Source organism: Rhipicephalus microplus, unplaced genomic scaffold (genome assembly GCF_043290135.1).
Source record: "Rhipicephalus microplus isolate Deutch F79 unplaced genomic scaffold, USDA_Rmic scaffold_24, whole genome shotgun sequence".
NCBI classification, from domain to species: domain Eukaryota; kingdom Metazoa; phylum Arthropoda; class Arachnida; order Ixodida; family Ixodidae; genus Rhipicephalus; species Rhipicephalus microplus.
In genome coordinates, this window is record NW_027464597.1 from 9,567,606 (window position 1) to 9,669,174 (window position 101,569).

A 101,569-nucleotide genomic window follows, 5' to 3' on the forward strand; every position below is an offset into this window, starting at 1 on the left:
CAGTCACACGAGCACTCCCGACCAGCTGCGCTACCGACGTTGCGGACTTTCTGCTTAGAAAATTGAAATTGCTCCAGCCACAGTTCAAATAGAGTCCGACGTTTCGAGACCGACTCGGTCCCTTCCTCAGGGGGTGACTGTCTTGGTCGTGGAAGTGTCGTCGCGTCGTGTTCTCTCACCACGGCTCCGGCTTTCCCTTTCCACCACGTTTCGGAGACCGTGAACGTACACCGAAGGCATTGTTCCCAGCGAGCGGTTCACGTTGGCAGGCGTATGCTGAATGGGCCAAGACTCGAGCAAGAGCCTCTTTCCCAAATTCCGTTCTGTTTCAATAACAGAAGCGCCGTCTAAGTCAATTTTATGGTCGTGCTTCTCGCAGTGCTCCGCCAGAGCGCTACGTTGCACTTCCATCTTCCTGACGTCGTTCTTGTGTTGGCGCATTCTTTCCGGGAAGCACTTGCTCTCGCCTATGTAGCAGGCTGGACACCCAGAACACGACACTTTGTAGACAACGCCCGGGTGTAGCTCCCTCGGAGGTCGGTCTTTCGGCCGCGGTAGCAAGCGAGCGAGCGTCGAAACAGGTTTATGGATTACCTTGACCCCGGCTTTTCCTAGGACTCTCGAGAGCTGTTCACTTATGCCCGGCACATATGGAATGGCGACGCGGTTGTTTGGCGCCTTCGTTTTTCTCGTGTGCGGTGGTGTGGCCAGGGCGGAAAGGGGGTCGGGCGGTGTGTCGCTTGCAGGTGTCTTTCCGCGGTGCGGTGGTTGTCGTCTCGACAAACGGCGTGACGCCCGGCGGATGAACGCTTCTGTGTAGCCATTCCTTCGTAGCTCGGCGACAATCCTCTTTTCTTCTTTCTTCCTCTCACCCTCCGACGTGCAGATTACTCGTGCACGTGAAAGGAGTGCCGAAACCACTGAAGCTTTGTGGGCGGTTGGATGACAGGACGCAAAATGCAAATACCTGCCGGTGTGAGTTGGCTTTCTATACACCGAAAAGGTCATGCGCTCGCCCTGTCGTCTGACTAAAACATCGAGAAACGGAAGCGCCCCGTCTCGCTCTCGTTCCACCGTGAACTGTATCGCTTGGTCGATGGAGTTTAGATGTTCGAGGAAGCTGTCTACTGCTGCCTTCTTTATTATGCAAAAACAGTCATCCACGTACCTCACAAATACTTTCGGCCTGTCAATAAAGGAGCCCAGTGCCGTCTCTTCTATGTGTTCCATTGTGAGGTTCGCAGCCGTAACGGAGATCGCCGCTCCCATCGCGGTCCCGCTGGCTTGTCTGTAGAAGCTCCCGTTGACGCTGAAATACGTCCCCTTGAGGCAGTATTCCAGTAGGCGACACAGTTCGTCGACGCCCAGGCAGGTTCTTTCATCCAAGAGCTCGTCTTGGTTCAACGCTGCTCGTGCGCTAGATACCGCTAGTGCTACGGGCACACTGGTGAACAGGGACACGACGTCGAACGAGACGAAGCACTCATCGCTGCTCACGGTCACATCTCTCATGCGCTCCAAGAAGTGGCTGGCGTCGCGTATGTGGGTCGGTGTCTGCCCCACGAGCGGCGCGAGAGTCCGGTGGAGATACTTGGACAGCGCCCGGAGTGGAGATGTTGTAAAATCCACGATAGGACGGAGCGGAACTGTGGGCTTGTGGGTCTTGGGAAGCCCGTTGTCACAGAACGAGCGCTAAACAAGAGCGCGCGGCCAAATCCTTGCGACAACGGGCGGCAGAAACGCCGCGAGGTAAAAAGAAAAAAAAAGAAAGCAAACATCCAGGGCTCCCGGGCGCGCGCTCTCCCCGCAGAAGCACGGCTTCGCAGACGATCCTCCTCACCCCACATCGGCGGCCCAGCAAGACCGCGATTTTTCTAGAACGAAGGAGGCGGGGTCAGACCGAGTGAATCATCCTCGGGAGAGGGCAGTCGAATCGTCTCGTGCCTCTCCCCAGCCTTCGCTGCGTATCGCGCCGACGAAATGACGAGAAACATCTGGAAGGTCGCGCGCAAGGTATTTAACCGAGCAGCCGAGACGAGAAATGAGGAGGAGACGGAAGTTAACGCCAGAGCGCGTAGAGATTCCGCCGTGTAGTCGGCGAAGGTTCTGCCCGTAGTGACAGAACAGGAGGTGACGGAAGTTAGCGCCGGAGCGCGTAGGAATTCCGCCGTGTAGTCGGCGAAGGTTCTGCCCGTAGTGACAGAACAGGAGGAGACGGAAGTGAGCGCCAGAGTGCGTAGAGATTCCGCCGTGTAGTCGGCGAAGTTTTTGGTCCGTAGGGACGGCTCGAGCTACAGGCAAGAGCGTGTGTTTACCGCTATCGAGCGAAGACCGTGGCAACAGCTGCGTGTGTGGAGCCGACGTGTTCGGGCGAAGAAGTTGAAGTTTGAAGAGTGGCCAATTGAAGACGGCGAGGTTTCCTGGAAGAGAAACTTCGAGAGCTACGGAACGACAACAACGCTGGACTTTGAGTGAGTGATTCTCGGAAGAGTATCATTCAGACTTTTGTTCCAAGGACTTTGGACTGAATATGTTTTATATCTCTTTAGTCTTTAAGTGTCTTGGTTGTTCAATGCATGCGACTGCATTGTAGTGCGTATCGTTGTCTGTGTCCGTTGTTTTGAGTGTGGCTGATTGTACTGTGTAGTACGTTGTTTGTTTGGTGACGTATTGGATGTAACTATTGTGGAGTGTGCATTCTTGTGTACTGTTTTCGATCTGCCATTTTTGAGAATATAATATTTGTTTTGTTTATCAACTCTCTGCTCTGACTTGTTCTTTGGGCCACAGCCGGCGTCCGCTGGCGCGCCAAAAAGGACCACTTCAAAATTGTCCACGCTTTCGTGGTGCGGTTCGGGGGGGCCGATACTTCGGCTCTTGGAATTAGCCCGGCGATCGCCTCCCTAATAACGGGACAGGTGTGACAATTAATCTGGCGTCCGCGACAGGACCTTTTGGTGCACAGTGTGTCCAAAGTAGTGAGAAAGAGCCTCGAGTTGTTGATAGTGCTATCGGAACGATTTTGTGTTTCAGTGTTCTCGTTAACGAGTGCAGGGGAGTGCTCCGATAGACTGATTTAGGCAGATACTTTTTGCACGCGGCAAGGTTTTAGTTGCGAGTTGCGAGACACAATGGATCTCGAAAAGTTAGTTGCTCTTGGTGAAAAGATGGGTCTTTCTGGCGTCGAACTACGGAAGTGGGTCACCCAGAAGGAAAAAGAAGAAAAAGAGAGAGCCAAAGAAGAAAAAGCAGCCGAGCTGGAAAAAGAGAGGTTGGCGGTCGAAAGAGCCAAAGCGGAAAAAGAAGCTGAGGTGGAGAGAGAGAGGTTGGCGGCAGAGAGGGCCAAGGAAGAAAAGGCAGCTGAGTTGGAGAGAGAAAGGCTGGCCGCTGAAAGGGCGAGAGAAGAAAGAGAAGCAAAGGAGCGACAGCTGAAAGAAGAAAGAGAGGCAAAAGAGCGACAGCTGAAGGAAGAACGAGAGCAGCAATTGAAGTTGGAGCTGGAGCGAGAAAAGTTGGCAGCCGAAAGGGCAAGAGAAGAAATAGAGGCAAAAGAGCGCCAGCTGAAAGAAGAAAGAGAGGAAAGGGAGCGGCAGCGGCAGCACGAGATGGAACTCGAGCGGCTCCGTTTGCAACAGCGAAGTGAAACTCCCGTCCAAGCTAGAGTTGAAAGCAGCGAACGGGAAGATCACGGCTTCCGCTTGAACCCAAGCAAGCTGCTCGTAGCGTTTGATGAAAGGAAGGACGACCTAGACGCGTACCTCCACAGATTTGAGACGATTGCGAGGAGCCAGAATTGGCCGGAACAGCAATGGGCAACTGCTTTGAGTACCTGCTTGAGTGGTGAAGCGCTCAGTGTGTACGGTAGGCTGACGCCGACCGATGCAGCCAACTACGCAAAGGTGAAAGCGGCTTTGTTGAAGCGATTTAGATTCACTGTGGAAGGATTCCGGGACAGATTTCGGACAGGAAAGCCAGCTGATGGTGAAACAGCTACGCAGTATGCTGCCCGACTTTGCCACTATTTCGACAGATGGATTGAACTTTCAGGGACAGCACAGGAGTACGATGAGCTTAGAGAGCTGCTAATTAAAGAACAATTTCTTACTAGTTGCCACCCAAGCCTGTCGCTGTATTTGAAAGAGAGGAAGGCGGAGTCATTTGAAGGAATGCTTGAATTGGCTGATCAATTCTTAGAAGCGCAAGGAGGAACTAATTTGGCCAAGGTCAAGAAGGATTGTCCCGATGATTCGAAGAAATTGGCTCCCGAAGGAAAGAAGCGTGCACCAGAGAGCATTCCGCAATGTGTTCTGTGCAACCGAGTGGGTCATCGCGCGAAAAACTGTCGAACGATCTTTACGAGCCCTACGGTTGTAAAATGTTTCAAGTGTGGTCAGACTGGGCACAAAGCAGATGCATGTCGGAACGGAGTGAGTCAAACTCACCAGGTATCCTGTGTGCAAGTGGCACCGAAATCTGATAATAATGCCGTCACTGATGGATTCGTAGAGTTGAAGAATGGGGAGAAAATTCCTATTGTGGGTGCTGTAATGTCAAAACAGCCAACCGGTGTTACGAAAGGAATGCCAACGCTGCCTGGAAAAGTTGCGGGCAAAAAGATTACGGTGTTAAGAGATACCGGCAGCTCCACTGTTATCGTGAGGAGAAATTTGGTACGGGAAAGAGAGTTGACAGGCAAAATGAAACCGGTTTGTCTAATTGACCGTACGGTCCGGATGCTTCCCGAAGCAGAAATTGAGGTTGAAACCCCGTACTTCAGCGGGAAGGTTACTGCGTTATGCATGACGACCCCCCTGTATGACCTTGTCATCGGAAACATCGACGGGGCGCGAGGGCCAAGTGATCCAGAATGTTTGGGAGAAGACCCGAAGATAGAGCCCTTGCCAACACAGCGGCCGCGAGATACAGTGGAGGAGCATCCCGTGACGGATCTCACTAGAGCCCAAGGTGAAGCTGCGGCGCAAGAGACAGCGAAGGAGAAGACGATCGTGTCGAATAAGTTCACGGGCCGAGCAACCGGACTTAAGTCGGCACGACCTCAACCGACTGACAGTGTAAAGGAGACGGAGTTGGCCAGCCGGGCAAAATGTAGAGGCATTATCAAGCGGGTAAATAAACAGACAGGACCCGTCGAATGTAATGACGCGTTAACGGTGTCGGAAGAGACAACGATGGCTGAGACGACGCCTCAGATATCGTCGTGGGAAAGGGCTCGCCGAAAAAGAACGTGGAAACACAAGAATAGATCGAGCGAGCACCGCAAAAAGGGGCGCAAGCGCTGTTCGAAGTACTCAAGATAGGTGCGGAGGTGGAATCAGAATGGGTTTGGCAGTGCTGAGTGACATATGTTGTGTTAATGTTCTGGTTGTCCTGTGTCACAAGTGTCGAAGTGTTGTGCTGTGATGTGATGTATAGTATTGGACCATTGTTGTAATGCGAGAACTTTGTACATCTGTATTATTGGGAATTTGTGGTGGAGTGTTGTACTCATGTGCCTGTGGTTATATTTCATGTGTTGTGGAATTGAACTACAATGTAAGATTGTATTGCGTGATATAATGTGAATGTGAAGTGTCATGAGCGACGGATTGTGTTACAGTCTGTGAGAATGTGTGGTGACTGTTCGCGCTCGTTTGTGTGGTTTTGAATATTATGAGATAATATTCTTAAAGTGGGGGGCAGTGTCACAGAACGAGCGCTAAACAAGAGCGCGCCGCCAAATCCTTGCGACAACGGGCGGCAGAAACGCCGCGAAATAAAAAGAAAAAAAAAGAAAGCAAACATCCAGGGCTCCCGGGCGCGCGCTCTCCCCGCAGAAGCACGGCTTCGCAGACGATCCTCCTCACCCCACATCGGCGGCCCAGCAAGACCGCGATTTTTCTAGAACGAAGGAGGCGGGGTCAGACCGAGTGAATCATCCTCGGGAGAGGGCAGTCGAACCGTCTCGTGCCTCTCCCCAGCCTTCGCTGCGTATCGCGCCGACGAAATGACGAGAAACATCTGGAAAGTCGCGCGCAAGGTATTTAACCGAGCAGCCGAGACGAGAAATGAGGAGGAGACGGAAGTTAACGCCAGAGCGCGTAGGGATTCCGCCGTGTAGTCGGCGAAGGTTCTGCCCGTAGTCACAGAACAGGAGGTGACGGAAGTGAGCGCCAGAGTGCGTAGAGATTCCGCCGTGTAGTCGGCGAAGTTTTTGGTCCGTAGGGACGGCTCGAGCTATAGGCAAGAGCGTGTGTTTACCGCTATCGAGCGAAGACCGTGGCAACAGCTGCGTGTGTGGAGCCGACGTGTTCGGGCGAAGAAGTTGAAGTTTGAAGAGTGGCCAATTGAAGACGGCGAGGTTTTCTGGAAGAGAAACTTCGAGAGCTACGGAACGACAACAACGCTGGACTTTGAGTGAGTGATTCTCGGAAGAGTATCATTCAGACTTTTGTTCCAAGGACTTTGGACTGAATAGGTTTTATATCTCTTTAGTCTTTAAGTGTCTTGGTTGTTCAATGCATGCGACTGCATTGTAGTGCGTATCGTTGTCTGTGTCCGTTGTTTTGAGTGTGGCTGATTGTACTGTGTAGTACGTTGTTTGTTTGGTGACGTATTGGATGTAACTATTGTGGAGTGTGCATTCTTGTGTACTGTTTTCGATCTGCCATTTTTGAGAATATAATATTTGTTTTGTTTATCAACTCTCGGCTCTGACTTGTTCTTTGGGCCACAGCCGGCGTCAGCTGGCGCGCCAAAAAGGACCACTTCAAAATTGTCCACGCTTTCGTGGTGCGGTTCGGGGGGCCGATACTTCGGCTCTTGGAATTAGCCCGGCGATCGCCTCCCTAATAACGGGACAGGTGTGACACCCGTAAAATCCTGGTGCAGAGCCGTTCCGGCAGATGAGCTGGAGGTATGTGTTTCTCGCCTTCGGGTGCGCTTTAAAGATATCCGCCAGGAGCTTGTTCATTTCCCTTTGGACACTTGGTGTGGGGTCCTTCGTCAGCTTTTCGTAGGCCGGACTGTCCAGCAGGTCTCGCACCTTGTCGTTGTATGCCTCCCTGTCGAGCAGGACCATTGCGTTCCCTTTGTCGGCCGGGAGGATGACAACCTTATCATCATTTCGGAGCGCATGGATCGCCTTACACTCCTCTCTCGACAGGTTGTGCTCACGGCGCTTTCCTATTTTTGATAGTACGCCGATAGCCTTGAGACGCACGTTCTTCCGAATGCCGCTGTCGAGTCGCCTTATGCCTTCCTCCGTAGCCGCGATGATCTTCGGCAGTGACGGTCGTGTCGTGGTCGTGTAGAAGTTGTGTCCCTTTGCCAGCACGCTGTGCTCTGTCGGGGAGAGTTGTTTGGAGGACAGATTGACGACGAAATTCTCGTTGTCAGGACTGTAGTGGTGTTTTTCTCCTTTAAGCGTCGCAAGCTTACTATTGTGGGTCGCTTGTTGTTTCTGCGCAGTTGTTGCAGCCACATTTCGTGCGAACTCCTCAAGTGACGGAAAGATGTCGGGCAGTCGATGTTGGAGCTGCCGTCGTAGAAAGAACAGGTCTAATTCCTTCTTCTTGATGACGCTGTGGCACTCATGGATTCGGGCGTTTAGTAGCCGCCGTTCAGCTTGTGCGATGATCTTGTTGCCCTACGCCGTGTGCACCAGGCGCTTGAGCTGAAGGCTTCGTGGTATCACGTTCCTCTCCCGACAGGTCCTCGTGAAGTCGAGATGGTTGCGGTAGGTCGTGACGCCACGTGCTACCGCTCGCTGAACCGCTCGCTGGGAACAATGCCTTCGGTGTACGTTCACGGTCTCCGAAACGTGGTGGAAAGGGAAAACCGGAGCCGTGGTGAGAGAACACGACGCGACGACACTTCCATGACCAAGACAGTCACCCCCTGAGGAAGGGACCGAGTCGGTCTCGAAACGTCGGACTCTATTTGAACTGTGGCTGGAGCAATTTCAATTTTCTAAACTTTTCTACCCAGCCAGACAGATTGCTGTCAAAATGTTTACGTTTAAGTCATTACGCAGTGACTTCGGTCAGGAAGCAGCGCTCCTCGCAAAGCGGTACGTGAACGTAGCACGCGGCGTCGCGACCTACCGCAACCATCTCGACTTCACGAGGACCTGTCGGGAGAGGAACGTGATACCACGAAGCCTTCAGCTCAAGCGCCTGGTGCACACGGCGGAGGGCAACAAGATCATCGCACAAGCTGAACGGCGGCTACTAAACACCCGAATCCATGAGTGCCACAGCGTCATCAAGAAGAAGGAATTAGACCTGTTCTTTCTACGACGGCAACTCCAACATCGACTGCCCGACATCTTTCCGTCACTGGAGGAGTTCGCACGAAATGTGGCAGGTATTTGCATTTTGCGTCCTGTCATCCAACTGCCCACAAAGCTTCAGTGGTTTCAGCACTCCTTTCACGTGCACGAGTAATCTGCACGTCGGAGGGTGAGAGGAAGAAAGAAGAAAAGAGGATTGTCGCCGAGCTACGAAGGAATGGCTACACAGAAGCGTTCATCCGCCGAGCGTCACGCCGTTTGTCGAGACGACAACCACCGCACCGCGGAAAGACACCTGCAAGCGACACACCGCCCGACCCCCTTTCCGCCCTGGCCACACCACCGCACACGAGAAAAACGAAGGCGCCAAACAACCACGTCGCCATTCCATATGTGCCGGGCATAAGTGAACAGCTCTCGAGAGTCCTAGGAAAAGCCGGGGTCACGGTAATCCATAAACCTGTTTCGACGCTCGCTCGCTTGCTACCGCGGCCGAAAGACCGACCTCCGAGGGAGCTACACCCGGGCGTTGTCTACAAAGTGTCGTGTTCTGGGTGTCCAGCCTGCTACATAGGCGAGAGCAAGTGCTTCCCGGAAAGAATGCGCCAACACAAGAACGACGTCAGGAAGATGGAAGTGCAACGTAGCGCTCTGGCGGAGCACTGCGAGAAGCACGACTATAAAATTGACTTAGACGGCGCTTCTGTTATTGAAACAGAACGGAATTTGGGAAAGAGGCTCTTGCTCGAGTCTTGGCACATTCAGCATACGCCTGCCAACGTGAACCACTCGCTGGGAACAATGCCTTCGGTGTACGTTCACGGTCTCCGAAACGTGGTGGAAAGGGAAAGCCGGAGCCGTGGTGAGAGAACACGACGCGACGACACTTCCATGACCAAGACAGTCACCCCCTGAGGAAGGGACCGAGTCGGTCTCGAAACGTCGGACTCTATTTGAACTGTGGCTAGAGCAATTTCAATTTTCTAAACTTTTCTACCCAGCCAGACAGATTGCTGTCAAAATGTTTACGTTTAAGTCATTACGCAGTGACTTCGGTCAGGAAGCAGCGCTCCTCGCAAAGCGGTACGTGAACGTAGCACGCGGCGTCACGACCTACCGCAACCATCTCGACTTCACGAGGGCCTGTCGGGAGAGGAACGTGATACCACGAAGCCTTCAGCTCAAGCGCCTGGTGCACACGGCGGAGGGCAACAAGATCATCGCACAAGCTGAACGGCGGCTACTAAACGCCCGAATCCATGAGTGCCACAGCGTCATCAAGAAGAAGGAATTAGACCTGTTCTTTCTACGACGGCAACTCCAACATCGACTGCCCGACATCTTTCCGTCACTGGAGGAGTTCGCACGAAATGTGGCTGCAACAACTGCGCAGAAACAACAAGCGACCCACAATAGTAAGCTTGCGACGCTTAAAGGAGAAAAGCACCACTACAGTCCTGACAACGAGAATTTCGTCGTCAATCTGTCCTCCAAACAACTCTCCCCGACAGAGCACAGCGTGCTGGCAAAGGGACACAACTTCTACACGACCACGACACGACCGTCACTGCCGAAGATCATCGCGGCTACGGAGGAAGGCATAAGGCGACTCGACAGCGGCATTCGGGAGAACGTGCGTCTCAAGGCTATCGGCGTACTATCAAAAATAGGAAAGCGCCGTGAGCACAACCTGTCGAGAGAGGAGTGTAAGGCGATCCATGCGCTCCGAAATGATGATAAGGTTGTCATCCTCCCGGCCGACAAAGGGAACGCAATGGTCCTGCTCGACAGGGAGGCATACAACGACAAGGTGCGAGACCTGCTGGACAGTCCGGCCTACGAAAAGCTGACGAAGGACCCCACACCAAGTGTCCAAAGGGAAATTAACAAGCTCCTGGCGGATATCTTTAAAGCGCACCCGAAGGCGAGAAACACATACCTCCAGCTCATCTGCCGGAACGGCTCTGCACCAGGATTTTACGGGCTTCCCAAGACCCACAAGCCCACAGTTCCGCTCCGTCCTATCGTGGATTTTACAACATCTCCACTCCGGGCGCTGTCCAAGTATCTCCACCGGACTCTCGCGCCGCTCGTGGGGCAGACACCGACCCACATACGCGACGCCAGCCACTTCTTGGAGCGCATGAGAGATGTGACCGTGAGCAGCGATGAGTGCTTCGTCTCGTTCGACGTCGTGTCCCTGTTCACCAGTGTGCCCGTAGCACTAGCGGTATCTAGCGCACGAGCAGCGTTGAACCAAGACGAGCTCTTGGATGAAAGAACCTGCCTGGGCGTCGACGAACTATGTCGCCTACTGGAATACTGCCTCAAGGGGACGTATTTCAGCGTCAACGGGAGCTTCTACAGACAAGCCAGCGGGACCGCGATGGGAGCGGCGATCTCCGTTACGGCTGCGAACCTCACAATGGAACACATAGAAGAGACGGCACTGGGCTCCTTTATTGACAGGCCGAAAGTATTTGAGAGGTACGTGGATGACTGTTTTTGCATAATAAAGAAGGCAGCAGTAGACAGCTTCCTCGAACATCTAAACTCCATCGACCAAGCGATACAGTTCACGGTGGAACGAGAGCGAGACGGGGCGCTTCCGTTTCTCGATGTTTTAGTCAGACGACAGGGCGAGCGCATGACCTTTTCGGTGTATAGAAAGCCAACTCACACCGGCAGGTATTTGCATTTTGCGTCCTGTCATCCAACCGCCCACAAAGCTTCAGTGGTTTCGGCACTCCTTTCACGTGCACGAGTAATCTGCACGTCGGAGGGTGAGAGGAAGAAAGAAGAAAAGAGGATTGTCGCCGAGCTACGAAGGAATGGCTACACAGAAGCGTTCATCCGCCGGGCGTCACGCCGTTTGTCGAGACGACAACCACCGCACCGCGGAAAGACACCTGCAAGCGACACACCGCCCGACCCCCTTTCCGCCCTGGCCACACCACCGCACACGAGAAAAACGAAGGCGCCAAACAACCGCGTCGCCATTCCATATGTGCCGGGCATAAGTGAACAGCTCTCGAGAGTCCTAGGAAAAGCCGGGGTCAAGGTAATCCATAAACCTGTTTCGACGCTCGCTCGCTTGCTACCGCGGCCGAAAGACCGACCTCCGAGGGAGCTACACCCGGGCGTTGTCTACAAAGTGTCGTGTTCTGGGTGTCCAGCCTGCTACATAGGCGAGAGCAAGTGCTTCCCGGAAAGAATGCGCCAACACAAGAACGACGTCAGGAAGATGGAAGTGCAACGTAGCGCTCTGGCGGAGCACTGCGAGAAGCACGACCATAAAATTGACTTAGACGGCGCTTCTGTTATTGAAACAGAACGGAATTTGGGAAAGAGGCTCTTGCTCGAGTCTTGGCACATTCAGCATACGCCTGCCAACGTGAACCGCTCGCTGGGAACAATGCCTTCGGTGTACGTTCACGGTCTCCGAAACGTGGTGGAAAGGGAAAGCCGGAGCCGTGGTGAGAGAACACGACGCGACGACACTTCCACGACCAAGACAGTCACCCCCTGAGGAAGGGACCGAGTCGGTCTCGAAACGTCGGACTCTATTTGAACTGTGGCTGGAGCAATTTCAATTTTCTAAACTTTTCTACCCAGCCAGACAGATTGCTGTCAAAATGTTTACGTTTAAGGACTTTCTGCTGTACGACATAATATTAGTGCACGGTGCTCCCCGTCAACTTCTCACCGACCGTGGTCGCACGTTCTTATCAGCTGTCGTTCATGAAATCCTGAGGTCTTGTCATACCAAGCACAAATTTACTACGTCGTACCATCCCCAGTCAAATGGCCTCACGGAGCGCCTTAACAGGACCCTAACCGATATGCTTGCCAAATACGTTGCGCCAGACCACCACGATTGGGACATTCATTTGCCGTATGTGACGTTCGCCTACAACTCATCTAGTCACAACACTGCCGGATATTCGCCCTTCTATCGACTATATGGCCGGGACCCAACTCTACCTTTAGACACGTTACTACCTGCGGCCACTGAATATGCTGGTGAAGCCATTGCGCGCGCCGACCACGCGCGCCAAGTCGCCGGTACCCGTCTACAGGCTTCACAGACGCGCCAACAACAGCTCTACAATTCTCACCATAGGGACGTGCACTTTTCTCCGGGTTTTCTCGTGCTCCTCTGGTCACCTATTCGGCGTGTGGGACTGTCGGAAAAACTGTTGTCGCCCTACACTGGGCCATTCCGTATCGTTCGCCAAGTGACAGACGTCACGTACGAGATTGTTCCAACTGATCCAACAAAGTCATCGTCAGCTCCGAGCGACATTGTTCACGTGGCTCGGCTAAAGCCCTATTACCCCCCTTCGACATCATCTGCGTAAATTTAGCACCGGGACGGTGCTTCTACCGCAGGGGGTTATGATACAAAACAGCCGCTTAACACGGCTGCATGAAAGAGGAGGACGAAGTGGGTTTTTCCGTTGGATGCTGGTCTGGCGCCATCTTACTCGTCGAGTTCTGTGCGCTGTAAATAGATCATTAAACAAGTTACTCGTAACAATATAGCTGCCTACGACTTTTAGTTATCCTGACCCTTAGGATAATGGTATCAATATGAAACTTCGTATTATATAACATTACTGTATGACGAACATAAATGACTAGTGATAACATGAAAATCATGACGTGTATGTCATAAAAGTCATGATTTAGAAGTCAAGGTCCTGCTGCTTTTGTGGTGGTTTTATTCACATAATATGTTGCAAAACTAGTATGGTGGCGAACACAAGCGACAGACCCTAACATCATAATCATGACATGCGTGTCATGTAACATGACTACATGCCGCACTCATGATGTGCTCGCGGCCATATTACCAGCTTTGCATATACCGAATTTGGTATTGCGGGACGTGAATGGATGACGAAGGTATGTGACTGGTGCAAACATGACACTCGTGGGATGCGTGTCTTGTATGAACATCAATATACGCCACACTCAAGGCACCTATACACTTCAACGTGAGCCGGCGCGCGTGCTCTCCGGCGTTCGTTTTATCGCGTCATGCCGGCGATGCCACGCCAGGCGCCGATATCCCCCTAGTAGAAGTCAGTGGATCTGCCCGCTGACGTTCATTTTGGATCTGCATGCCATACACTCGCAGGCGCGCGCCACGCTGTGCTGCTTTGACGCATGCGCGTTTGAGCGCACACGGCGTCCCTCCGTCACGAAGAAAGGCAGACGCGGTGCTGTCTAAGTAACGTCGTCGGCGCGAAATGCAGCTTGTTGCATTTCGCGCCGATCGCCACCGGGCCGCGCCGACGGACGCCGGTTGCGCCTGGCGTCACACTATATAGAGTGTTCGCGTTTTGCTAGTGTGGCGTCGCTGCGCCCAGCCTGCGCGTACGTCAACGTTGCGTCGCAGTATATTGGGCCATATATGACACGCTTGCCGCCGTTGCGCTAGCTCCACATGTACAAAATTTGGTATCACGGGAAGTGAATAGATGACGAAGGTAAATCACACGTCCAAACCTGATAATCATAATATGCGTTTCATGTAAAGCATGACTACATGCTACGCTCATAGCGCTCTCGCGGCCGTTTCACTAGTTCCACATATACCGAATTTGGTATTACGTGACGTGAATGGACGATGAATGTAAATGACGTCTAAATATGATAATCATGGTATGGACTTCATGTAAAACATGACTACATGCTACGTTCATAGAACTCTCGCGGCCGTTTCGCCAGCTCAATATATACCGAAGTTGGTATCAGGCTACGTTAACAGATGACGAAGGTAAATGAAACATCCAAACATGATAATCATGACATGAATGTCATGTACGGCATAATTTACTTCCAAATTTTATTGTGTGCTGATTTTAAAGTGACCTATCACCCTTCCTCATTCGTGCTTCGCATATCATCGATTCCCACTGTAGTGGGATCTGCCAATTTTTTAGCACTTTTTTTTATTCGAAAGAGGCGATGAAAGCCGTGACACTTCAGGTTTTTCTTTGGAAGCCCTGTTTCTTTCAGTCTTGTTCATCTCTCTTCGATGATTACTTATCGCATCCGCAAAGCAAGTCGATGTTCGCGCTGCGATGATACTACAAATGAGTTCATCTCTGCCTGCGACGAAGAAGCGGAAGCAGTTTTCGTTAAGCGAGACAATGGATATTCTTCGGTAACTGGAAGACAAAAAGCAGGCTGTTGTGACCAAAGAACCGAATCGCACCACAGCAATGTGAATGAGCTGTAGGCCTTCGTGCTGCAAAATTTGTGCTGCTCGCGTAAAAAAAAAAAAGAAACACAGACTTCTGTAAAGTAAACGTGGATTTTTCGGTGTTTACTTGTGCATTTGTCTTCTTCTCCTGAAAACGAGTTCAAGGACCCACTGTAGTAAAGGCAAGTCGTTTTTGTCGGTGAAAAATAAGTATTTATGGTTCATTTTCGAGCTTTCACTATAACAACCTTTCAAAATAATTAACAACTTTCCACGGTGCCCTGAAGTTCGTTATACAGAAATTTCACTGTACTGTCGCTGCAACTGGCAGCTTTTGATAACAAATAAGGCAATTGAAGTCTGATGCAGTGAAGATTCTTAGCTGTCCTTTCAAACCATGAAATACTGCCTTATTTTTTTAAAAAGCGAAAGGCTGATTTGGTATCTGTTGATTTGCCGTGCAGAAATGAAAAGGGCGAAGGGTCATGGCTCGCTGAAGCATGCAGAGTGCATGGGCAGAGAAGTAGCGAACGACAAGGGGCACGCACCACCTTGAGGAACCAATGCGCATGTGTCGCATTCCGAAATCTCGCCAGCAGCTAGAGCTGCGCGGACCGCCGGTGACGCACACAGGTGTTCGCTTAATAGTGGAACGTACTGTACAGGAAAGGACATGTAGCGGTCACTGCCACACCCGTCCGGACTACAGTGACCCTAGGGACTTGAACCGCACTTCCACGTTCCACCAAGCAACTACAGATTTTTCTGCGACCTACCACGACTTAAAGCCCCTTGATCCAAGCAGTTGCGCCATCTATGGGTATATCTGGGAACCAAGGCTGTGAATGCTGGGCGTGATGGGTCATCTGTTGTCACACCCAGCGTTAGAACAGCTCCATCATAAAAAAACACGGAAAATAAAAAGAAAGCAGCAATTGGTAAGAACTATCGCTTTTATTGCAGCACTAAGGACCACAGGCAGGGCTAAAACCAAAGGGTGCGGCGAAGATGATGGCGCTGCTACCATCCAAAGAGATACTCGAGCGCTCGTGATGCCACCGTCGTGTCCCGTCGCGGCGTGGGAATCTCCGGTAGCGTCACCTGGCGCCTGCTGGCAGAAGCTCGATAGGCCTGCACCAGCGGCCGGGCCTCAATGCCAGACACATTCTCCTTGGACGAAGACACCTGGTCTGGCTGATCGGGCGACACGCAGGCCTTGACACCAACCATGGTGTGGGCCCCGAAAACCTTGCCGTTCTTGCTGAGGGCCTTCTTGGCCTGCAGCCGCGACTGGTAGCACAGGTGCATCCAGTTTCCCTCAGAGCTCACCTGAACCACGAAACGTAAGAAAGAAAAACCTTACAGCCTCGTTCGATGTGCGAAACATTGAGGGTGATGGCACCGAAGCTGCCATGCAACCGCCATCATGAACTGATGTCGTTACAAGTGCTACACAAAAGTTTGATCTCTTAAATGCTCATTCAAACATAAAAAAGTTAACACAAATCCCAAAGTTTTGTTTTAATATGCTGAAAGTTTCAGCTTATGTAGTTGAGCCATCCCGCCATATCACTTACTGATAAGGTTACGACTAATATTGTTACGACTAATATTGCATCGCTAGGACGTTGATTAGCAGCGCACCCAGGCGAGCGGGAAGCTACCAAAAGTATTCTGTCAAGCAAAATAACTGCGAGCTCATGCCAATGGTGATATTGCTGAGGCATTGGCTACTACACTGAATTTGCCTTCTGCAAAAAGAGGCACAACCTTGACAGCCTACTGAGTCTTGATGCGATTTCAAGAGACAGGTGTGGACATGTTCGCGGCCGTGATGGTATATGTCTGTCGATGGCGTGAGGAACTCCACAAAGTAAATAATACCAATAATTGTTAGTGTTCGATGTCCCGAAAACTCGGTATCATTATGAGGGATGTCAGAGCAGTGGGTTCTGAAAATTTGGACTGCTTGGTGTTCTTTAACATGCAGCCAAATTAGGTAAACAGGAGTCAAGCATTTTCTCCTCTATCAAAAATCTGACCATCATAGCCGAGATACAATCTCACAGCTCAGCACTTGGGCAACATAACCACCATAACATACTCTCGATTATCATGGCAGGCCTCCTTGAAGTAAAGGGTAAAGGACATTTTGCTTCAGAAGATAGAAGGCTCCAAAGAATTTCGACACAAATTTTGCGGAGAAGCTGGAATAGCAGGTATACATGAAGTCAGATAAATAAGTTTGGAAAAAAAGAAAGATGATACAGAACAATCCTGAGGCTGAAATGATAGCTGCTGCCATTCCTTTTCAGCGGAAAAAGGAGCGAGAAAGATGGCGGCACTCCTCGGCAGATCAAGCAGTCTCAAACAAAGGAGTTCTTTAAGAATCAGATGTACCATGAGGTTCTTTCCAATATAGAAGTACACAACATAGCTTGTGCCACAATACTGTAAGTCTATAGGCAACAAAAGGGAGTGCTCGGTCCCAATCGGAGTAATTACAGTGATAACGTATCACCACGAAAGAGTGCTTTCGAAGCGCTCAGTCGGGCCATTAGTTTCCAAGCGGTACACCGCACTTTTGCGGTAAACGATTTAGCATTCGTCAAGCGGTGCATGCCTTTAAAGCATCAGAAATGAAGGTAAGCCTCTATGGCTCAGGAGAACTACCATGATGCAGAACGAATAACCATAACGAAATTGGTGCAAAGTCACATGCACTGTCCCTCGGAAGAGCGGCTGCTTAAGCATAGCAAGTCAAGTGAAGTGGCCTGCTACAATAATCATCTAATAATCACCTGCTGAAGAGGATGGTATCCATTACTATGTTATTCCAATTGCAGCACTATGAAAGAATTCACCAGGGCAGAAAAGGTGCTGTGACAGAAGAGTTGTTTGAAGCGCACAAATTTTTAGCACTGGGCACAGGAGCGTGTGAACTTTTGCACATGAAGATACACACTTTGGGCTGATAAAATCAGATGTAGTAAAGCGTAGGTCTTGAAGAGGTCGACGTGCCCACTTAGTGCGTTAGAAGGTAAAGCTTTGCATACATCATCACAGACATGGCAGAGCATGAGCAACAATCAGAAGGGTCGTTGCGGTGACAAGGGTGCCTACTGCAAATACAAAAGAGAGTAGCCTGGCTGCAAAGAGTACAAGATAGTTGCTACCAGACGAGTAAAGAATGTGGATGTCATTTTTTTTATAGTTCATGGGTCCAGCGAGCAAGTCAGTCAGGTGGGTCCTTACAGGTTGACAACTAACGAAGGGCATGGTCATCAGTGACAGGGTTGCCACTGACTTTCGAGTGAAATTCGCCAAACAACAAACGAAAAGTCCCCCCCCTTTTTTTTAGATATGGCCAAAAGAGTCACCACTTTAAATATGTGCAGTGTGCCTGGTAATAAAAATTGCTAATTATGTACAGCCCCATGGAGTACAGTACCACCCATAACCCGTAATGCCAGTCAAATCATCCGATTCACCATGGGAGGGCTTAGTGGGCTTGGAGACACAACACCCACTTCAACATGAAAGCACTGAGAAAGGACATTTTTGCACCAGCAGCGTCCCTGAATGCTAGCGCCTCATAACGGAAGTTCGTGATGGTTTCAGTTGTAGTGAATACAGGACGCAGTGGTTGCTACAAGAGAGGGGCAGCGTGAGTAGCCGCCTTCTTGCAGATTTAGAAAATTTATTGCAGTGGAATTGTGTGTACGATAATCGAACAACTTAATCACAAAACAACAGAAATGAATTCGAAAGTACCGAGCAACCGTCCCAATGCTTGCGCCACACTTTCTGTGCGGTCATGCTTACGCTACACACTCGCCCCTGTCCAGTTTCTGAAGGCTGCCCCGAGAAGCCTACTTCTTGGCAGGCCCGGAAAGTATGGTAACAATACACTTGAGCTCTACATTCCAAATTAAGGGGTACTGCAGCAGTGAAGAAGTCGACAAGCAATTCAGGACAGTTGGAGCTTCACCGTCACCAAGCCACTTCTAAAGCGAAACTTTAAAGAACCTTAAAGCTGTTAAAGCACCTAAAAAATAAGTTTGACACCATCGCCTCGGGGCACGCGAAGCAGTCCAGCGAACAATATTTTGTGAGAAGTTGCTGGCGGGCGCAGCACTGCACCAATGTCTCTGAGATCTAGGTGAATTCAGAAGATACGAGAAACAAGACAGTCCTACTGAACTGCACGTGAAGTGTGCCTTCCAATGGTGTGTTTAAAACTACAAAAATACAAAAAAATTGTCTCCCAATGGTTTCGAAGACACTGAGCTAACAATGTATAACCCTGCCAACACCCAAGTCAAAAATCACCAAAGATACGCCACGTCGCCATTCATAAATTTAAGTCGCCACAGGCATCTCAAATTGGCCAACGTGGTGAAAAGTATCCACCAGTGGAAGCCCTGATCAGTGACTATCTAAAAAGGGTGATCACCCAACATAGCCGATTTTTTCCAACGGCTTAAATACTCATAGCCAAATAGTCTTTCTCTAATACCTAATAAATAAGCTTCGGCTTTAGTCAGGGCACTGCTCACATAGGCAATGACATATTCATCGAACTCCTATTTATGTAGTATAAGTATAGTGCCGACTACGATACCACTGGCAATGGCATATACGTTGGTAGGGCTGTTAATTTGTTCTACAAATTATAAACACATACTGCTCATAAAACTATTCCTCTTCTAGTTGGGGAACAGCTATGTGTTAGTAACTATGTGTGAGTGGGCACTATGTGTGAGTGGGCACGGAAGCGCGATGGAAAGAACAGCCAAAGGCTTACGCACCTGTCTTTTCGTCTTGCAGTACGTCGCTGTTTTCGCGGCCGGCGTACCAGTGGCTGGTCTACGGGAAAGCTTCGCGCTCTCGGACGGAATTCGTGAAGCCGCCCCTTCCCCGGATCTTCCATTATCGGACGGAATCTGTGCTGTTGCCCCTTCACCAGACCTGCCAGAAACAGCTTGCTGGGACCTGACCAACATCGTCGAGCGCCACCTGCAGCACCACCAGTGCGCAGCTGCGACATCAACGTCATCTCGTCCGGATAGGATAAGACCCAGCATCGAGCACTATCACTGCAGTGGGCACGGAAGCGCGATGGAAAGAACAGCCAAAGGCTTACGCACCTGTCTTTTCGTCTTGCAGTACGTCGCTGTTTTCGCGGCCGGCGTACCAGTGGCTGGTCTACGGGAAAGCTTCGCGCTCTCGGACGGAATTCGTGAAGCCGCCCCTTCCCCGGATCTTCCATTATCGGACGGAATCTGTGCTGTTGCCCCTTCACCAGACCTGCCAGAAACAGCTTGCTGGGACCTGACCAACATCGTCGAGCGCCACCTGCAGCACCACCAGTGCGCAGCTGCGACATCAACGTCATCTCGTCCGGATAGGATAAGACCCAGCATCGAGCACTATCACTGCAGTGGGCACGGAAGCGCGATGGAAAGAACAGCCAAAGGCTTACGCACCTGTCTTTTCGTCTTGCAGGTTAGTTACCTTTCTAAACTGCCTTGTCGTAGCTTCCGATCTGATGAACCCTTTATTGTTGTGCTTCCGTGCCCACAAGCCGTTCTCTTGCCTTTTTGTTCTTTGCTACTACTTCTTTGTGGGGATGTAGAAAGCAACCCAGGTCCTGACAACTTAGCAGAACTAGTGAAAACGATGAAGGATTTGAACGAACGTACAAAAAGAATGGAATCAGCGCAAACAACAATATTGGACACCGTATCTGTGTTAAAAGAACAACAACAGTCAGTTTCAGAATCAATAAACGAAATAAAGGACAGACTGGCGAAAGTTGAAAACCAAACCTCCGTTTTCGAGCACTGGCAGCATGAAATGAAAGAACTACGCACCACTGTTGAGCGCCTTGAAAAAGACACTAGTAATATGCATTCGCGTCTTGATGACGCAGAGGATCGATCGCGGAGAAACAATCTTGTCTTTTATGGAATTCCAGATGCCGCAGATGAAACTTCTTCGGAATCGGAAAAAAAGATCATCAACCTCCTGACTAATACTATCCAAATTGATGTCACAAGTTCTGATATATGCCGCGCTCACAGAATAGGACGCTATGATTCAGCGAAAGCTCGACCACTTATAACGAAATTTGAAACATTTAAAAAGAGAGAGCTGGTTTTTTCAAAACGAGGTTTGCTAAAGAGCACTGACATAGCAATGAGCGAAGATTTTTGTCAAACAACGCGCAACATAAGAAAAAAACTAATAGAATACGGTAAATCAAAGACCACGTCCTTCAAACTTCGGTATAAAACGCTGACATTCGATGGCAAATCTTACGGATACGACGAAGCGAACAACTGTATTTTCGAAATACACAGAAAAAAACCCACACACGAGCATGAACGTAGCAGAACTCTTCGCTCAGGTCGTAGGTTACCGCCGAGTTAGGGACATCTGAGGGGAGGAACCATAAACGAGTGCAAGTGTTCAGTCCTTTTTACCAACATTCGTAGTTATTTTCCCAAGAAAGATGAATTCTGTGGTATTATTGATGACTGTAACGCCGACATTATTGCACTGACAGAAACCTGGCTAAGTAGCAAAATAACAAACCCCGAACTCTTTGAGTGTGCAAACCGTTATACTGTTTACCGAAGTGACAGAACTGGTAGGATTGGTGGTGGCGTCTTGCTCGCTGTTAAAGAATCCATAAATTGTTCTCTTGTGCCAATCAACTCGAATTTAGAGCTTATTTGGTGTTGCCTAACAATTAGTTTTAAGAAAATATTATTAGGTGTCTGCTACAGATCCCCATCAAGTGACTCATCCTTTTGTGATGACATTCACGACAGTTTAAATGCGGTTACCATGCGTTTCCCGGGAGTTCAAATTATACTCTTGGGTGATTTTAATTTTCCTGACATCATCTGGTCTCATTCGATCCCTTTTTCTAACCCCTCAACGGCTGAAGCCAATCGGTTCGTTTCAGTTTGCTCTGACTTCGGCTTATCCCAGATAGTCAAACTTCCAACACGTGTAACAAAAAACAAATCATCACTCCTTGATCTGATTCTAACGACATCAACTGATAAAGTTTCTACAGTAACACACATGCCAGGGCTGAGCGATCACGACATCCTGCTCTTCACGATTACAACACCTCATCAAAAGATAAAGCGACAGCGGAAAAAGATTCGAAATTATAAAAAAGCTAATTATGAGGCCATCAACAATGAACTGTGCCTGTTTCTGGCCACTTTTTTACCTAGTTATCTAGAACGCTCCGTCGAAACTAACTGGTTCATTTTAAAAAATAAAATCGGTGAGCTAATAACCAAACATGTCCCCCTTCGGACTGTTTACGCTAACAATAAATCACCATGGTATAGTACATATTTGAATCGATTATCCAATAAGAAAAAACGTTTATTCCGCACAGCTAAACTTCACTCAACACCGTCTCATTGGCTAACATACAAAAACGCTGCAAGCTCATATCTCATAGCACTAAAATCAGCCAAAGTCTCCTTCCTTAAATCCACGCTTCCAAACTTAATACAGGCTAACCCAAAACGCTTTTGGGAGATTATCCGGGGAAATGCTCATAAAAATGGTATATCACTGCTGACAAGTTCTGGGGGCCCTGTACCGGAGCATATGTGTTCTACTCTGCTCAATGAAACTTTCGCTTCGTCATTCTCATCACCTAACCTTCCCGGTCCGATGCCTGAGATCCATCCTACTCAATACCACTCAATGCATCCCATAATCTTCAACTCCACTGGTATCAAAAGCATCATTCAGAAACTAAAATCTAAAGCATCATGCGGGGTAGACGAAATCAATGCAATCTTTTTAAAAAACACTGCTGAATATTGCTCAATCATACTAGAACATATTTACTCGCAATCTTACAACTCGGGTACCTTACCGTTTGACTGGAAAACTGGCAGAGTCATCCCTATTTACAAATCAGGACCATCCCATGACCCACAAAATTATAGACCGATTTCTCTTACATCAGTGCCTTGCAAAATTATGGAGCATATAATTTACACACATCTGGTTAATTTTCTCGAACATAACAACTTCTTCACAGCTTCGCAGCATGGATTTCGCAAAAACTTTTCCTGTGACACTCAGCTCATAGCCTTCACTCATTTTCTCCACTCTAATCTAGATGGCGGTTTTTTAACAGATTGTATATTTCTCGACTTCTCTAAAGCATTCGACAAAGTGAACCATGCACTGCTACTTCATAAACTAAGCGTTCTAAACATCGACACAGCTGTAATTAATTGGATTCGCGCCTTTCTAACATCACGTGTTCAGTTTGTAGCCGCTAACGACGTTAACTCCTCATTGATTCCTGTTGATTCTGGTGTCCCGCAAGGGTCTGTGCTTGGTCCCTTACTATTCCTAATCTATATTAATGATTTGCCTACTAATGTCTCTTCGAAAATATGCCTGTTTGCAGATGACTGCGTCTTGTATAGAAAGGTGACGGATGCCGCAGACATTTCACTAATTCAGGAAGATCTTAATAACATAACTAAATGGTGTCAATTATGGCGTATGGAATTAAACGTTAGAAAATGCAAAAGTATGAGGATTTCCAGTGCTGAAGTGACTTCCCCTACTTACACACTTAATAACATCCCACTAGAATGCGTAACATCGTACAAATACTTGGGTGTCCATATTACCAATAACCTTTCATGGAAAACTCATATTGATTACATAGCCACCAAGGCCACTAGCACATTAGGATATTTTCGCCGGAAGTTTCCTCAAGCGCCATCTTCATTAAAACTACTACTGTACACAACTTTCATTCGTCCGAAGCTTGAGTATGCATCGTCAGTATGGGACACCGGATATCAGAACCACATAAAATTACTAGAAAAAATACAAAATCGCTCAGTCCGCTTCATTTTAAACAATTACCAAAGAACTGCGAGTGTTACTAACATGAAAGACATTCTACACCTTCCATTGCTATCACATCGCCGAAAACTATCTCGACTCTATCTTTTCCATAAAATCTACTACCACAATTCATATTTACATTCTATGCTTCTTCAGCCACCGCCGTACATTTCATCCCGCATCGACCATCGCCAAAAGGTAAACATTCCACACAGCAACACCGTCGGCTTTTCACACTCATTTCTCCCCACAACGACCAGAGACTGGAACAATCTGCCTGCATCACTCACAAGCATAACTAACACCAATAATTTCAAAATCGCACTTCGAAGTTTCATTTCGAGTTAACATCGTTCAGTGTTTGTTTTCATACCTTTAATTTTTTTTTTTTTTTTTTTTTTTTTTATGCTTCTCGTATTCTAGTTTTGCGAGTGGCTACTTTTTGTACATTATTTTTTTTTTTTTTTCATTATATCTCTTTTGGCAGTGCATCCAATGATAAAATCTTGTAATTCTTCCAGGACAGTCCAGTGTTTTGATTGCTGTGTTATTCATTTTGGTTCATTGGCCTTTGTTCTTGTAACTGATATTTGTTTAAAGCGTCATCGTGATAATTCATTTCTGTATTTTTAAAACTATAACCAAGTTTTTATTTAAGTTATTATTACGTGTTAACTTTCTTCTTTGCCCCCTCCCCTCTTCAATGTACGTTTGTACCCTGAGGGTATTTGAAATAAATAAATAAATAAATAAATAAATAAATAACGAAGAAATTATGGTGAAGCTGGCAGTGCCTGCTGCTGAACTCTTGCTTATATAATTCTAGGACAGCACCTGCCGTTTTGAGATATGAGGGGAAGTGCACAGCCCATTTTCACTTATTCCATGAAAATCTAAAACGCAGGTGAAGTTATGCAGCAGAATGTTAAGCATGGAACAATTCCAGCTGTAGATAAAGATATCTAGTTGAAAGAGCTGGTGTAGCATAACATTAATGGAAATGTGCTTGACAGATATGCACATTAAGTGATAATACATACTGAATGCACACAACACTGTGTGCCAACAATGGATGGCAACTTTGTGTTTTCAGTGCCTTATTCATACCTGCCAACCTCGCAGCATCAAAATTCGGGAGACCGTAGTGGGGGGGGGGGGGGGGGGTTGCATAGCGGAAGTTACTGAGACTGGAGACTGACATCAGGGAGGGGTAGGGATGTTTATTTTGAGCTACTGCTTGAACCAAACTCTTTACTTGTGAAGGCACCTGGCAGTTGCGGACTTCGCAAGCCTCAAAAAGTTGTCAGAATACACATGCTCAAAACAACGTCCAGTTTGGTGACTCTTCACCATGAGGAGGTTACCTAGAGTCTTGTTTGAAAGCGAAGACCGAAATTCAGTTCTCGTCTTCTTAACCATGCTAAATATCCTCTCACATTCAGCATTGTTGTGTGTAATGGCAAGCAACTGCAGCATCACCTTTGACACTCTACCAAATTTCACGTCTCCATCAACGCTAGTGATTCTTCCCACTTCCGACCACTGAACATCAATCCTCTCTTCACTTAGAATGTCCTCAGAAATACGGTGTGCCTGCAGTTCTGCAAATTCCACTTCAAGAGCATCGAAGGCTTCTACTCTTGACTCATTGTTCCCCTGGGGCAAAATTTGCGGGAAGGACTCAACGAAGAAGCGAAGGCTTGTGAAAGATTCGTCGTTCAAAAACTTCAAATTAGCAACTTCCGCTTTATTAAAGGTTACATTCTTCAGTGGAAATTTGTGCCGTATATAGTCACATGTGACAGTAAAGTACTTCCGAACAGTAGAAAAAAACTGCTTCTCACTGGCACGCAGTCCTTCCACAACAGACAAAGTGCGGCTCCCGAGGACAAGATCTTCGTTGGCTTTTTGGTTCTTTAGATCTTGATAGGGAACCTCCAGTGGCGAAGAGCAGGCCTTAATGGCCGAGGGATTGACAAACCTAGCCAAAAGGTCCCTTAGAAACTGCATCAAGAGGGACTGGAGTAGATGAATTTGAGGTGCCTGTGACTGAAGTTGGACGTTGACTTTGTCAAACACAGGGATGACACTCTTCAAGAAAAGTCCATAAGCGAAGTTTACATCAGAGGTCAGGAACTACAAAAGCCGTTCCTCACGGGTCAAACTGGCACGTCCGGTACTTTCAGATGAAAGCTTCACTTTCTTTGCCCGGGTTGCATCAATCTTGCCTCTTGGCTCCTTCCGTCTTTGGTGATCTCGCTGGACTTCGTCGCGCACATCTGCCGAAGCTGCAGCTGTCTTGGGGATCTGGTACGACCCCAGAAAGCTTGGGCGCTGCTGGCTTTTCGGCTTTGTCTCATTCAAAAAGAAGCTGACCAAGGGCTGCCACTGCTCCAGCAATCTGGTGAGACACCTTCCAAGCGATATCCACTGCGTTGGCACGTGTTTCAAAATCTTCCGCACCTCCGTGTTGTGCATCCCTTTAAATTCAACAAGCCTGTCTTTCCGATCGGCGCTCTTCTCAAGGTAGTAGAAGATGTCCACGAGCACCTCGTCGAATTTTGCAGGTAAGCATGCGGCTCTTTTCTCGGTCGCAAGATTTATAAGGTGGCACGGGCAGCCAACGACTATCAAATTATCTTGGGCTTCTTTTAGCACAGCTGCCACGCCGTTTTTTTTGACGATCATCACATTGGTATTATCGGTAGAAAATGCGATGCAGTTCTCAATCGGTATACCACGCGATTTGAGCGCGTCCAAAACGAGGTTTCCAATCTATCTTCAGGTGGCTTCTCCATGGAGTTCCTGCGAACAAAGCAGTCGACTTTGCACGTTTCTCGATTCCTCGACGTAGTACGTTGCCACGATTGGGTACATTTGCGACCCGCTGTCGTCGCTTCCGTCCACTGCGATTGCGAAAGCACGGCGTTTCAGAGCCTCTGCCATTGTGTTTCCGGTATGTGCAGCCATTTCTCCGACGATGGCAGTAGTTTTCGTACGTCCGCACCCGTACCGCTTCGCGTCCTCGTACTTCAGGAACATTTTCCGAAACAACGGCCCTGCGTGATCACTAACACTTAGCGGCAAGTTGTGTTCCACAAGGAATCCCGTGAATAGGCATTCTGCGCGGATCGCACTGTCTTCGCAGCTCTTTTGGAAAAAGCTACTGATGTTGCCTTGCCCTTCCGCAGCATGAACGTAGTTCTGATGCTTCTGTGAAGCGATATGCACCTTTATATCGGCCTTCCTGCCATGCGACACGCTCACATCACAGGCGCACGTGGTACAGAATCCGTACTTGTCACCTTTCCGCGAAGTCACAAAGCACGGAAACTCAGCTGTGTATGAGTCCAGAAACACTTGCAAGTACTTCTTTGATTTTGACGCTGCCATCGACCTTCTAACTGAACTCTGGAAACACGCAACCCCCACAACCACGGCAAACAGCGTAGGCGTAGCGTACAAAATGCGGGGGCCAAGACGGAGAAGTTCTGGCTAGGCACAACGGAAGCAAGTGAACTGAACGGTGGCTGGAGCGACAAGAATGCGACACGCGGCGCTGTTTCTCCGAAGCATGCCGATATGGAGAGTGCAAAGCACATTGGGGTCCGCCTACCGCCGGTCTACCAGCCACCCCTCCTTTGGAAAATGGAATGTGCTCGACAGTCTCGCCGTCTCGTTATCGGAGCGCTCGTAAACATACAGCGCCGCAATCTTTTTCCTTTGAGACTACCTTTTCCCTCGCCTTCTTTCGGTACGGCGGCAAGCGCTTCTCGTGGCCAGCATTCGTCAAGATGTGCAGTGCCGAGAATGTACTCAGCGGTACTCTACAATATGGTTACAATGAAATAGAAGTGTGGTGGCGAGTACTCTTCCGCAGCACCGCCACTGCCGCAGCAGAAAAGGCTGACGTTCTCGCATGATCTTAAAAATAGAGCAAAAAAAAAAACAGCCTCTGCTGTGGTGGCCACTTTTCGGGAGATTCGAGATGACATTCGTACAATCGGGAGATTAGGTCCAAATTCGGGAGTCTCCCGGAAAATTCGGAAGAGTTGGTAGGTATGCTTACTGTTCAGCCAAATGTAGATTTCAATGTCTGAACGAGGCCACTGTTAAAATGCAGATGAACTGAGGCAGCTTGAGGATCGGTTAGGTTTATGGGTTTTTATGTCAACAATGGCTTATGCTCCAATGCTGCTGTAGTGATGGGGTTTACAAAATTTTAACCACCTGGAGTCCTTTAACGCGCACCGACATCACACAGTAATAGGCCTCTGGCATTTCATCTCCATCGAAACGAGACTGCTGCTGCTGGAACCAAATCTATGTCTTTCAGGTGAGCAGGCGAGCACTATAACTTTGCTACCGCAGCGGCCGTGAGCTTGCGAATTGTTTGCTATTAAATTTAGGCCTGCACCAGAACGTACACATTAGCAAACAAGCAGTGTGCTACAACCAGCCTTTCCATATCCAAACGAAAAGCTACATACATTTACCCACAACAACATGAGCCACTTTGCAGTCATTGCCAAGACAGCAGTGAATTCATTTTCTGGGCACTCACCTTGTACTTGACGATGGTGCCATACTGGGAAAACTGCTGCAGAAAATACGAACTGGCAGATGGTGGAAACCTGCAAACATATGGACCAAGTGAGCATGTGGTCTTTTTGTATTTTTTGCTCTTCCAATGTAGAACAGAAAATGACTAAATTTAGATGCATCCCTGCAACCTGCAGCCACTACAATTCCAACTTAATCTAACGGGTTTTTAAAGTGTATGAAAGAACTCTGAATAGATGACAATTAAACTACATCATATCTAGCATTCTTTAAAAAGACCTAACCAGACACTTCAAACGTTTGCTTTTAAAACAATGAACACACCACATCACGACATACAGGCATCGCGAGAAAAGAATTCTGGCCATCTACCCTCCAACTCATTTACATAAGCCCTTCATAAATTTTGCTAAAGCTTTCCCATTGAAAAAACCAGCATCCCTGGGTACCAGCGTGTAGTGCGATGCCTGATTATGGGCCCAGTATCGCGCTGGTACTGAAACGCTGCAGCAGCAGCGTCCTAGTACCAGCGCTGGGTACTCTGCGCAAAATGGCTTCACAGGGTTAAAATGAGGGGTGCCCACTCGTCATAAATAAATAAATATAGAAGTAAAAGAACCAATATTGCACACATTCACAATAAGGACATAAAAAAAATAAATCGCCCCATGAGGATTCAGACTTGTCACCTACGAATTCCAATCCGAATACTCTACCCACTAAGCCACGCCAGAACATGTTGGTTGGATTGTAAAATGACTATTATTCCTAAGATCACGCCGTTCGACTTCATGTTTACAAGTCGCGCAGTCAAGATTGACGCGATATTCCCTTCCAAATAACAATTGCGTCTTGATTTAACAGCGGCAAACGACTTCCGGGCACCGAATGACGTGCGGATATTGGCAAGAGCGCAAAGGTTTTTGAAGAATCTACATCTTGGCTTTGAAAAATCTCAAATTGACTGGAGGAGCAGCCACAGATTGTCGGCTGTTGCTGCCGATATTTTTTTTCCTTTGATAGCCACTTCTCGCACTTGCTACTGGTCAACATGTACAGATGATTTAAAACAAATTGTTCGGTACATATGCGCCCACACAATTTAATATTGAGTATTTTTTTCGCACAAGCGACGATATAGCAGTATACATCCTGCATGCCAATGTACAGATTTTGCAGTCATATCAATACCTGCAACTGAGATAACGACGAAGAAAATACTAATGCAATTCGCTGAAAAAGTATGCCAGCATGTTAGTTCACTAAGGCGTACCAAATTGCCAACTCAAAATTGTGTGTTCTTACACACGAGTCAGAAGTACCAGCTACTGCGCTCGGAAAAAAGCCTTCGGTGACAGCCTGCATTGCTGAAAGCACGACACATTGATCGTCGTCGCTTGTTGTGCGTGCACCGCACACGTGATGGATTGGTTGATTTAGGCTCAAATATGTCTAAACTGTACTTTACAGTCATTCTTACACTTTAGAATTGTGCATGCTCAAAGCGAAAAGCACCGGTAGCATGGTGCACGATAGGCCTTATGCCCGCTGGGACCGGGCACTGGGCGAGGCCGCTCTCGACGCAGCTGAATTGCGAAGCTTAAAGTTTCTGCATTTGAGCTTCGCAACATTCTAAGTGTTACTTAAACTGTACCTGAAGTAAGTAGAAGGTCAATCATTGCCAGTCATGCATTTCCGGTGTGGCGATATTGAAGGACAGCTGTTTTTCTGGCCTTCGCTGGCAATATACAGCGGGCGTGCCAGTGTACAAATTTGCAGTTATATCAATACCAACAACTAAAGAAATGCCCAATGAAATACTAATGCAATCCGCTGAAAACGTAAGTCAGGGAATCACTTCACAAAGGCATACCAAATTGCCAACTGGTAATGGCGTGTTCTTAAATATCAGAGGAGTGCCTGCTAACTGCAGCCGGCAGCTTTCGGTAACAGCCTACGTAGCTGAAAGCACGACGCATCGATCATCAGCGCTTTGTGCGGACATCGACACACGGGAAAATAGTTTTATAATGTAAATGTAAAATCAAAAACTGTATCAGCGTCGGTACAGAAGCAGCAAGAGCTGGCCGGATGTACGGGCAGCGTCGCAGCACCAACCAGGCAGTCTTAGCTCGTGCCTCGCTCCAACGTGTCGATGTCGCTGCAGTAGTGGGCATTCCTCTTCACTACATTTCGTCCCCTCTCGGAAAAGGAGCCATCCTGGCAACTCACGGTGAACAGAGTACGAGCGGATCGTAATAAGGTTTCAACCGCTGTACGTGAACAGTTTCACGCCCCCGAAAGCGCTGGTCTGTGAATGGCGTAACAGGTTCGACGATGTAGTTAACTGGTGAAGTCTGCGAGACAATGCGGTAGGGTTTCTGGTATTTTGAAAAAAGCTTCGAGGAAAGGCCTGTAGGCACAGCGGGAACCCAAAGCCACACAAGAGTGTCCGGAACAAAGTTAGAATACGGCTGGTTATCGTCACGTCGAGATTTTTGTCTCCATTGGTCGACAGTTGTAAATGAATGGGCGAGCTTACGACATTCCTCGGCATAGCGGGCAGCTTCAGAGATAGGCGTAGACTCGGAGGAATCTGGGTGGTAGGGTAGAATGGTATCTAGTGTGGTGGAAGGGTCTCGGCCATATAACAGGAAAAATGACGAAAAGCCCGTAGTTGCCTGTGGAGCAGTGTTATATGCGTACGTCCCAAAAGGCAGAATGAGGTCCCAATCGGAGTGGTCCGAGACATCATACTTTGATATCATGTCCCTTAGGGTACGGTTAAATCTTTCCGTCAATCTATTCGTCTGCGGATGGTAGGCGGTCGTAGTCCGGTGAATGATACGGCATTTGGCAAAGAGTGCGTTGACAACTTCAGAGAGGAATACACGTCCTCTGTCGCTGAGAAGTTCACGCGGTGCGCCGTGACGGAGAATGAAGTTCCGCAGGAGAAAAGAAGATACGTCGCGTGCTGTGGCAGCAGGCAAAGCGGCTGTTTCTGCGTATCGCGTCAAATATTCGACAGCGACAACAATCCAACGGTTTCCGGAAGCCGTGAATGGAAGAGGCCCGTACAGATCGATCCCAATGCGGTCAAAAGGCCTGGCTGGGCAAGGGATTGGCTGGATCACACCACAGGTATGATGAGGCAGAGCTTTCCATCATTGGCACTGCGGGCACGACTGAATGTACTTGCACAAAAAGGTGTACATGCCTGGCCAATAAAACCGGGAGGAAAGCCGAGCGTTTGTTTTGAAGATGCCCGCATGTGCGCACTGAGGGCCAGCGTGGAAAGCTGAACATATTGCAGCACGAAGATGGCGAGGTATGACCAGTAACTACTTTCGGCCGTCAGACTTGTAATTCCTGCGATAAAGGAGGCCATCGCGGACCTCAAAGTGAGCCGCTTGACGACGCAACGTTCGAGAAGATAAAGAAGTCGATGGATCTGAAAGGAATCGCAGAAGAGAGCTAATCCAGTCATCCTTGCATTGCTAAGACGCCATGTCACAGTATTTTGGGAGCGCAACCATTTCGTGCACGGCAGATAAACATGCAGAGCTTTCGGAGGGTATAGGTGAGCGTGATAGAGCGTCGGCATCAGTGTGACGACGGCCAGACCTGTAGACAACACACATGTCGAACTCTTGCAACCGCAAAGCCCAGCGAGCTAAACGGCCGGAGGGGTCCTTCAACGTGGATAACCAACAAAGCGCATGGTGATCGGTGACTACGTCGAAGGGGCGACCATATAGGTACGGTCTAAATTTACCTAGAGCCCATATATTTGCCAGACACTCCTTCTCTGTTCTTCTCAGCTTTGGTGAGGGTACGGCTTGCGTATGCGGCTACGTACTCCTGGAATCTCGATTTGCGCTGCGCGAGCACGGCGCTGAGTCCAACACCGCTGGCATCGGTGTGTACCTCCGTCGGAGCAGTCGGGTCAAAGTGACGCAAGATTGGCGGCGAGGTTAACAGGCGGGTGACCAAGCATAACTTTTCGAGTCACTGCGGAGAAGTTCAGTCAAGGGGGCAATGATCATCGCAAAATTCCGAATAAAGCGGCGGAAATACGAGCAAAGACCAAGAAAGCTGCGCAGATCCTTCACAGACGCAGGTTTAGGGAACTCTGCAACTGCCCGAAGCTTCGCAGTGTCAGGAAGAATACCCTCTTTAGATACAACGTGACCGAGGATGGTGAGCTGACTTGCGCCGAAGCGGCATTTCTTCAGGTTGAGCTGAAGGCCGGCGTCAGTTAGGCACTGCAGCACTTCATCTAGCCTGCGGAGATGCATTGAAAAATCCAGTGAACATATAATCACGTCATCCAAGTAGCACAGGCATATTTTCCACTTCATGCCACGCAAAAGATTGTCCATCATCCGCTCAAATGTTGCGGCTGCGTTGCAAAGACCAAAAGGCATGACACAGAATTCGTAAAGGCCATCAGCTGTGACAAAGGCCGTCTTAGGCTGATCTTCAGGTGCCAGAGGGACTTGCCAGTAGCCACTCCGTAAGTCTATAGAAGAGAAGAACTCCGCACCTTGGAGGCAGTCAAGGGCATCGTCGATTCTCGGTAACGGGTACACATCCTTTTGAGTTATTTTGTTAAAACGACGGTAGTCAACACAGAAGCGAATTGACCCGTCCTTCTTCTTAACGAGAACGACTGGAGATGCCCAGGGGCTATTCGAAGGCTGGATGACGCCACGCTTGAGCATGTCAGCTACTTGGTCATCGATAACCTGGCGCTCGGCTGCGGACATGCGATACAGTCTTTGACACAATGGCGCATTGGTACCCGTATTAATGCGGTGACACACAGCTAACATGCGGCCGAGGGGAGTATGCTGGCAGTCGAAGGAAGAATGGAACTGGTTCAGCAGTCGCAGAAGCTGAGCACGTTGCGAAACGGTCAACGTGTCGGCGATGGAGCTGCTCAGTACGTCCGGCCTAGTAGTCTGCGGAGAAGAGGCACAGGTCACGCCGGCGACTTCGTGTTCGGCGGAAGGACCAGTCGGCATGTCGATAATTGCAGAAGGGTCGAGACTGTAAACACGCCCGACGCACTTACCCCAAAGTAGTGTTACAGGACATGACAACAGGTTCGAGATGAGCAGTCTGTTGACGCCGTCATGAAGTTCTAGAAGGGCATAAGGTAGCGGCGAACACTTGCGACGAACGAAAAGAGCAGATAACGTGAAAAGGGCACTAGACTCGGCGAGAGAGTTGCAAGACACCATGGTGAGGGCAAAAGAGTGCGGCGGTATGATGACGTCTTCAGCAACAAATAGTTTGTCTCCGGTTTCATGAGCATCATATAATGGAGCATCGTCAAACACTTCAAATGCCACCTCAGCGCGAGAGCAGTCGATGGCGGCCTTATTAGCGGAGAGAAAATCCCAGCCCAAAATGAGGTCATGGTAGCAGGAATCCAACACTAGCAATTCAACGAGATAATTGAAGACATCAATCGCGATACGAGCAGTACAGGCAGCGGCCAGTGTGACGTGATCTGCGCTGGCTGTACGAAGTGATATACTTGCTAGTGGCGTCATAACTTTTTTGAGCAAGCGGCAGAGTTTAGCACTTATCACTGAAACTGCGGCACCAGTGTCGACAAGAGCGAGTGCAGCGACGCTGTCTACATGTACGTCCAGAACATTCGTTGATGAAGTGAGAGGCCTTGGACTCTTCGCTGGCGACGCAGTTCCTGCCTCTGGAACTGCGGCAATTCGTTTTCCCGCTTTGGCGATAAAGGACGACGACGCATCGGCGATGGCGAGCGGCGTCGAGGTGATGGCGAACAGCGGTTAACAGGAGGGCGGTGGTCAGCGTACGATAACGTCTGGTCGGGGGGCTGAGAGCCTGTGAACGAAGGGCGCGGTGGCACATGAAGGGCAAGTTCAAAGGTCTGGTCGTAGCTCTGGCGGTAGACAGGGACACGCCGACGGCAGTATCGCGCTATGTGGCCAGGTAGCCCACAGGCAAAGCATATTGGGCAATTGTCGAGTGTACACCATTGTCCACTACTCTGGACGGACCTTGGCTGAGCGAACCGAGGAGTGGGTCGCATCGGCACGGCTGAGGGTAGTGACGTAAAAGTCTGAAGAGGTGGTCGAGCCGCTACTTCAGCACAGCTTAGAGATGCATTTACCTCGACACAGGCAACAGGGCTCGGCAATGATGAAGTGTCACGGGCAGATAGCAGAGCTGCACCAACTTGCTCCTGGATGACCTGGCGAATGTTTGCTGGCAGAGGTGATGGGGGTTGGCCGGCTGTTGATAGCTGACGAGCGACCTCAGCACGAACAAACTCCTTGATCTGCGATAGTAGCGACTGAAGGTCAGATGTGGTGGTCAGGCTTGAGAGGGTGTCATCCGAGACGTCAGGGCGTCGCATGAGAAGACACTGTCGTCGCAGCTCGTCGAAACTCTGACACAACTCGATGACCTAAGAGACAGTGACAGGGTTCTTGGAGAGCATCATTTGAAAGGCGTCGTCGGAAATGCCTTTCATGATACGTCGCACCCTGTCAGTTTCTGCCATCGACGGGTCGACACGCCGGCAGAGGTCGAGGATGTCCTTTATGTAGCTGGTGAATGTCTCACCAGTTTGTTGGGACCGGCCTCGTAGGCGTTGTTCAGCGCAAAGTTTGCGCACACCAGGGCGTCCAAAAACATCTGCGATGCAGGTTTTGAAGGTAGTCCAAGTGGGGATATCCGCCTCATGGTTTCTGTACCACAACTTGGCAACATCCGTTAAATAAAACATCACGGTACCAAGCTTTGTGGGATCGTCCCATTTGTTAGTAGCGCTGGCTCGTTCATAAGATTCCAGCCAATCCTCAACGTCTTTCTCGTCGGTGCCGCTGAAGATGTCGGGTTCTCGCAAGAGCTGGGCACCGGGACAGCTCCTGCGTGGCGAAGCCGGTGGGGGCGTGAAGACAGCGTCGTCAGGCATAGCGGACAACAGCTTTCGGCTACGCAGTTCCAGGACTGAGGAAGACCGCAGCACTCTCCACCAAAATATAATGTAAATGCAAGCTCAAAAGCGGTATTAGCGTCGGTAAAGAAGCAGCAAGAGCTGGCCGGATGTACAGGCAGCGTCGCAGCAGCAACCAGGCAGTCTTAGCTTGTGCCTCGCGCCAACGTGTCGATGTCGCTGCAGTAGTGGGCATTCCTCTTCACTACAGTTTATTCATGTTCATGGATGTCTAAACAATAGTTTACAATAATTCTTAGAATTTAAAATTGTGCGTACACGAAGCAAGAAGCACCAGTAACATACATCGTCGGGGCCGGCACAGTTGGCCTAATGCTCGCTGGGCCGGGCACTGGGTAGACCGCACTCGACGCGGTGAGTTGGAAAGTTGAGGTTTCTGCATTGAAGCTTCGGAACATTTCTAACTGTTACCTGAAGTGAGTAAAAGGATAATTATGGCCTGACATCTATTTACACGGTGTGGCGGAGTCAAACGACAGCTGCTTCTCTCGCCTCCGCTGAAAAACCTTGCGAAGCAATCGAGAGCTCATTTACGTTTCGTTAACTTGGCAGCATAAACAATTTCCTGTTTCTGTTAGGAGTGGCATCCAGCTCCAGGCTTATAAACGCTGCAACATGAAATCGTTACAGCAATACACAACTGATGCGAATATGGCGGGTATACGCGGGGGCATGCGAAAAAGGTGCATTAATTGCTGCGATACGTACGTTCACCGCTGAAGATGGAGGACAGATTGTGTTAGAAAAACTAGCCACCCTGTTTACGAGGTGTCTCCTGACGGGAAGAGTACCAGAGTCTTCTGCGCGTTTTTCGAGCGCGGCGACTGGCTTATCATGTGGTACAGATCGGGGACCGCCATTGGCCACTGCGCGCCTGTATGTGCTGTGAAACCTATTTGCGGGGTCCATGTCTGGTCGAGCAGCGCAGCTGAACAATGCTTTTCTCGTATAATTATCTCCGTTATGAATGAAAAAAGCATTGCTCACAAGTGAAAGCCGTTGTGCGGCGCGCTCTGTGGAAATAGGCTACGAGTAGCTGGTCCGATTTGCGGCAGTTCTTGGCTTGCAAAAACCAATGCATCAAATGTCATTCACACCTGTCAGCTGGAAAGTTCGGGAATGGATGACGTCAGCACCAATCTTGCGAGGTCCAAAGAGCTTGAAGTGAGAGAACTTAGCAGGGACGACATTGCCATTATGTATGACGGTATGTGGCACAAACATGGCCGCAAAATGGCATGACACTGGACTTAGTTTGGATTTCGCAGTCCTGTCGAACTTCTTCCTGGCTTGCAGTTGGCACAAGGCTCTGCCAGATGGAGCGGAAGTTTGGCAAGCGTTTCATGGCCCTGTCTGTGAGCGAAATGTCTGTGAGGGACAAGAGGGACAAACTCATGGTGCTGGCGTATTTTAGTGGCAGTGGCCACTACAAGAAGGATTGTTCTTTTAGGTGTGCAAATTTCGTCAGATTTAATGATATCTTTCATAAATAAAAATTCAGTTTTAACTTAAAAACTCGTTTTTCTCAAAACACAAATTTTGCCATTTTTTTCAATGTGCCCCTCCTTTTTCGGGCACTTCTAGTGCTCGGATCTGCATGAAATTTTGCCCAAATTTTTTCTACAGTATAGCCAATGCAATTACCTAGTTTAAATTTCAATATTTTATTGTATAAAAAAATTCAATGTAAACCTTTCCTAGGGTAGGTGAAATATGGACTTTTTATGTCTATTATTTTTCACGCCTATTATAGATTTTGTATGTGCTTCCTAATTAGTTATTTGCATTCTACACTTTTATTTCAAACATTAGGAACTATGAATAGTAAAAAATTACAGAAGTTTAGGGATAAAAGGGGGGGGGGGGGGGGCAAAAGGGTTAATGTTTTCAATTTGTCATTCTGCAGAGCTAAATGTAAGCAACTTGCAAGAAAACTAATTATATATTTGAAATCAGCATAAAATGTTCCATAAACAGCTCAAGTTTCATTGCTCTAGGGTGAATATTAAAAAAAAGTGTCTTCGAGTGGCACCTCCCCTTAAGCCAGCACCCCTACCAGTGCGAAACAGCTATTTCCCAGTGTGCCCAGCGAAGTACCAGTTTCTCCAGCATCTACCATTGCCAAAAAACATACTGGGCTCACGCTGGGTATGACGTTTTTTGCAATATGATTACAGCAAAGGTCTAAAATGAAGCTATTCAAAATGTATGCATCATGTTGAAATGCATTCAAAAAAAAAAGTTCTTCAAAATATGTGCATCGTGTTAAATGATAATGCATTCCAGTACTTCTACTTTTGGTGGGCCGCCGAGGCACACACAACTCTGTAGTGCATGAAGGGAGTGGAGGTTCAATAAGAATGTAGTTCTACTACACAAGCATCGAAGTATTATGAATAAGCAAACCAAGCGACTATTCAGTAGAAAGCATCTCGTTAATACACCACTGTTCGTTCCCTTGTGAAGCATAGTGCAGGCCCAGAAATATGTGTATGTGCTGAAGGTATACTCAGACAAAAAAAACTGAGAGAGAGAAAGCAGAAACGAAACACAGTAGATTCCCTTAAACAGAATCTGAAGGGAGCAGGAAAATTTGTTCCGTTTTAACGGGAGTTCCGCTTCCTGAGAGATGACAGGGGGTGCAGAATACAAGAAAGGAAAAGCAATCTTGTCAGCAGAACTTGTTCCATTTAGGCAGCGGTTCTATTCAAAAGATTTTCGTTTACTGAAAGTCCAATGTAATGCATACTAATCAGGGTCAATTTTCTCGTAGTTTATTTGTTTGCCTTTCAGTCTACAATACCAAAACCTAATGGCTTCTTTTTTGGTGCATCAACAGCTGTACGACAGCTAGAGAAACGATAGTAGCGTGCCACTTGTCCCCAACAATGCACGGAGGCAAGCCTCGAGCAAGCCAATGCGTGCAAGCCCCGAGAGGCGCAACCTGTGTTGCGAAGATACACACCCGAAAACAGTGACCCACATTTCTTCAGGGTGGCCGCCGGGGGACTGTGTCAGGTCACTGTGCAAAAAAAAACACGCGCAAAGAGGACATCAGCCATAAACACTACAGATACGCCACAGTAAACACCACAGTAACCACTGCACTTGTGGCTTGGTTAATCCAGCGTTTACTGCACAGCAGTAAACGCTGAATTTTCACTAGCATTCCGAGCCCTCTCTCATATTTAGCCGACCTTCGTATCTTTCCACCACAGTTTTCTAAACTAGAGAGGACTCTGGCACTGCAATAGTTCAGTCTCCATGGGAATGAGACATTGGACGCACTTGTGGCTTGGTTTATTGCTGTGTTATGGTTTTGTTTTGAATAAGAGAACACACCATGGTGAACTTTACGACTTGAACTGTTGAGTCGAGAAGGTTAAGGTGATGAAGCACAACTGCTCGACATTTGCCGATTGTCGTTTCGTGACAAAGCAGCTCAAGCCATGCGAAACCAAATGGAGACGAAAGTACGAAGGCTAGGCAAATTTGTGTACTACCCATCATTCCCTTGCTGGCTGGAGCATGCGTTGCAGCTCCCATAGACACTAGCGTCAGAGCTCTCTCTATTGTAATTATAGGAAACTCTATGCTTTCTACCACATATAGAGTACCTAAAACCTTAGGTTTCCTATAGTATAATTTTATCTGATAAAATTTCTAAGTTAGTTTTCAGTATAATCCTTGTTAGCAAGAAGTTAGCTCTATTGTGACATGAAGCTGGCAGAAAAGGTCGGTATCACTGCAAGCGTGAAGCAATGAATGCGATAGAAACAATTATAGTATAAGAAGTAAGGCTAAGAGCTAACTCTTTTGGGTCCAACCTTGCATAACTACAGAACGCTAGTGCAAGAGATTGCGGTCGCTCCTGGAAAGTGGTTTTCATGCTGCCTCGCATATCAACACGGATCAGTGAGAGCACTCCACCACACACGAGCCATCTAGCTAGATCTATCAAGATAGTGTGCACCAGCACTATTATGATCACAGTTAACACTTGCTTCTCAAGTGGCGCAGCAACCCCCCTCCCCCAACGGCGCTGAAATACAGGCGGGGCGTTCCCTCTAAGCTTGACAAGTAATCGACTCCTGGCCTCACACGTGGGCTTGTGAGAATATTCTAACAAGTATTACGGCATTCGAATTCGCTCAGATTCGAATGTAAATTGTTGAAATTTTCAAAGTATTCGGAACAAATAAATAAATGTATATTAATCCACATGCACCACTTTGTAAAAGTTGCTTCGCTGCAGTGGAGTAGTGCGAAGCCAGGAAAGCATTTATTTAAATGTACATTAGTTCGTATGTAATCTCCTATAAACATGGTTTCACTGCCGTGAAGAGGTGCAAAGCTGTGAAAACAATTCATCGAAAAATTCGCACTGTCGCAAAACCCCACTTCCGAGGTTAAGTGAACCCTTGCATCGATTCATCATTTTTTTATGCCAAGCAGCTCTGTGTAACACTGTCCCTCCATACACCCCCACCAACATTTTTACATATTGTCAGTTGGGTAAGCGAGCGCGGTCGCAGCCGTCCCCTACCATATCCCGCGCGGCGGCGGCGCTGCTTTCACTTTGGGATTGGTGAAGGAGCGTCGTCTGCTACCTCTGTATGCAAATCAGCGGAAAATTTGTTTCCAGCATGAATTTTGCATAAAGCAGCTAGATGAGGGCCTAATAAATACTACTTAGTGATAAATAAGGCCGTGCCTATTCCCAGCAATTGTATGATTCATTGCCGTGAGGTGCAACAACTTATATTGTACTGGCTTAGACAGATGTCAGACATTTCTTCACTACTGTCTTTTTGAGTGGTGACCAATAGCAACTGTTTAGCTGTACCTTGAAGAACTGACAGGTCAAGAGGCTCAGCGGTTCACATTTGCTGGTGAATTAACGATATAAAGGGCCATGCACCAGGTTTGACAATTTTGAGCTGACAAGCGCAATGCGTAGACGAGGCGTTCATCATCACGTCTGCCAAAATTTTCAATGCTACGCGCTGTGGAAATGGGTCAAATTTCAAGATGAACGCTGCTCCTCCTCTGCCCGCGCACGCCTAGAAAATGAGGGCATGACGTGGGCTTATCAATGGCCCTACGTACACGGCAATGCGATGACCTTGGACCTCTATGTAGACGACTTTGCTTTGACGTTGTCAACAGTACACCACGTGACATGGCAAAAATTATTTAACACAACATGCATAGTTTATGCACTTGTTGCTTTAAGAGATTAATAAAACTTGAAATAAATAATGAGGCACAATAAAAAATTGTTCGCGTTTTTCTTTCATTTTTTTTCGTGAAATGCTACGAGATGCAAGGCTGATGTGCCAGCGTTTCACATGCCTTCGTGTCCCCGCAGTCAGTGCATTAAGCAGACGACCGCTATGGAACGCTCCTACACGTTCGCGCTTTCATTGTGCTCATCTAATCCACCACGTATAAGCCAGCGTTTCCAAACCATCCTGCAGAAACAGACAGAAGACCACAAAATAACGCTGGTCAACAAAGCAACGCTGCTCGCATGCTCGGGGGTTGGACTTGTTCAGGCACGTCATGTGTACATCACCTTATAGTCGGATGCTGGAGAGGGTGGGGAAGAGATTTGGCTTGCGAAGGCTACACGGAGGAGCGGCAAAGGTTTCTAGCTCGCCTCCTCTCATCCTCGTTTCGCGCCGCTTCAGAAAACTTGTTTTCTCCGCTCGTGATGAACCGATTCGAAAAATTTTTGTGGCAAAATGTTCCTCATCGGACACCCAACAACTTCCATTGTCTAACGGAAATTTCCGTATGGGGCCTGGTGAGTAGCCCTTTAAGGGACACCCCTCCTCCTCTAATTCTTGTCAGATTTTCCTTAACCATACAGAAGCCGCCTTTCCGGTTTTCAAAGTATTCAAAAAATCATATTAACCAATGAGATTGGTTAAGAGTAGTGTTGACTAGAAAATTAGGCTGAAAAACATAGTAAGCAGAATCTTATGAATAAAATTCCGCCATATTTAGCAGTCCGAATCGATTCAGCATTTAACATCAGTGCAAAGCAACACCATATATTTGAAATGGAGATGACTGTGAATATAATTTGTAAATCAGCACCCATTGTATCAATCAAGTATGTGTACATGTGTTCCTCATCCCTGTTTTCACAAAAGTTGAAGTTAAGTGTTAATTTAAAAGGATTTGCCTTTGTTTCTGCTAGCAGCCATTTTCAAAAGCCTCAAAAAACCTTCATGGTAACTTCAGAGATAGTGAACTTGTATAGAATGTTCCACAAACTTACCCAGGACTGAACAGAGTGTCCAGCTGACCAGAGACATTCGCAGTGTTAGACTCGTGCAGCACACCTACACAAACAAGAGCCTGCATATGGTCTCAGACTTTCACAGTAATCATTTTAGTCTGAACTGAACTATAAATATGAGCATCAATGAAGACAACTTCTGAGAAAATTTTACTGAGAAGATTTCGCATAATATGCGAATTTTCAAGTCACACTAGATAACAAACGCCCAAAACTTGACAGCATTTAGGCAGACTAAATATGGACAGTGAGTCAGTTGCCTGCCAAAAACCAAGAAATAACAGAACTGATGCAAAAAAATAGCGTTTATAGTGAAGCAGAGTCACGCTAAAGAAAAAATTTCTGTTGAGAGGACTCACAGAGAGTCGAACCAACCCATGGGTCAGAAATGAGTTTAGGAGAATTTCAGGCAAGTTTGAGTCCGAGCGAGCCCCATGAAAGAGATAGTTTGAGTGAGACGAGTGAGTTTTGTTTTTCCCTACAATACTCGGGTAAAGCATTTCAAAACAAAAAATTTTTGCCGAAAGGTTGCATAAGAAATTGTGAAGCCCTTACTTGGAGAACTCTGGAAGTAGGTGTCTTGTACCTGAAGGCAAAAAAGAAAAAAAAAAGAAACAAATCAATTGAAAATTGCTTTATAGTCCATCACACTATGCCAAAAACTCACAGCTAGATTTAAGAAAAGCTCACACCAAAACCTTGATACATTTTTAGTGGTCATTCAATCAGTGATCCCACAGGGAACTGCCGATTTGGAGCAATTTTTGGAGAAGTCAAATTTTAGTTTTGGAGAACTTTGGCGCAGTAAAATATTAGTTTTGGAGCGTTAAATTTTAGTTTTGGAGCACTAAAATTTTAATTTTTGAGCATTCTGGAAAAGGTAATCTTGCAATTAAGAGCACTTTGGAGCAGTAAAATTTTAGTTCTGGTGTATTTTGGAGCAGGTAATCTTGCTATTAGAAGCATTTTACAGCATTCAAAATCTAGTTATTGAGCAGGTAATCTTACTATTAGGAGCACTTCAGCATAGGTATACCGTCAAACCTCGTTATAACAAAGTTCAATGGTAGTTGTAATTACTTCATTATACCCATTAGTTTGTTATAGCCATTATCCATGCTTGTTGTGCACAAAGGATGGCATGTTATATCCATTGTGAGAAAATTTTCACTTCGTTAAAATGAGGTTTTAAATACATGGGCATCGATGAGAATTTTAAGGAAATTACAATTGCTTTGTTATACCCATTAGTTTGTCATGTCCCACTTCATTAAAACAAGGTTCTACTTAGCACGAAGAACCGTGAGAAATGAACGTGAGCTCTCTACTGCTTGACAGTGGTGCTCCTAACATGAAATCAAGTGTACATGCATGTGCACTTCATTGCATGCCCTGGATATCGTCGTTACATGGGATTCTAACTTCAACAGCAGCAAGATGTCCTTGGAACGCGAAAATCTGGTTATCAAACCAGTACTTGAGGCCTTTCGCTGTCTCTCACCCTTTTATTTTACAAAATAAACAATATGTCGTGCTTGTTGCATATTGGTTTTGTGCCTACGTGTAATACTGTATTTACTCGTGCAATGAGGGCACTCGCATAATAAATGCACCCCAACTTCAGTCATCAAAACTTGTATTTTTTTCCCCGCATAATAAACGCACCCCCTACATTCATCCCCTGCAGTCCCGGTTGGCGCCTACTTACCCTTTGGATCTCTCCCGATTTTTCGTTATTATGCCGACCCCCCTCAGCTACCTCGGCTCACTCCCTTCGCCCATTGCCGCGTGCCTTATTGTTTTTCTTTCTATCTGTACGTGGCACGTACCCTGTCTTCTTTATCTGTGCGCCACAGCAGGGTTCACGAATTCGAGTGTAGAGACATCGCAGCTGATAAGCACACAGCGAGCAAGAACGAGTGAGCGAAGGTCACAAATCTGCCAGCGTGGACCGACGATCGCTTCTTGCCAATAGAAAACTTTATGGTCCAATGACGTGCACGCTATTTTCGAGCGACGACGACAGGATTTGCTGTCGCGAAGGGTCATTCGTTGCTATCGCGTCTCAGGTTTCTGCAAAACGAGAAAAAATTGCTTGTCACCCAGAAAATGATTGTGAAGATATACACAATATGGTAGCACCCCCGATACTCGCCTTGTTTGTTCGCCGCGCATACAGAAACTTCACATATGAAAGTGAGGTGGCGACCGTATTTTGTCATTAATCTTGTTATCGACCGCTTGTTTTGATGTTTTGGGGGTAGCTTGCTGCAATGTTCATTACTTGCTATAATGACAACAGCATCTTTGTGTGAGGTTGCCGTGAAGTTGGCAAAGTGTGTCATAGCGCACACTTCTGGGTGCCCCACAAGATCACAGTAGGTGCCACTGTTGCGATTAAACGATTATGAGAAAAGATGGCTGCAAAACGTTTTTATGGCGTGTGCGGGCTGCGCAGGGAGAGCTTGAAGAAGATAGCACCATCAACCACCGAAGATGAGTAAAGTGCAACAAAAAACCTGTTTCCAAACAGTCTACGCCTATGCAAAAAGCTAAGAAGACTAACTTCTTTTTTGCATTACAGTATTTTTTGCTCGTGCCGAAAAAGTTTTCATAAAATCTACCCCGCATAATAAACGTACCCCCCACTTTGCTCCTTTTTTCGAGAAAAAAAAAGTGTGTTCATTACTCAAGTAAATAAGGTATTCTTTGCTGCAACCGGGTTTCATTTGTGATTAGAGTACAGATATATGGCGTTGGCGTATGCGAGTAAACTAATGCAGAACTAACACCCCTGCAATCACCGTCGTGAACAGTGACATATCTCTAGCTTTCTGCTATAGTTGTGCTCATCGGAGCTATGGTTGCGGTCCCGCCGCAGAATAAGGTTGAATTTCATTGCTCTGCAGAAGTACTGGTGGCCATTTTTTTTTAAAGCGGCAACGGCCTGTCCGCAGGAAGGTAAATAATTCTCTTATTAGACTCGACCACTGTCTCAGGTAATTAAAATGTTAATTAATGTTATTTAAATATCGCCACAATTACAGTGTCTAGCGATTTCAAGATTTCTGACGTCGTTCCGGGAGCCACATAAAACTGCCCTGTGAGCCGCATGCGGCCTGTGGGGCCACAGGTTGCGGACCCCTGAGATCGACGATTTGGGTCAGTTTGGTGCAACTTACATTGATTTTATCTGGTTGGCGCAGCAAATTTCGCTTGGCGCACTTTGGCCCAGTTGTCACAGCAATGGGAACCCTTCTCAATGGTCATTCAAGCTTCAGCAGTAATGACAACTTAAATGAGCTGTCCTTTGTGCCTGTGATCGCGCCTATTTATTTGCTCAATATAGTGACATGTGACACCAATAGCTTCGTTATATACTAGAAAGAATTTATTAAATATGCATATTTGTTGCAGTGTATCAGTGGCAAGACAGTTCTTCGTTTACTTTGCTGTGACTGATAATTCATTATAAGCATGTTCATTACCTCGATTGATTTGTGGGGTTTAACGTCCCAAAACCACTATATGATTATGAGAGACGCCGTAGTGGAGGGCTCCGGAAATTTAGACCACCTGGGGTTCTTTAACGTGCACCCAAATCTGAGCACACGGGCCTACAACATTTCCGCCTCCATCGGAAATGCAGCCGCCATGTTCATTACCTCAAGGACTGAACACATGTCCATCACACTGTCGTGTTGAGACCATCGAACATTGTCATCTACAACCAACACCACCCTCACCTTTGCTGCACCAATTACTGCACCAGAACTTAAGAACAATGGGAAAAACAATGGCACAGAGTGCTTCAAGACTGTAACCACCTGAGGGTCTAAGGAAGGACAAGGGAGAAACCTACGCGAGGCTATTTAATCCTTTCACTGCCTATTCTTTAATAATTTGGGCAACAACACACGCGAAAGCCCTGTCCATCATGAATATAATCATTTTGCATCTTTAAATCACTCCAAGCCATTCCCAAGGCAACTCTTGCAAAAAAAAAACGACTGTGTGTCCCACCGTGTATTGAAGAGAACAAACAAACAAATATAACTTGTAGGGACATTTTTCACAACAGAGGGGGCACAAGCACGCACATCAGCGCCGGCTCGCGTATCTTTGGCCACGTTTCAGCAGCGCGACCTTGGCACGTCAGCGTACTATGCGCATGCACTATTTAACCGAAAAAAAATTCGAGAGCTCTCGACTAATTTTAACTCCTAATAAAATGGACAAATAGCGTCCCAGTAAATGAAATACTTCATAAGTATTTATTATTACTTATATTTCATTAATTAGTTGGTTGTAATGTTCCTACTTCTACTTTAATGAGATAATACCCTAGAAAGATGTTCAAATGCCCATAACAGCATCCTACTGCATTGCTAAGTGAAATTTTTTACATAATGTGCATAAAAAAAATAGCACAGAGTGTGCAGCAGTGTGCAGCAAAAGCCAGCAGTAAAAGGGTTACTATGTAACTATGTAGTCTCGTGGAAACACAGGAACCTGCCTGCAATGTAATCGTTAAAAGTAGCAATGTAATCGTGAAGCAACAGGCAGATGGAACTACATACATGAGGAGAGCTGCCAGAACCCTGAGGAGCTGTGGCTAGAGGCCACAAGCTGCACTAACTATTGCCACACACATGCACAATAATGAAGAAAAGACACATACATGTAGGCTTTATGCTGCGCCTTAGTGTTTCGAGCTTACATGTTAGCGTTCATGCGTAGATCCCTCAAAGCAGCGCAACTGACATCACCGAATGTCGTCATTCTGGCAAGCCGGCACTGTACGACCAAACTTGAAGTAACAGGTGCCATGGTAAACAGCCATCACAGTGAGCAGCCACCAGGACTCAGCGAGAACTTTTCTCGACATTAGAGCGAAGGCAACAGAGGCGGGGATTGCACACATTCGTATTACTCCGCTAGAAGTCTGGTAGCTTGCAGCTGATCTTACTTCTAGTAGTGGTTTTGCCAGTTCACAGCGTTAGCGCGCTTACAAAAACACATGTACGGAAAAAAAATGTGGTTGGAAGAGGGACATTTCAACAACTCAACGTATGCTTTATTGCCACATTTCAAGTATGTTTTTCTTGGGAGAACTAAATGGCAAGTTTGCTGCCACACACAGGCCAGCACACATCAGGGTTTACTTAAGCATGACGTGTGCTAAATAGGCATGCAGAAATCTTGGTGCTGTCTAAAAAATGGGGAAAAAATTCGTCAAGTGGACAGCAACATTATTTCACCGCCCACTTCTCATAATTGTCTTACCTCAAAAAAAATAAAGCAGTATTCATTTTCGCAGTGCAAATCAGAAAATTATCAATCAAATTTGCTATTTCTTGCCGCACAAGCAGGCACGCATTTCTGTCTTGCAGCTTCTAGAGAAAAAGTCCTGGCACAAAACGAGACAAGGACACACAGCTGCATGACTCTTGCACTGTAACATCACTAAGCACCAGTTTCATGTAGCTGTCGGTCCTTGAGTCGTTTTACACTACAATGTTTTTCTTAATAAGTCATGGACCAACTAGAGCGAGGAAAAATTTTGCTAACCTTCCACGGCATGGGCAAAAAAAAAAAAAAAAGGATCACAGCATATCCACAGAGTGAATGATGATGAGTGGGGCGAAACCTCCGTCCGTCTGTCTGTCCACCTCTATGAGATGGCGCTATCTATTATACAATAAGGGAGATGCTACTGGGTATGCCAGAGGAACGAGGAATTGCCCTAAACCACAAGGAGCTTAGCCCCTTAAAGTTGTCCCCAAGAATCGATCATGCCTAAGAGTCAGCAAGCATTTTACGCACTGATGATGGTGAGAGAACGCTGGTGTCATGGAAAAGGCTGTTTCTGGGTGGGCCCGACAGCGGCGTCGCCTGCTGTGGCCGCGAGATCCCATCGGTCCGTGGGCTTGGGGCAGCGAGCCGGTCTGACACGGGGCTCCGGGCATCGGTTGGAGGGCCCGTCAGAAAGCTGGGCAGGCATCCAGCGGTGGTGCCACTAGGCGTGCCCACTGTGCAAGGAGAATCACACATGGGCTTGAAACTGAGTAAACACTGCAGAGAACTACACATAGGCAAGTACTCAGGCAACTGAGTTTCCTACTGTTACCTAGAGGAAAAACGTGAGCTGCGACACTGTTGTATGCATGGAAATGCTGTTTGCTGCCGGATTCGTAGTGGCATTGTTCATAAGGACAGTGGACGCCTCGAAGCCACATTTGGCTACAACCGTCCTTTGAGTTATTTTTGCATTAAAGTAGCCTGAATTTAGCTATTATTCCTTACTACTGCATAAAAAAACACGCGCAATTGTACACATTAACTACAGCGGCACGTGATAATATTTGTAAATTGATTGAAACACAGTGTGCACATTTGCACACGCTTCCTGAGTGGACAGCTAGCACTCTGCTGGAGACACTACCTCGTTCGACGATCACTCAATGTGCAGCGTTCCAGGACCAACATCAACAATACCTTTCTGTATTTTCCGGCACTCGCTTTTGGGAGGAGATTTGGCATCTAATTTGAAATCAAAAGTCGCCCAATGCGCTCTTATTAATATTATTTCCAATAAAAATGTGATGCGTTGTTGCCGGTGATTCTGTTTTTTATCCTTTTTTTTATCCCTTGCTCTCTACTTATCCTGTTAATAAGGCTGCATTGCACTGATGTAATACTGCTTTGCACTGCTGTGAATTCACCCAAGTGTACTTTGGGGGGGGGGGGGGGGCAGAAGCTAGGCAAGTTGCATGCTCTCTCACCTTAATGGAAAATAAGGACCTTTCCATATTATCATTCTCAATACTACAAAACCTTTGATGAAATTACATCTCAACACAAAATAATGCAAACACACTAAATGTATTTTAGATGTTTCGAAGGTTTGAATACACAAACACAAGCACACAAGTGCAGATACTTGAATACAAAACACTTTTGTTCGTTAGTGTTACAACTCCAAAACTTGTTTCAACAGGTGCAAACATATTGTGCCGCTGATGGAAGTTCGCTCCATTCATATGATGAATCTCAGCTTTGAAAGCGCTCTTTTAAATTGATTATAGTTTACCGAATAAATCCAAGTTTTAAGAAATTTTGCTGGTGGGTGTTTAGTGAAATCATCATCATCATCATCAGCCTGACTACGTCCACTGCAGGACAAAGGCCTCTCCCATGTTCCGCCAGTCAACCCGGTCCTGTGCTTGCTGCTGCCAATTTATACCTGCAAACTTCTTAATGTCATCTGCTCACCTAATCTTCTGTCTCCCCCTAACCCTAACCCTAACCTAGTGAAAGTTTTTAGATTAATCCGAATACACGGAGCCCTACTTATATTGCACCAGCAAAGACATCTTTGCTGGTGGGATGAATCGGTATTCAGAAAAGAAGCCGAATTTAGGAGTAAATGCAAGCTTAGTCTTTGGGTGTGTTCCAATACTCTCCCTAGACAGTTAAATAGACAGCTAAGTAGACAGCAGCCATTTTAAGTACCATTCCAATCATCACATAGCCGGCTAAACAGAAAGCTTCGAGATGACAGCATTTTAGACAAGACAAGCAGGCTGCTTTGCTGTCCAAAAAAAGATGGCGGCTCAGCGAATTGCTCAGATCACTCAGATCTCGCTAGAATGGTAGTCTGCACACAAGCAGATGCTTCTCCAGACGCTAATGTGAGTAACATTGAATTTCTTGGGATTTGAACATGAGATAACCAAAGAAAAAATAATGTCATATATATATTTTTTAAATCTTATCTTTCTCTTCTCGATTCAAGGTGGCATCACATTGCATTGACGCCATCCAGATGTGTTTCCATTTTACAGACAACATGGACTCGATGCTGTCATCTAAGCTGTCAGCGTAGACTATGATGCTGTCTAGAATTGGAACACAGCTTTTGTAAACTTGTTTTTCCACATTGTGTCTTGCAGTGATGCCTGCTTTAAAAAAAAATAAAGCTGTGCCTGCTAGAGTACAATGACAAACGAAAGCAGCTGCTGTCAACAGGGCATACCTACTCTGAAGTAGCTATGAAACTGCCTTGTATGGTTAGTTGGGACTCATGAAAATCAGCATGCCTGTAACGAAATAATAAAGTAACAGCAACAGGAACATTATCGGCACTGACAGGCAGCAAGAACTAATGAAGATTGGGGCACAAAACACCAAACAGATGCAGAAAGCCTGACACGATGCATATCGTGAGGTGGAGAATGCTATTGTCTCGATGGCCTTAGCGAGCTAACATTGCTTAATGTTCATAACAAAAACAGAGTCTCGCGGCAAACTCTGCACAGTTGTCTGAAAGTTATGAGAACATTCACAAGCTCGTCTTCAATACTAAACTGGCCTCCACCATGCCACCGCTGTGTTATGCACTAAATAGCTCTGCTGGTCATTCGCCTTCACAGAATAGAATGACTCACAAATTTTTTAAAACTTTGAAGGCTTATAAAATATTTGGTCCTAATTACAATTCACTTCAACTTTGCATATTCATACAAGCCTACACATATCTCAAGCCCCATAACAGAAAAATTAAATATTAAAAAAATTATACCTCTATTTACTGCTGAAGCAAGTATATACCAAAAACTGATAACATATTTGTTTTCAAGTTAACTAGCTAAATTTATATGGCCCACAGACAAGTTCAGCATATCCAGACTTCGTATTCCCACTGTCATGGACTGGCAGTGTTCATTCGTGAAGAAAAGAACCACCAGTTCGTCAAACAAAAAAGCAATTGAGTAAATCCAGACACCTAGTTTTTTTTCTGTACAAACATGGTGTTACAACACCACAATAACATCTTCCGCTACAGCATTGCAAGCTGATTGATTGATTGATATATGAGAATTAACGTCCTAAAACCACCATAGTGTTATGAGAGACGCCGTAGTGGAGGGCTCCAGAAATTTCGACCAGCTGGGGTTCCTTAACGTGCACCCAAATCAAAGTGGACGGGCCTACAGCATTATTTGCCTCCATAGAAAATGCAGCCACCGCAGCCGGGGTTCAATCCCGCCACTTGCAGGTCAGCAGCCGAATATCTTAACCACTATACCACCACGGCGGGGCGGTATTGCAAACTGAACTGACAGGAAATGCAGGAAAGTCAACATTCTTTTATACCTTTTCTTTTCTTTCGTTTATTTTTTTATTTTTTTAATGCCCTCTAATAAAAAGTATCGTTCCAAGTGTATCTCCCATGTTTATTGTAGGGACACAAGAGAGGACTTGGAAAAACTAGCAATTTGTTTTCCCACCCACTTGCAACCGAAAACTACATTCAAAGTATTACAGAAACAGTACATATACTTCATGTTCTTGTTAATCAGAGTTTGGCAGCGTTGAGTTGGACATATAAAAAATGGTAAGCTGGACAATGCGATGTTCATACCTTTTCATTCACTATGACAGTTGTATATACACTTAAACGGTGGTCCCTGCGTTTGTGTGCACAATTTGTTTATACTACTTTTTGTGAACTTCTGGCCAAAAAAGAATGAGATCTGTAGCCAATACGACTTGACCTCACTGTGCTGCGTGTGACAGTAGTCGATAACTTTGGTGAAGGCACCATGACGTTCCACGAGTCGTTCGACATGCTGTGTTCCAGAACCAACATCAAAAGTATAACTTTTTGACGCAATAGTGATAAAGAGCTCGTTTTAGGAAAATTCCCCGTCGGCGGTTGTGAGTGAAAAATCGAGAAAGATGCAAATGAAATGAATAATAAAAAATTCTGGGTCTAAGTGGGGATCGAAATCGGGTCGTTTGCGTGGCAAGCTGGCGTTCTACCACACAGCCACACCTCTGCTTGAGAAAACAGTGGAAATAGCTTCATCTGCTTGCAAATGCAGTGAAAGTAACTTTCATGCTTTACAAACACACACGTCCTGTATACGTTCTTCACGATACAACATGAAATATTGCCGTAATATTGCGTGGGACAAGTGTACATTGCCAACAGGCATCAGAACATGCGATTACCATGACGACTTCATAGTATAACGCCAGTCACCCGCAACAAAAGGCACACAGTGGGTGCATAGAAAAAGATTTCATACACAAAGTGCTTATATATCCTATAATATCCCATATTCGTAATACTTTTCTTACGCCACTTACGATTGCAGATGCTTTTGGTGATTTCTCATTTTCTGATGCTAATCTGCATGCACACCAAACCTTATACGCCCCCCGACACGCTTCACAATCATTATATCTGTTTCCAACTACTCCTGATGAGGTCGCATCAGTAATTGGCAGTTTAAGAATAACCAGTGCTGAGTTAGATAACATCCATCCGGGACATATTAAATTAATTTGCAAACCAGTATCATTTGTCACGACTCACATTATCAACCTCATGTATAAAACGGGCAGCTTTCCACGGGAACTCAAACGAGGTAGAATAACTCTAGTTTTTAAGAAAAGAGATCGCTCATTAGTATCCAATTATAGATAGATCTGTGTTTTACTTTTTTTAGCGAGGTCACTGAAAAAATAATTGAGAAACAACTGTTAAAATATTTAAACAAATTTAATGTACTTTCAACAGACTAATTTGGATTTAGATCAGGTTATTCTACTGACTTAGCACTTATATCTCTAACTGACCAACTATTGAAAGCCCTCGATGATGGTAAAATCGCAGGTTCTATATTCGCAGGCTTTACCCGGGCATTCAATACCATCAATTATGACATTCTTAATAAAACCCTCTCGCCTTTACATTTATAAATATAGATCTAACCCCTGCTGTCCTAATTGTCCCTCCCCATATGCAGACCTGTCACAGTGCCTGTTTTACTGCCCAACTGCTCATCAATCCACACTATTACCCTCCCCCATCCCTCTCCATCTCCTCCTGGCTCGACTGGATTGGCGCCGAAGGGGAAGAAGAACAGCGTCGACTGGTCGCACAGGCGGTCGAAATGCTTGGCTTATAAATTGTGGCTGAATAAAAGCCTATTACTACTACTTAAACTAGACTATGCGACAACTTACGAGACAGATATCAAGTTGTCAGTATATGCAATGCTTATTCCAAACCTAAAATTACTAATCTAGGTGTACCTCAGGAGTCAATTTTGGGCCCCTTGCTCTTTTTAGTTTATAATAATTACCTGTCCAATTGTCTTGCCTTCTTTAAGTGCATATGATACGCTGATGACACTAGGATTATTAATTCTAATGAATATATATCAGCAGTAGTAACCCAGCTTAACAGTAACCTTCACAACTTGTTAGGTTGATGTAAAACTAATAGACTTACCATTAATCCCTCAAACTAGATTTCTTTTGTTCTCACCAGAAAATAAATCACCGCTGTGCATTCTGCACATTTTCATTGATAACCATGCATTAACGGCAAGTGAATAATGTGTTTACTTAGGCTTAAATAATGACCATAATTTAAAATTTTAAAACCATGTAATACATCTTAAAAAAAAGTTATCTCACAGAATACGCATCATGATCAGAGCACGTCCATTTTTTCACGCCCGGTTTCGCTCTCACATTATTTCACCTTTGTGCACTCACACATGAATTACTGCATAACCTCATAGGGTAACACGTACACCACTCACCTAAAACCAGTACAAATCATTCAGAACCAGGCAATTCGATTAATGACGTTTAGTCCACCCACCCACAATGCTAAACAGTTGCTACAAGAAAATAAAATTCTCCATGTTACCACCCTTGTGAAATTCAATCTCACCACTTTTCTTTTCAAACTAATTAATAAACAAATATCATTATCAGGAATTCATTCATCATCTCTACTAAATACTAACCCAATTCGTTTTGCACAGCATAACTTCATTCTGCCCAAAGTGCGGGCTAATTATGTCAAACAGACAGTTCACTTTGCGGCCATATAATTATGGAATACATTGCCATTTCTGATGATGATATGTGGGGTTTAACGTCCCAAAACCACTATATGATTACGAGAGACGCCGTAGTGGAGGGCTCCGGAAATTTAGACCACCTGCGGTTCTTTAACGTGCACCCAAATCTGAGCACACGGGCCTACAACATTTCCGCCTCCATCGGAAATGCAGCCGCCGCAGCCGGGATACGAACCCGCGCCCTGCTGGTCAGCAGCCGAGTACCTTAGCCACAAGACCACCGCGGCGGGGCACATTGCCATTTCTACTACAAATTCAAAAAACACAAAAATTTCACCATGAATTGAACATTTTTTTGTTATGCAACACTCATGCCTAACCGGTTTCTCCCTCGCCATGTCATTCTCTTTTCAGTCTTTTTTTTTTTCTTTATCATGTTACGCTATTTATATCATGTTATGCTCTTGACCTTATACGTAGTTATTTGACAAACCACTACCAGTACACTGACACCAATGATTCAAAATCAGATCTGGGGGAAATTACATACGATGTTCCTCAGGGTTCCATCCTTGAACCACTTCTTTTCTTATTACATATAAATGATATAGTGAATATTGCGTTGCTGCCAGATATAATTCTTTACGCCGACAACACGATAGTATTTTTTTCAGGAGAGCATCTACATATGCTTGAATTTCAGGCTAGTAAGTGGCTCAATAATTAGGCTGAGTGGCTAAATGTAAATAAGCTTCAACTAAATACCAAAAAAACTAAATATACAATTTTTTGCTCCCGAAATAAGACTATTGGGAATGACGTACATTTTGAAATTTCGTGGCGAGAACATTGAGCGTGTAAGAATACATAAATTTCTAGGTGTTCTTTTTGAAGAAAACCTCAGCTGGTCTCCTCACGTCAATAACCTCACAAGACGCATCTCATGTTCAATAGGTATTATAAGTAAAGCAAAGCAACTTTTGCCCCGGTGATTAAAATACAGCTATATTATGCACTAATTGATTCTCATTTACAATACTGCCTCCTTGTGGGGAGAACAACAATAAAAAGCAATCTTAGAAAGCTGCATATTCTACAAAAACGTATTTTGCAAGTTATTGAAAATGTGCCATATGTAACTCACTCCACTTTTTAAAGCAAATACCATATTAACAATGCAACACATACTGGAAAAGAAGCTAGACATTGCAATATTCCAGAAAATAATGTCATGTCAGGACAGCTTTTATTGACAATTCCTGGGAAAGAGACTCGCTTACGAAACTAGAAAAACTATATATGATAAAGGTTTCATACGAACAAACTATGGCATGCAAAAACAATCTGATGCTATAGCAGATTTCTTAAATCATCATCCTACCGTAATAAACTTGGTACAGGAAACAATGCACATGAAATGCCTGAAAAAAAAGTTAACTTGATACCTCATTTCAATACAAGAATAATTCAGTTTTTTACCTTGCTGCAGTCTATACAGAACATATACTTATAAAATCTTTGTTTTATATGTATATAGAACAATGTATATATCTATCAAAATCCTGTATGTTTTACTTAACGATGTATAGTATATGTAATCTTTTATATGTATTTTTGATTATCTAACTGTCACTGATGCTTGAGTTGTGTGTCTCTAGGAAAGGATAAGACACTCAGTCAGGCACTCGTGCCTTTTTGTCACACCTCTTAGACAGGACAAATGTACGCATCATTTATCTTTGTCTGAAATAAGGTTGTCTGAAATACAGATATATATAAAAATATTTTACAGTTTTCATTTGCATATTGTTGATTTGAGCATTGTCGATTAATTGTATCTGTAGTTCATTTTTTGTAACCTTCCATTCTATTATTTTTGTCACTGTTGCCAATCAAATACTTATGCTTACGTTTCATAGGAGGTCCCATTTCAGTGTATACTACGGGATCTCCTCCTGTACATCCTTTTTTGTACAGCTTATTAAGAAATAATAAGATGTACAAAGATGGCTTCACTTCAGGTGGGTTCATTGATTGTAGAGTCTTATTGGCGCAAAGTGGCTGAAGACATGTCAAACTTCCAAGTTTGGGCTCGGAATGTTTGTGGAGCTGAGCATGTCTTAACTGCCACAGTTTTAGATATATTTAGGAAAATACATTTGAGAATGCAGTTTAGACATTTTCAACAGCCAATGGTGCAATGCAGCAGCAAATAAAAAACACGACAGCCACAGAATAACTCGCACGTTACAGTTTTAAGCCTAAGCTTCGGTTTAACTTAAACTTGAAAAATACAGCCCCAGTGGGGATTACGGTGACACCCAAGGAGCATTCACAAGTTGTACAGTTGTACAGTAGGCGCTTGTCTGTGTCCTCTCTGAGTGTGTGTATCTTTAGCGCTTGTTTAATCATGAACCGTTCACTGTTAAAGGGAACACTCGAATGCACAGCATCAACACTGCTGGCCCTCTAACAGCAAGTTGTTACGAAAACAATCTGCAGGCATACCCCCAGTGTGTCAAGAGGAGTGGGAACTTTCAACCCCCAGTAGTCTTATGCATATCTAAGCTACTATGCTTCCGTAAGACCATGAAATCTGAACATGCTGTGCACTCAGGTGTTTCCTTCAACAGTGGAAGTGTCTGTACGTGCTGTACACGAGAGTACACCCTTTATGTTCAAAAACTAGATTCAGCACCTGCTGTCCCGCTAAAGAACTTTGAAGGGAGGGGGAAACTCCTTTGTCATGTGATTTGATCGATTTGTGGGGTTTAACGTCCCAAAACCACCATATGATTATGAGAGATGCCGTAGTGGAGGGCTCCAAAAATTTCGACCACCTGGGGTTCTTTAACGTGCACCCTAATCTGAGCACACGGGCCTACAACATTTCCGCCTCCATCGAAAATGCAGCCGCCGCAGCCCGGATTCGATCCCGTGACCTGCTCCTTTGTCATGTGCCATTTCACATCAACACCTCTATACATAAAGGGCTTCATAGTTTTACAGGTGTTTTATTACAAATTCTGTGCAGTTTGCTTTCTACACAACATGGATGAAATGTGAAATCTCAAAGGGCTTTCCAGCGCACAGGGCATGACGACCACCAAACCAACATGCAACTGTATATGTTGTCACAAGCACGTTATCAGCAGAGCTGTCGGTCCTGCTCATAAATGGGTCCAGGCTTCCCATCTCGTGGAGTCGCATGAAGAGTTTTCCAGCCACTTGTTGCATTTGCTGGCCTTATTTGCATTTTTCAGGCAAATGCGGTTTACCGCTTGTCAAGTTCTCTAACGGCGCATTTGTCATCGACTGCATAGTTGAACATTAAAACCAATCGTACGTTGAATTAGTCAACGAGAACTGTTCATGCGCTGGCATATGTGCAATAGAGTGGAGACTACCCAGCAGACTACTTCAAAAACTAAATCTGTGCTTTACTCAGAGATGCACAAATTTTGAGTGCACAAAATTTCAGCAATAATTACATGATTAAAAAAAACTTTCCAGAATGAAAAACATTTTTTTAAAAGCTTTTTCTTTTTCTCTGATGGGGTAGAAGCTACTTTTGAGACTATTTGCTCGATGCCTCATGACATGTGACAACTATTGTCACGAGTCATTCATGTTTATGGCGTTCTGTTTGGGAAGTCTATGATACCGCAAGAACGGGCTTCACCCCATACTGAAGTTCAGAATTTGCTTCAAGTATGCCGAACCTCATTTTTGCCTATTTTAAGGAGGAGGGGGGGGGGTCTTTTTTTTGTCATGGGATGTTGTATAGCTACAGAATATCATTGTCACTGTGTGCATCCCAAATACTGTACAGTACTCAAACTGAAATTACATTTTTATAATGACTGCTATGAGCAATAGCTGGTGAATGTCACATTGCTGCCAATCTGACCACTAAAAGTCTAAAATTTTATTATTTCAATCCACGAGTACTGTAAATATTATAATCCATGAAGTCAGCATCTACCATTACGCTTAGTGCACACAACTTTTATCAAGAGTCTTCCACAAACATGCAGTTTACGAAATCTTATAATAGTACAGCATACTCTGAGACTAAGCCTACATGCCGAGTGGCAACCCAAAGATAAGAGAGGCAAATGTAGAAACCAAAAAAAGCATTTTATTCCGGGCTGGCTACACTTCCCGAATCGGTTTGCACTTCCACATCAGCGAGTCCAGCAGAGCCAGCACGCCGACCAATGTCGAGCAGCTGCCGCAATACGGCATTCTCAGTCGACAGACGCACAACGGTCTCTGTCTGGCGTGTACCAGACAGCTCGTCGATCTCCGCTGCCCGCCGCATCACCTCGGCCATTTCGCAGATCTTGTCGGCCAGGTGGTGGCAGTCCTGGTTACCTTCGCCAAGGCGCTGCTCGGCCTGGCACACAGAGCCCAGCCGTGCCACCTACACGACACCCCACAACGGCATTGGCTTTGTGCAGAGACAACTCAAGACATTCTCTGAACCACTACTATTTTCACCCGCCTCAACCAGACTGCCACTAACAAAGAATGACCAACCATAGCACCGATAGCCGTTATCCTTCACACATAAATTTGATTTATTGTGATGATGAATGGATGGTTGAAGGAATTCCAAAAGTAATATGCAAGAAAGGAGTCCAATATAAATACACAACCACTTTACACTATGCTTCCATCAAAGTTGGCTACTGCAATTGGCAATGAAACTCTCGATACTTTCCTCATCAGAAGAACATCCTAGCCACTGCAGCTGGCTAACGCAATGAACACAGGTATAATGTTGCTCGCATCGATATTTGCACAACATCGAGACAGACATGATGATGATATATAGTGTTTCTTGGCGCAAGGGCCACGTTATGGCCAAAGAGCGCCAGTATATGTGACAAAAGATTTGGGCTATGGGTAGGATGAGTGGCTGTAAAAGGGCCCAATATTCCTCACTCTAAAGGCGGGCAAACATATAGGGAATAAAATTATGAGAGTGACATGAAATGTGTAGAGTGAAAACTAGTGGTGAATGGTTTTAATGATAAAGCTATAAAGAGATTATAGAGCACGAATGTCCCTCAGGGGTCCTTGTCTCCAAGGGCCGCAAAACATGTGCTTTGTAATGTATGTATGGCAACAACAACCTCTTGTGATAGGTTGTTCTACAGATTACTAGGGTAGATCACGTGGAAGTTGCGAACATCTTTTAAAAATGCGAATAAAGAATGATGTTTGAAAAGTGGATCTCTACCGATGAACAACGCTGGGTGAAGGGGCATTTGTTCCCAATAGTATGTTAAAAAATGCTTTTTTCGAATGGGATCTTATTCACTGCACTGTATCTAAATATGTAGGACACTAAGGGATACGCCACATTTCTCACACATTGGTGGATCACCACCGGTCAGAAGGTGTGAGTGTGTACTATATGCGTGTCCGATACGAAACCGACAGAGTGCTACTTTTGTACGGCGTGTTTGTGATGTTGGTGGCCAGTCACCAAGGTAAGGCTTGATTAAATGTAATTTATTATGTACTTGTTTGTCCCAAGTATGCTGCCAGTAATCTCTCAGCTTTTTTTCTCAAAAAGGGTCTCAAGTACATTACGAGGACAGCTACAGATGACTGCAGAGTGTTCGCATGAACTGATGTTGCGAGCTTATCTGCTAGTACGTTTCTCTCAATTTCACGGTGTCTTGGCACCCAACATACTACTACATGCTGTTTCGATGCGTAAATGGCACAGAGGAGAGAGTGTAGCAGAACAATGACAGGATTTTTGTACTTTCTGATGGCTTTTAAAGTTTTTACAATGCTTAATGAATCCGTGTATATGACTGCATTACTTATTTCTGATTCTTCAATGTGTTTTGCTGTCGCCGGTATTGCATAACCTTCAGCTGTAAAAATGCATGAGTGGGGGTGGAGAATACCAGCACCCAAAAAAGATGGGCCCACCGCTGCGTAGGACACGCCCATGCGAGTCTTTGATGCATCAGTGAAAAATTCAGAGTAGGTATATTTGTGTGCCAATTCGCAGAAGTACACCTGAAAGTGTAGGGGTGGGGCATGCTTTGTCACAATCATGAAAGATGTGTCACAATTTATAACCTGCCAGTGCCATGGCGGGGCGCATGTAGCAGAAGCCATTACGCGGTGTTCGAGCAATGGGACGCCCGTGTCCGCAGCTAGTGCTCGAACACGCAGCGAGAAGGGCTGTTTCAATTTAAGTCAGTTTTGAAAGAGCTGGGAGCTGGATGTGTCGTTTACAGCAGGGTATGTAGGGTAGTCGGTCCTTGCGGTTATCTTCAAAAATATGTAAAAGATAGGTACAATCTTTGCATATGTAGCGACCATTCATATGAGTCTGCGTAAAGGCTTTCCACAGGGCTTGTACGAAAAGCTCTCGTACAAAGGCGAATGCCTAGATGGTGGACAGAGTCCAGCATTTTGAATGCCGTTCGTGTTGCGGACTGGTACACTATCGCCCCATAGTCTAGACGCATGCGGATAAGGCTTTTGTAGAGCCTCATCAGACATTTTCTGTCGCTGCCTCAACTTGGGCGGGACAGCACCTTAAGGATGTTCATTGCTTTCATGCATTTCTCCTTAATGTACTTAATGTGTGGTATAAACGTGAGCTTCGTGTCTAGAATTATGCCTAAAAATTTTTGTTCACTCTTGACAGCTACTCGCTCACCCTGCAAATCTATATGGGGATTAGGGTAGAGGCCTCTCTTCCTAGAAAACAGAACACAGGAGCTCTTTAGTGGATTCAGACTGAAAATGTTCTCATCTGCCCATTTACAGACCTTGTTAACACAGAGCTGAACCTGGCGCTCGCATGTCGAGAGATTACAGGATTTAAAACCTATCTGTAGATCATCAACGTATGCCGAATAAAAGATGTTACGTGGGATGCACGATCGCAGGGAGTTCATTTTGACTACAAAGAGAGTACAACTGAGGACACCGCCCTGGGCACTCCCATTTCTTGCACGAACGGTCATGACAACACATTGCCGACTCAAACATGAAATGTCTGATTGGACAGATCATTTTCTATTACACTTAGCGTATTACCTCGTATACCTAAATTTGAGGGGTCTCTCAATATTCCAAAACGGCACGTGGTATTGTATGCCTTGTCCATGTCAAGGAAGAGAGATAGAAAAAACTGCTTATGAATGAAAGCTTCACGTATTTGCGCCTCTATGCGGATGAGATGGTCTGTGGTGAACCGACCCTCTCGAAATCCGCACCGATATTGGTCGATAAGTTTGTTTGATTCCAAAAAATCTCATATTCGGCAGTTTATCATCTTTTCAATTAATTTGCAGAGTCAGCTAGTAAGAGCAATAGGTCGGTAACTCGATACGGAAGATGGATCCTTGCCCTGTTTAAGAATAGGTATTACTATAACCTCTTTCCACACAGAGAGAATCTCGCCAGAAGCCCATATGGAGTTATAGAGACAAATAGAGTTTTATGTGTTTCTTGAGGTAAGTGTTAAGCATCCGATATATAACACGATAACAGCCTTGGGGCTGATTTGCTGCAGCAGTTTAGCGCTGCCTGCAACTCAGCCAAGCGGAAGGGTCTGTTTTGTGGCTCATTTTTTCCACAATTACGTTCAAGTTTTTGCCTTTCTACTCTCTCTTTGTATCGCTTGAAAGTGTCAGAATAATGCGATGAGCTGGACACGTGTTCAAAGTATGCTTTTAGGGAGTCTGCTTGACCCTCAAGGCTGCCACCCTCTGTGTCTACTAGAGGGAGTGTGTGCGTCTGTCGGCCTCTTATCCTATTCACTCTGTTCCAGACCTTAACTTCATCAGTATAGGAACTAATGCCTGACAAAAACTTCTGACAGCTTTCCCTCCTAGCCTGTCCGCCTGTCCTTCGCCCTTGAGACTTTACTTGTTTGAAATTGATCAGATTCTCTGCAGTTGGATAGTCACGCAATAGACACCACGCTTTATTCTGCTTTTTGCGAGCATTCCTGCAGTCGTCGTTCCACCACGGGACACGACGTCTGCAGGGACCACAACTTTTCTGGGGGATACATTTTAAAGCAGCGTCAATAATAAAAGCGGTTAAATACATAGCAGCAGAGTCGATTCCTAGAGAGAAAATCTCGGCTCACGATATAGTACTAAGACTCTGATACTTTTCCCAATCAGCTCTGTCTACCTTCCAAGTTGAAGCCTGAGGTAGAAATTCATTTTCTTTTGGTGTCTTCAGTAATATGGGAAAGTGATCACTCCCATAGGGTTTTTTAATAACGTCCCAATTAAAATCAGGTAAAAGTGTAGATGAAACAATGCTAAGATCAATGCACGAATACGTTTTGTTCGCCAGGCTAAAAAATGTTGGTTCTTTCTTATTTAAAATGCATGCATCTGTGGAAAGAATAAAGCTCTCAATCAAGCGGTCTCGCACATCACTCCTCGAGTCACCCCACAAAGGGCTGTGGGCATTAAAATCGCCAAGGATGATATATGGTTCAGGTAGTTGATCCATAAAAGACTGAAATTCTTGTTTCTGCAGCTGATAATGAGGAGAAATGTACACTGAGCAAATGGTAGCAAGTTTCCCTTAGACAACAGCACGAATGGCCACTGCTTCGAGGGCCGTTTGTATCTGCAAATCTTGACAAGCTATGCATTTGTCTAATATAATAGCAACGCCACCTGATGATGCGATTGCATCATCTCGATCTTTGCGGAAGATGATGTGGTCTCTAAGGAAATTCTTGTGTCAACACAGATTAGTCCTCTAACAGATAACTGTACGAGTTAGCCTTACAAGCAAAACTAACAGAGCAGATACGAATAAGATATATGTCCTGTCATACACTTATTCATTGTTGTCATCTAGTATCACACATTGTTTCGTCCACAAGGCTAGAAGTAATTATCCAAATCACTCATCACTGAGAACCTGAGCCAGCTTGGACTTATGCAAGCAGATGAAATATTTGCAATGTGTAGAAAGTCCTAACAAAAGCTGAGCTCATTGTAGAGATAAGCAGCGCCTCATTACTGTACACTAGTCATCAGTCACATGGCAGTAGCTAAGCTGTCTAGCAAACCAAAAGATGGTGCCAGCATCAATGTGATGAGCTACCTCTAGGGAAGCTGTGCCTATCATCACTACGTCCTGTGAAATTTATGATGTTAGCTAAAGGTGTACAAATGATCTACGCCTCCGTCATGAGCATCCTTAAAACAAGAGCTAACCTAACATGGACTCATTCACACTGGCGAATTTCGGTGGCCACGCGACTAGTCACATATGATAACATTAGTCAAAAAGACTTTATGGTCATTCTTTCAGTGCTAAATTTTTCCGTCCATGACTGCAGCCACAACCCTATGAATCAAACCACTGCTCAAGAGCTGCACAACCACTTTTTTAAGTCTGAGAATGGCCATGCAAGCTGTAACTATGTGGCAATACAACGAAATGGTCACGCCCGCCAGCGTGAACATTCGTTGCATTGAGGTACTTCTTAAGTTTCAATCATTACAGGTCCTATTATCTCCTACAAACTTGGTAGAGGAATTTCATGCGGCAAAACCACCATACGACCATGAAGCATGCCGCACGCACGGAGGACAGTTTATATCAATTTTGAGCATGTAGGTTTCTTTGATGTGCAACTTAATATAAGTAAACAGGCATTTTCCATTTGGTCTTCCTTAAACCAGGTCCTTGGGGTTGGCAGGAATGGAACACGTGTGCTCAAGCTCAGCATTAACTGAACAAGTGCCTTCAAGCTCAGCAGAAACTGAACAAGTACCTTCAAACTCAGCAGAAACTGAACAAGTGTCCTCTTCAAGCTCAGCAGAAACTGAATTACCCTCAAGCTCAGCAGAAGCTGAACAAGTGCCCTCAAGCTCAGCAGAAACTGAACAAGTGCCCTCAAGCTTAGTAGAAACTATACACGTGTCCTCCAGCTCGGCAGAAACTATACATGTGCCCTCAAGCTCAGCATAAACTTTACAAACGCCCTCAAACTCGGCAGAAACTGAACAAGTGCCTTCAAGCTCAGCAGAAACTGATCAAGGGCCCTCAAGTTCTGCAGAAACTGAACAAGTGCCTTCAACCTCAGCAGAAACTGAACAAGTGCCTTCAACCTCAGCAGAAACTGAACAAGTGCCTTCAACCTCAGCAGAAACTGAACAAGTGCCCTCAAGCTTAGCAGAAACTGTACAAGTGCCTTCAAGCTCAGCAGAAACTGTACAAGTGCCTTCAAGCTCAGCAGAAACTGAAGTACCCTCGAGCTCAGCAGAAACTGAAGTACCCTCGAGCTCAGCAGAAACTGAACAAGTGCCTTCAGCCTCAGCAGAAACTGAACAAGTGCCCTCAAGCTTAGCAGAAACTGTACGAGTGCCTTCAGTCTCAGCAGAAACTGAACAAGTGCCCTCAAGCTTAGCAGAAACTGTATAAGTGCCTTCAAGCTCAGCAGAAACTGTACAAGTGCCTTCAAGCTCAGCAGAAACTGAAGTACCCTCGAGCTCAGTAGAAACTGAACAAGTGCCCTCAAGCTCAGCAGAAACTGATTAAGTGCCCTCAAGCTCAGCAGAAACTGATTAAGTGCCCTCAAGCTCAGCAGAAACTGCACAAGTGCCCTCAAGCTCAGCAGAAATTGAACAAGCACCCTCAGGCTCAGCATAAGCTTTACAAATGGCCTCAAACTCAGAAACTGAATAGGTGCCTTCAAGCTGAGCAGAAAGTGATCAAGGGCCCTCAACTTCAGCAGAAACTGAACAAGTGCCCGCAAGCAAAGCAGAAATTGGACAAGTACCATCCATATTAGCAAAACACAAACCCCCATCCCCTAGTTTAGCAATGCAATACTTTAGCTGCTCAGCTACCACAGCAGGGTCGCGGCTCCTTGTCAATCACCAGTGTGAATGAGCCCCTAGTGGTGGTGCACACATGCTTGCCTGCTCCCGGTACTTGGCCATGATCAGCTCGAGGGCCGACTGGTGCTCCTTGAGGGCAGCGACGAGCTCACGATTCTCCTGTTGCAGCTCACGCATGTGCCGGTTCTCCTGCTGGATGGAGAGGACAAGTGCAGCGCGCGGCCGCGGCGTCGCCGCCACGCAGCTGAGCTGGGCAAGCTCCTCGTGGTACTGGCGCATGGCCTCCACGCCCTGGCTCATGGCCTGCGCCTGAGTCAGCAGGCGGTCGGCGTTGCCGTCTTGCTCACGCAGACGACCCACCAGGCGGCGCGCCTCGCCCAGAATCTGCTGAATGCTCACCGTGCTGCTCATTTCTGTTGGCGGGCTGATGGGCCTGCGCACCACCACGTGCAGCCGGCTGTTTTGTTAAACGAACCATTTGAGTGCAGGCCACAAGTTTCCCCCCCGCAACGTAACAAGTAATTCCTACAGTCTTTAAAACGACCACAGGAAGAACCCCGACTACAATCAAAAGGAGACTCGAATGAACTTCTGGATGAACGATGTTTCCAGCATTAATCACACAATGTGGAAGACTATACAGAACCAATGTGAACTACTCATCAGGCGACAAGGGCTTACCCATTCCAGATGCTACTGAAGGTTAAAGAAGGAAGAGTTTCATGCACTGCATTACCAGAGTCAGTCCTACAGTCCCCTATGATCTCCGTCAAACATCACTGAAGAACAATATAAACTTTGGGTAACCAACAATACGAAAAATGTGAACTTCTGAGTGACAATGTTCTCAGCATTAATGATGCAAATCAGAAATAGAAAGCCAAAGTGTACTGCTTATCTATCAGGTGGCAAGACGAGCGCCAACTTTGTATATTAGCAAAAGTTCATGAAGAAAGGAGGAGCTTTATGGGCTACACCACAACCGACAATTTGGGGGCCTGCTATTGTGACTATCAAATCCCCGTCTTATGAGACTCAACACGCTCAACAGTGCACCAACATGCCCTGTAGAGATACGCATTGTACAGCTTTCTCAATGCCTTCCATACACCCACAACAAAACATGGCCAAGCTAGACGCAATGTACCTCGCACAATGGCCGAAGTATTCATGTTTTCCGCCGGAAAGTTTAGCCCCCCGCACAATAACTTGCACACTTATACGAGCGATTATTGCCTAGCAGAGGAACCCTATCTTAACATATTTTAAAACCCCTCATTCCCGGGTACTTATCAAGCCAGCTCCTTTTCACTGACCCCTCTGTGCTTTTTTTTTTTATAGACAAATTAGAAATCTGGATGACTGAAGGAACAATCAACAATTCAGACACCAGCACGTCAAGCATCATCAAAACAAAGCTAATTTAGACACAATGACTGACCGATTGCTGTCATCAAGGCTTAGGCAATAGTACACTAACATATGCTACTCCGTCTGAGGGAGCATTACACATAGCTTAAGAGTAAGGCGCACTTTGTTGTTGTCTGTGTACATTGAGCTTGTCTTCAATGAAAAGCGATCTTCACACGTGGTTGTCTCATCCGAAAGCAAGCTGATCCCCTTACCTCACCCAAAACGGATGAAAGTGCACAAGATGCTACAACAATTGCACACAGACAAGTGAGGCATTCATTCTTGCACCCATAGGGTAAAAAGACTTCTTTCCATGCCTTTGGTGGAACAGCAAAATGTACAGCAGTAGTCATGATAGCATTGATAACATAAACGGTGGTGTGGCATGCTTTTCTAAATCTTTTTTTTTTTGTGCACAAATTAGTCACGATCCACATGTTGCATACTCCCGTTTTACTTGCAAAAACGGCTTGGCCAACAAGTAGGCCTGTCCCACCTAATGAGATGTTAATGATCACTAACAAGCCAGATTACTCTTATTGGAACAGCTCGGAACACACCAGCTTAGCGAGTGAAGATGCTGATGACCACAGATGTCAGCATGTTCTCCGAACAACGCGCTGAACATGCCGGGATATTTTTGTCATCAACTACAGTGCATGCAACATTGTTCTCCCATTGCATGCAACATTCCAACGGCACAAGCAATGGCTCTGTTGTTTTACAACTACTGAAGTCTTCGTTCGCTCCATGAAATGTGTTCCCAGGATTAGCATTGAGCAAAGTAGCATCGATGAACAATTCAAAATTAGAAATTACATCTTTTTCGTATATCATCGCAATAGCACTCATCACAGAGCAACTAGAACATCGGCATAGCACTGTGGGAGTGCCTTGCTATTCCTCTGTATACTTATTGCACTACAAAGGAATCGCATAATTCGAAGAACCTCGCACAGCGCCATGTTGTGAACGTTGTGTTTTCAGCCCCGCAGGAAATGTTTTTTTAGTGTGCTAGAGTAATAAATCTTATTGACCAAAACACCCAATTCCTGTACTTCTGTTTGCAACATTAAACATAGATCAAGGTTTGTCCCCAGTGCCTGTGCAGCAGTTCAAGAATTTGCGTTTTCTTGTGGATAGATGAACATGGGACTAACCGTGTATTAATGTTCGGTTGAAAGAGCGCTTTATGAATTTCGCAACAGATTGCTATTCCCATGTGTCTAAGCACTGAGGGAAGTGTAAAGTAGGTAGCGATAACTCGCCGTCATCACTGTCCAATGAACTTGATTGATTGATATGTGGGACTTAATGTCCCAAAACCACCATATGATTAAGCAAGACGCCGTACTGAAGGGCTTTGAAAATTTCAACCACCTGGGGTTCTTTAACGTTCACCCAAATCTGAGCACACGAGCCTACAGCGTTTTTGCCTCCATCGAGAATGCAGCTGCCACAGTAGGAATTCAATCCAGCGACCTGCGGATCAGCAGCCGAGTGCCTTAGCCACTAGACCACCACGACGGGGCAGATGCCTCATCCACCATGCAATCCTAGGCTGAGGGTTCATACGGGAAGGGACAACCCCCATATTGATTTTGGGGGGACAATGTAATTTTGTCATACTCGTGTGCCTTCACTGGAATTAGGAGTGAAAAAAACAGTCTGTGCACGTGCATTTTTGGAAAGCTGCCTGGCAGATTTTCGCAAATGGTCAACTGCGTCATACATTGTGTAATCAAAATCATCAACGCTGTTGCCAATGATGATCAATTAAAGTCCCCGATTGCTCTTTTACGGGCAGACCTTCACACGCACTCATTGTGGCATTCGTATGCTTTGACACCTTGTGAAATTTTACATTTCTGCCACAAAATATCACATGCAATGACACTCCTTGCACTGCTAAACATTCATGAAGATTTTTTTTCCCAAAGCGATTTCAAGCATGGTCAGGGCTCTCAGAAGGCTGGGGTACGATTTTCACACATACAATATTTTAAGCATTTATTTATATCAATTTGAATTTTTCAGTGATCTTTAACAATTTTTTGCTCACAACCGAGGATGCCAACATCGGAATTTCTGTGAAGCGAGCTCTGCAATAATTTGTACTCCAGTTGGCAAGATTACCCCTATTTTGCAAAGCCCACAAATGCACACTGATGAAGCAATGCTACATTAATGAATTCATCCAACAGCAGCCCAAGAACTTGCCTTGCATGAGCGATTGCAGTCTAACAAATGTATGTACTCTCACATGTGTACATCTATGTACTAGTCTGTGTAGAGCTCTGCCTGTGCAGATGGCACAGCTCTGCAGAGCAACACCTGACAGCAGTTGCAGGCTTTGACATGGTGTGCCCAAAGTGTGTGTGGCCTTATAGACATGCAGAAGTGCTTAACGCGAGTGACAACGTTTAAAGGTGCACACGTTCTAAAGATGCTCGCTCTCTCCCAGGATGCTTTCAGCATCTCAATTACAAAAGATCACGAATTTCGGCCAATAACACGCACTTAGTTAGACACATATTCGCAGTATTTTAGCCACTTCGCACAAGACAAACAAGGACAAAGATGGGAGATTAACGAACTGGTACAATCTAACAACTGGTTTATTTTTTTAAATACATCTGCTCAATAGTCCACATGATCTGCATAATGTTGTCAAAAATACACATTTGTGCATATAACAACACGTGGGGGGGGGGGGGGGGTGATGATCAAAACTTTATTACTCCCAAAAGAGGGGACCGGCCGAGAGGTCGGTTACGCTACTTCGAGGAGATCAGCGGGGATCCCTTGGGACACCGCGGCCTTTCAATGCGCGTGAGATTACCCGGTGTTGCTGTGCCGAGTCAGTGATATGCAGAAGGGACTCCCATGTATCTTCTATGTGAGAAGCGGCAGCATACTGTGGGCACGTCCATGCCATGTGTATGAGGGTGGCCGATTGTGAGCAGTATCTACAGTGTGGTGTCACGAGGTGGAAGGGGGGCTCAGATTATCACATTCGTGAGGCAATGATCTACATACTTGTAATATCCGCGAGTCATGTGCATTTTTGACGAGATCGCGCAGATAATGCTGGTTCAATCAATCAGTTTATTATCATGTCATAAAGTAAGTTACAGGGAGTAAAATATACAGAAGAGGGTCCCAAAGTACAAGACTGCAACGGGACCCTCAGTTACTAAAGCAAATGTATCTTCCAAAAATAAACTAGTTAGATTGCACCACTTTATTCTCCCGCCTACGTCCTTGTCTTGCACAATGTGGCCCCCAAAAGATGAATTCATTCCAACTAGGCTGAGTAGCAGTTTTGCTCCTGTTCTCATTTGAAACGAATCATCTTTTGGAATCTTCGGTTACAGAAACACATCTCTGTATGTTTCTAGTTGTGCAAAGCAGGTATGCATAATGATTAGAAGTTTTCAGTTATGTTTTTGGCTAGACCTCAGCTCTACAACCTGCCTGTAGTGACAGGTGACATGTTTGACAATTTGGGGGCTAGGAAAGAAGACAGTAGTGCACACAGGGTGGCAAACTGTAATAAACAGCATTACATATTAAAAAAACATGTATTATGCTACAATTGGCTGCCTGAAACCATCTGTGGTCCCTAACGTTGTTACCTAGGTTACTTAGTTTGCTCAACATTTTCTACGTGCATGCCATTTTACCACGGGGAAATGTCCATCTCCTGAAAAAATGTGTGCACGTTTTGCAGTTTCAACAATTTTCCGTTGTGGGCCTGCTTCTGCAGTGGTGTTCATCTATTTATACTGCTAGGCTTCCCCATCAATTTCACTTCTTGCATTTGTTTAGTTGCAGTTCACTTTATGGGCATTATCGCGATCAGCATGTCAATTCAGATGCCTACAATTAATGTCGTATAGGGGTGAACGTTTTGAAAGTTGTCACGGTCGGGGCAGGGACGTGGAGTTCGTTCGCATTTGCCCCTTCACTACCAACTTACAAGTTTGAGCTGTCGTTTACATCACAATGCATGCATAAATTTCAGTCCAGCGTAGCTACCAACGCTTCAGCAAGAAAAGGCGCAAGACGAGTTAGTACAGTCACCGGAGAAATGTGCCGAAATTCACAGTTCCAGCAGGGGACAAAAGAACTTTTTGGGGGGCAAGTTGGTGCACACTTGACGCTGTTTTTTTTTTTTTTTCTGCTCCTCCTGTTTCGCGATTTTTTTTTTTTTTTTTGCGCTTCAGTCATCTGCACCAAGTATCCAGCAGGGGCCATTGCGCTAAACTGCTGATGCTAAGTGCCGTTTCTGAGCACAAAATTCCGGCCGCATGCCTATCCTTTTCCATGATGTCCAGAATGTGGTCCGCAGTGGCACCCCAGAAATGATACAGTTGACAACTCACGTTGCTGCAGTGTCCCCGGTGAGTTGCCTGCGAACATGCCCGCAGCGGTTCAAGAAGCAACCAGCCCTCTCTTTGAACTCGAAGTCCTGTCGAAGACACCGAAAGACATTTTTTAAAAAACACGGTCAACGGCCACACCTTGCGCGGTACAGCACACCGATGGGGGTAACCGACGCCGCACGAGCAGGAGCTTAATATTTAGCCGTAATTTTTCTAGTTAGAATGCGCTTTTACATTTGTGTTTGTGCAAGATGCGAGAAGCATTCGTAAATGAGAGAAGATGCACTCACCCGGCCACTTCCCGACTATCCCAACGCTGAACGTAATTTTGTTAAATCGATTACAATTTTGATTTGCTTTTGGCTGCAGCTTCGACTTGCATTGCCTCGAAACAAAACTTCGAAAAGAATGTTTGGTTTAAAGTAAATATTAAAAAAATATAAGTATGCATATATGTATGTTTTAACTGACCTAATTAAGATTTTATAACAAAATTTGTATTTTTGGCACATTGGCTTTGGCAGTCATAAACCACAGCACTACCTTTTCATGCGCAGTTTCGCATCTAGGTAATGGCGGTGAGTACAAAACTTATAGAGAAAGGAATAACAGAACTCTTCGAAACACGAAAGCGCACGAAATTGACGAACATCGCTGAATTACCGTGGCGGGGGCTGATCGGGTCCTTAGCCCGCCACGTCGCTTCTTCGCTGCGGCCAACCGATGTCAGGCGGCGGCGGCGGCTTCGAGTCAACGCCGACGGTGTTCGGCGGCAAACTGTGGTGCGCGCGGACTACGTCCGAAGGCCGCTGCCTGGTGCGCTGCTTCAGAGCCAACGGCCAAAAGGGCGATGCTTACGAAGCGGTGCTAGCCGGGGAAAACCACGTAGTGGCAGCAGCGCCTGGAACCGGCCACAACAGGCGCGATTGCGAACTCGCGCGCGTGTCTTGCTGGTCCAGCGGGCTCGAGACGCTCGTGCTGCGTGCCGGGGACTCGGTGCACGTTTGGGACGGAGAGAGCGGCGCGTTCCAAGCCGGAGACGTGACGGCCGACGCCTCGCAATGCGCCGTGCTCGACGGCCCCACGTTGGTTCAGTTGTCGCCTGGCCGCTTGCGGCTGGAGCCGCTACTTCAAAGTGCGTGCGAATACGGAAGACAACATCACCTTTTGCTCGTAATCGGCTGTTGTAAAAGCTTTAAAACTGCTGCTAAGTTCCATGAAGTCAATGAAGCTATAGCGCTGAAAACAGGTGGCAAGGGAGAGAACAGAACGTATGCTTGCTTGGTCCCTGTTTTTTTGTTTGTTTTTTTTTTCAGCGCTATAGCTTCATTGAATGGACAGCCGACTACCTCAAAATTTCAAACTCGTGCTGCTTAGCGTTCATTGAAAGTCTATTCGTGTCTTGTTGTGAGACAGTTGTTTTTTTTATTTCAATGATGAAATCTGGCACTTCGAACAGTACTTGCGACACAGGCTTCAAGAAGTAATGAAAATACCTATATGTAGTGCACGATGCATGTATGTAGCCATAGGCCCATACAGCATGCAATGCAGTTCATGAGAGGCAGCGAGATAGCCTAATGGTGCCAATCACAAAATAGAACCACCATTCATACGCATGATAAGTGCACAAGTTAAGTGTGCTTATGGGGTACGCTACGACCAAAGTGTGGTTTACTGAATATAAACGACGCAAGCAGAGTGTTATTCGCAGAATAGAATACTCCAATCTGATTGCATTCTGTCATCATCATCAGCAGCAGCCTGACTACGTCCACTGCAGGACAAAGGCCTCTCCCATGTTCCGCCAGTTAACCCGGTCCTGTGCTTGCTGCTGCCAATTTATACCCGCAAACTTCTTAATCTCGTCTGCCCACCTAACCTTCTGTCTCCCCCTAACCCGCTTCCCTTCTCTGGGAATCCAGTTAGTTACCCTTAATGACCAGCGGTTAACCTGTCTACGCGCTACGTGCCCGGCCCATGTCCATTTCCTCTTCTTTATTTCAACTATGATATCCTTAACCCCCGTTTGTCCCCTAATCCACTCTGCTCTCTTCTTGTCTCTTAAGGTTACACCTACCGTTTTTCTTTCCATTGCTCGCTGCGTCGTCCTCAATTTAAGCTGAACCCTCTTTGCGAGTCTCCAGGTTTCTGCTCCGTAGCTAAGTACCGGCAAGATACAGCTGTTATATACCTTCCTCTTGAGGGATAGTGGCAATCTACCTGTCATAATTTGAGAGTGCTTGCCGAATGTACTCCACCCCATTCTTATTCTTCTAGTTACTTCAATCTCATGGTTAGGCTCTACGGTTATTACCTGCCCTAAGTAGACATAGTCTTTTACAACTTCAAGTTCACTATTACCTATCTCGAAGCGCTGCTCCTTTCCGAGGTTGTTGTACATTACTTTCGTTTTCTGCAGATTAACTTTAAGACCCACCTTTCTGCTCTCCTTGTCTAACTCCGTAATCATGAGTTGCAATTCGTCCCCTGAGTTGCTCAGCAATGCAACGTCATCGGCGAAGCGCATGTTACTAAGGTATTCTCCATTAACTCTTATCCCTAACTGTTCCCATTCTAGGCTTCTGAAAACCTCCTGTAAGCACGCGGTAAATAGCATTGGGGAGATTGTGTCCCCCTGCCTTACACCCTTCTTGATTGGTATTCTGTTGCTTTCTTTATGAAGCACTATGGTAGCAGTTGATCCCCTGTAGATTTCTTCCAGAATGTTTATATATACTTCATCTACGCCCTGATTCCGCAGTGTCTGCATGACGGCTGATATTTCTATTGAATCAAACGCCTTCTCGTAATCTATGAAGGCTATGTATAGTGGTTGGTTATACTCTGAGCATTTCTCTATTACCTGATTGATAGTATGAATGTGGTCAATTGTTGAGTAGCCTGTTCGAAATCCTGCTTGTTCCTTTGGTTGATTGAATTCTAATGTTTTCTTTACTCTGTTAGCAATTACCTTTGTAAATAGCTTGTATACTACAGAAAGCAAGCCGATCGGCCTGTAATTCTTCAAGTCCTTGTCATCTCCTTTCTTATGTTTTAAGATGATGTTAGCGTTCGTCCAAGACTCTGGTACCCTTCCCGTCAGGAGACACCTCGTAAACAGGGTGGATAGTTTTTCTAATACAATCTGTCCTCCATCTTTCAGCAGATCTGATGTTACCTGATCCTCACCAGCAGCTTTGCCTCTTTGCATGCTCTCGAAAGCTTTTCTGACTTCTTCTATCATTACTGGTGGGGTGTCATCTGGGTTACTGCTAGTTCTTATAGTATTAAGGTCGTGGTTGTCTCGGCTACTGTACAGATCTCTGTAAAACTCCTCCGCTATTTTAACTATCCTATCCATATTGGTAGTTATTTTGCCTTCTTTGTCCCTTAGTGCATACATCCGACTTTTGCCTATCCCAAGTTTCCTAAGCACACCTTATTGTGCCTTGACTGCATGTGCCTCAGTTAGTAGGCTTTGATTGCTTGTATGAAAGCAGCCGATTTCTTGTTGAAAAAAAAAAAAAACATTGTTTTTGTGTATCATTCAGTGTGAAACTATCATACTTTGGAAGGCTGTTTTTTTCTTTCATTTGCTGCAAGTGTGCTCTGTTTTCCCGTTCAACACAGCACATTTAAAGTGTCACTGAGGGTTTTGAAGCATACTCCCATAAAAGCACCTGCCCACTTGGCGAGGACATTATTTCCAAGGAAGTGGACTTCAGTATACGTATTTGACCACATTTGTGCTTTCACACCTAAGGACGCTACAGAGGAACATCTAACACTCAGGACCTTTTTGGCTTAGCATTACCATGGTATGATAAATCAACTTGCACCATTAAAGACTCTTAAGAATACAGAACGCATGGATCACACTATTTGAAAGGTGCTGACACGATTGTATGTTGTTGCTCATTGCCTGAATGTCATGAAGAACATAAAGTTTTCTTTGTTTTTCTGTATTATTGGCTTCTATGGCATTCAAACAATTCGTTTGATATATCTGCATTAGGTTTTCTTCTACTACAACGCTGTCATTGTAAAGTAATGGCTCGTACTTGCTGTACAGGGAAATGTGGATCCTTTCTTCGATCGTGTTGTAATGCAAGTGTCGACTCATTTGCTTGTGGAAGTTGAAAGCATCAAGAGAAGCGGTGTAAATATGTGCCGACATACTTTCTACGTTTGTGACTAACTGCACAAGAATATACACATGTTTCAACTCGGGAAAACAACTCACGCACATTCATTGCCACAGAAGGATAGCACTCATTTTTTAACCGTATTGTTAATTTATAATTCTAATTCTGCTTGCATGGCTAATCACAAAGTCTTAAGAAATATCATCAAAACCTTCTTTGGTAGAACTTATGTACGAGAAAATGTATCCACAGTACATCAGTACATACACCAACAAAGCTGATGAACCTGTCACTGTTGGCCACACAGTTTAGAGTAAGCAAGTTAACTACGTTCCATTCGTCCAGAATGATACTGGCTGGCTGCTATAATCCAATTAGACTTCCAGATGAAGTAACCAGTGTAATATAATGTGTGTAGTGTCGGAATTATGTAAGTGTAGGAGACGTCCTTTTAGACTACTCATTTGAGTTAGTTGGTACTGACTGAATTGATCGTACTAGCAAAAACATGTAGTGGTTTACACTGAATGGCATACCACAACCGCTAGACTTCAATTCTTCAATTTCAAGCCCGGCAACTATTCCAAATAGGGTGTGTTCACTAGTATTATGGATTCATTTTTTCATACAGTAAAGAATCAGATGGAAAATGAGAAGTGCATGTTGCTTCCAATTATTACCTTCCTTTTTTTTTTTTTCCCCCATAGACATATTCATTTTTAGATAGGGATGATCACCTAGACTAAATGGAGATCTTACTGCGAGGTGAGAAGCACGTGGTTCTGCTTTTGAATTTGCAGCAGACAGTGGTCCCGTTATGATCACCTTGGACGAACAAGAGCCAGTCCAGGGCATTCTTTCTGGTACCAGCTGCCAGGTGGCCATCTCCGGAGATTCCTCCGAGATGTCTTGGATTCTTCTCTGCGTCCTTGCACTGAAGGAAGGCGCGTACTTCGTTGCAACTTCCGAAAATCGAACTGCCCGACTTCCAGCAAGTCTTTTCCTGGGCTCCTTGTATGAAAGCTCCAGTCTGACGGCTTGCCTAGTCACCCTTGCTTGGTCACATGGGGAAGCACCGGTCACTCCTTGGGACCGGCTAAAGACGGTGTTTCGGGACAATGTGACTGTAGCGTGTACCGTATCTGGCTCATTGCTGGTAATTGAATCCGGTTGCCCCCGGTATCGCTGCCAGCTGCCTTCTTCGAGCGTCAAGAGGCTGCAAGGAAGCTTTTTTTGCGGTGGCCTGGACTACCTGCTCGTCTGGTTCGACTCTGGTGGTGGTGCGGTGATTGCTCAGGAAACGAGAGGAAGGTTCCAGGTGAGTGACTTTGTACTAAGTGGTGGATACTGAGGTAGACTGGCTGTGTCACTTTCCTCACAAAGGACATGTATATGCATCTTAACAATGCAATATATTTACGAAATATTGAAATCAAGTGTATCGCCTTGTTCTGTTAGCATAACTAGGTCCCAAAACAGCTAACATGTTGCTCACAAGTTTGTCTGACAAGCTTATGTTGGTGCCTACCTCTATTTCTCAGAATGCCTTTTCCTAGTAGTTGATGAAAACCAGCAGATAATAAAGCTAACAAAGGTTTAGGGGGCAATAATTGTACTGTTTTAAGTGTATTGTAGTGCTTGCAATGTAGATAGGGAGAAAGTAAAGCGTACGAAAAGACAACTTGCCGTTGGCTGGAACCGATTCTGTGGCCTTCGAATTACTTGCCCGATGCTCTTACCAACTGAGGAACAGCAGCGGCTGACCCCTCGATTCTGCGCTCAACGAAAACACTTAACTCTGCCAGAATGAGACCCTCGCTGTGAATGAAGGAAGAGAATTTTCGAAGACTTGTTTCCTCTGTTTGGGAAAAAATCTTAAGGAAAACTATCAGATAATGAAGCCAAGAGTTGATGCCATCAGGCAGTGTGTGAGGGCTTATTGGTCTGCTGTCCGGTCATGAAAGGCTCACGTACAATGGGACACCATCTAGTTAAGAGAGAGTTGCACACTCATCGTAATGGGAAAGAGTGGTGCTGACTAATGCTTTCAGGGTTGGCATGCACATGAATACCTGATAAGTGGACTAGGGGACGAGAGCCACTGTAGTTCACTTTTGGTAAGAGCATCTGGCGCGTAATCTAAAGGTCATAGGTTTAATCTCTGCCTGCGGCAGTTGGTCTTTTCGTCCTCGTGACTTTTTTCAGGTGTCACAATTACTACCATACACTTAAAAACAGTAAAATTAGCATCTTATATAATTTTATAGGCTTCATTATCAGCTGGTTCTCGTTAAGGTTTGTCAGACAACGAAACGAGTCCTTGGAAATGTAGTAATTATGCCCTTGTAGTGATTAAGTGACACGACAAAGTGATACAGCTGCACATGTACAACTCTTCCATTATTTCTACTAATGCTACACCAAATAACCATGTGGATGGGCCAAGTTGTCAGTGCTCTCATTTTTATCGTTTTTCATTATTCAGCCAATGTTTCACTAACTGTCATAGGAACTCTAGCCCATGTTGCAGCTTAATTTCTGTTGTTCATGACTCATCTGCGTTTGTGTGCTGGCAACACACGGTAGCTGTGGAACGCTTTAGTGTTTTGTGCTTGTATCACTTTGTGGTTGACGATTAAAGTGCATGGATGACTACTGAAACTTTCAATTGAGTTTGTCAATAGATTTACCTGATATTCTGGCAAAGGAACTCACTTTCAGTGATTATAATATGGGTCTTGAATTTGATAGGCTAAAAGCAACAAGGATGGCTGAAATCACTGCCGTGCAACAAGAAAATCGTCATGCAGATTTCAGTAAAACCCACTGTTCCCAAGTTAGATGAAGCCCTGTACTCACAACACTTGTCGGACAATGCTGGTGCTAGAGTTTCCTTCAGTAGCATGCTCAATTATAAACTATTTTTGTAGCGCGAAATAAAAAGGAGAGACGGACAAGCGCGGAAAGCTACTGTGAGAATGAACCGACTTGTTCAACAAGTCACTCTATAACCTATGTGATGTTCATCATGTGATTGTGCCGCTTTTTCTCAGAGCCATGTGAAGATGGTCCCATGCACTCGTGTTTCAGTTGGGTGACTGCATCGAACCAGGCCCTGAGATCTGCTGCGGGGACTTGTTGGGCTTAGGCAGTGAGCAAGTCGTAGCCTGGGAGCCGGGGAATAGCCACATCCGCTGCCTTCAGCCAAGCCGCTTCGCAGTGCAACATGAAGGAGATGAGGGAGCGGCAGCAGCCGGTAACCAGGCCTCACAGGTCCTTGTCGATCTACTGCAGCACTACTCTGGCGTGAGTGGCTTTTGCGGTCACGTGGCATCGGGGTCACTCAAACAAGTTCTATTGTTTTGCCAACTCTAATGAAATTCTGGGACCTAGCTGGAAGCTACACAGCTTCCTGTGTAGATTTATAGGAATCTAAGCATGTTTTTTTTCAAATGATTATACTTCTCCCCCTCATGAATAAGTTCCTGTTCAGCCCTGTTTAGGGCCTGCTAATGTATCTCCGATTCATGTGCCTGCTCGTGCATCTCTGGACATTGCTGGGAGCGTTAATGAGGCACTTGACAATGAAGACCAATTGGTCGTTGAACCAGTTGTTCATAATGAAAGTGCGGCTCTTCCGCAACTTGCTTCAGTTCACTTGCTCAGACCTAGCACGAGGAGATATGCGAATCTCACACAGGAACAATGGTCTGATACGTAGGTCGAGGCATCAGCCTACACAGAGTTAGCCCTTGGGGAGGTCTACTTGGTTAATGATCTCTTAGCAACCAAATTTACTCACCGTTCTAGAGAGGCAATAGAGAAAATGCACAAGCTGCCTAAATACCATGAAGCCCTTGAAAAGATTCAGGTTACTCATACTAGTTTGTACAGTGAACACTACATTGAGGGCCCGGAATATTCCCACTGCAGATGGGCAGATTCTGAGTCAATCGCTTTGGAGAAGAGGAAACTATAGTTTGGGGGCCATAAAAGAATCAATGAAGCACTCCATGCAGTTTTCGGCAGTCATATTGTTTCAAGTATTTCTCAAGTTCATCCTACCACTCGCTACCAGAACGTTTTAGAACTTCTCAATTCACACACCATTAACCCTGCTACATTATCTTCATTCTGTGGTTCAGTGTCTCCTACTCCTCATGAACTCCCTGCTTCAGAGATGTGTATGTCCTTACTGAATTGGGTGTTTCCAATGAGGCTATAGTTTCTGCACTTGTTTCAGGTCCTACGTCTACTGACGACTTGAGAACCATTTATAATGTGTTTGGGGTGAAACAGAAAGCTAAAACTACAAAGAAAAGCAAACAAAATCTAGTCAGCCAGCTAGTCAAAACAGTAGTCAGCGTAAACGTTCGCAGTATGTCAAACACCAGCGGCTATATCACTTAGGCCCTAAAGTTCTTGCGGATCACTTGTTGATCGGAGACACTACTCTATGCTCTTTTTCAGACTTACACAACGAGTTCGATAAAGTATTCAACTCTTATTGTGCTCTTCTCTCTGAACCTCTTGTTTCTTCTGTTATTCCAGATATGCACGAGAGTTTGTTTTCTGGAGGCGAGGTAGCTGTGGCTATTCGCCTGCTCTCTTCCAAGTCAGCTCCTGGTCCAGATCACATTTTTGTCGGCGAATCACTAAATATACCCCCGAAGTATCCTACAGCATGTTTTCAATAACTGGCTGATATTCAGCCTGGTTTCCATGGAAATGAGCAGAGCCGTACTGTTTTCATTCCTAAAAAGGCAAATCCTCAGTGTCTAGGCAACTTTCACCCGCTTTCTGTTTCTCCAGTTTTGTTCCGTTCGGTCACGAAACTTTTGCTATCTAGGCTGATGCCCCTGACACACCGGCACCCTTAAGTCCTTTAGACAAGGGGACATCTTTCGGAAAGGCGTTCGGGCGCAGTGACACACGACAAAGGAGTAACTCCTTTCCGGCAAAGATCCTTTTCGCAAAAGCAGATCCCGCATCTACTTTTCTGGCAGGAAGGGAGTACTCTCGCATACAGTGTGCATAATTTATCAATAGAAGAAAACGTGTCGCAACACTGCGGTGCCCTGTCAGTATTTTTTTGCGCTGAGAAAATGTTTTCATTTTCTCAGCGCAAAAAAGTGAAGGCCTATAGTCTGTCCATACTCTCAAACGCCTGCATTACGTCACTAGCGCGATCATGTTAGGGTTGCCAGCGGCAGTTGCTGTGTCGGCGACGTGGTATCTTGTGACCCTCTCTAGCGAAGGGCGTAGGCTGTCCGAAATGAAAGGGAAGGTGGCTGGGCTCACTCGAAAACACTGCTTAAAGTGGCCGTCGCCTAATAACGGCAATGTGTCTTCGAACCAGCGTTCGTTGCGCACATAGGCCCACCTTTCGCGGTTGATGGCTCGGGGGGACAGTGCGAAAGCAGTCAAAATGAAGCTGTTCATGACGAGTCTTTGTTTGAGGCTCATCACTCTTGCCTTCGCAGCGTTTAGCTCATCTTCGATGGAGCCGAGGGCGGCAAGAGTCAGGCCCACCTCAACTGTTGCTTTATTTCTGTCTCTGCGCTGAGACATCGCCGGACCGATTAAACACGGCACGCCGTCACTGACCCAACTAGACGCAGCCAAGTAAAAAGCACGACAAAAAACAAAAACAGCAAAACACTGACTGTTTATAGTTGCCAGACGAACTTAGGCTGCTGCTAAAAACGCAAAAAGCGAAAGAAAAGGACAGGTATGGGCATTATAAGCCACCAGACAATAAAAAAAAAACGGTTTTATGCTGCGGCGTCGCTGAATGTGATGTACACGCGCAGATTCTTTTTAATATTTCCAATCTTGCTGCTTCGACAAACAGCGCCATTTTTTCTGCAGCGTTCTTCTGAGGCACCGCCTAAAGCAGTAGTCCGGTGCCGTGTGTCATCAGCGCCACTCCTTTAGGCGACAAAAGGGGTCCCCTTAGGCGACAAAAGGGGTTTACTTCAAAGTACTTTACTTTTGCCCGTGTGTCACGGGTATAAGCGCCGCCACCAACCATTTTCGCTAATTTCAATCCGGCTTTGCTAAGGACTGCAGCTCGTCCTCTAATCTTCTTGTCCTGCAGGCTATCATGCGCACCATGAAACTTAAATACGAACCATTCTTCTGTGTGAGCCTTGACTTACGCAAGGCCTTCGATTCAGTCTCGCACTCTGCTATCTTTAGGGCTCTTGAAGCGCGAAAGGTCTCAATGCATTTTCTAAAACTCATTAAACTGTTATACTTTAAGTACACCACCACCTACTCCATTGGAGAAACAGACAGCAAATGGGTATCGTTAAGACAAGCAATTAAGCAAGGAGACCCCTTGTCTCCTTTCCTTTTTAACTGCATTTTGGATCCTCTCCTGTACAAGCTAAATGACTTAGGGGTTGGGGCCCCTCTCGGAGGTGTATCACTGGCAGCTATGGCCTTTGCAGATGATATGTTGTTGATGTCCGACACTCTTGAGGGACTTCAACTTTCGTTCGATCGAATAGTAGTATATCTTGGTAACGTTAATTTGCGAATCAACCCCTTAAAGTCCCAATATTTTGTATGGCAGCCTTGCTATCAGAGCAAATGTTAAATTAAACTATCCCCCCCTTGACAATTTCAGGTCATCTGTTATCTCCTAAAGATAGAGATGAGACAGTCAGGTATTTAGGTCTTAACCTGTATGTTAACAAGAACCCTTGTTAACTCCGACAAGGGTTTTATACTCCTTGAACTACTTGCCAAGGCTTCTCTGAAACCTTTTCGAAAGCTTCACTGCCTTAGACAATTGGTCGTGCCCATATTCCTATATGGCTCCTCAAACATTTTGGATGTTTCTTCGGAATCAGCAAGACTTGACAGCCTACTCCGTAAGTGGATTAAACAGGCTTTGCGATTGCGCGGGAAGTTTCCAAATTTGCATGTCTGGCTTCCAGCCAAATCTGGGGGTCTAGGAATCATTCAACTTCAGAGGGTTGCACAGGCTCTTCACTTTAAAAGTCTGGTTAGACTTATTCGTTTGGGTAGTCCCTTCGTGGACTGCCTATTTAATACAGTGTTTCATAAGAATGTCTCTTGCATCTCAGCATTATTTGAAGTTCCTTCAGGCATAACGGCAGCCTCTGACGTTAATGCCGCTCTTCGAAGAGGTTCGCAAAAATGGTGGTTGCGTTTGAAAGCAAATTGCAACAACAGAGACTTCCTAGCTCACCAAGATCAGGCTTTAGCTAATAAGTGGCTATGCCACGACTCTAAACTCTTGAAAGACCAGTACAGAATAAGGGTGCTGAAACTGCGAACTAACCTTTACACTACGGGAGCATTAACCAACAAACAAAGTTTGCATCCCGCTTCGTGACTATGCCGTCGGTGTAATGAGAAGCCCGAGGCAGCCTTCCATATCTGTCAAGAGTGACAGTCTGTACACCTTTCTCGCACGGAACGCCACAACTGTGTAGCCAGGCAGGTTGGCAGGTTGATAATGAAAAGAAATCCGACCATCACGGTTCGTGAGGAGCCGTGTTTTACAACTAGAAATGGCGTCAGGCTCAAGCCTGACTTGGTTGTTGAGTCTGGCAACCAGGTGTTGGTGATCGACCTGGCGGTTGTCTGGGACGTGAATGAGGGGGTGCTTAAGCACAAAGGAATCGAGAAAGCGGTGAAGTATAAGGTTCTGCATGATCATTTTGATCCTAAGAAGGCATTCTCATCACAGGGTATGGTTTTCAGAGCGCGGAGCATGTTATGCCGTGATACTGTGGAGTTCAGAGTTTCCCTAGGGTTCAGTTGGCAGGACTTAGCGTATCTCAGCACATCTGTTTTAAGGGGGAGCTTCATTTGTTTAAATAAGTTTAGAAATTGACTGTAGGCCTTGAGCTCATTGTTGTTTTTAGATTCTCACGATCTATTATGATGTTTCGAATGTTATTTGTTGACTTTGATTATTCACTAACACTTTTTTTCTTCATTGTGGTAGTTGTCCGCATACCTCATGTTGTTCCACTTTTTTTATCCGGTGGCCATGACAATAAAGACAAGTATAATACACTTACACAGTAGCTTCCCGTTATAGATCGCACACATGACATCCTTGGGAAGGCCAGGGGGGACAGCAAAGGCCAACGTTGGCTGGGAGTCAATCTCAATCCCTTCTGGTCCTTTGCAAACGTCCACACACTAAGTCTTGTCGTGGCCACCTGGCATCACAAAGGTTGTGGAAATGCATGTTTTAGCATAAACGCAGAGCCACGGATAATAAAAGTTTGATGCTTGAAATCAAATGAGGTGTATCGAAAAACTCGATAAGTGTGCATTTTTTACTCTCTAATTGGCAGAAAAATGATGGCAGAAAAAAAATGGCAAAACAAGCATACGCATAGCACTGCTGTACAAGCAACCATTGGCCTTTCACAATTCAAATGGGTAACACAATTATCATCAAAAAATTTTAAGTGAGTCTGTTACAATGCTTAGATATTGGAAACGGCATTTTATTCAAAAAACCTGGTGTCAGTAAACATACACAAATGCAGCCATCGAAGCTGCGCCAGTCAATGCACCATTCCCCGATAATTGATAACCTCTTGATCGTAGACTTGTTGACAATCAGCTGTTTCTGGTATGGAAATGTCATCCTTTATCGAGATGATGTGACATTTCACGGAGCCACTTTTTGTTGTTGCCGAGATACAATCACTGACTGTGGTTATTTCTGTTGAGCATGTGGATGAAGTTGAGCATGTGGATGAGTTCCACTGTTGAGCATGTGGATGAAGGTCCAATTCCCAGCATGGATAAAGGAAACAGTTGAGGAAAAGCATTATGCGGTACAATAGAAATAAAAAAAGTAATACGTCAAGTACACGCAAAGCTTCATACGAGTCAATTTTCCTGATAGAGCAGTGATCTTAAACACGCGACCCATGCACCTTTTGTACTAAGTGGCCCATGGCCTCTACATTACTGCGTTTATAGTATATTTTTCCTAAGGCATGCTGCGCAGTCACCGTGTGTTGGCCCGTAATCATGGAACAAAAACTATATTTCAGAATCAGGATCCATAATTCACTTGATTGGGTGTTTGGTATCGATGTTTCTCTAGTCTTGAGGGCTTATTGATTGCCATTCAAAATTGCCCACTAATGAAATTGGGGAGGACCGTTTTCTTTCAAACGGCATCATTATTAGACATTTCACTCAACCCCTCCAGCTCCCACTTTCTTTACTTTCTTGACCCTAGCGCGATCAAATTTTCTAACAGAGGCCCGCCAGCTGTAGTGAGCTTGGGACTCCTGCAATAGAGCAAGGTCTCCTTATTATGACCTTTTTCACGCTAACATCCACCAAGCAATGAAAGTACAACAGGTGCTCACAAGCGTTAACTTGACCATTTCATTCATTGCAAAGTCACTGTGCACATCGTCCCCCATGACGTAACTGCTGAGGGCTCGCGTTTCACTTTAAACGTGCAGGCCAGTCAAGCAGCGCTCGAGAAGCTAAGAAGAGCGCGGGAACAGGCGGAGGCACTGCTGCACGAGAACACTCAGCCGTCATCGGCCACCAACGGTGATCCTGTCAGAGACTCAAGGCTAGTCCCCGTGCTTCCGATGGAGCAGCACCCATTGGAGCAAGCGGAGCAAGTAGCGCAAGTGCCGGGCAGATCCAAGCTTCTCGACTCCTGGGCCTATGTCTGGGGCCGTCGGCTGCTCCTGGGATTCCGTTTTAGCCGGCCACCTGGCACGTGAGTTGCAGCTCACGCTTTTAGAACAATGGCTTTGCGCCGGGAACCTATCACTCTGCTTTAATGGAGTATTTTGGCCATTGATTTATATGCACTCAAAAATGGCTATTGTCAGTTACAAGCTTAGAAAGTGTAGGTGCCGACCACAAAAACTACGGCGTGCCTGCCCCTCACTTGCTGGCTTGTTTCCGCTGGAACCATAAGTACTTCTGCTCGGCTAATGTGAGTACTACGCATATTAGAAGTTATGGGTTTGATTTTAGTACTCATAAGGGCACTATCAGAATGTTTGTTTCCAACATCACCTTGTGCCCTCTCAATCTGCACCGCAATGTGACCCAGCACCCTTCCTCTGCTTTGAAGGAGGTTTATCATCATTGGGCAGCAGGCAAAAAGCTAGCACAGCGAAAACAGTCCAACAGGCTCAGGATGAACAGTTTGATCAGCACTTGAACTCTAAACTAAGAGCGTCCCTCTGGTGAATCCCTTTCTCCTCCTCCGCAGCACTAACTAAAATATTATGTTTGGCTGAGCGAAAATGTCCGAATATGTGACGAAATTAACCCGGTCATTCAGGTTTCGGTTCCAAGACCACTTGCACAAACCTGTGTATGCATGAAAAACCCATTTATCTGAAATATTCGAGAAGTGCCTGTTGTCGTTAGATGGAGCGCTATTGGATGGAGCAATTATGTGAATTCACTGTGGGAAAGACAGCGATGACCATGGGAGGAGCTGAGGCTTTTGTTAGGTTGTAATTGTGTGGCCATATGCGCAGGTGTTTCAAAAATATTTTGCTGAGCACTGTGCTCACGGCAGGATGCAGCATACTACTTCTGAAAGTGTCTTATGTCTTCTGGCTTGATAAGATTGCGGCAGACAAATACAAACCGCTTCATCCATTCTGTTTTTGCTTTACGCTGAAAAAACAACTGCACCCTTTGGGACAGTCTTACTACAATAGTAGTTGTCATTTGTCATCTCACTAATCGATTTCTCTCTTTTTCTCTTGCACTAAAGGGTTTAAGACAGCTGGTAGCATGCGTCCAATTGTTGCAGCGCCGTGTCAAAGCTAAGCAGTGGCAGCAGCAGTAATCTCTATGGCAGAGAAGACAATACATGGCTTTAACGATACACTATTTGTTATCCTGGTGGTCATTATGCCATGCTTTATAAATGCAGTTACAATTGGGATAAATAAACTTATGATATAAAGAAGTAAATCTAACGTGCGCCTTGCCCATTTGCACATAACATATATGTGCTTGTAAGTGTGATTAAAGTCTATATCCTGCTGAATGTAAGTTCAGCGTAACAAAGTTTACCTGTAACATACGAGTACAATTTCACTTAGCTCTACCAATAACGTTTTACTGGAGGGGTTTGTGTTTCAAGGCAATACAGAACTCTGCTGTCGGGTTTTCTGGAACCATTCTGCTGCTTCACAAATCAACCGGGACGGACGTTTGCTGAACCAATTAGTTACAGACCGGACGTGCAAACCTCAGCCTGCTATTTTAGTGTGATCAGTCCTAAAGTCTAATTAGTCTTAATAAAGTCGAGTTGAGATTCTGGTGTGCCTCTTCATACCGAGCTCGGAAAGATGTGCCATGCTTAGACAAATTAAAACTGAGCCTGACTATTGCTGATTAGGTTACTTAAGCCTAGATTGACTGGGAATGCAAGCTTATTGAGACCATGCTTAGATATTCAAATTAGGCCAATTGAGACCATGCTTAGATATCCAAATTAGGCCAATTGACCTAAATAAGCTATAATTAAGTCTAGGTTGACTATAATTAACCATAATTGGTACCTAGCCATGCACATAATTAGGTCAATTATGATCATTAGCCAAATTAAAGCTAATCAAGCTACTTGATCCTGTGAATGCCGAGCGATACCCTGTCTAACATGATTGATGCCTAGCTAATACTCATCATTTACAATGTGATTACGTGAGCACTTCATGTGTCAGTGTGTGAATGCATGTGTGCCTAGTCAAACCATGACCAGCCGAATGCGGACCAGCTGCACTCTGCTCCAGCCTTGCGCGAGTCGGTACAAGCTGTGCAACTTTTCTACAGGGAGCACCATCCACATGTCGTGCTCGTAGTGAGTCCCGGGCTCACGTTCGGCATCAAGACATCGCTCGAGGGGGACTCCTTAGTGGTCGGTGCCAGCTGCAGCCTTCCCGGCGCCACCGCCGGCCCCATTACGGTGTGCGTCCTTGGAGGTTCCACTCTGCAGCACCAGTGCGTCATCGAGGTGCACCGGCTGCCCTGGTCTAAGCAGGGACGAGTGCCCCCGCGACTCGCCCTCTGGTCGCTCACTGCGGCGCAGCCGAGTCGCCATTACTCTGCTTCGACATCTGTGACCTGGAGGCTGTCTTCCCTGGACGCCCTGACGCGGCTGCACAACACGCTGTACGTCTGCTGCGATGGTGCCTCGCCCCTCTTTCAGGCCAACGTGGAACTGCTACCTGAGGGAGGGCTCTGCCTCCGTGCACAGTGCGTTCCTGATTTGATCATCGTTTCGAAATGCCAATCACAGAATAGGATAGGAACACTGAACAGCACACAAACACAAGTTCTGTCGCATATGACAGAGTGTGTGTGTTTGCACAGACAAGATATTAGGCGTTCCTGGGCTGTCAAGTACAACTAATATTGAAAACCCAGTAGTAGTGCAGTCTCCCTAAACAGTATATACCGAATTGGTACACTCTGGCACACTCGAACCTCGTCAAGGCGGTGAAAGGAAGCAAGAGCTTAAAACTATAGCATCTTTCATAATCAGCGTGTTTCCTTAAAATGCTGAAGCAAATGCATCTTCACAATCCGCTTCACTAGAATATTTTAATGAAATAAATTGTGACAATTAATAGTATAATTTACTGAAATCTCCAGATTTTTTTCCAGGTCTATTGAAGCAGTGTGAAAGAGCAACGTTGAGAACACGTTACTGAATCTATTTGCTTGGAAAAGTAAGCTGGTAATTATGACCTGATCTGTGAAGCTTTAAATTTGAAGTTTTCTCTCACAACGCACTGAGACTAAACATAAAAATCAGCCTTTGAAGCCTCATTTCAGATCAGTCAAAATGACATAGAAATATTGTGCTGGCTTTGTAGATTGGCCTTGAATTTTGAAAGATGCTCTCGCTTTAGAATGTATCTGCAGAGGCCAAGTTTATGCAAGTACAACTGCCAAGTCAAGTTTATTTTGCAAACATGTTGAGTGAATAGTATAGCATTCGAATTTGCTTCAATTTAAATTTAAATTATTGAAAATTTTAAAGTATTTGCAATGAACGAATAGGTGTACCATGTTAATCCACATGTAACCGCTTGTAAAGGTGGTTTAGCTGCAGTATAGGGGTGCTAAGCCGTGAAAGCGTCTATTCAAAAAAAATTTACTCTGCCGCAAAGCACTTCTTCACACTTAAAGGAACCCTGCAACACTTTCTGAGCGTAGTCAGAAAACGCTGCCGATCGGTAGTCGAGGCTACCGAGAACATGCAAGTCAAGTATTATAATGCAGCACGCGGCCTGAAATTCACAAGAAATTTTCCAAAGTCCGCTAAAGATGTCTCTCTTTTCTCGGCAAATGACACCACAAGCTAAAAAATCACTCGTCGCAGCCATTGTATCCGCCATTGGCTGATTTGAGCATGGCGCGCTCGGTATTTACTGGAGCCGTTGTAGGAGGCCGCCACTTGTGCACACGTACGTGCGCGATCGGACTGAAATATTAAAAAAAAAAAAACGGAGAGTGAAAGAATGCTCAAGGTCACAAGGCACACGTGACTTATTACCTTTTCCCACGCCAACCCATTCTGCTCAGCTTAGAGCACTTTCACCGAGACGAGAAGAGAGAAGGCAATTGCAGCGTACGACAAATTTTGCGGGGGTGAATTCGTGAGACAACAAGCTTCTTCACAGAATCTATTCCATGGCTACTTAGAAAAGTGTTGCAGGGCCCCTTTATATGAACATGTTACCCTTTAATCAATTAATCATTTTATTAGTCTTAAAAGCTTTTTATGATAGCCTACATGTTCTTGTGCAATATTTTTTTTATTGTCACCTATTTTACACGTTATCACTCGTATTCTGCCAAAAGTCTAGTCCTGCTACTACTCAAAGTTGTTTAGACTTCTTTCGAATGAAAAAGGAAAATGGCATTTGCATAGAGGCCCATTTCAATTTTAAAAGAGTATTATGCAGGTTATATAGGTCATTACAAATATGCCCATTTGTTTTATATGTGATATATACTATTCGAAGTTGACGAAAATAATTATTTGATCAAAATTACTATTCGCTTCGAACCTAATATTCACTATTTGCACAAGCCTAGGACATAGCGATGTGCACTCAGCAGCAAAAATTTAAGGGACATGGATTTCACTGCTAATGTGGATTTCTGCCATGTTAGTGTACCACGTTTTTAGTCTCATGGGCTACTATTCAGGTTGCAAGAACTACCGCAGTCTGTAACATTTATTTGGGTGCTAGGTTTCCATACAAAGTGAGGCTCTAGCTATTTCAAACATTTCACGTCTCATAAACTTTTTTTGCAAGGCATACACTTTCATATATGCACAATTTTTTTTTTGTTTTAAATTCTTTTTTTTTTCTTTTTTTTATTCTATCGTGCATATATTATGTCAAGACCCAAGTGTATTTTCTAATTTTTCATCTCTCCAGGGATGAGGAACAGCTCTCGTTGTTCGAGCAGTGGTTGTGGCAGCAGTTGCCGGGTGCCAAGGAAGGCATGACGCGAGTGTGCTCGTCGGCTGTGCAAACGCGGCTTGCCACTCTTCTTCGTTCCGAGGTGCAGGGAGTGCGAGCACTGCTGCATGAGCCGTACATGGAGGCCCGTCGTTCGCTGCAAAGCACCGAGTGGCAAACGGATTTCCTGGCACAGCTTGTCACAGACGTGACGTGACACCTCCCGCTTCACACTCGTGGAACCGAGCTTCGGAACATTCAACCCGTTGTGCAAACATCCTCCGAATGCAAGAGTAATCAGCTGTGCAAGTCATTCACAATTGAGGATCAAGCGTAAACTGTACTCACGGCAGTGCACTTCAAGTGCCCTTTGTGCTTCCGCATTCAAAAACATTGTTCCTTGTACTCACTGATAATAGCTTCACCTCTTCCAAGGCATGAACGGAACAAGTGAACATGATTGGCTAATGGATCTACACGGAGCGTGCCGGAGTTGTACGTCTGCCTTTGTAACAAAATGCCTTTATTACAAAGTGCTCGAATCTCTTGCAATGCTTAGTTATGAAGGACATGCAGCATAGGACTGGTGCTACTAGCGAGACTTAAGCAACTCTTGCTAATGCATTTGACTGCATTTCTCATTGCAGAAAGCGTTAGGCAATTACCATTTGCAGTCCCCATAACTAAGTCCCTCGAGCAATACCCCAAGCGGGGCATTTACTCACTAGGCAATCATAAATTGTTGCGCATCTAAATTAATGTACCGACCAGCTTTTCTGTAATATCCCGAAGAGGGTCTTATTACTACATTAGGCAGTTAGCAACAGTAGTGCTCTGAAATTTTAATTAATGTGCCAACCGTTGCTTATGTAACCCCAGTCAGGGTTTTTATTACTACACGAGGCAGTTACATTGCAGTAATTCTAAATTAACATACTGACCGCTACTTACCTACTATCCCAAGCAGTTTCGGGGTTTCTACATTTGGCTTTCACCAACTGTAGTGCCTTTAATTTAATATACTGATCGCCACTTAAGTAACCCTAACATGTTCTCTATTTCTACATTAGGCAGTTACATTTTAGTAATTTGAAATTAACATGCTGACTGCCTTTCACGTTATACCCCAAGCTTTTTCTGTGTTTCTCCATTTGGCTGTTACTAACTGTAGTGCTTCTAAGTTAACATACTGACCGCCCCTTACGTAATACCCCGAAAAGGATCTGTATTATTGCATCAGGTATTTACATTGTACTCATTCTAAATTAACATGCTAACTGCCCCTTAACCCCAAAAGGGCTTTCTATTACGACATTAGGCATTTACATTGTAGTCATTCTCAGTTAACATGCTGAGCGCCCCATGTGTAATACCCCAGATAGGGTGTTTAATGTAACATAATGAAGCCTGCTTGTCCAACTGTGCTACCCCTACTTCTTATTTGCAGCATGTCACTCAGAATTAAGGCGCTGAATACAGTATAAGCCGAAACTTAGTTTTGTGCTTATGCACATTTAGAATAATGCAAGAGGCAATAGTGCTGCTGCAGTGAACTAGATAAATGGCAGTAGAGATATCATCAGTGCACTTCTCAGCATGGAAGACAAAGCATTTACAGAAGCTCTTGGGAATATATCTACTGAACACTTCAGCGTCTTGGAGCTACACACGAACGGCATCTGTATTATTGTGGCTCTTGTGAAAAGCAATTTCCTCTGCTTCAATGGTGTTGGATGCAACTCTTTCAAGGAAGATATACCGTATGCATGAAAATTGTTCTTTTCCACTGTCCTCAAGTGTCTGCACTTCTTGATCAAAGGAATTAACAATGCAGGAAACACAAGGCGGCAGGGAGCAAAACATAATGAGCTCCGCCGAACGACCTAGAGGCCTTTGCACATAGTTCTTGAAGAGTGCCTTTGTGTTGAATAAAATATTTAATGCATTATTTCAGTTGTTTATTTCTCACTCTCTTTTTTTTTGCATGCATGACGTCAGCAGCGTAGTGCCTCATCCATTCTGAGTAGCCATGTGCTGTTCCAAATACTTTCTAACTGGCAGGTTTGTCCCTAAGATCCTTGGAGCTTTGAAGACGAAACATTTTTTTTCTTTTCGTTGATGCAGCATACAATCTAGGCACTGTTCATTTGAATGCACGGTGAACAAGCGCTCACTCCTGCGCACTTTACAAGAAAGGCACTGCAATGCAGTGGTGGTTGCGGATGCGAACACTCGTCTAATTGCTGTTCCTGCCTTCTACAGGTGTTCATCCAGACAGGCCGGGGTCCCGATAGTGACTGCTGCAGCACCTGTCATTTCATCATCCACGTGTTAACGTGGAACGTTGTATTCTGGATAATCTGGCCGCATCATATCTACCGTTCCCAGCATTCCTGTCGTCGTCCTGCGCCTGCGTGGATCTTCAGTCTTGGCATCAAAAGCAGTGACAGGAGGCACGCCCGCGTCAAAGCAGTGGTGGTTGCGGATGCGAACACTCGTCTAATTGCTGTTCCTGCCTTCTACAGGTGTTCATCCAGACAGGCCGGGGTCCCGATAGTGACTGCTGCAGCACCTGTCATTTCATCATCCACGTGTTAACGTGGAACGTTGTATTCTGGATAATCTGGCCGCATCATATCTACCGTTCCCAGCATTCCTGTCGTCGTCCTGCGCCTGCGTGGATCTTCAGTCTTGGCATCAAAAGCAGTGACAGGAGGCACGCCCGCGTCAAAGCAGTGGTGGTTGCGGATGCGAACACTCGTCTAATTGCTGTTCCTGCCTTCTACAGGTGTTCATCCAGACAGGCCGGGGTCCCGATAGTGACTGCTGCAGCACCTGTCATTTCATCATCCACGTGTTAACGTGGAACGTTGTATTCTGGATAATCTGGCCGCATCATATCTACCGTTCCCAGCATTCCTGTCGTCGTCCTGCGCCTGCGTGGATCTTCAGTCTTGGCATCAAAAGCAGTGACAGGAGGCACGCCCGCGTCAAAGCAGTGGTGGTTGCGGATGCGAACACTCGTCTAATTGCTGTTCCTGCCTTCTACAGGTGTTCATCCAGACAGGCCGGGGTCCCGATAGTGACTGCTGCAGCACCTGTCATTTCATCATCCACGTGTTAACGTGGAACGTTGTATTCTGGATAATCTGGCCGCATCATATCTACCGTTCCCAGCATTCCTGTCGTCGTCCTGCGCCTGCGTGGATCTTCAGTCTTGGCATCAAAAGCAGTGACAGGAGGCACGCCCGCGTCAAAGCAGTGGTGGTTGCGGATGCGAACACTCGTCTAATTGCTGTTCCTGCCTTCTACAGGTCAGTTGGTTTTACGCAACCCTTGGTATTTAGCTCTGTTTTATACCGCAACCACTGCTGCTGCTGCTGCTGCTGCTCTTTGTATTATTTGCTCGCTCGTGTGTTCACTTGTATTCTTCAATAAGTTTCCTGCTTGTGGTATCACAATGCCTACGAATGCCGAATTGGCTAAGAGAATCGAGGACCTTGAGGCAAATTTTGACAGCCGATTGGCAAAGCTCGTGGACAGAATTGTGGGCGACGTTACGACGAAGCTTCGAGAGACGGGATTTGATCTCGGTGCTCTAAATTCAGAGGTTAAAAGTATGGATGCTGGCTTGAAAATGCTTAACGACATTGTAGAGTCTGTCCGTACTCAACAACAGGAGCTTTGTTCTACTAACAAAGCTTTGAAGAATGAGAACGAGACTTTAAAGAAGAAGGTGGCGGACCTGGAGCAGTACACTCGGATGAACAACGTCGAGATCAAGGGCGTTCCTTCTTCCCAAGGGGAGGACTGTGTTGCCATAGTGCAGTCGATTGGTAACAAAATCGAGTGTCCTGTATCGGGCACTGATCTTGACGTTGTTCACAGAGTGCCAGCTAAGTCTGGCCAACAGAATATTGTGGCCCGTTTCTGTTCACGTGAGCAAAAGAATGAGTTTGTTAGGAAGGCACGTAAGGCTCGCCTGAATACACGTGCTCTTGGTTTTTCTGGAGAGGGCACTCATGCTGTCTTTGTTAATGATCACCTCTCGCCGGATAACAAGAAGCTTTTTGCTAAAGCACTTGTTCTCAAAAAAGAGAAGCAGTGGGCGTTTCTTTGGACTGATAATTGTCAGATAAAAGCAAGGAAATCTACTGACACCAGGGTATTTCGCATAAAATCAGAGATCGACCTGTCTAATATCTCCTAGTTATATCATACATTAGCAATTGTAGCGTCTATCCAATTGCAGGATGGCGTATATTTCACCGTCTGAACTCTCATGCCGGATGTCTCAACCATGTAGGGCGTTAATTCACTTTAACGCTCGAAGTATAAGAAAAAATTATGATAATATTACCTCATTGCTGTCGGCCATTGGTCACGAGTTCTCTATCATCTGCATCAGTGAAACGTGGCTATGTGAACATGACAGGGACCTGTTTAAGTTTCCTTCCTATTCTTCTGAATATTGTCACCGAATCGACGATGCACATGGTGGAGCAGCTATTTTTATATCTTCATGCCTTCACTATCATAGGCGACTGGACTTGGCACTAAGTATTCCTGGTTGCGAATCCGTGTGGATCGAACTTCATGAACCACATTTTTCGCAAGATAGTAAGAATTTAGTTGTTGCCTGCATATATCGCTCTCCGTCGTCATCTGTCATGGAGTTCTGCCTAGCTTTAGGAGAGGCATTGAAAACTCTGTCATTAGAAGGGAAACGGGTGATTATTTTAGGAGATATGAATATCAATCTTCTTGATGACACCAACGCAAATGTTTCTCAATACATTTCCTGCTTCAGTGGGTATGGCTACGAGTGCCTCATAACTGCACCTACTCGTGTTCCACTTCATGGCAATGGCACTATAATAGATCACATTTTGTCTAACCTCATTAGTCCTCCTGAGGCAGCTGTCATCGAGGTGCCTGTCACAGATCATTATCCTATTTATGCAAGCATAGACATCTCAAATAATAATAAAATAAGTCGATGCTTCAAGAATATTTTAAATACTGCATCATTCATTAACATCGTCGAGCAGTGTGATTGGTCGGCAGTTAAGAAATGCAATAATGCTGAAATAGCCTACCAACAATTTTCCTCTATTATTTCAAATGCAGTCACGGCCGCTTCAACATTAGTAGTAAGCAGAAAAAAGTACCTTGTCCCAATTAATCCGTGGTTGACACCTAACCTGTTAAAATGTCTGCGGAAAAAGGATAACTTATACAAAAAGACGAAAAAGTGCCCTTTCAATGTTCACCTTCTAAAGCGCTATAAAGAATATTCAAATACATTAGGAAAGTTACTTAAAGCCGCTAAATTAAGTTATTTCGAAGATAAAATAAAGCGAGCCGGAAATGACGTTAAGCAGCAATGGAAAACTGTAAACAATTTTCTTGGCAGGACTACGGCACATTCAGATATAACCTTGATTCACTCAGAAAAACGTGTGATCGATAACCCATCTGATATCGCGAACTCTTTCAATGACTCATTCGGCATTGATATTCCTCAGTCGACAGCATCCCTCGAACACACTTGTTCACGATTACCACATTCATTCTTCCTTTATCCGACGTCACCCGAGGAAGTGTTCACCGTTATCAATAGTATAAGGAATACAAGCGCTGGTCTCGATAAGTTCTTTGCTGCTGACATGAAACTGATAGCTCATTTAATCTGTGATGCATTATGTCATATTATAAATCTTGTATTTGGAACTGGGTTCTTCCCTACATCTCTGAAAAAAGCAAAAATTATTCCCGTTTTTAAAAAAGGCGACAAGCGTTTAATCTCCAATTACCGGCCTATAGCAATTATTTCATTCTTCAGTAGGGTCATAGAAAAGCTTTTTGCGGGACGTTTACGGTGTTATCTAGACAAGTTTCACATTCTTTCTAACAAACAGTTCGGTTTCAGGCCCGGTTACTCAACTGAACTCGCCATGATATCGCTAACAGAGGAAATTAAAAATGCTATTGACTGCGGTAGTGTTGTTGGAGGCGTTTTTCTTGACCTTTCAAAAGCATTTGATTCTATTTCGCACGACATTTTATTTCAGAAACTACAATCAATTGGTGTATCTGGCGTTCCACTAGAACTAATTCGTAACTATTTGCGTGATCGAGAACAGGTGGTATATGTGTCCGGTACCTTTTCCAACCCTAAAACCATAAACATCGGTGTTCCACAGGGTTCAATTTTGGGCCCGCTTTTATTTTTAATTTATATAAACGATCTTCCTCAATGTCTAGCACATTCGTCCTGTATACTCTATGCGGATGATACCACTATATTAACTACGGATAAAGACGTTGACTCGATGTTGTTTAAACTAAATACCGACCTGATAAATATCGTTAAATGGTTCAATAAGAATAAATTAAGCATAAATGCTAAAAAGTCAAACTTCGTTGTATTTTCGTCACCTAATCGAATTATACCTAGGAACCCCTCTGTCTTCGTAAGCGATACTCAAATTCATTCTACCTCTAGTACAATGTTTCTCGGGGTCAAATTAGATGCACATTTAAAGTTCAATTCACATGTTTTAGAGCTTACGCGGAAAGCCGCATATGCCATTAGAATATTTCTAAAAGTTCGCCCGTTCTTTCGTTTTGAAATATTGTTGTCACTTTACTATGCTTTCTTTCACAGCAACATAATCTATTGCATTTCATCATGGGGAAATACGTATGCCACTCATTTATCAGCCATCCAACATCTTCAAAACCAAGCATTGAGAATAATAACGTTCAGTGGCTTCATGTCCGATGCATCAGCCTTACTCTGTTCGCATGGAATTTTATCAGTTCAGAAGCTGACTAAATATTTTCTCGGCATTCTTATTTACAAATATGTGAATGGAAAACTTCCGATTCCTTTACTACACTCAAGTCAGTTTCCTCAGTCGTCATCGACTCGTTTTGCAAAGGCTAATAACTTCCTTTTACCCAAACCTAGAACTAATTATGGCAAGTTTACTACAAAATTTTCTTCTATTTCCCTGTGGAATTCTTTACGTTTGGAGATCAAAAATAGATCCCTCGAAATGTTTAAAAAAGGCTTGCGTTTGCACCTATTAAATTCTTAATGTATGATACTATATGAACTGAATGTTATTGCATTTTTCTGTTAGTTTTTTGTGCTCATCGGTACACCTTGTATAATGTTCGCTATTTCGTGTTTATCTGTACAATTTGTATATCTTAAATTTTCTATCCTTACCGTAATAATGCTTGATATTATACAGAGCGAATGTTACTGCATTTTCGTGTTAGTTTCTGCATGCTTAGCTGTACATTTTTTATAACTTACGTTCGCTATTTTGTGCTTATCTGTACATTTTGTATACCTTCAGATTTCTTTCCTTACCACTCTTTACTATTACGTTGTATCGCTCATGTATGATTTTATAGGAGGTCTCACTCACAGTCTCACGACTTTGAGACCTCCTTCTGTATTTGTACATAACACATGCACTTGTATCACTTGTATTTCGATTCTGATTCTGAATGCCACCTGGTGGTTTCCATGCGAATGGCTTCGTCGCACCACGCCTATCTAGTTCACTATAGTGTGTAGGGGGTCCGTCCTATGTACGGCTGGCGCAAAAGCCTAGCTAACGTTCCAGCTGCACACAGTCGTACCATGCACAATTAACGTCCCCTATTCGTGGCTTGAGTCATCCCAGCTACACGGGTTTGGGCGAATAAGGCAACAGGCTAAGTCAACAAACAACACCTTATCGCTATACGTTAGCAATATCTCGTAAATGTCGCGTGGAGAGACTGCAGATAACAAAAGTGTAGGTGCTTACACTTCAGTCGTTGTCGTTGGCTCGCACGGGTTCTGGATTCGTCTTTTTGCTTTTGGAGGCCGGTGTCAGAGAGAGCGTCTGCCTGTCGGCACGCTGGTTTTCTTCATACCGGTTTCTCTTTCCTGACGAGAATACGTTGCCTCGCTGAGGGAGGAGAAACCCGTTTCATGCACAGGGAAAGGGAAATCACGAGCACCGGCCGCAGGGGTGTTCCATTCCTTCGCAAGAGGCCTTATTGGTTCGTGTCTCAAATGGACAGTCATGTCCCCGCAACTAGGCTGTCGCGCTGCCGTAAGAAGGAAAGGGTGGCTGGGCGCACGTGCTCCCCCACAAGTACTGCCGTGATAGAGAAGCACACACTTGCAGGAGAGTACAACACAGTGCTGCATTGTAGCATGCGATTTCCAAGTGAACCGCAGTCGTTATAAGCAATCGTTCTCACATACTCCTCTAATTCAGCTGGTGTAGCACGAAGTGCAATTAGTAGGAGTGGAAATAACGGAAGCACATTCTGGTTCATTTTTGGTTGGTTGACCTCACCTGCAGCTTTCTTCACAGTGTGTGGAGTTGGAATGCTAGTTGTCCAGAACAAGTGCAGCACTACGTAGATCAACAATGACAGTCCCGCTTAGAAAAAATGGATTTGGGCATTTTTCATCAAGTCTTCAGTCACATTTTTTGGGCTTCATTCATATTTACTAGTAGCACTTTTGTTGATGACTATGCATTTGTGCCTTGAAATGAAACTTACATTGGGGGAATCAAGAAGTAACATTGTCTATTCACTGGAAAACTTAAACGAGTGAATACTATAAAAAAAGTAATACGAGTTATATTTGGGATGATGATGATGATAAACATTATTTCATCATCATCAGCCTGACTATGTCCACTGCAGCATGGAGAGAGGAACAACTAGTTTTTCTTCCTCCACGTACTGCAGGACAAAGGCCTCTCCCATGCTCCGTCAGTCAACTCGGTCTCTTAGGTTTGCCCCGAAGGGGCTTTGCTAATGGTCGTGGCCCTTAGTCCAGGGCTCCAGTGGCTCTTGCCATCCACTCTGCTCTCTGGACAAACCTGGTTTGGTCTTAAAGGGCCGAGCTGGAAAGCAGTCCCTCCCATTGCTCACTCACGTTGTTCATGTTGTGGTGTTCGAGTTGGTGTACTGTGCAGTCCCAGGTAATGTGGTACGGAGTTGGTGTGGCCCCCGCTATGGGCATTCATCCCTGTAAAATGTGGGTTGCATGCTATGTAGAGTGTTCAGGTTTTTGTAGGTTCCAGTTTGGAGTCTATGCCAGGGAGCAGCCTCCTTTGTCATAAGCTTCTGGTGAGGTGATTGATACCATAGGTGTCGTCCTCTGTGGTAATTCAGTGTTCTGCATACTGGAGGTCAATTGGCCTCGGGTCTGCTGCAATCAACGTAATGGTTGCTCGATTGTGTATTAAGCCTTGAGCTGCCCGGTCGACGTGCAGGTTACCCACGATGCCAGACTGCCCTGGTATCCATTGGACGGTCTGTATGTAGGAGTCTTTCTTGTCTTCCTTAGATATTTGTGCCAAAACACGTACAGCAGGTGCACCAATTCTGCCCTGCAGGAAGTTCCTGCAGGCCTGCTGGGAGTTCGTGAGTATTAATTGTCAGCGATTTGTTTACATGCAGGCCTTCGTGGACGGCAAGTACAATGGCCAGCTGTCAGGCTTCTGTGATCTTGCAAGGGCGGACTGATGCACCAGAGATAATTGGCCTTGGCGGTCGCATACTACTGCCACTGCTCCTTTAGTTGTCGTCTCAAGGCGGCATCTGTAAAACGAGCCGTAGTTCATAATTTATAGATTTTCTGAAAGTAGAGGGCCCGTGCTCTCCTTCTGCTGCTGTGTATATCGGGGTCCATGTTGCTTGGAATTAGGGCAACGTGATACCCCTCCCGCATGTGACGAGCCATCTCGCAGGTTTCCTGGGCTCTCGTTGTCGAGGCTTGGAATACCAAGTTATGAAAGACCTGATGGCCTGTGCAGATACGCTTAAGTCTTTGTTGTTGTTAGGCATCAACGCCCTCTGTAAGTTGGCTGAGGGTGTTTGAAGCCCCTGTGCCAACAATTTTTCAGTGGATGTACTTGTCAGCAGGTGGAGCGCAGTCTTGAATGCCATTTGCAAGAAGGTGTCGGCCCGTCTTGCCTCGGGTTTTGTGGGATTATAAAAGGGGGTAGGCTGTATGTTATTCTGCTCACCACCAGGCTTCGAACGAGTCGGAGGGTGTCTTTTCTTTATGCCTCTGTTCTTAGATGTTAGCCGAGATGATCGCGATATATGACACTGGTTCGGGGGAGCGTAAGGGTGTGGTTGGCTTGTTGGTTACTTAGCAGCTACACTCCCAGGATCCTGATCAATGGTTTCTGTGGTATGATGTTTTTGTTGAGGTATGCCTCAAGTTTTTGTGATGGATCTGTAGGGACTGTGTGGTTTCTTTGGCTTCGCTGTACACGTAAGATTTTTTATTTTTCGGGGAGCACTGTAGGCCCCATTGGCTGACATATTCTTGGATGATGTTAGCTGCAGTTTTCAGCTGCTCTTCCTTTCAGCGAGTGATCTTTTTGTGGTCCAGAGTGTCATGTCGTCTGCATAGAAGGCATGGTGTAGCTCTTCTACCACTTGCAGTTTTCTTTCAAGGCCAATCATGGTGTCATCGAAGAGCGTGGTGATATTACTGCTCCTTGCGGAGTGCCCTTGTTGGGAGGTTCATATGCAGGGGTCTGGAGCTCTCAGATATTCGGCTCCATCGTGCGGTGGCTTAAGAAGCTGAACATACGTGTATGTTCTTTCACCGCAGTTGGTGTTGGCGAACTCATCCAGTATTCCTGGGTCGCGGATGTTGTCGAAAGCCTCTTTATTGTCGAGGGCTAAGAGGATGTTTTCGCTGTTGCATGGAACATTGCCGAGAACTTCTTCCTTAATTTGAAATAGTATGTCCTGTGAAGACAGGCCAGGACGGAAACCGTACGTGGTGTCAGGCAGGTGCTTATTATCTTCCAAGTGTTTCTGTAGTCTTGTGCTTACGATTCTTTTGTACACCTTGCGGAGGCAGGATAAAAGCAAAATGGGTCTGAGGTTTTCAATTGCCAGCTTTTTGCCCGGTTTGGGGATCGTCATTATTTTTGCGTGTTTCTACATCGCTGGCACAGTGTCTTGATCCTAGTCTTGGTTGATAAAGGCCAAGAGTGCAGAGATGGACTTGTCACCGAGGTTTTTTGTCATGGCATTTGTGATTCGGTCCAGGGGGTAGCTGCAATGGCCGCTGTGAATTCATTTTAAATTATAGGTTCATCCATTGTGGGGTTCGGTTGTCCCAAGTTTAATGTTTTACATGGCGGTGTGGGAGCAGGATCTCCATAGCACTTGGTCTTGATGGCATAGACGAGGTCTTGTTGGCTGTCTGGGTAGGTGTGTAATAATCACTCCAGGGCCTTGTGTCCCTCTCCTTTAGTTTTGGTGGGGTCGAAGATGGCTTTGAGGATATGCCATGTCTTCTTGGCTGTACCAACGATGCCATCAAGGGAGTCGCAAAATTTATACCAGCTCACCAAGGCGAGTTGCATGGCACATCCTTCTGCCTCCACTGTTATTTTCCCAATGTTAGTCCTCAGTTTCCTATTGTTCTGCGTTTTCCAGTGACGGGTAAGCCCTCATTTGGCATCCCACAGATGTAGTAAATGGGAATCCATCCCCAGAATCTCTGTTGTTCGTATTATTTATTTTGTGCGGTGTTCTTTTTGTCGACAAAATTTGTTGCACCAGCCTTCCAAGTTTGTAATTGCATGTTTTTTCTGTTCTTGGGCTTCCCTTATTTTTTGCCAGTCATTTAGTTTGGCTTTGCCGATCTCCCTACGTAAGCGTCCAGTCTGTAGTGTTATGTTTAGTATGCAATGATTGCTTCCCATGTTTTCAAGTGTGTTGAGCTATTCGGCTCGTGTGGTTTGTGCAATAAAACTGAGGTCAGGCGTTGTGTCACGTGTCATGCTGTTTTACTTCTCTCGTTGGTGTGTTTGGATGTGTAATGAGCATGAGTTAGCACGCTTCTATCAGTGTCTCTAGCTGGAGGCCCTTCCAGTCACGCCTCTGGTATCCCTATATGTTCTGGGCGTCGAAGTCACCCATAATGACTAGTGTGTTGTCTTTGGCGAGCCAAAGGGTGTTGGGCAATGGTAGCCCGCCTTTGACGTGGGGGGCTGCAGATGTTTAGGATGAAGGCCCTTTGTTTCTGGTTGCCTTTGTAGACGAGTTTGAATAGTATATAGAGTATATGTTGTCCTTCAGTTTATGTTGTATAGTAGTTGCAATGTTTTTATTCACAAACGTGGCTATCATCAACTTGTCATTCTGACTTGAGTGATACGCCTCATAATGTTGGTCACGTACCGATTTCTCGTAGGGTGACGACTCCTGGTGACCTTGAAGATTGAGCCATTATTTCTCTATGATTGAGCTATCAGTTGTGTCAGCAGGCCCTTTTTTCTTGTTTTTACATTAAAACATTATTATCATAAGAGATGCCATATTAGAGGGTGCTAGTAATTGACTTCTTTTTTTTTTATGCGAGAACGAACCAAAGAGTGACACAATATGGAAATTGGAAACTGTCGTTTTTCGCAGTAAACTGAGGACATAGGGAAAAAAATTAAGTACACGGGCCCCTGGCAGGCTAAAAATGTAAATGTGTGCTTTTCTTTATAGCTTCGTCAAGGAGCAAAAATATGTACACAGGCCTCTAACAAGTTAAACATATGCACGTTTATTTAGTTGTGCATATTGTCACTGCACAAAACTAATTTCTTGCTTCCTCTTTGTGACATTTGATTATTAGGCTTGTGCAAAACTGAATTTTAGGCTCGAAGCAAATATAAATTTTTACCAAATAATTGATTATCGAATGCAAATTAGTATTTAAATTATAAAAAAATGGGCATATTTGTTATGACCTGCACAGTATATTTCAAAAGTTGGAGCAAGTACTGTGAAAGTGTCTTTTTTTGTTCAGAGTGGATATAACTTTGAATAGTAGCAGAACTTGTCCAAGTAGAATGCAAGCGATAACCTGTCGAGTATGTTATGTTTTAAAATTTACTATTTTTACTGTATATAGGCCGGTATTACAAGCTTTTCAACTTGAAAAATGTTGGATCGATGCGAGGGTAATATGGACATTCATCCATGAAGGAGAGTTTCACAGTAGTGCAGTTTTTCTC

General features: G+C 45.4%; 2 protein-coding genes and 1 long non-coding RNA gene across 7 annotated transcripts; 1 reads left to right on the forward strand and 2 right to left on the reverse strand.

Moving 5' to 3' along the window:
• Positions 1-15,439: 15,439 nt before the first annotated feature.
• On the reverse strand, positions 15,440-70,637 carry LOC119180702 (FGFR1 oncogene partner 2 homolog). Of its 4 annotated transcripts, none has more exons than XM_075884160.1 (8): positions 70,526-70,637; positions 69,863-69,948; positions 47,129-47,334; positions 41,858-41,888; positions 41,282-41,345; positions 37,958-38,014; positions 27,985-28,054; positions 15,440-15,833 (listed from the first exon to the last, which is right to left on the reverse strand). In XM_075884160.1, the coding sequence occupies exons 2-8, from the start codon at positions 69,897-69,899 to the stop codon at positions 15,525-15,527; spliced, it is 774 nt and encodes a 257-aa protein (XP_075740275.1). In that variant the 5' UTR covers positions 69,900-69,948; positions 70,526-70,637; the 3' UTR covers positions 15,440-15,524. The 4 variants fall into 4 exon arrangements, with proteins under 4 accessions (XP_075740275.1, XP_075740274.1, XP_037287729.1 ...); XM_075884159.1 differs by lacking the exon at positions 70,526-70,637 and adding an exon at positions 70,153-70,259; XM_037431832.2 differs by lacking the exons at positions 15,440-15,833; positions 27,985-28,054; positions 37,958-38,014; ... (1 more) ...; positions 41,858-41,888; positions 47,129-47,334 and adding exons at positions 57,315-57,619; positions 64,143-64,494 and having other exon boundaries at positions 70,526-70,555.
• On the reverse strand, positions 19,316-24,512 carry LOC142786516 (uncharacterized). Its single transcript, XR_012889081.1, has 2 exons — positions 19,655-24,512; positions 19,316-19,523 (listed from the first exon to the last, which is right to left on the reverse strand). It is a non-coding gene; the product is annotated as an uncharacterized LOC142786516 (long non-coding RNA).
• On the forward strand, positions 70,432-90,444 carry LOC142786456 (uncharacterized). 2 transcript variants are annotated; one of them, XM_075884157.1, is made up of 6 exons: positions 70,432-70,997; positions 74,811-75,328; positions 77,101-77,316; positions 83,493-83,761; positions 85,849-86,271; positions 88,473-90,444. In XM_075884157.1, the coding sequence occupies exons 1-6, from the start codon at positions 70,586-70,588 to the stop codon at positions 88,711-88,713; spliced, it is 2,079 nt and encodes a 692-aa protein (XP_075740272.1). In that variant the 5' UTR covers positions 70,432-70,585; the 3' UTR covers positions 88,714-90,444. The 2 variants fall into 2 exon arrangements, with proteins under 2 accessions (XP_075740272.1, XP_075740273.1); XM_075884158.1 differs by having other exon boundaries at positions 74,814-75,328.
• Positions 90,445-101,569: the final 11,125 nt, after the last annotated feature.

What these genes read in the sequence shown, in the direction of transcription:
- LOC119180702 (XM_075884160.1), bottom strand. Translation starts at nt 69,899, where the DNA reads ATGTTCGCAGGCAACTCACCGGGGACACTGCAGCAAC. An exon ending in CTACTTCCAGAGTTCTCCAA is followed by an intron (nt 41,346 to 41,857) that starts GTAAGGGCTTCA and finishes TTGTTTGTGTAG; the next exon opens with GTGTGCTGCACGAGTCTAAC. An exon ending in GCACCATCGTCAAGTACAAG is followed by an intron (nt 15,834 to 27,984) that starts GTGAGTGCCCAG and finishes TTCGTGGTTCAG; the next exon opens with GTGAGCTCTGAGGGAAACTG.
- LOC142786456 (XM_075884157.1), top strand. Translation starts at nt 70,586, where the DNA reads ATGTCAGGCGGCGGCGGCGGCTTCGAGTCAACGCCGACGGTGTTCGGC. An exon ending in AAACGAGAGGAAGGTTCCAG is followed by an intron (nt 75,329 to 77,100) that starts GTGAGTGACTTT and finishes CTCGTGTTTCAG; the next exon opens with TTGGGTGACTGCATCGAACC. An exon ending in GGGCTCTGCCTCCGTGCACA is followed by an intron (nt 86,272 to 88,472) that starts GTGCGTTCCTGA and finishes TCATCTCTCCAG; the next exon opens with GGATGAGGAACAGCTCTCGT.